Raw genomic sequence first — 144,179 nt, 5'->3', positions numbered from 1 at the left:
TAGTATTTTCACCCTTTTTGTTGTTCTTTGCTTGAATTTTGTTTTCTCTCAATTTTTTTTTCTTTTTGATCTGATTTTTCTTGTGCAGCAAGAGAACTGTATAAATATGTTTATATTGGTTAATATATTTTAACATGTTTAACATATATATATATATTGGATTACCTGCCATCTATGGGATGAGATGGGGGGAAGAAGGGGAAATTTTAGAGCACAAGGTTTTGCAAGGGTCAATATTGAAAAATTATTCATGTGATGAGGTGAAACTGTGTCCCCTTTAATCTGTAAAATGATCACTCTGAAATCGTGTTCCTTTGATTCCTGGTCTCCCAGACTCCAGAGAGTCTAGAAAAAGACAAATTTCCCAGGCTGGGCTTTTCTAAAACAAATCACTCACACACACACACACACACACACACACACACACACACACACACACACACACACACACACACACCATTGATTTTTTTTGGATAGCCAGAGCATTCAGGAAGCCTTCAAAGTGATTTTCACTCAATTGGGAGATCTGGGTCTGATACTGAGTGGCTTGAAACTCCAAGTATCTAGGCCTGGGGACATTGGCTTTCTTTTCAACTGGAAGTTTTAGTCTCAGACTTCTATAAAGGACAATTCACTGAGAAAATGATTCTTTAAAAATTAGAATTGAGGGGGCAGCTAGGTGGCACAGTTGATAGAGCACCAACCCTGAAGTTGAAGGAAGCCCAAAGCTCCTGATCCATCCATAGCCCAAATCCTTGGCCCAAAGCCTTCTTTGTCTGTAACCCCATAAAAGCCCCTGCTCTGAAATGGCTTGTTGGAGTCTCATCCATGGAGAGGATGCTCTGCCTGGAATTGTTCCCAGTTCGGGACTCATAGGCTGAGCATGGGACTCCCCAGCCACAGTGAATGAGTCGGTGCTCCCCCAAATTGGTGCTGTTTTCTCTCTCTTTTTCTTCTATTTTGATTATTATATTAATAATTGTAGTATTGTAGTTATTATCTTTATATGCTGATTTTGTTATTGCAAAAGATCTATTCTTTGGTACTTTTAGATATTATTAAACTTCTTTTACATTTGGCTTCTGAAACACATGCATTATTTGTGATAGCTAATTCCAAACTTTAAAATCTTACAACAGAAGTCAGGACCACCTGAGTTCAAATCTGGCCTCAGGAATGGAACACTTCCAGGCTGTGTGACTTTGGGCAAATCACTTAACCCCAATTGTCTCAAAAAAAAATTAGAATTGAGAAAATGGAAGCAAATGGAAGATTTATGAGAAATGAAGAAACAATAAAACAAAACCAAAAGAATAAAAAAAATAGAAAACAATGTGAAATATCTCATTGGAAAAACAACTGACTTGGAAAATTGGACCAGAAGAAATCATTTTTAAAATATTGGACTACTGTAATGTTCTCTCTAAAATGTAATGTTCTCTGTTGAGGTTTTCTTGGGGTCTCTAGAGGCAGACTTCGTTTTAGTTCAGAGTAATCACCACAAGTGCAGCCAGGTGTTAAAGTCCAAATCCTTTATTGTCTCCTTCAAAGTCCTATCTCCTTCACTTGGGGCTTGGCTAGTTTTCTTAGAGGCCTATCTCTCTCCTTGGTTCGGAGAGCTTGAGCTCCTGCCTCCTTCTTTGCCCTCTGAATCTCTCCAAATCCAAAGGTTTGTGTTTCAGCCTCTAGCCACCACAGAGGTAGATGATGGAATGAATCTGTCTCAGCCTCCGAGAGCTTCAAGTGCACCTGTCCTTTCTAGCCCTGAGAGCTTTTTACTTATATGTTCTATACTGAGTATACCCCAATCATTATATCACTAGGAAACCATTATTTGTTTTAGGATTAAATCAGTGCTAAACTAGATTTAACTATTGTCTCCTCAATTCCATTTAGTAGCTTGTTTCAAGTTCTGGTCCATAACAGACTACCTGAAAACCATGATCAAAAAAAAAAAAAAAAAAAAAAAAAAAAAAAAAGAACATAAACATTATCTTTCAAGAAATTATCAAGGAAAAATCCCTGACACTCTAGAACCAGAGCTTGGTCAGATATCTTTAAAATGCTAATCTGAAAGCATATCCTGAGCCAATGCTAGTAATGTGACTTTTGTCCTGCCCCTGAATTTTGAGGACTCTGGAAGAGAGTGAGGCTGACAATTTTTCACAACTCTGCCTCATTTAAACCCAGTTCAAGGGCAAATCAAGATATTATCCATATCCAGATATCATTTAGCCCTCTTCAAAATAAAAGGATGAACATTGACAATAACAGTGGTAGAGTTGGAAACAATTAACTTTATCAATTAACAAAAGAAACAATGAATTTCACATTTGCAATACTACTTATTCTTGAGCATTCTAATTAATTTTTTTTTAATTCAAGCATGAGTTAAGGAAGCTGGACTTCTCCAATATTACTGTTCTCAAATTGGTTTCTAAGTTCTACATCATAATAATTATCAAACTAACATCAATATTTATTGTTTAATAGAAAGAATCAGGGACATAGAATCTGGAAACCAGTGTTAAATTATTGGCTCAATTGTATCTTAGCCTATGACAATGAACACAACATTTATCTCTCTCAAACACATTTGTATCATAGGATCATAAGATTTAGAATTGAAAGGGAGCTTAGAGATTATCTATTTCAATCCCTTTATTTTACAAATGGGGAAACTAAGACCCAGAAAATGGACATGATTTGCCCAAAAGTACAAAGATAGTAAGCAGAGGACTTTAGATCCCAAGTCCTCTAACTCCAAATCTAGTATTCTACACAATACTGATCCTAATTACTTATGTCACAGTTACTTCCCCTACTACTAAACTATAATTTCTTTAGGCCAAGGTCTCTGTTGTACATATTTTTGTAACTGCAACATGAGGCCCAGAACCTTGTACATCAGGTTTGCCTAAAGATTTTTAAGTCTTATAGATCTTAATCACTCAGAACCCAGTTTTCTCATTTGCAAAATGGTATTGTTTTGAGGAAAATGCTCTATAAATCATTATTATATTTTAAAATGAAGAACAGCAAAATGAAAAATAAGATAAATTTGATTACAATTCTCAAAGAACTTCTTACCTATCCAGGGATTCCTGGATAGAAACCCTGGGTTTAAAATGCCTACAAAAATTTTAAAATAAAGATCATAGACTTAAGATTATTCAATGAAGGTTAGTAATTAATTATTAATATTTATATTGTGCTTTGAGGTTTGCAAAATACTACATACATATGCGTTATATATAATGGTGTAATAGTATGAGAAATAACTCCATTTTCGGAGGAGGGGTGAAGTTAAAAGTCTTTAATTACACAAGTGCAGAGATAAGCATCCTATAGAATAGGCATGCTTCGAATCAATATTTGTCCTTTTTTACCTGAAATTCAAATCTTTCTTTTGATGACCATTGGCTGAGTGCCAAAGGTCACAACCTAACAGGAGTGTGCGATTCCCCCTCCCAACTCCCCATGTGAGAATTAATTTCCACCCCAGATTACCTCATTACTCCTTCTTTGGTAGTCACCTTATTTGGACACAGTTCAGTCCCTTCCCCTCGTTCCCTATTGGCTAAATACTACCTCATCTGAAGGGTATAGATTTACACACACACATCATTTGATCCTTACAACTAACCTGTAAGGGAAGGGTTATTATTACAGTCATTTTACAGAGAGGGAAAGTAGGGCTAAAAAAGATTAACTGACTTCCCTGGAATCCCATACTCAATAAGTGTCTGAGGTAAAATTTGAACTCGGATCTTTCTAAACCAACTACACCAAAGACTAACCACCTAGCTGCTCTATAATAATTTCCCTAACAAAGGAGGAAACTGAAGTGCAAGGAGATGAATTATCTTAGCCAAAGTCACACAGAGAGCAAGTATTCATTCCAGTATTACAACAAGCAAATAACCAAAAAAGCCCAAGTCCTCTGATTCCAGTAAAATGCCCTTTCTACTGCACCATACTCTCCCTCTCAGAAGTTATCTGCACTTTCTTCCTTCAGTGGAGGTATACGTATGGACAAACCAGGATCCATCTGGTCCAAACTTAAGAATAAGAATCCAGAAATCATTGGACCGAATAACCAAAGGCAGGCCAACAGAGGATTTTAGCATTTAGTCCAAGCTCAGATAGTTTTAAGTTCAAAAGGACAAAGCTTATTCTGGGTCTCGGGCCTGGACTTAGCTCCCAAACTGATGCAATCAGAAACTCGGGTCCACGAGTGTTTACTGAAGGGAATGTCCCAGAAGAGGAAGATTTCTAAATCTCCCAAAGTGATGCACCCGCTTTGGGGCCCAGAGACTGGATGCTGCTGACGTCTGCCGCTTCTTGTTGTTGTTGCTGTTGCTGCCTTTTTTTTTTTTTTTTTTTTTTTTTTCAGTTTTTAAAAAAATTCTTTCCTGGCAGCAAGAGCTGGGAAGCTCCACCCTTCCCTTTCCCTCTCCCTTTGAGTAGCAGAGGAAACTAAACTTGGTGGGATAGTAGATACCCATGGTGATGGGTGGGGCTAGTAACTAATGGAGATTGGAAGAAAGAATCTACTAGAAGGGGTTAATTCCAACTGTGGAGAGATAGACCCTAGAGATTTAATCTCATTTTACACCAGGGAAGTGACACTGAAAGCGTGGGATTCCTTTTCATCTAAAATAAGATCTGGATTTAACCTTACAACATGCAGTTTTACTTAGATTTCCCTCTCTCCTCTCATGCCCCAGCTAGATTTTATTTGGCCTTTCTAAGAATCACAGTACACATTGGAAGTTGGTGCCAGAAGGCTTTATTCATAGCAGAATGGAAAAAGAAAGGCTGTGAACTTTCTCAAGAATGACTCATGGAGGAAGGATCAGTTGATTACTCTGAGGCCCAGCAGGCTATAAAACCAGGTAACTAGACAATCTTCCCCACCCCTGCCTCTCAGGGTGCAATGATCACTGGGGAGTGGAGACCATCTGGAGAAATGCCCATTGTCTTCAGTTATTCATGGCTGCAAACACACAACCTTTGCATACTCTGCATCCTTCTCTCGGTGACTTCTTTTGATAGTAATTCATTCCCTTACTCATTTTGATGGGGTAAAAGACTAGGTCCTTAGTAGCCAATGACTGAAGAAGGCTTTTGTTGAATTTAAGTGGAATTTACATGTTCTTGAGTGGGTCTTTGTTGCAGTGAGCTTCTTTGAATTACCTACATTGCAACCCCTGAGGTTGCTCCCTGACTATGAAATGACATAGATTCAAGGGTCCTACCCTTCCCCTTTGTCACCCCTAGTTTTTTAGGAATTTAGCCCACCTTATGGCGTCTTCCCCCTTGTTAATTATGAATTCCACTAGGCAACTAAGTCTGCAATAAAATCTTTGCCTTCCTTTGAGAAACGTACATGAACTGATGCTAAGTGAAATTAGCAGAAGCAGGAGATCATTATACATGGCAACAACAAGATTATACGATGATCAATTCTGATGGACATGGCTATCTTTGGCAATGAGAGAATCCAATTCAGTTCCAATTGATCAGTGATGAACAGAACCAGCTACACCCAGAGAAGGAATGCTGGGAAATGAGTATGGACTGTTTGCATTTTTGTTTTTCTTCCCAGGTTATTTTTACTTTTCTAAATCCTATTTTTCTTGTGCAACAAGAGAACTGTATAAATATGTACACATATATTATATTTAAGATATATTTTAACATGTTTAACATGTATGGGACTACCTGCCATCTAGGGGAGGGGGTGGAGGGAAGGAGGAGAAAAGTTGGAGCAGAAGTGTTTGCAAGGGTCAATGTTGAAAAATTATCCATGCATATGTTCTGTCAATTAAAAGCTATAATAATAAAAAAAAAATATTTACCTAGATTCCTTGCTATTTAGGCATAGTGAACCCAGAACTCCACATATGCCACAGAACCAACTCAGACTGGCTCATGTGGCCCCCTAGCCCAGGGAGCAAACCTCCTATGGGCCATAATACATCTTCTGAAAAAACAGCCCATCCCAGAGATAATCTGAAAGACCACTATTGTGTCTGATCTTTGACTTTTGTCTTTATAACCCCCACTGTCTATGTCTACCCCAGCTCAGCTCTAACTATACTTCCATGTATGTGTATATGTCTGCCTTCTTAGGAGAAATAAACCTACAGACACAAGGTTTCCAATACCAAGTAGCCAAAGTTGGATTTGAACTCCAATCTTCTTGACTCCAACCCATCATTTTATCCATTTCACCACCTAACCTTGAAGTGTGAGCAGCCTATGGAGTTGTATTTTCATAGTAATGAGATTGAGAGTAGTCTAGATTCCTGGTGGTCTAGAGGTTACTGGCTATAAGAGAGTTATCAAGAATCCCCATTAAATCGGCCTCAGGTTCTAGGAGTGAAAGAATTCACACATTCCCAAATATTAGTTGCAAAATGAAAGTTTATTGTTAGATTAAAAATCAGTTTACCAAGCGACTGACTTCTATAGTGGCAGATCTATGGAAAATAGAGTTTTGCACTGAGAATGCAGTTCTCAGTGGACAGAAAGTCCTGGCAGCTGAATAAGCTACCTAGTTCCATCTACAAAGGCTTTAGTTGATGGAAGCTTATTATATTGGGTGTCTTGGTGGGGGTTGGGAAGCCTGAGCAGATCAGAACTAGTGGGGGCTGGGAGAGCCTGAGTTGGCTCAGAATCAGTGATGGACTGGGACAAGCCTGGATCTCCTATTGGAATTCAAAGGGGTGCTTTTTGACCAGGATTTGTGAATCAAAGGCTTTGACAAGGCAACTTATCTGGGAATCTAAAAGAAATCAAAGATCAATAGAAAATGTAGTTTCTTAAAGGGACCCTAACCTGCTTCAATAGAGGGACAGGACTTAGAGAAAGGTCATGGTGCAGGGGAAGGAGAACTGTTCCCTTTAAGATTATCACTCTTAGAGATTGTGTCCCCTTTTCTGACCTCAGAGATCAGGATCTCCCAGGCTCTAAGGAGTCTAGACAGAGCCCAAACCTTTCAGGATAAGAGAAGCAATACTATTCAGGGGAAAATCAACTCCCATAAACATTCTAAATTCTCATTCAATTGAGGAATCAGCTTGGCCTCTCCAGCCCCCAAATCAAGATACCCAATACAACAGCTTCCTAGAACTAAGGTCTTTATAGATGGCCTTAGGTAATTTGCTCAGCTGCCAGGACCCTTTTGCCCACTGAGAAAGCATTCTCAGTGCCAAAACTCCATTCCCCAATAGACCTTTGAGCAAACTGATTTCTATCCAACAATAAACTTTCATTTTACAACTAATAATTCAGGAATGAGTGAATTCTTTCACTCTAAACCTGCGGCCTAATCAAAGGGGATCTTTATCAGCTCTCTTATTGCAACTAACCTCTTGACCACCAGGAAGTGAGAGCATTCAAACCACATCAACATTAGCTGACCAAGTTAGTTGTACAATACTAGGTATTGAGCAAAGTGTTAAAAAAAAAAAAAATCACCCAAGGGGCAGCTCGGTGGCACAGTGGATAGAGCCCTGAAGTCAAGAGGACCTGAGTTCAAATTTGACCTCAGACACTTAATATTTCCTAGCTGTGTGACCCTGGGTGAGTCACATAACCTCAATTGCCTCAGCAAAAAAAAAAAAATCACCACAAAACAAGAAGTGAACTAAAGATAATTGCAAGCACTGAGTACAAATGCTTAATGAGTTAATTAATATTAACATCCTCCCCAAAGGAGGAGTTTGCCATCTTTTTTGAACATGGGTTGTATGATGTGGGAGGAACATGCAATAGGAAGACCAAGAAATCTGTAATTTCATCATCCCCAGTCTATTGTGGACATGAGGGAGAGACCTTGAGCTTCAGTTTAGGAAATTAAAAGTTCATTCCCCAGTCTATAAGTACCTCCAGAGCCCAGGGACTATCCTTGAACGGATTGCCTATTTCTTGCAAGAACTGTAAATAAACCAACTTACTTCACACACTCCTGAGTCCTTTTTTATCTTTGCAACATATTTATGATAGATCAGGACTATCACTTCTTTTGTCCTGAGCTTTATCATTTTAGCCTAGATTCACATGAGCTTTTTTAGTTTCTGTGGCAAATTATTGACTAATTATTCAATTTGGAAGCTACTAAAACATCCAGATATTTTGTCAAATGGCTTTCTACCCATATTCATCAAATATATATCAGTAAAGCATAAAATGGCATTCATATCTGCTCTTAATATAATTAATATTAATCTGTCATTAATTAAACTGTCAATCTACCTAAGTATACTTTTGCCTATTTTATATCTCTATCCTTTTTCTACAAAAATAACACAAGCAATGTTGACAAAGGAATTGTTAAAAATAGGGGAAGCTGTATTAACAGAATTAATCTGATCTTCTAGTTAAATAATTATCCCATTCAGCCTGATTGGCAATCCTCTTCCTCTTCCTATTGAAGACTAGGAAATATTAGTGCTATACTGTTTTAGGCACAAATAATAAAAAAATTTCATTTAATATTAAAATAATGCATAAGCCATCATGAGCTGAGAGGGGAGGAGAAGAGAAGAGAGTTAGAGACAATAGAGATAGAAATACAGAGACAGAGAGTTGCCTCATAAAGTGGCCTAGTTCTCCCATGCCCTTGGATATGACTCTCTACCCCAAAATGAGCTGAGGAAACATTTACATGAATGTTTAACAAGGGAAACATCAAAATATAATTAAAAACAATTTGGGGATATCATTCCAAAACAGCTAAGCAACAAATTCACCTGTCTCATCCTGGACCCTTCCTTTAAGCAGTTTCCCCAAAGCAAACAAAGGGAATTCCTTTCCTCTAAATCAGCAGGAAGGGCAGATCCTAACACCAACTGTTTCTAGGAAATGGACAAAGTATAAATTGCATATTTCTTCAGTAATTGATTATTACTTTAAATCTATTTCCCTGAGAATAATCTTTCATTTTTTGCTACCTATTTTGCTAAAGAGAATGCCATAGCCTGTAAAGAGGCTGAGACTAGAAAATAAATTTACTGAGATATATTTTCAGTTTTACTAAAAAGGAAATTTTTTTTAAAGTTTCTTAGAATTCTTTATCTTATCTAGGATATGCTGTAACACATTTATTATGTATGGGATTGCCTGTCATCTAGGGGAGGGAGTAGGGGGAAGGAGGGGAAAATGTGGAAAAGTGAATACAAGGGATAATGTTGTAAAAAAAAAAAATTACCCATGCACATGTACTGTCAAAAAAAAATAATTATAAAATTAATAAAAAAAGAATTCTTTATCTTATCATCTTTTCTCCAAAATGCCGTTTTTCATTTCTAGTTGACTTTGTCATCTGTTTTCCTAGTCTTGAGTAGAATGGAAGCTTCTTAAGAGAGGGGACTTCTTCATTTTTGTGATTCTATCCCTAGCACTGGCCAGCTCAGTGACATAGCAGAATCAAGGCTTCAAAGTTGGCCTTCGACACTTATTAGTTGGTTGATCACAAAATTTTTTGCCTCAATTCCTCATGTGTAAAATGAACTGGGGAAGGAAATAGCAAAACACTCCAGGATTTTTTGCTAAGAAAACCCAAAATGAATTACCCAGGCATATGTTCTGTCAAAAAAAAAGTTATAATAAAAAAATTATAAAAAAAAAAAAAAAGAAAACCCAAAATGGAATCACAGAGTCAGATACTATTGAATTACAACATCCCTAGTAACTGACCAAAAAAAAAAAAAAAAAAAGAATGTCTTCTCAGCTTCTCAGTGTTGTTGAATTGAAAAACGTGTGTGAAATGGAGATATAAAGTTTTCCTTTTTTTTGTTAATTGAATAAAAATTTGATTTAAAAAAAAAAAAAAAGATTTTCTTTTCCACCCACCTGTAACGGAAAAAGAAAAAGGAAATACACTTATAAGGAATAAGCACAATGATCAAATCAAATTCCCAAGCAATAAATGCAGCCTCAGTCCATCTACTCTCTAGCTTGAGTAATTTGCAGTAACAAAAAAAAAAAAAAAAAAGATTAAAGATTACAGAGTAGATTCTCATCCACCCAGATGTGGTTAAACAAGGTGTGGTAGATAAATGTCACGAAATGATGAATAGGGTGAGGAGAGAAACAGCAGGGCTAATAACTGGTGCAAAGCGAAATGAATAGAACCAGGAAAACAAACCACTGCAAGCACATAAATGGAAAGAACAAACAATTAAAACGGAACTCTCTGCAATAGTGATGGCCAACCTTGGGTGACACAGGGAAGGCGCCCTCTCCCTCCTTGACGGATACGGGTCACGGGGGTGCGGCGCCCTAGTGATGTATAATGGTTCGTTTTTCGGGGTTTTTCCTTTTTTAAAATTTTCATCGGATGGTTTTCTGGGAGGAGGACTGAAAATATTGGGGAATGTGAGTTCACGATATAAATAACATCTTTTTTTTTTTTTAAGTGAAGAAGACGGGGAAACTGCTCTCGCTACCCATCAAAGCTCCCAGCTGATTCCCCTCAGAATCCCCATCACCACAGATGTCCGGCAGCCACTTGTTGGGGACGCTGTGTGGGGGAGGGGCGGGCTGTGGGGTTCTAGCTCAGGTAGCGTTTGGACAAGATTTGAAGCCACCGTGATTCTGATTTTGTTCCCGAGATTGCACTTCCTTTTCCAGAATCCTCCAACACTTTCTTAGCTAACTCCTCTCAGCCCCTCCCCTCAGGCTTCTTCGGCTCTTCCCAGACCTCCAGCTTCCCACAGCTGAGAGAAGGGGGTGTGAGCTCCGCGGGAAATCTACTAGAGAAACCTAGTGGGAGCGCGGGCTGGGAGGCGTGGCCTTCCCGATGCTCGAGCCCTGGTTGGTCGGGCGCAGTGAGGGGGCGTGGCGTGGCGAGGCGGGGTCGTGGCGGGGCCCTGGAGGGGTGGCAAGCTGTGGAAGAGGCGAGCCACTTCACTCCTATCTGCGGCTGCAGCAGCGGTAACTAAGGTCACCAGCCAGCGGGACCATGTCTGACAAGCGGCCTGTAGCGACCGACACGAAAGGCCGGCGGCTCCCGGACACCTTCAATGGTGAGTTGCGGGGGCGAAGTCTCCGGAGCCCGCCCCTTCCGCGGGCCCTTTGCATTTACCAGCCCCGGCACCGCCCCGGTCCCCGCAGTCTCTCTTGTTACCAGTTATTGGGCGGGGAAAAGTAAATACTATCAAACTGTTACAGCCGCGGGAGCCCCGAGCGCCTGGGGTCCGAGCTCGCCTACAAGTTAGGGAGGGAGGGGCTTCCGAGGACGTCTCGTCAGGCGTCTTATTTCAGAGGAGGAAACTGAGGCAGGCGAGCGAATGGAGTGCCTGGGCGATAAACGGGGTCTGCGTCAGAGCCACCATCTTCCGCTGGAAGACCCGCGCCTCCTCCTGTGCAGCCGCCCTCCCTCCTCCTTGATTCCCCCTAGGGAATAGCCGCAGCTGTCACCCTCGGATTAGCCGCGGGCGCTCACCCCCGGTCTCTCTGAGGGCTCACTCGATCCCCACTCCTGCCTTGCTGACTAGTTTAGAACCGAGGCGTTTCTCAGGGCACGGAGCTGTTGTTCAGTCCGAAAGGTGACTGGAGGACGAAAGTGCCGAGGCCGGAGCGGAACGAAGGTTTCAGGGCTCCCGGGTCAAACTCCCCCGTCTCACAGTGCCTGACAGCGCTCTAGGCGGGCGGCTGTCAGGTCTGGCTTTTCATGTTCTGGGCCCCCGCTCCGTGACGGTGAGATTCTTCTTTCCCCCGAGTCCCCAAGTAATCTCTGTGATTCCCCGGAGGGGACGCTGTTCAGTGCAGCTGAGGATGGAATCTCTCTCCCCCTCGGTCCTCCGGCCTTACAAATAAGTTCAAGTTTTTTCTCCCTTCGTAAACCTAGAGGGCCCCAAGCTGTGCATGGAATTCTGACCTAGGCTTCTCAGAACGCGCTGTGGAAGGCTGCCGTCACTCCGCTTCTGGCCAGCTTGTGTCCTCTCCCATTGGAGAGTCCTCTCCCATTCCTAAAACGTTTTCTATCTCAGCCTTCAACTGAACCATTCAGGATATTCAGTGACAGTGACCCAAGAGGGTACCCGTCCCCAAATCCCCCTCCCCTCCATAATCTCATTTTGTTAGGACACATTTCGAGTCAATAAACATTTATTAATTGTCTACTGTATGTCTAGTACTGTGTGAAGCTCTGGGCAGACAAAAGAGGCAGAAGACTGCGCCTGCTCTGAAGGAGTTTATAATCAAGTGGGAGAGACAAACCAATGCAGGACATATAGGAAATAATTAAGAGGGATCAGGGAAGACTTTCTGTAGAAGGTGGGCTTTTAGTTGGGATGCCAGAGGACTCCTCCCCCAAATTTACATTAATGGTAACATTTCACTTTGGAAATGTTTCTTCATTGCAATCCCATGAGATAGGTAAATGTTGCTATGCTTAACAGAAACAAAAGTGGTCTATTTACTGCCAAAATTGTACCAATATGTTGTATGGCGTGAAAAATACAGTCACAGTGTCTCTAAGAATGACAAATGAGTATCTCCTTGAGAGCAGAGTACAGGTGTGCGGCAGCTATGCGCTGGCTGCAACTCATAGTAAATAAGGAACCTGAAAGAACTGGAATAAAAAATAATCAAGGATAGTTGTGATCAGAAGAAAGCATCAGGTTGGTCTCAGGGCAAGAGTGGAAGTGACAGGTGGAGGGCCCAAGGATCCATCAGCTCCAGGATGTGACAGAGTGGACAAAGACTTCCGACAGGTTGGCTGGATGGATCTCCTTGGCTCAGGACTGCCTGAGCAAGAGTGACATGCACAACAAGCAAACGTGAAAGGGTTAGTCTGCATCCATTGAAGGGTACAGTGATCTCACAGTCCACTGGAGGATAGGCCTTGTACCTGAAACACCCTTGTACCCTCTAACGTTTACTTAAACGTTAGAGCCATGTCCTCTTTTTGTTACACGAGGCTGGCATTTTATTAGTGGAAATTAGATTCAGAAGATATGGATTTGAATACTAGCTCTGCTTCCCATGATCTCTGAAGGCTTGGCAGTCATTTGATCTCTTTGGGATTCACTTTTTTCCATATGTAAATAAACTCACTGTACACGGTCCCTCCCAGCTTAAAAATCATACCAAAGGAATTCATTTTTAATGGTGGAAAATTTCTGGCAGAGTAACATAGTAAAGGAGTTAATGTTTGGTTAATAAGTAGGGGGTTTCCAGCACTCATCAAATAAAGACTGCAAATGTGGCTACTACTAATGTAGAATGCTGATGGTTTTTGTGCATTTTTCTCATTACAAAGGTCTATATATACATAATTTCATTTGATCCTTACAACACAGCCTTTGGAACTAAGTATTCCACTTTACAAAAGACAAAATTGAGCCTCAAGAATTAAACAAAAGTTTCAGAGCTGGGAATGAATTCTAGGACTTCTGTCTTATACTGATGGCGTAGTGTTTTCTCCTAAGCACAGCCTGGGGTTTCTGCTACCACACCTATCCTTGTCCCACCACACCAGCCTTATCTGGTCTCCTCAGATGACTTATGGGCTTCCCAAGGGCAGTTGTTTCTTTCAGCTAATAGGGAAAGTGATGAGGGTTTGAGAAAAACTTAAGATCCTCCTCTACAAACCTGATCCTAGCATAATTTTTCCCATTTTAAAATTGAGGAAACAGGTTCAAAGAGATGAATTTACTTACTGGAAGTGACACCATAAGTGTGAAAGGCTATAATTTGAGTATAAGTCTCTTGGGTTCAAGTCTGTTGACTCAATAGGCAGATGACCTAATTGGCTCTACTATTTACAAATTGTACAAGAGGGTGATATTCTCTGAGCCTCAATTGCCTCACCTGAAAAATGACAGTGTTGAACAAGATGTCTTCTAAGAGTCATATCTCACTAGTATCATCAACCTTTACTAAGCTTATCTATTACTGTTACTACATCATTTCTATTACTGTTGCCATAGCATTATCATCAGATCAAGAGCTCCCTGAGGGAGAGTTTCCTACCCCCTTAGTATAGTACTTGGAACATAGTAAGTGCTTAATAAATATTTATTGTCCGACTGTCAGTCTTCTCTTGGCTCTGAGTCAGTATTAAAATGATAATCTGTTGATTTATAGGTGTTATTCTGAGTAAAGACAAACTATAGGGGTGAGCAGGGGTTTAGTGTCTTTTAACTCCATCCCAACCTTTCTTCTGTGAGTTTTTATTTATCCAGAAAGCGTTTATTAAACACCTACTGCATGCATGAGCCTTGTACTCAATACAGAGCACACCAATATCTACCCTTTTTGTTAATTGCCTGTGAGAAATGGGATACTGCAGTGTTTCAAAGAAATAAACATTTCCCAAATATGAAATTGAATTACAAGATGGTTGTGAGTAGTCTGCACTATATTTCAAATAAAGAACTTCAAAGAAGAACTTGATTAGAGGCTGTAATCAGGGAAAATGTATGATTGAAAAGTAAATTAGAATGGTCATGTAAGAGTAAGGGATAATAGATGGACAGAGTGAATGTTGGAGGACTTAGTAAACACTGCTTTTGTGCCAGATCCTGTATTAAGGTCCTGTATCTGTACCACCAAAAGCTTATATTTAAATAAGGAAAAGCAAAGATATGGAAAGGGGAAGATGCAAGGGTGTGTATTGGTGCCAGGAAGTGTCCTGGCAAAGATAAAAGCTTAAAGTTTACCTCTCAAAGCTGAGAGATCTAGGGGCAGAGTCCAGGTTACTCATGGGAAAAAGGGGAAGTGATGATCAGTATAGAAAATAATTGGCGAGGGGCAGCTAGGTGGTAGAGCACCAGCCCTGAAGTCAGGAAGATCTGAGTTCAAAAATCTGGACACTTACCGAGTCCTAGCTGTGTGACCCTGGGCAAATCATTTAATCCCAGATTGCCTCAGGGGAAAAAAAAGAAGATAATGATTGTCATAAACCTGACTTGGCCAGGAAGAGGCCATGTTATTTATTTTAAGTGATAAGTGCATCAGAAGGGATCAAACATAGCATTATGGGAAATCCATTGGGAAAAATCCTCACTGTCCAGGGAAAGGCTTCCTAAAGGAGGTAGTATTTGAGTTTGGGCTTTGAAGTGTGGGTAGGAATTCAAAGGTAAAGGAAATAGGAGCACCTAGATGGTGCAGTGGTTGGGGCATTGGTCCTGCCCCCAGGAAGACCTGCATTCAATCCCAGCCTCAGACACTTACTACTTGTATGATCCTGGGCAAGTCATTGAACCCCAATTACCCCCCCAAAAAAAGAAAGACAGAGAAATAGTGAAGGTATTTTAGGTATTGGGAAAAACATGAGCAAGGACATGAAATAAAAGAGAATAAGACAATATCATTTATAGTTAAACTGGATATATTTAGGAGGCAGAATAGTAGAGTCCAGACTAAAACAGACTATCTGGAGGAGAGTAATATTACAGATGATTATAGAGTTAGAGCCAGAAGAAACCTCAGAAGGAAGAAAATGACCATTAAGCACCTACTGTGTGCCAGGCACTATACTAAGTGCTTTATAAATTTTATCTTATTTGATCCTCGAAGCAGCCTTGGAACATAGGCGTCATTAGTATTACCATTGTATAGGTGAGACACCTGAGGCAGGTGGAGATGAAGTGACTTGCTCAGTGTCATACAACTTTAAGTGTCTGAGATCAAAGTTGAATTCAAGTTTTCCAGACTTCTACATCAAGAACTGTGGAAGCTAGCTGCCTTATCTCAGTAAAGAGCTGAAATGGCATGCTCCCTACACAGGTAGTGTCAAGTGAGAAATGATCCCTAAGCCCATAGTTTTCCTCTGATGTAAAATTGAGGTGATAATGCAGTTGTGAGGTATAACACTAAAGTGATGTATAAATAGTTGCTAATATTAAGACAAAATCGGTGACCCAGAGAGGAGAGAATTGGTATCTTGGAGATCCAAAACCAAGAGGGCACTAGGTCATGTTAGAACTGTATTTCTCTCACAGTGTAGTTGGATCCCCAAGGGTCTTTCAGAAGGTCCAGGAGGTCAAAACTATTTTCATAATACTAGAAAAAAAATTAATTGCTAATGTGGTAAACACCAGTTGGTATAAATCACATAAAAGCTTTTTGATGGATCCTCAAAAAATTTTAAGAAGGTAAAGGGGTGGGACATGCAGGTGGCTTAGGGGAAAAGCACTAGCCTTACAGTCAGGAAAACCTGAGTTCAAATGTGTCCTCAGACACTTATTAGCTGTGTGGCTCTGGGCAAAGTCAGTTAACCCAGATTGCCTTAAAAGAAAAAAAAAAAAAAGAATGTAAAAGGGTCCTGGGATCAAAAAATTTGAGAACTACTGTTTTTTAGAGGGAGGGGAAATGAAAGACTTCAGAAGGAGAAAGAAATTGAAATCTGAAAGATAAAAGATCTGGAGTTTGAGAGGGAAAGAGAACAGTTTTTTATGGGATTGACCCATCTGCCTTCTGGATAGAGAGATTTCAGATCTGGAGGACTAAGAAGGCAAGTATGGTGGACTTGAAAGAGCATTGGATTTATAGTCAGGACCTGGATTTGAACCCTGGCAGGATTGCCATTTCTCCTCTGTAAAATGAAGGCAAAGAGAATCTGTGGTTAATGTGAGTTCAAAGGCCATCATCCAGTACCACAGCTATGTCTTTTAGGATTTTCATGATCTGAGATTTGAGAAAGGAAATAGCAGATTCCAGAGGGAAGAAGCAATGAGAGAACTGGTTTTTACAAGAGATGTGAGATTGGGACCTGAGCTGGACTAGACAGTGATCCAGTTCTCCACATGGAATTAGATTTAGAGGATTGAAAGACACCTTCGTCAGAGGGGGAATAGAGTGAATTTGGAGGCTCACAGAAGGAGAGAACTGGTTTGGGAAAAGTGAGGTCAAAACCTGAGGGGGAAATTATTACGGGCTCCTAGAGAGGAGAGGGCAGGGAACTAGAGAGAAAGAGAATTGATTTTGGAGGAGTAGAAGGGATCCAAGAGGGGAAAAGCAAGTCGGCCTAAGGAAATGAGATATGTGGTCCCAGAGTAGACTAGACCAGGGTCCCTGGATCTTGAAGGAGGAACCAGTGAGAAAAGAGAAATCAAATTTCTGGGACTGAGAGATTTTTGCCCTGAGCTGGTAGTGAGGAGGGTAGGAAGAGGACATGAGATTAAGAGGGCTGAGCAGAGAGAATGCATGACCACCTTTTCAGTGTACAGTTATGGCATTACCATGTGAGCATGAAAAGTCCTTAAGACCCAAACTGTCTCTCTTATCCTTGCTGATAAGATGGGAGGTGCAAGTAACTTATAAGACAGCTATTATTCCTTTGTTAGTGTGGTCAATGGGATGGGAGCCCATATTGAATTTTCTGACATTTTCCCCAGTTTGTGCTCCCTCATTTGCAGGAATAATTATTTTATATTTTCCCCCAATTACACCTAAAAAACCCAATTTAATAGTGTTTTGTTTTTCCCCAGTTACATCAAGAAAAATTTTAGCATTCATTTTTATAAGATTTTGTGTTCCAAATTTTTTTCTTCCTTCCCTTCTCTTTCCCTCCCCTAAAGATGGTAGGCAGTTTGATATAGTTTATACATGTACTTGATCCACATTGGTTACAGTTGTGAAAGAAGAAACAGATCAAAAGATTAAAATAAGAAAAATATGCTTCAATCTGCATTCTGAATCCATCAGTTCTTTATCTGGTTATGGGTAGTATTTTCTTTCTGAAGTCCTTTGTACTTATGTTGCTGGGAAAGCTGGATGAATCACAGTTGATCATCACACAGTGTTGCTAATACTGTGTACAATGTATTCCTGGTTTTGCTCATTTCACTCCATGTCAGTTCATATATCGTTTTTTGAAATCTGCCTGTTCATTTCTTATTGCACAATAGCATTTCATTACATTCACATACCACAACTTTTTCAGCCACTGTCCAATCACTAGACATCATCTCAATTTCCAATATTTGGTCACCATGATAAGGGTTACTATAAATATTTTTGCACATATAGCTCCTTTTCCCTTTTTCCATAGTCTCTTTAAGTTATAGACTTAGTAGTATTGCTGACTCCGTTTTTAACATTCATTTCTTAAATTTTTGAATTCCAAATTCTTGCCCTTCCTTCTTCTTTTTTCCCCCTCATTGAGAAACCAAGCAATTTTACATAGGTTATACAGGTGCAGTTACGCAAAACATTTCCATGTTAGGCTCTGAAAGAAAACATACTAAAAAATACTCAAGAAAAATAGTGTTTTTTTAAAGCACCTGCAGAAATGTAAGAACAAATTGTTATCTAATCCTAGCTTCACAGGACTTAACAATTAGCCCTTAATGATCTGCTTTAATTAATTGCACCTTGAGCTTTCTCTGGTCCTAATAGAATTCTAATCCTTAAGATTAGAATTGGAAGCTTGGTAGAGCAATGCTCTAACCCATCTCCCTAAACCAGAATTTATTCAAAAATGTTGCTCTTCCAGTGTCCCTCTTGGACAAGAAATTAAGGTCATAGCAAGCCTTAAGCATTTGTCTTGTGAGCCCTTTAGTGAATATATTTTTCACCTGTTAATGTATGCATCATGTCTTTCTTTGCTATATGTAAATATGTGTTTAAGAAAAAGTCTTTGTGATAACTTTATTACATAAGTAAAAGGGTTAAAAAGGTGTTTGATTACAAACTGCTCTCTTAGCAAAAGGAGTCAAACATTCCCATTTCCACAGAGTTGTAAAGTTTACGATTTTCTTTCCTCACAGCAGTGTAAATGGGATGTTGCTTTATTAACATGGAAGGGATTCTCCTTTCCATTACAAATATATTTCCATTTCTTAACGTTTAGGAGCACACTGAGACTATGTTATAAGGTCTTCCAATTCTAAGATGCTATGATTCTCTAGGACATACTATCCCTAATTCCAGAAAGCACTCGTGTAAAAGCAGAATAGATGAGCTGCGTGTTTGCACTTGGCACCAATCAGAGTTTACTTTGCACTTTGTCAGTTTAAATTCCTGGAGTGAGAACTTAGACCAGAGCGACCCAGGGATCTGACCTAGTATGGCAATTCTTATAATGTAACTTAAATCATAAGACCAAAGCAGGATTCTCTCTACGTCAGTATTTCTTTAAAAAAAAAAAAAAAAAAAAAAAAAGCTTCAGAAAAATGCCACAAGCCTTCGGCTTAACACAGCACCTTGTAGACTGAGAATTACAGGAAGGTATCATCTCTGGATTTGGGAAAAGAAATGAACCATCTAGTCTATGCCCACCCTTGCTGGGAATCAGTAACTAGGAAGAGAAATCTAGGCAGTACTTTCCAGGAAGTCCTTGTGTCTCCCAGAATATGAAGCAGCTTCAATTCTAAACTGGTCTGTCAACTTCTTGATAGTGTAGAACAAGATACCCTTACCCAGCAGCTCTGACTCAACTTCTGGTCCAGGGCTTAGTTAGGAAATCTGTTGGGGACATGGGGAAATTCATTTTTCCTCTCTGATCACTTCTTTCCTTATCTGAGATAAGTGGGTTGGACCGGATGACTTATGAGGGCCCTCCTTTCTCTAACATTTAAGATTAACAATAAGATTTTAATTCTAAGACCCCCTTCCCTCCCTTCCTCATCTAGTTTCATATAGATTTAGAGACATAGAGATAGAGAGATATCTTGCCACTACACTGAGAAGACTGGAGGAGAAAGTGAGACTGGAGACTTTGTACAGCCGCCCTCACTTAAATCCACCATTAAAGTCATCATAGCTTCAAAACTTTGTAATGAAATAATGTAGATTGATTGCAAGGAAACTTAGTGGTAGGTAGCATTATAATTAAGAAACTGATCAAATTCCCTTGGGAGGATCTTGGAGGAGAATAAGTAAGATCATGGGACTGATTTGTTTATTGCATTGTTGTTAGAGCTGATCAAAGTGTGGGAAACTTTCTAACTAGTCACGAATTAATCCAAGTAAATAAACAATCAACTGGTCTCAAATTATAGCCTATGTTTAAAAAGATACCAAATCTGAACTTGCTTTATGACTTAACATGTTCTGGGAACTGCTTGCTAGACTTCAGAGGGACGTTGACATATTAATAGCAGTAGTTCATATTCACATGATATTTTACAGTTTACAAAATTCTTAAAATATAATGTCAGAGTTGAAAGGGATCTTAGAACACAGACCAAATAAAATGTAGAATATTAGAACATAGAATAGTGGAGAGGAAAAAAAAGGCTTTTGGAAATTATATTTAAGATTATATCCCTTAAGAGAGTGATTTATCTTAGAAATTTGAGAGGCCAGGAAGATGTGGACAAATTGGTGGGAATTGAAAATAAATCTGGTTGTAGTAAAGTAAAAAATGCATTATAATAAGGAATTCCATTGGTCTCACCCTTTGTTCAACTTGTACCTTGTAAAGAAGAAAACGTTTTGAAGAATTTTAGAAAGGTTTGAGTGAAGAATAAAAATGTAAAGATGGTTGCCCTTTATCCTAATTTCTCTGGTCCCAGGGGAGGTACCATAGATTTTATTTCCTGTCTAATTCTGGTCTTACTGGAGACCCTTCCTATAAATATTTTGAAGAGCAAATTAACATTTGAAAATGCAATCTTAAATTGATAACTGGGATGAGAAATGATCATGAATATAGCAATTAAGTAATGCTACAAAAAGCTAATTCCTTCCTGTTTAACTTTTTATAGAATTAGTTTTTTACATCTGGAAGGAAATTTATCTAGTTATCTAATCTGACATTCTCATTTTTCTCATTCTCATTTTCAGAAAAAAAAGTGATTGGTTCCAGTCACTGAGCTAGTCTTTAGCTGAGATAATAGCAGCTTTAAAAACAGCTATTGAAATTAGCAAAATGTTAGTTATGATTTGACAAGTAAACACTAAGATGTGGTGAAAATGATTCTGGCATTTTGTTATTTAATAAAATTTGACAATATTTTTAGTAAATTTTATTGAAGAATATATATTAATGTGTGTGAATGTATACATATGTATGTGCAAATAAACACAGTGTCCCAGAAATCTTAGTGCAGAGTTCTGTCCTAAGTATTGACAAGGATATACAAATAAATCAGACAGGTTGCTTTGCTCAAGAAATTTTTAGTCTGATAGAGCAATGCAACATACATACAGATAACTAAACAGTACTAAACAGAGCATAAGTATATTAGCTAGAAAGTGCTACAGATATTTGTAAGAAGCTTTTTATTGGGGATTTCAGGGATCAGTGAAGGTGAATAGTGGGATCATTCTATTCCATTGAAGATTCATTTATTAAGTATATCCCATATCCCAAAGCCCTGTATTGGAAAGGTAGATTAGAAAGAAGAAAGAGAATCCCTAACCTCAAGGAATTTGCCATTCTGGTTCATATCATCAGAATAATAATAACTTTCTATAGATACTTAAGGTTTATAAAGCACTTTCCTCAATGTACTCTTTTAGAAGCATCATTGTCCCCATTTTATTAATTAGAAAATGGAAGCTAGGTGAGATGAAATATTTTCCCCAGAGCCATATAACTACTAAGTTCTAGCTTGGTAATCCAATCCATATCTTCCTACTGAAAATCCATTGTTCTTTCTACTATCATTTCTAGGAGAATAGAATTTCATTGTTTTCTTGCATTAAAAAAAAAAAAAAAAAAAGGTTGTATCAGTTTACAGAAAAGGATAAAAAAATAAATTTTTGGAAATCTTTTGTTTTTACTGTGAGAGCTCTGGATTTAGGGTGAAGAAAACTCTCAACTTCTTATAAGCTATTTGATCTTGGTTAAGTAAGTTTCTTCCTTTCTGTGAGCTCCAGTTTTCTATTCAGAAAAATTAGGTTTCAGGCTAGTTCATTATTAAGGATTTCCTGTATACTCTAGCATTCTAGATTCTAAAGTCCATTTTAAGTCTTAAACTTCCCTAAGGTGAATTGTAATCAATGAATGAATGGAGTGAGTGAAAAGGCATTTATTAAATGCCTACTTTATGCAAAGCATAAACAGAAAAAAGAGACAATCCTTTCTCTCAAGTTGCTTACATTCCAACAGGGAGAGACTGCACATTGAGATTTCTGCAGCAAATTAGATGGTCCTTAGGGTTTAGGAGCAAAAGCAGACAGTAATGCATCTTCTTTAGTTTCTATTCTTTTGGTAAAACAATATCCTTTTCTGAGGTTGAGCAATTGAACAATCCCAAGGACTTTGTTAATAAGAGTATTATTTTCTATATCTTCAGTAGCGGAGGCTACTGAGGAGTTGAAGGACAGACCCTTTAGAGGGAATTAGTTGCAAGGTTGTTTTTCCCCAAGCATTGCTGTCCCCGCCAATAGTCATATGGGCTGGACTGGAAAACAGGGCAGGTCTGGAGAGGCAGCAGTTCCTCCCTGGGCTCTTGGGCTCACCTCCCCATCAGCAGCTGGTGGTGGTCATGGCAGTGATGGCAGTGGGGCCGCAGCCCGCAGTGATGGCTAACACAGCTGGAGCATAAGCAGAGCTTGTGGGCAGTGGGTGGGCCCTGCTGTTCTCATGGCTCTAGAGCTCGGGGTGCTGAGACTCTCTGTCTTGGTCTGATGGGAAGTATAGGTTAGAGGTGGCAAGAGTATTTTGTTTCTGTAATTTCTGCTAGTTAATGTTGATAACTTTTCTGTTTATTCTCTCTTGTGTATGTATGTTAACTTATTCAATTTGTTCATTGATTGAATTTTTAACCTCTGTATTTGGAAGTTTATTATAGAACTGTCCCAAAAATAAAAAATGGACTTTGTATATACTGTGTCAGGACTTATATTTCTAGTTGATTTATATTTGTTTATTAAGGGGAATAAAATGTTCATAATAAAAAAGGCTTCTCTTGTTTTTCAAGGCCTGGGAAAGAGAGACAGATTATCAGGAAGAAGAAATTGTCATGCCATTTCCTCATTTTTGTTCTTCTTTTAACTGCATTTTGACTGCATGGAATCACATAGCTAGAAAAACTTTCTCTGAACCTCAGTTTTCTCCTTTGTATAATGACTATGATAATTATTATACTAGCATCCCTCCCAGGGCCATTGAAGGAAAAATGTTTTGTGAATTGTGAAATGTTATCTAAATGGGAGCTATCAATTTTTAAAAATAGTATTTTATTGGAAATTGAATGGATGCCCATCAGTTGGGGAATGGCTGAATAAGTTATGGTACGTGAATGTTATGGAATATTATTGTTGTATAAGAAACGAGCAGTAGCATGATTTCAGAAGGCCTGGAGAGACATGAACTGGTACTAAGTGAATGAGTAGAACAAGAAGATCATCATACTCAGCAACAACAAAATTATGGGACAATCAATTCTGACAAATGTGGCTCTTTTCTACAATGAGGTGATTCAGGCCAATTCCAATAGACTTGCATTGGAGAGAGCCATCTGCATCCAGAAAGCTTCTATGGAGACTGAATATGAATCACAAGATAGTATTTTCACCTTTGTTATTTTCTTACTTGTTTTTTTTCCTCTCTTTTTTTTCCTTTGTGATCTGATTTTTTTCTTGTGAAGCATGATAATTGTGGAAATATGTATAGAAAAATTACACATTTAACATATATTGGACTATTTGCTATTTAGTGGAAAGGGTGGGGGGAAGGGAGGTAGAAAAAATTTGCAACACAAGATTTTGCAAGGGTGAATGTTGAAAACTGCCTTTGCATATATTTTGAAAATAAAAGGCTATTATTTTAATTTTAAAAATCCCAATTTTCTAAAAAATCATTTTGCCCATAAATGAAATATGAAGAACTTTTTTTTTTAATCAAAGGTAACCTTTTAGGTTATTGTCAAAACAAATGGGATAAAATTTTTGCAAAGAAAAAAAATAGTATTTTGTTTTTCCAAATACATGTAAAGGTAATTTTCAACATTCACTTTTGTAAGACTTTGTGTTCTAACTTTTTCTTTCTTTTTCCCTTACTTTCCTCTCCCCAAGACAGCAAGCAATCTGATATACATTAAATGTGTGCAATCCTTATATTCTTAGCAGCATTGTGGTCCTAGGAATTAGAAAAATTGTGTTTGACAACTTACTGACTGCATGACTAGCCCAATCATCTCCCTTCTCTGTTTCTTAATTTGTGGAATTTGTTTTTTAAAAAACTGCTTGACTCCCTAAGAAGCGCTTATTATATGTCAGGTATATGCTGAGGATTGTGAAAGGGAGACTTCAAGCTCTATGGTACCCATTTTATGAAGGGAGAAACTAAGATTCAGAAATTAATTCATGGTTCTGTGGAAACACATGGCTGAACCCAAGGTCAAGAAAACCTGAGATCCAATATGGCCTCATGCACTTAGCAGTTGTGTGAACCTGGCAGAGTCACCTAACTTGCCTGCCTCAATTTCTCCTATTATAAAATGAAGACAACAGTAGAACATAGCTCCCAGGGCTATTATGAGGATAAAATGAAATGATATTTGTGAAACATTTTGTAAACCTTAAAGCACTATTTAAATATTAAGTGATGAGGAGGAAGAGGGGGTTTTGGATATGCCTTAGGAGAGTACCACATTTATGAAACTCTAGACCTTTGAAGAATTTAAGTAATTCCATTAATGGGGACAATAGGTCCTCTTAATTGGGGACTATTGTGAATTGTGTCCAAAAGTGTGTTTGCCTTGGCCCTCTGAGGGGAGCCTGAGTCCCCAAGCACATTGTTAGTCTTAATGTTTTCTCCATGGTATGTTGTTCCCAGGTGGCATTTCACTTAATATCAGCTGGCTCGGGTAAGAGACCAGAGGAAATTCATGATGCTGAGCTGTGGTTCTTACCTCTTAACTGGAGGAGAAAAAATCTGAGCCCTTCCTGAGAATTTGGGCCTACAGAGGAGTGGCCCCTGGACAGCTGTTTCCCAAAGGCTCTTGTGTGGAGGAGGCTTTGTCAGCTTTATTTTACTTAGACCTAGAAAGGAGAACTGGAAATAGAGAGGAAGATTTCAGCTGAGTGTAATGGAAAATTTCCACATGGTTAAAGTTATGATTAGAGTTAGCCTAGAAACAGGCTAGGCCAGCCCTGTAGGCAATAAACTCTCTTCCTATAGAGCTTCACTATAAGGCTGGATTCTCTCTCGGGCACTATAGAGGAGAATTTTTAATTAAATATAGGTATCGGTCAGGATGACTTCCGAGAAGTCTTTTGATATTGCATAAGTTTTATGTGGTCCGGATTCTGATATCTGTTTTGTACTTGACCACATCTTAATGGACTAAATTTAACATTATTTTCCTTATGCCTCAGTTTCTCAATTACACAGAGATAAAGGCTTTTCACAAGCTGCTTTCTGAAGAGATGGCACTGATGTAACTTTTTGCTTTTAATACTTCCAGATAAATTTTCATGGCTAAAAGATGAACATTTATTTTATGGCAGTATGATGAAAAGAGCTCTGAACTTCAGATCCAAAGACCTGGCCCTTATTAGTCCTGTAACCAGAGGCAAATCACTTTACATCTGGCAGTTCAAATGGAGGGATTCACATTTATATAAGCATTTTATAGTCCTTATTTCATTTGGTTTTCTCCATTTTGTCTTTAGAGGCTATTATTATTATTCCCATTTTACTGATGAGGAAACAGACTCAGAAGTGAAGTGACATACTAAGGTTATGTAATGAGGAAGTGTCCAAGTCTTAACTCCTAGTCCATTGCTTTATCTACCTCTCAAGGTTGTTATGAAGATAAATTGAAATTATGTATGAACATTGCTTTGGGAAACTTTCACAGAGGCACATCAGTTGTCATGGCTTCTCTATGCCTTGTTGGAAATGGAAAGAATTGTTGACTTTTTATTCTGTGTTCTCACAAGAAAGAATTATTCTTTTAGTTTTTCTTCTAAGTTTTAATTAATATTTTATTTTAATTGATATATTTTATAATTTTTTTCTATCAATATCCTTAGTTTGTGGTATCTTCAACTCATTTTCCCTCTCCTTTCCCTCTTTCTCTCCCCTCCCTATCTCCTCCCTCTCCTCTCCCGCTCCTCTACCTGAATCATTCTAGGGAACTAAAAACCTTGCTTATTGCATTTTAATCTGTATTATTACATCATTATAACAAACATTTAAATACCACCCATCCTTACAACTTTTTATAATTGGTGATGTCAGGATAAACATTCTCTTTTTAAAGATGAGGAAACTGAGGTTTAGAGATGTGAATTGACCCATAATGTAATAAAAAGTAAAACAAACATATTGGGCGTTAGTTTTATGAATCAAAACTGTACCCAGGTCTCCTGATTAACTCCAAATCTAATGCTAATTCTGCACTACTCCAGTGAAAATGTCATTCCTCACCCTTCTACTCAATTGTCAACTTCAGGAAGCTGGGTTAGTACAAATATTGAATCACCCTAAAGTGGACACATATGTTCCAATTCACATTATTTGAAATTATGAGTATATAAGATGTGGTCATTAGTTCCAATCCAATGGAAATACACAGTGTGAATTCAGAGAATTCTTAATTCTGCACTAATAGAGAGATGTGGCTGTATTTGAGCAAAGATGTCATCCCAATGTTTATACCCCCTCCAGTACACAGATCATAACCCATGCTAACTCGTAACCTTCTGTGCCTCTTGCCCATGTCTTCCCATAAGAAGTCCTTCCACAACTTCCCATAAGTTCTTCCACAATTTCCCATAAGTCCACCAACTTTCTAAGCAACTTCATCTCCATTGGTATTGGACACTTGTGAAATCTAATTATACACTTCCTCAGAGATCCCTTTCATTGCTCTTCATATGTAGTTCTTCGCTAGTAACAAAGTACAGCCCAAACATACTTACTATCATCATCAATAAACATTTATTAAATACTATCGATACAGAGGCAACAGACAGCCCCTGCCCTCAAGCCGTTTACAGTCTAATGAGGGAGAGAGAACACGTATACAAATATAGAAAAAGAAAGCTATATATAGGTTGAATAGAAAATAATTAACAGAGAATTGCCTCAGTTCTTTCTATTGCTTTTTGGATGATCTGTAATTCTCATTCTTTGGAAACTTGATTGTTCAAAGTCACATAGGATCACTATATCAGTAAATTAGGATTCTAAGATCACTGTGGGAAGTCCTGAAGACATCTCAACCCATTTTACTACAAACCAGGTTTGTAGCTAACTCAGCTTCAAGGGCACACTGAGTTGGGTTAGGATTGAAAGTACCAAATTATGTCACTTGGTGGGATTCATCCTTGACTTGTTCCAAATCCAATGTTTCTGGAAAATATGGTAACCCAAGAAACACATCTGGGGGCCATTGTACATATCTTAGTAGCTGAAAGGGCAAATGCCTTGCTGGTGATCATACAACCAGTAAGCATCAACTAGCTTTGAACCCAGGACTTCGGAATTCTGGACACAGGATGCTATATGTTGTTCATACCACCTCACTGCCCAGTAGACATGATCTTACAAAGAGAGGGCTTTGTGTCATGGAAGGTAGGGAGAGAGGCAAAGGTGCCTTTCTCTACAGTTCCCAGCACACACTAGGTACTTATAATAAAGGTTTTTTGAACTAAAGAATTTTTGATCATCTGCCCAGGACAGCAGTTGTAATAGAAAAGGCGCTAACCTCAGAGTCATCAGGTCTGGGTTAAAATTTTTACTCCAGAACTTAGCAGAGTGGCCATAGGTAAGTCACTTAACCATTCTGAGACTAATTCCCCTGTGGCTATAACACTTATACTACTTGTCTCACAGGTCTGCTATAAGGAAAGTACTTTAAGGTCTTTAAGCAGTATAGATATTACTTTGAGAAAGAATAAAAGCAAATGTAGAGTAGACTTTGAAATAAAACTCTAAAAATTAAAGGCATTTTACATTTTATTAAAAAATAAAACCTTTACAAATCACTATTGATCAGAGAAATGCAAATTAAGACAACTCTGAGGTATCATTACACACCTGTCAGATTGGCTAAGATGACAGGAACAAATAACGATGAATGTTGGAGGGGCTGTGGGAAAACTGGGACACTGATGCATTGTTGGTGGAGTTGTGAAAGAATCCAACCATTCTGGAGAGCAATCTGGAATTATGCCCAAAAAGTTATCAAAATGTGCATACCCTTTGACCCAGCCATACTACTACTGGGCTTATACCCCAAGGAACTACTAGAGAAGGGAAAGGGTCCTGTATGTGCCAAAATGTTTGTGGCAGCCCTTTTCATAGTGGCTAGAAGCTGGAAGATGAATGGATGTCCATCCATTGGAGAATGGTTGGGTAAACTATGGTATATGAATGTTATGGAATATTATTGTTCTATAAGAAATGACCAACAGGAGAAATACAGAGAGGCTTGGAGAGACTTACATCAACTGATGCTGAGTGAAACGAGCAGAACCAGAAGATCATTATACACTTCAACAATGATACTGTACGAGGATGTATGCTGATGGAAGTGGATTTCTTCAACATAGAGAAGAGCTAATCCAATTCCAATTGATTAATGATGGAAAGAACCAGCTACATCCAGAAAAGGAACAATGGGAAATGAATGTAAACTGTTATTTTTACCTTCTGAATCCAATTCTTCCTGTGCAACAAAAAATTCGGTTCTACACACATATATTGTATCTAAATTATACTGTAATATATTTAACATATATAAGACTGCTTGCCATCTGGGGGAGGGGCTTGGGGGAGGAAGGGAAAAAATCTGAATAGAAGTAAGTGCAAGGGATAATGTTGTAAAAAATTACCCATGCATATGTACTGTCAAAAAATGTTATAATTATAAAATAAAATAAAAATAAATAAATTAAAAAAAAAAAAATAAAACCTTTAACCAAAATTCTAAACCTGGTTTTAGATACTTAGAAAGCGCAATCGCCTGGTGATATCTGCCTCAAGATAAAACTAAGAGTATCTCTAACAGTGTTGCCATAGTACATGAAAAAATGCTGGCTTTGGAAGCAGCTTAAAACCTCATTTCTGCCACTCTGTGTGACTTAATCTTTCTTGACTCTGTTTCCACAGCTGTAAAATAAGGAGTTGGACTCCATTGCACAGAATGTAAACCATGTATTCCATTCAGTGCCAGGTGTGCCAAGCTCATGTTCTTCTCTTGCTCTTTGGGTTACAGGCAGCTTTTATCTTTGGAGACTCCATTAACTTAGAGCCATAAGGCGTCACTGGAAGACTATCAGTACATCTGTGTCCTAGGATTTGTGTGGGAGCAATAGTGGTTCCTACTTTGGGGGGAGGTCTCATTCTAAACAGGGAAGACTAAAGTGAGCGTTCCGTTTCCTGGCAGATGGAGAGGCCCGTTGGACCTTGGGAGCATGTGGCAGATGGTCCCATCACTGTGGGAAGAAGATAGTGCTCCCACAGTGTGAGGGAAGGGGTGGACCTCCAGGCGGTAGTGGACATCCAGCCCCTGGTGGAAACTGCACAGTGGGGATGTAGTGGCCTGGGCCAGGGCTCCAGGGCCTGTCCTTGCTGGTTCGCTGTGCCCGGTAACATGGGCCGACTAGTGGGCTACATACAGCAGAGGAGGAAAAACTTCAGTCTGTGACTCCATGATGCTTATTTATTATTTTGCTGTTGAATTGCATAGCCTGGGGCTTGTTGCCTGACTCCTGGACCTTTCTTTGATAGCTTATCTTTGAGGAGTGTTGCCACAGAGAGCCATACCATCCTTAATTGAATAAACTGCCCCTTCTCTGGGTGTGGCAAAATGCCCCTGACTCTGAATCAGGTGTCAGTAATCTTGTGTGTCTGAAGGACTTTAGGCAAGGGATTGTCCACAAAATCCTCAGGAATTATTGCCCTGTGCTGATCAGCTTACAGGTCCTCCAGACCTCTCTCCCCTTCCTCTCTTTGTCCCCTTCCTCTCCCCCTCTGCCCCTCTCCTTTCTCCCCCCTCTTCTGCCTCCCCCTTTCTCCTTCCCTCTTCTTATCCCTCCCTTCCCTCCCCCCTCTCTCCCCTTCCCTCCTCTCTCTTTTCCCTCTCCCTTCTTCTCCTTCCCACAATATCCTTATCTGTTAATGCTTGCCTTACCAACATACAATTTCATTTCTAGAGTTAGTATAGCTCCCATTTCCATAGCACCAACCTTGCTTTACATTTCTCTATTTTACTATAAAAATAGTGGTTTAAAAAAGTTGAATAACAAAAGCTGGAGACCAAGATTGAATGTAAAACAACTGCCTCCAAACTTACTCTTCCTTTTATTGTGTGATGCTTTCTCTCCTTAAATGTGAATTAGTTTCAACCAACTCTCCTTTATTATCACCTTGGACAAGGTACTCAACCTCTATGCCTCAATTTCCCCATCTATGAAATGGAATTAATAATAGCTTCACTGTTACCTCATGGAGTTATAGTAACGTACAATTGAAAGCACTCTAAACTTGAAATGCTTATTATAAATGTGAATTTTTTTCATAAATAAATAAAATTGGTTTCCAGGAAAAAGTTTTCTTATTCATGTTCAACTAGATTGAATGAATGTTTAATACTGTACTTGAGAGGGTAAACATTGTCTTTTCTATGCCTTGTATTCCTTAGTTACTCATTTACTGTCTTGGAATTTACAACTGTATAATGAGAAAATGGCAAACCATTGTTCACTGGAGCGTTGGAAAAAAAATATTTAGTCTTTAAGAATGTTATTAGTAGTACAGTTATACTGAACTTAGAGATAGCATTGCATTGGCTTTTCCTCAGCAAGGTTTTCTGAGATATTAAGAGCTTCTATCACTATGAAGCTTGAAGCTGTTAATTAAATAATCTAATAAAGATTATGGACCCATCCTCAGATAAATGCTTTTAAATACATAAAAATTACAAAGGAAATCAAGTCAAATCAACAGTTATGTATTAAACATAACAATATTGCAGAGATATCTTTGAAAGATTTAGGAATTCTAATTAATACAATGATCAACTACAATTCCAGAGGACTCAAGATGAAACATTCTACCCACTTCCACAAAGAGGTGATGGACTCAATGAGGATTAAGCCTTTTTTTTTTTTTTTTTTTTTTCGGACATAGCTAATGTGGAATTTTTTTTGCTTGACAATATGTGTTTGTAATCATTATTTTTCCCCCTGCTTTCTCAATGGCAGGGGGAGAGGGATGTCAAGAGGATGTGCTGAAAGAATTCAGATCTGAAAATTAAATAAAATTGGAGTAAACATTTATTAATTGCCAATATGTACTAGGCACTGTACTAAGCATTGTAATACAAAAAAGGCAAAAATATAGTATTTACTCATACCCATTTGCTTTTATTCTTTCTCAAAGTAATATCTATACTGCTTAAAGACCTTAAAGTACTTTCCTTATAGCAGACCTGTGAGACAAGTAGTATAAGTGTTATAGCCACAGGGGAATTAGTCTCAGAATGGTTAAGTGACTTACCTATGGCCACTCTGCTAAGTTCTGGAGTAAAAATTTTAACCCAGACCTGATGACTCCGAGGTTAGCGCCTTTTCTATTACAACTGCTGTCCTGGGCAGATGGTATTATTATAATATAATATAATAATTATAACATATCATGTATATGATGTAATAATATAATATAACAATATTTTAGGCTGATTTCAGAAAATCCTGGAAAAACTTATATGAACTGGTGCTAAATAAAGTGATCAGAACCAAGAGAACATTGTACACAATAATAACAAGATTATATGATCAGCTATGATAGATTTGACTCTTTTTCAACAATGGGATTATCCAAGATAAATCCAAGATAATATCCAAGATAAATCCAATCACAATATACGTGTGATGGAAAGTGCTATCTACATCCAGAGAGAACTATAGACACTGAATATGAATCAAAACATAGTATTTTTACCTTTTATTTTGTTTGTTGTTTGCGTGTTTTTTTCTTTCTGTGTATTTTTTCCCTTTCGATATGATTTTTTGTGTGTGTGCAGCATTTATAGATGAATTGCATATGTTTAACCTATATCAGATGACTTGCTGTCTGAAGGTGGGGAAAGGAGAGGGAGAAAAATTTGGAGTACAAGGTTTTGCAAAGGTAAATGTTAAAAACTGCCTTTGTATGTATTTAAAAATATAAAATAAAATACTATATATGTGTGTGTATGTGTGTATAGATACACACAACACACACACATACACACATATATATTAGTGTCTACTCTAAGGGAGTTCACAGTAGTCTAATGGGTGAGACAGAATTACATGTTTTATTTCTACTCTAAGGGAGTTCACAGTAGTCTAATGGGTGAGACAGAATTACATGTTTTATTGAAATAGTTATAAGTATATAGAAATAATTTCATATTGAAATAGTAATCAAAATGTTTTCTTTAAGTCCACAGATTCTAAATTAAGAATTCCTGATCTAGTCTGACCCCCCCTTATAGAAAAGGAAAACTAAAATCCCAGAGGTCATGTCCTTCTCAGATCACACTAGTGACAGAATCAGGCCTTCCTTTTACAAATTTACAAATTCCTCTTTTCCTTTCAAGACTTCTTCTCAAGTAGATCAATAGGATTTACTTATTTTGGTGAATTATTTTTCTTATGATGTAATATCTGGAAGCAAATTTGAATTTCCTTTTGTACCTGTCAAGGTTTGCAGTCATGTGAGAGTTGAACCTGTGGACTTCTGGTAATCCTGAAGACTTGGGAGGTTAGAAATATATTAAAAAGTTCCATCTAACAAGGGCCGCCAATGAGAAATTTCAAATGAGGTAAGGGATAGAAATTATGGTAGAACGGTTCCATTTCAAAGGAATAGGAAAGCCTAGAAGTGAATCCTCTGCAAAAATCTAACTTCTCTTTTCATACTAAATTAGAAATTGAATTTCATGAATTTGCAAAGGCATAATGTCATAGTTGAAAGAACATTGGATTTGAAGTCAAAAGACCTAGGTTTCAAACTCAGTCATCATCTATATAATGATGGGAGATTGAGGGTAAAGTTTCATATTCAGATTTAACCATTTGCTACCATATGACCATGGGCTCATTTCATCTCTCTGATTCTTCATTTTTTCATCTCTAAAATGAGGTGGGGTTGGACTAAATGGTCACGAGGGTTTTTTTCTAACTCTGACATTCTGTGTTCTGTGCTCAACTGCACTTCATAAACCATCTTCAGAGAACTGCTTAATTTCCTTTTCTTTTCATCACTGAACAAACTTGAGTTTTAAAAGACCATCGTTTCTTAGGCTTCTAGCAAGGAAAACAGTAACCTGAGTATTTGGGCAGTGTTCAGAAGGCTGAGGCACCAGGCTCATGTACCTGCAGGCAATTCTGCAGATGAGGAAAGGCCCCTATTCTCATTCTCTGATTTATACTCTGGCTCTGGCTCTGTATCTGTTTGTGTCTTTCTCCCCCCTCTCCTTCCCTCCCCTTTTTCTCCCCTCTCCCCTCCTTTCTGTCTCCCTTCCCCCTCCCTCTTCCTCCCCTTCTTCCACCTCCCTTTTCATCTCTATCTCTTCCTCATTTTGCATCCTTTCAGAGTTTAGTGCATCGCAAATTTTCTGTAACAGTAAAAGAGTTAACTAGATGGTGTACATCTGTTCTTTGTTGGAGAGCCTCAGGAGGCCAGACTTGGGCCTGGCAGGGAGCCTCCTGCTGTCTTTTGCCATAAAGAATGTTGTTTGGAAATAAGAGGACTTACTCTGTGGGAATCTCACATTTCATTATCAGAGCTTCTCCAGTGCATTCCCAATTTGGACACAGCTGTCTTGGGAGATTGCCACCAACACCAGACCATTGGTAATTAGGGCTTTGGGTTTCTGGTTTGTGATAGCAAAAAAACCTGATATTAGCCTTCTTCAAAAATACCACATTGGAGACTTTTCTTATAATCTCTCAGGGAGTTGATTTCTTCTTGGAAAAGGATCGTGTAGAACTGTCCAAGATCATATAGTACTGGGACTTGGACTCAAGCACCTGGGTTTGAGTTCCAGTTTTGAAACTGTGACTCTGGACAAATACTTTAGCTATCTGGCCCTTGGCTTCTCTACATTCTTAAAATGAGAATACTATTTACATGGTTGTTCTGTAAAAACCACTTTTTAAATGTTAAAGTACTATAGATATGGGAATGGTTAATAATAATAAGTATTAAATATATCTACATTGTATAAGCATGTTATTAATAATCAGTATTATTAATAATAAAACAAGATTGGGTGTTGATGAACAACTCCAAAGACACCATCTGTACTGTAGGTTCAAATACTGCTTCTAATACTTTCTTTATAATCTTGGAGAAAGTCCTGGACCTCAGTTTTCTCAGCTATTAAACAAGAAAGTTGGTCTAGATGGCTTCTCAGGTTCCTCTAGATGGAAGAATCCTTTGTTTGACCTTTGCACAGCCTAGCATGATATCACAGATACAATTTTTATAAGACTTTTTAAAAATAATAAAAAATATTTATGGAGGCAGCCTGGCACCATGGGCAGAGAACTAGTCTCATTTGGGAAGACCTGGGTTTGGATTCTTCGGCTGACACGTTCCAGCCAGGTTCAGAGGCCCAGCATCTCCCTTTTTTTTTTTTTTTCCCCTGAGGCAGTTGGGATTAAGTGACTTGCCCAGGGTCACACAGCTAGGAAGTGTTAAGTGTCTGAGGTCAAATTTGACCTCGGATTCTCCTGCCTTCATGGCTGGTGTTCTATCTACTGTACTACCTAGCTGCCCCTTGGGCCCAGCATCTCTAAGGTGGTACACTGCAGAGAAGGTCTCTGTAGACATTCCTCCTCAGGTACTCTCTACCAGTGAACACAGGTCTGATCCTCATATGCAGTGATGGAGCCATCGAGTTGCTCCAGTCACAAAGTGCTTGATGTGTTGGATGAGATAATTCTCATCACCCTATGAGGTAAATAAGTCAAGGAATATTTTCTTTGAATCATATCCTAAAGAAGGAAGGCCCAGAATGGCATAGCTATTTGTTCCACATCACACAGCTAATCACTTGGTAGGGATTATGAAATCAAAGAGTTAAAGTTGGAATCAATCCTTGAAGTTTATCTAATCAAACACCCTCATTTAACAGATTAGGAAGCTGAGGTCCAGGTGAACCAATTTACCAAAGATCCCACACAGGCTGAGCCCATGTTGGAACCCCATTCCTCTGGATCCAGTATTCATTGAACATATGACTTTATGGATATTTAATGTCCATTGGACCATCCAGCTTCCAGGGGAGTCAGACACCAACATAATAACTCAGGTGCAATGAGTGCCCTTCCTGTTACACTGAACTGGTAGTGACAGTAAGCTAATAGCTCCTCTTTGAGACACTATCATTTAATAAATATTTCTTTAATTAAATTGAATTGAATTTGGATGAAAGCCTGTTACTAATGAAGAACCTGAAATCCAAAGCCCTTTTTGACAATAGCATAATTTGCTGTTTTCTTCATTAGGTTTTAGTTGAGATACAAAAATAAATATTTCCTTATCACTCCACCCCTTCCCTTGGCAAGTATATAGTCTAGTAGGAATACTTTGTTAATTTTCATCCAGATATTCCTCACTACTCCTTGCTAAATTATTACTTTCATCTCCAGCCCAACAGTCTCACTAGGTAGAGTCTAGCCTTGATGCTGTGTGATTCTGGGAAAGACATTAGGAAAACATGGATTCAGTCTTGGTTGTATCACCTCTGTGACTTCAATCAAATCACTTTCCTGATCTTGATCTTGTTTTTCATCTGTAAAACGAAGTGAGATTTTCATTTGTAAAATGAGATTAACACTAAAATCCCATCTAGCCCTGACATCCTGTAGTTCGAGATCAGTTTCATTGCTAAGTCATATGATGCTGTGATGAAAGATGGAATGATTGAGCCCGTGATCATTCCAGAACACAAGATTTGGGGCATTCCCAAGTGAAATACCTGAGTGGCGCCTTCCTCTGTAACTTCTAGGTTGGGATATTTCACAACTACTTGGCTTTGTTGCATCATTAAATTGTTAACTGTGATATAAAAGAAATAATCTGTCCTCCAGCATGATTTTTCTTGTTGGGTCAGAGGTACTTCTATGGGAAATTTAGTTCTTAAAGCTTTTCTGTGTGTCACAGACTAGTTGACTATTCAATCAGTACTTGTGACTTGTAGGCACAGTATTGATTGCATCAAGCCTTCTGATACACGCAGTTCTCTTTTTTCCCTTTGTAATTTCTTGGTACTCTGTATCATTCTTACAGATCAAAAGGGGGAAAAAACAAGCAACAACAACAAAAAAATGAAAGTACTATGTTGTGATCCCCCAGTTCTCTCTCTGAATACAGATGGCTTTCAGTCACAAGTCTATTGGAATTGCCTCAAACCACCTCATTGTTGAAAAAATCCAAGTTCATTTCAGTTTATCATCATATAATCTTGTTATGGTGCATACCTACTTAATATACTTATATACCCAGGGTTACGTAAACATTTTCTTGGGCAAATAGGGGTTGTAAGTGAGAAAAGTTTAAGAAGCTCTACACCCCACCTCATTTTACAAAGGACAGAGAAACGCAGAGAAATGAGGTGAATTAGTGGCAGAGCTGAAACAAAAATCTAAGTTTCTTGATGATTAATTCCGTTTTCTCACTAATATATCAGATTAGCTCTCTAAACTCTTTGTTTCCCTATAGTATTGTCATACTACAATAATGATCCTCAAGATTTTATTTCATCTTGATAACATGAACTATATATTCTTTTCTACAGAAAGCCCCAGTAAGGGCCTTGGTTGCTGTGGATGGATTCTAGTGATTATATCCTTCATCTTCACAGCTATTACCTTCCCATTCTCAGTTTGGATGTGCATAAAGGTAATGGAACCTTTATTTTAGGAAACTTTGAAAAGGGGGTTGTGATTCCTTGTTTTAATGTGTGTGGATTCATTTGTGGATAGGTTTTTTTCTTATCCATAGGAACAAGACTTTAGAGCTGGGAGGGGCCTTTAGATACCATCTAGTAGTTAGTCCAACCTTCTCATTTTTTACCAATGAGTCAACTTCCCAGAAAGGGAAGACTACTTTGCCCAACATTATAGAGGTAGTAAGTGAAAGAGCCAAGAGTCAAATATAGGTCTTATTACTCCCAATTCATTTCTCTTTTCAGTGTATCACTTTGTCTTTTATTCCTTGCTTTCCCTTTTGAAAAATTCAATCTTCTACTACTTCTATGAAGAAGTTGAATACTATAGTCTTAGGAACTTTCTCTTGGACTTATGTAAGGGCTAAAGTAAGAATCTCTGTCAGCTTTTCTGGAGAGGCTTCTCCTTTGTCCTGATAGGTTAAACAGGTTCTGAGATGGTCATTGGCTTTATAGGATACAGTCAGTGATAATGATAGCCTCTTTCCTCTTCCGCTTCCTGCTGTAAGTGTCAGAACACCCACCAAGTATTTACCAACTTTTTAAAAAACTAGTCTTCTGATTTTATTGGTGCAGGGAATTCTGGATAAGGAAACTACTAAATAAATATCAGCAAATGCTCTGCGACTTTGGGGTCTTAGTATGTTGCCTAGGGCACTAAGACATGAAATTATTTGCCCAAGGTCATATGACCCTGTGTATGAGTGGATGTTCTTGAAACCATGTCTTCTCTATTGTGAAAAGATCTCCATTTACTATGTCTATTGCAGACTTTTCTTACTTATTTAATTCCTGCCACTTGGGAAAAAACAGAAGAATCTACAAGGTCTTAATTTTTTCTTCCTATTAGGTAAAAGATATTGAGTACCAAATCATTAAACTTTGAGTTGAGTAGGACCCTGGATACTAGGTACTCTCTAACTAGGTACTCTAACTCCTCTGGAAGCATGTAGTATCTCCAACAGTGGTGATAGGACAAAGATATCCCTGATGGTAGTTTTTTTGTACTTCAAGCCAAAATCTACCACTTCACAACCTTCCCTTTGCCCACTTGCCATTCATAGAGTCATATAGATCCTTCACATTGGCAGGGATCTCCAAGGTCATCTACTTCAAGTCACAAATGAATAAGAACACTCTTTACAAACTTCTTCAGCAAATGATCACCTCCCTCTTTGTGACTTGTACTGATTTGATACTTTTGATAGGACTTCAATTCTGCAGCACCAGGGCTAAGTAGAAACCCCATGTTCTTCCCCATAGAAGCTCTTCAGCTATCTGAAAACAATAAGCCTTGTTCCTCCTTCTCACTTCTTTCCTTAGGCTTCTCCTGGTTAAACACTCCTACTTCCTTCACTTATACTCTTAGATTTTATCTGCATAAAAAGATCAGCCTGCAATGACTAACTCATATGGAGTAGAGGTTGTGATCAGGATGTTCAATCAGAACTTAAATTTTGATTCAGAAAACATTTATTAAACTTCTGCTGCATGCAGACTCCTGCACTAGGCAAGAGATGGGGCACAAAGAAAAGACCTCAAGGTGCTTATTGTAGTCTCTTTAGAACATAATTTGCTGTTTCCTTTTCTAGATCATAAAGGAATATGAGAGAGCCATCATCTTCAGATTGGGTCGAATTCTGCAGGGAGGAGCCAAAGGGCCAGGTGAGTGAGAGTATCAGGAATTGTCCTTATCAGAGAAGAACAGTTTTTATCTACTCCGCTTAATTGCATCATCTGTTACTTCTTCCCACTTTCATACCCATGGAAGAATCTCAAATTCAATTTGATTCAGTAAATAGTTTAATTCCACCCTGGCATTATATCACGTATTAAGTATTTACCACATGAAAGATGGACTCATTGTTACTCAATTATTTCAGGTTCTTCATGACCCCATTTGGAGTTTTCTTGGCAAAGAAACTAAACTGGTTTGCCATTTCTTTCTCTAGCTTTTTTTACAGATGAGGAAACTGAGGCAAACAGATATAAGTGTCACACAGCTAGAAAGTATCTAAAGCAGGATTTGAACTTGGAAAAAATGAACCTTTCTGACTTTAGGCTTAGCTGCCCAGATAGGCTTAGCATGTGCATATAATACCTCATGACAAGGATGAAAATCAACATAGTATCTGTATTTGAGAGGGTTTAAGGGAATGAGATGGAAGAGTCTCTTGATGCTAATAACTAAGTCAGAATGTGGTAAATGTATTAAAGAGATCAGAGAGGAAAAGAAGAGGATTTCTCGACAGGGAAGTGTGGGGAAGAGCCCACCGTAGGACGAGCCAGACTCTCACGGGGCCTGGCAGGAGCAGCAGAAGTTTGTAAGGAGACAGCCGACAGGAGAGAACAGGACAAGATCTGCACATCGGGGAGTCCAGCCTGATTAGCGTGCCGAGGCGTTCAGAACATCGGGCCAGGGATGAAGACTGACCGAGTCACTTGTAACTTAGGACAGTGACAGCAGCTCAGATTGGTTGTAGACAGTTTGGTTTTTGCAGAGCCTGCCAGTGGGCAATGCAGGTGTTGTGGCAGGGCTACAGGTAAGCAGCAAGCCCAGGAAGGTTCGATGATGGCACTTCTTCTCTAAGGCCAGAACTCCTTCTGTTATCCACTACAAAGGCAGCCGGCCCTCTGGCAAGATACATACTATGCCCCCTCAACTATTTTATCTCAACAGTTGGTGGTGTGGTAGATAGAACCAGGAAGCCCTGAGTTCAGATCCAGCCTTAGACACTTGAGCAAGTCAACCCCCATCTGCCTTCTGCTTTCTCACTTGTAAGGGGGAGGGGGAACAATAGTACCTAATGAGATACTAATTGGAAAACATTCAGTACAATGGCAGCACAAAGCAGGTGCTACATAAATGTGACAATTACCCTAATGATAAGGATGACACTATCATAGATGCTGAGTTAGACCAGCATTGCCCCATGATGTGTACAGAGACCTTTTAAATTCTTTCCTTACAACCCCCTGCGAGGTGAGCACTATAAATGTTATCACTTCCTTTATATAGGGGCCCAGAAAGGAAAGTAACTTGCTGGGGTCCGACAGCAAGAATTAGAACTCATTACCTCTGACTCCAAATCCAGTTTGATCCACCTGGTATACAATGCTTCCCAAACTTTTTGGTCCCAATACTCCTTTATATTCTTAAAAACTACTGAGGACTTGAAAGTTTACTGTTTACTGGTAAATCTACTTGTTAAATCTATTGATATTTGAACTGAAAATATTTTATTATTATTATGAAAATAATAAGCTAGAAGAAAGCAAATCTAAATTTTCTTTGCTTGTTTTTTCCCTTTTGTTATCTTCCTACCCTGACCCGTGATACACTCTTAGAATTTCCTTTTCTGGAGTGCATTTCCTACAGTGATCCCTGTGAAGGAGCCCAGTGCAAAGATGATTTTCCTAATATAGTTTTGCTTTAAGCCCTGAGAAAGACTCAACCCGGGGCATGCTTATCAAGCAGTTTTTTGTGCTTCATAAACTATTAAGCTTAAGAGACCTTGGATGTTTTCTCATCCAATCCCCTCATTTTACACAGGAGAAAGAGGAAATGACACAGACACATTAACACAGTTAATGATTGGCTGAACTGGGGCTTCCACTTGGCCTGACTCTTCTAAGCCAGTTCTCTTTCCATCATACCATGAGAAAAGTAGGCTCACTGAGGCCTGTTGAAAGAAAAGAAGGATTTCAGCAGGTAGAGATGTGGAGGATGTCGGCAAGGAGGCAGCCAATCTTCTATAAATTATCTTGTCTGAGACACACAGCTAGTACCTGTGAGACTTAGATCATGATTCCAAGTCGTGTTGCATATTGATGTCTAAACCTACCTGCTAGATGTGGAGAGTGAAACATTGGATACCAGATAAAACTAATAATATAGATAATAATAGCTAGCATTTGTATAGTATTTTGAGATTTGCAAAGTACTTTAAAACATTTCTTACCTTGTTCTATTCTCACAACAATCCTGTAAGAAAACAAAGAAGAAAATAAGTATTTATTGGCTACTCTGTGCCAGGCACTATGCTAAATGCTCACTCTTCACAACTCTGGGAAGCAGGAGCTATTTTCCCTATTTTACAGATGAGAAAACTGAGTCAAACTTTCCCAGAGCCATACAAGTAGTGTCTGAGTCTTTATTTGAACTCAGATTTTCCTGACTTCATGCACTGTGCTCTATCTACTACAATACCTGATTGTCTTGAGGACGTTTTTAAGTGAGGTATGTAGAATTTATTATCATTTTATATATGAGGAATTGAGGCAAAGAAATTATATATCTTGCCCTGGATCACAAAACTAATATGTACACAGAAGAGGCAGCCAGATGTGAAATTTGTTGCTTCCAAAGACCCAACTTTCTCCAACAGCTTTTGAGTGAAATTTACCCAGAAATAGGACATTCTAAGAACTTACAGTTCTTTTGGGGGAATTAAGTGTGGAATACAATATCCGTTTAGGTCATTGTTGAGTAGTTTTGCTTAATTGGTTTTCCTTGTTACATGGTAGAATTTTGGGGAGGAAGATCAGGCAGTCATATTTGGAAAAGACTCATGTGCAAACAAAAGACTTCAGTAAAACTTAATTTTAAAAAGAAAAATGAACAATATTATACTGTATTTAAGAAATCAGAAAGACACAGAGACTAGTCTCCCATGACTAGTCACAGGGTCTTGGTTAAGAAAAATGTATTGGTTGATAGAGAATGGCCTTGTGCAGACTGGCTCCTTGCATGTCAGTCTAGATGTAAAATTGGTTAGATTTGATTCTCTTCTGATTTAATGACAAAATAAAGTCATTAGATATCACTGTCTCATTAATCTTCTGATTCTTTTCCTGCACAGGGCTCTTCTTTATCTTGCCCTGCACTGACAGCTTTATCAAAGTGGACATGAGGACCATTTCATTCGATATTCCTCCTCAAGAGGTAAAGTTGCTCTTCATTCTTAACATTTCTCTTCTATGGATTTCTAGTGGAAAATATAATTTTCTGTATCTTGCTCTTTTGTTCTTAGAGTCTTGACTTTTTTATTTTAGGTTGCACGTTTAAGATGAATTTTGTTATGTCCAAGTTGATGTTCACAGCAACCCTCCCAGTAAACAATTGATATTGTCATCCCATAATCAGAATTTCAGCTTATAAACAGCCACAATGGCTACTTATTTAACCCATAGCTGAAAAGAAATTCTCTCTACAGAGTAGCTGGAAAAGGTTCTTGTAATCTCTATTTAAAGACCTCCTGGGAAAGGAAACCCATTACTTCTGGAAACCACTCATTCTAGTCCATTTTGAACACTGACTATTAGAAAGTTTTCTTGTAAATCAAGGTTAAAATTTTCACATTAGAAGACAAAAAAAGCCCCCCAAAAGATACACAATTTACCTAAGGGCACACAGTGAATTATAGCTTATCCTAGAATGGTGAGCCTAGGAGAACATTATTTATTTATTTATTTATTTGCTGAGGCAATTGGGGTTAAGTGACTTGCCCAGGGTCACACAGCTAGGAAGTGTTAAGTGTCTGAGACCAGATTTGAACTCAGGTCCTTATGACTTCAGGGCTGATGCTCTATCCACTGTGCCACCTAGCTGCCTCTGGAAGAACTTTAGAATGCAGAATCATAGGGTCTAGGGCTAGAAGGGGAGAACCCTAAGGGTATCTAGTTCAATCTCTTTAGAAAAGTTATGGGACTTTACCCATTGTAAGTAGAAAAACTGAGCTAAAAACCTACATCCTGTGGCTCCAAATGCCCTAGCTAGTATTATGTATCATTTTAGAGCTGGTCCAGCCATCATGTACTGATGAAGAGTGACCCAGGAGTTTATCCCAAAGGTGGTGATGGACTCTCGGGGTAGAACAGCAAATGATTGGCAGGGCTGGGTCTGAAGCCCAAATCTCCTGCTTCCCTTCGCTTTCACTATACTCTGGTAGGCTAATGGCAGCAAAGAGAAGAAAGATGGGAAGAAAGCCATAGTTTTGGGAATCAGTAACTACAACACGTTCCTTTACTCTCCACTGAAGTGTGGCCTTGTTCTCTCAGCCTTAGGTGGGGAAAGGCCTATTGGGCAATAGTGAAAGACCCAGGCTATTAGTCTCTTCCCAGTGAAGGGATTGTCCCCAGTGGAGCCCCTTTTGGAAGGACTACCCTTGCTTTCTGCAGACACTGATGCAATGGAGCTGGGTTATTCTAAGATGCTACATTTCAGCTACCTTTCCTGTCCTCAGGAGATTGATCAATGCACTTGGCAAAGGCTTCTGTTCTCTTGTCCCTTGTGGATTTACTGTGAATTAAGGTAAACATTCTGCCTGAGATAAACACTGGGCTGAGGCAATGGAGGCAGAAAGAATGTTAACATGGATAAAAGTCACATTAGCAAAGATTTTCTTTGGCATTATGGGATCACAGCTAGAAAGCTAGAAGAAACCTTGGATAATTTAAGCCCATTTTGTGGATGAAAAAGCCAAGGCCTGGAGAAATTGAAGTGATTTTCTCCAAGATGCTACCAGGTAATAAGGGACAGAAGTGGAATTTGATGATCTGACTGCCTCTACTGCCTCTGTTATATTTCTAGAAACCACTGAATCTGTAAACTACGAGTTATTATTTGGATCATTGCTTTAATCCCCAAGTACTTTATGTGATCATCATTTCATTGGTATATTTGATAAAACCCATTTGGCTAATGTTACTGTTAATATAATGCTTCCACGGATCTATGGAATGTTTTATTTTATTTTGTTTTATTTTATTAAAACTTTTTATTTTCAAAAAATATGCATGCATTATTTTTTAACATTGACAGTTGCATAGCCTTGTGTTCCAAATTTTCCCCTCCTCCCCCCACCCTCTCTCCTAGATAGTAAGCAATCCAATATATGCTATACAATATTCAATATATATAAACATATTTATACAATTATCTTTTTTTTATAATATTATCCCTTGTATTCATTTTTCCAAATTATCCCCCCTCCCTCCACTCCCTCCCCCCCCCCGATGACAGGTAATCCCATACATTTTACATGTGTTACAATAAAACCTAGATACAATACATGTGTGTAAATACCATTTTCTTGTTGCACATTAAGTATTAGCTTCCGAAGGTATAAGTAACCTAGGTAGATAGACAGTAGTGCTAACAATTTACATTCACTTCCCAGTGTTTCTTCTCTGGGTGTAGCTACCTCTGTCCATCATTGATCAACTGTCTATGGAATATTTTAGAAGAGCAGCAGCAAGGTTTGCAATCAGAAGGCCTGGAAAGGGTCCTGGAGCACAGAATGTGAGATCATCAGAGGCGTGTGAGGGCTTTCCCATTGTGCCCACGAGGAAAGTCCTTGAAATATGAAGTGCCCTGAGAAATGGTACCAGAAAGGCCCGTGGGGCCCCCCAGACTCATACAACAGTCAGATAGGACCTTAGAAATCAGCTGATCCAAACTGTTCGTTTTATAGTTGAGGAAATGGGAGTCAAGCCTCAAGTCAGCTAGTCTAGACTTCTCTATCAGAGGTCTTTATTTGTTAGCCTTAATTCTCCCTTTTGCCCATTTCTTAGGTAGAGAAGTCAGGTCTCCTTTTTGAAGTAGAAGGCTACAGGAGGATTCCTCCTTTGGAGTGAAGCCATTTCCACCTGAAGCCCCGACCTTGAGTAATGTGTGCTTTTGCCATTTCCTTTTAGAGTAATCTAGGTGGTGCAGCATCTCCTTATTGCCAAATTGGCTCCTTACAGAAAACTGTCACACAGGATGAAGCAGAGCAGGTCATCACACTTAATGGTAGAGTCCTCCAGATGAAGAAAATAAGAAGAGATAATTCTTTTCCCTTCAGTCCTAGAGATTTTTCTTCAGAAAAGATTAGCTAACTCAGACAGAAGTTGTAACAGACTGCAAATCTTCCTTTTTTTTTTTTTTTTTTTTTTGGTTTAAAAAGGTATGAATTTGCTGGGGTGTGGTTCCTATCTTCCTCGTTGTGATAGGAAACAGGCCAGAAGGCCTTCTGTTCTCCAGGCTTTACTCCACATCCCTCCAGATAGTGCTGATATTTTGAAAATAGGGATAATCTGTAAATTTGGAGAAGTACCTAGAGATATTCAGACCAAAGAAGTCTGGGGATGGGGTTGAATAGGGTGAGGACTGGCAGAACTAAAAGCTATGCTGGAACAGAACAAAGGAGCAAATCCAGGCCTACTATAAGACAAAACTTACTGGCAATTAGACCTTCTCTACTCCAGGTGGAAGAGGACAGAGTAACTAAACAGCCTCCAGAGATAGATTTCCCTCCCTTGAGTTCTTAAACTCCAGCTGCACAAATACTCGGTTGAGTGTAATCACAGAGGAGGATTACTGTTTAGGTATGGTTTGGACTGTATGGTCCCTGTGGTCCCTTTCAACTTTGAGATTCTGTGATTCATGCCTTTGTCTCCTATTAAAATGCAGGTGCTCCTTGTTAATTGAATGATATGATAATCATAGCTCACATTTCTCTACCCATCAGTCAGTTAATAAGCATATATTAAACTTGTATGCCAGGCACTCTGCTAGGTTCTGAGATGTAATTTAAAATAATGTAACAGTCTTTACTCCATGGAACCTGAATTTGAGAGCCTTTTAAGCATTACAGAATTCCTTTTCTCATAGTAACCCAAGAGGGAGTCTTGCATCTAGATAAGAAAACTGAAACTTGGGAAGTCAAATTGCCTTATCTGATGTAATTGGGCTATTAAGTGTCAGAGCAAGGATTTGAACTCATGTCCTCTGATTGTTGGGCTGTCTTCTCACTAGACCTCAGAAAATGTGACAAATTCTGTCCTTTACCTTTAGTACAATCTACGCTATTTACCTTTTACTGTATAGACAGTGAGGAGCCAAAGTTGAAAGTTTATCCAGTTCCTGTCTTCATAGAGTTTATACACTTTTACTTGGCAAGGGCAGGATATGGGGGGTGGGGGGAGGATCAGGGAGCAGGATGGAGAAGAGGTATAAGATGGACATGATATAATACAAGGAGTGCGATAATGATGGGGCATGCGATACAGAAGCACTGAACCCCAAGAGTATTGAGTGCTAGGACTTTCTCTTCATATCGGCCACCAAATGTTGGGGTTTTCAGCTAGTGTTGCAAAGTTTCTCAAAAGAATCCTTAGACCTTGTCCAAATCAAGAAGCAAAGGTTTTATTACACTGTTGACAATGCATTAAATTCCAAAAGAGTTTAGATATTGAGAAGGGGAAAGATAGGGTGCCAGTTCCCTAGTGGAACTTGCCATTAATAAGGGGAAAGATGCCATTAAGGCAGGAAAAGTTCCCAATGAACCAGATATTGGGATGCTTAGTAATCCAGCTAAGCCTGAAAGGACATAAGGAAGAAGTGAGGTACCAGTAGGTTCTTTCATAGAAGAAAAATATTCTGGGAGATTGATGGCATAACGTGGCCTTCTGACTCTAACTGGGGGGATGGGGGGAGGCCGGCGGCGGGTCTTGATAATTTTGTCAATGCAAGGAATTCTACTAGGAATTCAACTAGGGCCCACTTAAGAAGAGGTAATCTGTCTGTGCTCTAAGGCCAAATATAAAATCCTCTCTTTGACTTCCAAACCCTTCATTATTTAGCCCTTTCTTTCTTTTCCAGTATCCTTATATCTCACTCTTCTCCACATGGATCTGCAGGCTTTTCTTTATACAGGACTCCAGGCTTTCTCTCTAATTGATTCTCCTGGTTTCCTTCAAGTCTCAACTAAAGCCCATCTTGAAGACTTTATTAGTCAGTTCTCCTTAATCTTACTTAGCGCCTTCTCTATGCTGCCTGAGGTGAGGAACCATCACCAGTTTGTCCTGTAAACATGTAGTATGTATATATTTGCTTGTAAGTTGTCTCTTCCCATTAGACTATGAGCCCCTTGAGAACAGAGATTGATGTTGCCTTTCTTTGTATATCTAGCACATAGCACACTGCCTGGCACAAAGAAAGCCATATCATCACCCAATAATAAAAGCTAGTTGATTTCTAATGGAGGGAATAATTATTATATTTAATATTTCCATAGCACTTACTATGTGCTAGGCACTATGCCAAGTGAACAACAAAGAATTCATGGAAAAGGTCATGCTTGGGGTTAGGCCTTGAAAGAATAAAGGGATTGTACCGGAAACGCTTTTTTTGGTCTCAAAAATAAAACAAAACAAAACAAACAAAAAAACATTATTTCCTGCAGGATATACTTAAGAACATAAAGTTCTTTCTTTTCTTCATGTAGATTCTCACCAAAGATTCTGTGACTGTCAGTGTGGATGGAGTGGTTTATTATCGTGTCCAGAATGCCACCCTGGCAGTGGCCAACATCACCAACGCTGACTCGGCCACGCGCCTGCTGGCACAGACAACCCTGAGGAATGTCCTCGGCACCAAAAATCTCTCTCAGATCCTCTCCGACCGGGAGGAGATTGCCCATAACATGCAGGTGGTTCGCCAGTCGCATCAGTAATTAGGGCTTCCCAGAGTTGGGAATTAAAACAGGCTTTGGAAAAGAAGGTGGTGGAGTGGAGAGGGTCACTGGGTTAGAAAGCCCCAAAGTCTTTCCCCAGAAATGTCCTCCCAGGTAGCTGCCAAACTGGAGCAGGAGGACTTTTATTAGGTCCTAGAATTTAAAGCTGAAAGGGCCTTTAGGTGTTACCCAGTCCAGTCCCCTGGTTTAACAGGAAATTGAAGCCCAGATAAGCCACAGGGTGATAATGAAAAGGAACCCAAAAACCTAGGTTAATTCCTAGCTGTTGGTACCTGCTACCTGTGTGTAATCTCGGGAAGTGGGAATATTCTCAGGGCACCATTGAATTAAAGGGTTCTTCCACCACTGATCCTTTGATTCAGTGATTTAGAGCTTGCTATCACAAAGTGGTTTTCCTAAAGCACAGCTCTGACCAAGGTCTACCTCATCTTCATCCCTACCTGCCATTATAGCTTCTTGCTACCTCTAGGATCCAATATTAAGCTCCTCTGTTTGGCTTCTAAAGCTCTTCACAACCTGCCTACTTCTTCCCTTTCCAGTCTTTATATACTTAACTTCCTGTCATCTCCATGGTCCCACTACACTGCCCTGGCTATTCCTCCCCATCTCCCAACTCTGCGTTCTCACTGACTGTCCACCATTCATGGAATGTTCTTCCTCTTCACTTCTTTCTCCTGGCTTCCATCCTCTACAAGAAGCTTTTCCCACTCTCTCCTCCCTCTTTGTTGCTAGAGCCTTCCCTATGAGATCACCTCCCGTTGTCACTGTATATAATATCTGACTTTTATGTAGTTGTTTTCATTTTGTCTCTTCCTTGTGGTTTCCTTGAAAACAGGGACTGTTTTTTGTAAGGTTCTGGTTGGTTTTCTGGAAGTCTCTGGACCAGCCTTCGTTTCAGCAGAGTAACCACCATGAGAATAGCCAGGGACACAGTCCAAATTCTTTGTCTCCTTGCCTGGGGCTCGGCTAGCTTTCTGGAGGCCCTCCAGACTGGCCTTGGTCTCGGTGGGGGAAGCAGGAGGACAGGCCAGCCACCACGGTGCCAGGAGATGGAGTGAACGTCTGAGTCCGAGGGCTTGTGCTCCAGCCACCACAAAGGTGGACGATGGAATGAATGTCTGGCTGAGTTTGTCCCAGTTTATATGCAGTACGCCGAGTATAAACCAATCATTATATCACTAGGGAACCATTATTTGTTGTAAGATTAAATCAGTCATACTGAACCAGAGAACTATTAATCACCATGCTAAACTAGATAACCATTGTCTTATCACTTCCACTGAGTTAGCACTTATAAGAATCTTTGTTTCAAGTACAGAGTTCTGGCCCGTAATAGTTTTTGCCTTTTTGTCTCTAGGATTTAGCAATAGTAAGTGCTTAATAATTAAGTGCCTGGCACATAATAAGTCTTTTTATTCATTGCCCATAGTCACATAGCCAGTAAGTGTCAGGGATGGGAGTCCAGCACTTTGGCCATACTTTTTATACTCATTTTTACAGCTAAGGAAACCAAGGTCCATCTAGGGGAGATAACTGGTGGGTAATGGTGGGTTAGAAACCAGCTCTCTTGACTTTCCATTGTTCTGCACACACAACTAACAGACTGCAACTTTGCCAGCCTCTCTCCCTCCCCACCCATGTCATACCTGTGGAACTTAGCATCCACCTCAGGGTCCCCTGCCTCCCCCTTGTTCCGTATGCTGGGACTGGGAATACCTGACTTTCATTCCTTTTGTCTCCAACAGGCCACCCTGGATGACGCCACTGATGACTGGGGGATAAAGGTGGAGCGCGTGGAGATTAAGGATGTGAAGTTACCTGTGCAGCTGCAGAGAGCCATGGCCGCCGAGGCGGAGGCTTCCCGGGAGGCCCGCGCCAAGGTAACCCACAACTGCCCTGACTCCGAGGATAGGAGTGCAGTGTGGCACAGCTAGAGGCCTTCCTGTCGTGTATTCCCCTGAGATTGTCTCCCTCTTCTCTCTCCCTTTCAGGCCTTTGCTTCCTCATCTGTCATTGCTTTTCTGTGACTCCTTATGCCAAAACTTCTTCAGCTGTGGCTCACGGCCCCACATGGCTCGTGAGACTGAATGTGGGGGTCACAAAAAATGTAGCAATAGTAGAAGGTTTCTGAAGGCAAGGGCCAAAAGTTAATTCAAAATCAAACGTGTAATGAACCCGAGGTGTCTCTGGCAGGGCTCGCCACTGAGGCCTTCGTGCTGACACACAGCACACATACTTTTACGTTCGGGACCGATTCAGAAGAGGGTCAAATAAAAATTTCTCTGGCAAAAAGGGGTCATCAGTGGGAAAGTTTTCAGAAGCTTTGCTTTGTGCCAGCTCCCATTTCTGTAGCTTTGTCAGTCTTACAAAGTATTTACCTCATAACCTCATGATAAGGTAGGTCAGATAGGGATTAAGATTCTCACTGTAGCAGCATAAGAATTACTGTTCCCATTTCATACATGAAAAAACTGACCCATGTGGAGAAAATCAAATTTTCAGGCCCCTGATGGCTATATACTATAACCTGCTTTCTTTAAAAAGTAGTATTTATTCCTATATTAATATCAGTGAATGCTGTTTCTTTAGCACTTTCTTTACAGCAATCTTGTGAGTTCAAGTATTATTTTCCCCATTTAACTAATGTGAGTAAGCCAAAGTTGAGGGGAATAAAATTGACTTGCTCAAAATCACCTGGCCTCTAAGTGGCTAAGCTAGTCTCATGATTCCAAATTGAAGCAACTGACTGAGGGTGCATGGTGAACTGCCACTGGACTTGCCATGCACACATCCTAGTTGAACATTAGTAAGAACAAAAACCCCAGCCCATTTGTACTCATTTGACAGCTATTTGCTCGATCATTGTCTTGGGAAATCAGATTGCAGTGGGTTTTTTTTCTATGACACATTGACTCACTAAGTGAAAGGATTCTTAATTGTGGAGCAGTCATAACTTTAATTCTCATAGAATTTAGGGCTGGAAAGGAATTTCAAGATTGCTAGTTCAAGCCTTTTATTTGGTAGATGAGCAAACTGAAGCTTAGAAAGATGCAGTGCATTAACTGGGGTTACTCGGTAGTAGAAACAGACAAAACTTTCCTGATTTTGTTTTTTTCCAAAAATCAAGCTCTTGAGGGTGTAAAAATCCTCAGTGGAATGGAGAGACCGACCTAACCTATAGCATAAGTCTTTCTGTGTATAACTTCCCCGAAAAGGCATCATTCGCTTCAGTCCCCACTGAAGGAGACCTCACTGTAACTCTAAAAGCAGCTTCTTCCAGAGGACTGCCCTTGTGAGCAAAGTCCTTCCTCCTCTAGAGTCAAAATCTACCTCCCTGAATTAGAATTCTTGGCATTGGATCTAGTTCTATCCTTTGAGGCAGTCTGCCCTTTGGCTCTTCAGAGATTTGAAGACAGGACTCGGGTTTATTCCTTCACATAAGCTTTCTCCCATGCCTGGAAAGGCACTCCCTCTTATCAGTCAGTACATTTTTATTAAGAACTTACTATGTGCCAGGCCTTGTGCTAACACATACATACAAAAGAGACAAAAATACAGTTGCTGCTTACAATCTAATGGGGGAAAACATATATACAAGGCAAACTGCAGACAATAAATAGGAAGTAATCAATGGAGAGGTGCTAGAATTAAATGGGTTTGGGGACAGCTTCTTGTAGAAGGTGAGATTTTAGTTAGGACTTAAAGGAAGCCAGAGAGGTCAGTAAACAGAGGCAGAAGAGCATTCTGGGCTTAGGGGACAGCCAGAGAGAGCCCCTGGAAATGAGAGGTGAGGAATCTTATCCGGCAGGAGGCTGGTATCTCGGGATCCAAGAGCACAGATCAGGGAGTAAGGTATCTAAAGATAGAGAGATAGGAGGGGCTAATATAGGAAAGGGTTTGAATGCCATTGATCCTGGAGGTCATAGAGAGACATTGCAGTTTATTAAGTAGAAATGGTGACACGATCAAACCTGCATTTGAGGAAAATCATATCATTCTTACCTGTCATGGCTCCTCCCATAAGCCACTTCCCTGAATTCTTCAAATTAGCTCATTTATTTCTCCTCCAGAGCCCACAAAGTCCAAAGGACTTTCGTTTTTTGTCTTTGTGCCCTCTAGCACATAGCATGGTGCTCTTCGCTTAGTGTTTATTGGATTTATTTATTTTTTGGTGCTGGACCAGTGCTCTGCTGCATCCTGTGGTTGAATTGCTTGGGCCCAGGGAGAGGCTAAGACTCAGCCACAGTCACGTAGCCAATATTTGGCAGAGCAGGTACTGAACTCTGGTCTTCTGGACTTCTCCTTACCATGGCTTATTCTTGAAGCTAATTATCCCGTTTCTTCATATTTCCAGTCCTGTCATTCTAGTCTTTTTTCTAGATGAGCATCGGCTTGTCAGAGCCTCCCTAAATGTATGGCCTGGGCTTATCCCAACGACAGATAACAAGAAGACCTGTTGGTCCTCTCCAAAATGCAGATTGAATTGGTTTCAACCAAAAATATTGTCCCATGAAATAAGTTATCTTTAACAGTGAGTGACCTGGGAGTAGAATGATTCTATTCCATAATGCTTTAGGATGTGTGGACTACTCACTATGATGAGTTGATGCTGGGTAGTGGAATTAATACAAGTCTTTTCAGCTTTAAGGTACTGATGAGAAAATGAATGCTTTACAATCCTTTCCAGATGATGTGATGGAAAGGGCTGTGGTCTTGGAGAAGGAAGGCCTGAGTTTCAATTCCAGCTCTCTCAGACACTAGCTACATGACTTTGATCAGCAGTCACTTCCTGCCCCTGAACTTCAGAGTCTTCATCTGTAAAATAGGTGCTTTTTATTTGTACTTTATTGAGCTTTACAAGGTGATGGTGAGTTATGAATCTGGCAAATCTTAGTGACAGAGAGATAAGAGTTGTTCCTTGTGGTGTAGAAGAATCTGTTAATCATGCTACCTTTCCTGCTAAGGCCCCAGTTTCCCTTTCTATAAAACAAGAACATTGGACCAGATGATTTCTAAAGTTTGGTTGCAGCTCCAACCCTGCAGTCTCCTAGATAATATGGCAGCAAACAAGTCCTGAGCAGGCAGGCCCCCATTGTGTGTGTCACTGCTCAAATAGGGACGTCCTGACTGAGTGATTCACTCCTGTTCCTTGTGCTCCAGGTCATTGCTGCTGAAGGGGAGATGAATGCTTCTCGGGCCTTGAAAGAAGCATCCATGGTCATCACCGAGTCCCCTGCCGCTCTCCAACTGCGCTACCTGCAGACCCTGACAACCATTGCTGCAGAGAAAAACTCAACCATTGTCTTTCCGCTGCCCATAGACATGCTTCAGGGTATTATGGGGGCAAAGCATTAGGCCCGTTTAAGACTGAGCTGTCCAGAAGGAAGGCTGAGCTGGGGACCCAAAGTAGCCTCTAGCCTGCAAAGAGTGAATGAGGTGAAAGAGATTTCCCCACTACCTCCTCCTTCCTCTTCCTTCTGCTTTCTGTCTTGTTATGCTGAGTTTGATGTGCTTAGACTATCTAGTGATCATAAGAACAAACCAATGAGTAGTTAGCTTTGGTAACTTGAAAGAGATCAGACAGGGGGATGATTTTGGTGTCTTACCCTTTTTATGCTTTTTGATAATCCTTTTGTAGCTCAAATACCTCTTTTGGTTGAGTTGGCCCATTGCTCATCTTGGCAGCCCAGAGAAAGGGCAAGTACTGACTGATCTTCCCCCTTCCCCTTACCACATTTACTCAGTCTAGAAAGTGGTCTCAGCACATAATAAAACGCAGAGTATTAGAACCTGAAACGGTAGAGCTGAAAGGGACCTTTAGAGATCCTGAGTGTGTTGGACCAAATGATCTTTAAGGCACCTGCTAGTTCCAGGTCTACAATTTAGTTCAGCCCCTTTATTTTACATGGGAAGAAATTGAGGCCCAGAGAGAAGAAAAGGTATTCGTAAAGCCACATAGTGAAGGAATAGCAGAGCCACTAGGATCCTCAGTCTCTTGACAGCAGGCTGGGGTCCTTTCTGCCTCCTGCTGTGAAAGAGGGCTTGATTCCAAACCCTACATTAGTTGTCTTACTGCTTTCTCTGCAAAGGACTATGTCTGTGGTCCCCTTCCCCAACCTCCCTTGTTCCGTACAAATTCAAACCATCTTTTGAACTCGGTCCCCTTTGTTGAAGGAGGCCTTTTGCTTCTCAGCATGGAGAAGGACTAGAGCGTTTAGCCCCTGCCCTTGGTACTAGAGATGGCTATATTCTGCTGCCCTGCAAGACGTCACTAGCCTCTCGTTGCCATGGCTGCAGACTGGGTAGTCATGGAGATGGTATCATCAGAGCCCCATTTCTGCCATTCAGAAAGATTAAGCTAACCTTTCTAAACCTCTCAAGGCCTTTTACAGATCTGCAATCATCTCTATCCTTTTCAAAAAGAAGTTTATTTTTTGTTGGGCTTTTTTTTAAAAAATTGATTGGAGCTTCTTTGGTGAATGAGCAATGTGTTGGCCTTCTTACAAAGCAGCTGAAACCCCTTCCCAGAAGTGCTTTATTATCTCAGACTTGCCTATCTTCAAGCATCAGGTTTAAAATAGTTTTTGTATTGTGACTTTTTTAAATGAACCTTTCTCTTAACTTCTCTAAGCCAACTTTTGTGGATCTCTTTCTGTACCTTTAGAACTCAATGTGGTTGTCTTTTCAAAAAAAGTTACAGGAAGACACTGTATTTTACAGACATCATGATTCATATTATATATATATATATCCCAGTGAAGTGTCCTTGGTTTATAAATACTTATGGAACAATTCCCCTTACCTATTATAAGAGTATGCTGAGGGTTCTGTGGATGGGAGCAGCCTCAGGGTTAAAGGGAGAGGCTCAAGAAACAACTCCCAGAAATTAGATGTTTAAAATTTGCAAATGAAAACTTCAATTCCATTTCAGGCTGGCTCTTCACCTTTTTCCCCATCATGCATTTCACCCTGAAAAAATTAATAATACTACTATTCTTCCCACTTATAGTAGTCTATTTCACATCTCTCTGAGACTTGGGCCCAACCTGGAAACAGTTTTCTGTGGTTCCAATTCTCGAGTTTAGATGTAGTCATTTATTCCCCTTGTTAATTTGCCATCATTTTTTTCTTTCTTCCAGTTAAAGACTTTTTAAAATTTTTCTTTGTGAGTCTCTGGGCTTTTTTTCTTTTTTTAAATGTAGATTATAAAATTCATAGATATATTTTTTTAATTTAAAGGTTTTATTTTTTTGTTAACCCAATTCTAAAAAAGCTTTCCTACCCTTCCCCATCTCCCCATATCTCACCCCTTAAACTGGTCTGTTGACCAAGGAAGCTATATATGCTATGTGCTCATTTCTTTGTCTCACACTTGTAGAATTTACTATTTTCCCTGGTTGCTTTAAATCTAGATCCCAAGCTGCCTTTCCTTATCTGTTTAGAGATAGCAAGAGCAATAGCTTTGGGTGGAATATCTTGTGAGGGACTGGCCTGTGGAAGCTGAAGATCGAGGATTCTCCCAAGGGAGCCTTAATAAATTGTTGTGTGCCTCTTTTCCTGGTCCTGTTGTCTTTTTGTCTGTATATGATACATATAACATATCCTGCAACCTATTCTATCTCAGAGGTTGAAGCTAGTGGATTTTTTGAGCTTTGGGGTTGAGTTGCAGTACACTAAGGCAATTAGGTATCCTTCCAATTTTAAATCTAAATGGTAGCAGTCTATTTCAGGATTTCTTAAATTTTTTTCACTCATAGCTCCTTTTCACCTGAGAAATTTTTATGTGAACCCAGGTATTTAGGAATATGAAATAGGTTATCAGTAAATGTTTGACATATACCTAACTTCATGACCCCCACATTTAATTATGAGAGCTCCATATGGAGTCACTAACCACAATTTAAGAAGCTGGGATCTACTTCACACTTCCTCTGAGGCTCAGAACTGACCCTTAAACATCACAAAGTTCTGTGACTCCAGTTCTCAAGCTTAGACATAATCATTCATTTCCCCCAGTTGATTTGCCATCATATCTTTTGTTTCAATTAAAACTTCTTAATGGGTTGTACATTTTAAAATACCATTTTTTGAGGTCAGTATGGTTTTCACATTTTCTAAAAAAAAATCTAGTAAATTTTATTTAACAATTTTTAGGGGCAGCTAGGTGGTGCAGTGGATAGAGCATCAGTCTTGAATTCAGTAGGACCCGAGTTCAAATCTGGTCTCAGACACTTAACACTTCCTAGCTGTGTGACCCTGGGCAAGTCACTTAACCCCAGCCTCAATTTATTTTTTTAAAGGTTTTTTTTTTAAATTTTTATTTTATTTTATAATTATAACATTTTTTTGACAGTACATATGCATGGGTAATTTTTTACAACATTATCCCTTGCACTTACTTCTATTCAGATTTTTCCCTTCCTTCCCCAACCCCCTCCCCCAGATGGCAAGCAGTCTTATATATGTTAAATATATTACAGTATATTCTAGATACAATATATGTATGTAGAACCGAATTTTTTGTTGCACAGGAAGAATTGGATTCAGAAGGTAAAAATAACAGTTTACACTCATTTCCCAGTGTTCCTTTTCTGGATGTAGCTGGTTCTGTCCATCATTAATCAATTGGAATTGGATTAGCTCTTCTCTATGTTGAAGATATCCACTTCCATCAGCATACATCCTCGTACAGTATCATTGTTGAAGTGTATAATGATCTTCTGGTTCTGCTCGTTTCACTCAGCATCAGTTGATGTAAGTCTCTCCAAGCCTCTCTGTATTCCTCCTCTTGGTCATTTCTTACAGAACAATAATATTCCATAACATTCATATACCATAGTTTACCCAACCATTCTCCAATTGATGGGCATCCATTCATCTTCCAGCTTCTAGCCACTATGAAAAGGGCTGCCACCAACATTTTCCCAGCCTCAATTAAAAAAAATTTTTTTTAAATAAATTGTATTTTAAAATGCAAAAGTCATATTTAGCTTTCTAGATAGGATTTGGCCCACCAGCCACAGTTTGCCCTCCTATGGTTTTTAGAGTTTTTATTTTGTTGTTACTGATTTCTAAATGCTTACCACCTCATTCCTTCATCTGGTGACCAAGGAATTTACATCTCTACTACTTGAGAACTTTGTCCAAAGGTTTTCTCTTACTAGCCAGAAACTAGGGCCCCAGAGAGATAGACATTTGCTTTCCAGCCAATCAGATAGACAAACCTTAAAAAGAAAAATAATTGAATTACCATCAGCAAAGGCAGAAGTCCTTTGAAGACAGATATCTACAATGCCAAAAGTCAAGATTATCCCAATTCCATTTCTAAGTTCACGTCTTGACTCTCCTTGATAAGGTATCATTTAACCTGGAAACTTTTGCTCTTTAAACCTTTTGAAATCCTTTAGACACTTTTCAATCCCCTTAACTGGGTATAGATAAGATCAGCCTTGTGTTTGAAGTCTTCATTCAAATATGTCACCTACTATGGGCAATAATAATAAAACCCCTATGCCACTTCCCACATGACATCAATCTCCTCCTTCATTTCTGGACCCAGCTTACTGTCTGTCCTGCAGCATCCATCTAAGGCAGATGACCTGATGGAACCAACCTACTAGCTTAGGTAGAAGAAGGCTCTCACCTTTGGTGAGAAGAACTTCCTGATGATGCTATTTAGGAAGTTTGATGGCACAGTGGATAGAGCATCAGACAAGGAATTGGAAGATGAGTTCAAATCCAGCCTCAGATACTAGCTGTGTTGTGTGATCCTTTGCAAGTCATTTTTGATTTCTTATCTGCTTCCATTTCCTCTTAGGTAAATTGGGGATTGCTTTATAAGTGTTTATTATTATGGCTGTAAATCATGGAACACAAGTGGCCCAAAAGAAATTGGAAAGACACGTGGTGGGTATGAGCATGTTATCAACCATGTTTTCTGAAGGAAATATCACAAAGGTCGCCCTCAGGGACTTGAATGTGATAGGAAAAGGAAATGGACAGATCGTGTAGAGAAGCAACAGGAAACCAAACCTGTAGTCCAAATATTTCCTGTTTAATAACAAAATTATCAAGCCAGAGAACAGAATTGATAGAAGGGTAATGTTGGAGAATTTAACAAATTCTGGGAGTTGGGGGGGGGGGTCTCTGTGTCTATCTAGTTCAATCTCTATATGAATAGAATCTCCACTATAATATACCCTGAACAATAGTTGTCTAACCTTGGCTTGAAGACCTCCCAGAAAGAGATATCCACCACCTTTCGAGACCACTCATTCCTCATTGGCAAAGCTGTAATTAATTATTCAGAAGTTCTTCCCACATCAACCAGATTGGCCTTTTTATAATTTCTCCCCATTCTCCTGGTTCTATTCTCTGAGGCTAGACAAAACAAATGCAATCCTTTCCCCACAGAAGTCCTTTAAGTAAGGATTCAGCAATTGTGTATCTCCTGAGTCTTCTGTATCCTCCACTTGCCTAATTCCTTCACCTGATCCTCATGATGTGGACGCAAGGTTCTCCGTTGCCCTCCCTAATATCACCCTGAGAACACACAGGTAAATTGTGGGGAAAAGGAATAAGACAGGAAAAAAAAGCATATATACTCCAAGGGACAGCTATGTCACTCACTTTTCCATTTATATTTTCAGAGCTTAATACTGTGCTTGGCTCATAGTTGTACTAATAAATTATTTTTAACTTTACTCTCTTTGTAATCCCCCAAATACATTTTGTTGGTCTCTGCTTCCTTTCATGTTGTTCTCCCAGATGTTTATAGGATGTCTGAGCTGGATCTCCAAATAGAAAATGTCAGAGCAAAAACTTTAAAGCTTAAAGGAACCTTAGGACATGGACATTAGGCTTAAGACAGCCAAGTGACACAACGGACAGAGCACTAGGTCTTAAGACCCCTGACCTGAGTTCAAACCCAGCCTGAGTCACTAACTATAACTGCAAGGAGTCCCTGTTCCTCAGAAATCCCTCCTTCTGAGAGTGGTTTTGAAGACAAAATGAGACTATTTTTAAAGCAGTTGGTAAACTCTAAAGTACTATATAAAATGCCAGCCAATTGGCCAAAGAGGGAAAATAAGCTAACCAAAGTCAAACAGCTTGATCAGTCTCAAGCCCTGTGGGGAGGAACCAGCCTCTAAGGAGTAGAAAAAAAGCTTCTCATTAAAGGAGAAAAGCTTAGCCCTTCTCCCAAGAGAGGCCAGTCCTGTACTGTTGTCCCGCTTTTGCTTCCTGCTAGAAGCAGAAAACCCTATGCCGTAACTCACTTAGCAGGACTCGCCAGGCTCTTGGAAAGCTGCTGTGCCAAAGATGGCTTCCCTATCAGCCTGGCCCTGGCCCTGCCCTTCTTGCCTGCCGGGGCCTGTGATCCTGGGTTTAGAGTCTCTTTGAGCTGAGAGATCTCGTTTCCAGAGTCCGCTGTTAAAATGGGCAATGCCTTAGAGTAGAGCAAAGTCCTCTAGCTCTCTCTCCTATAAAGATGTGTCCTGAATATTCCAAATCACAAATGATAAAAGAACATGAAACAAAACATCCCTGAGGGTTCCCCTCCTGCCTGTTAAATATTCAGTGACCGAGGATCCCAGTTAGCCCTTGGAGGCTTGATCCAGCAGAAAGAGAGCACACTAACGGGTATTGCTGGAAGAGCCATAGACTACTAGGACCCTTTTATAAATCATGACAACAAGCCAACAGGCATTTATTAAGTGCCAAGCACTCTGCTAAGCTCTGGAAATACAAAGAAAAGTAAAAACAGTCTTTGCTCTTAAGGGAACACACAGTTTAATGGGGAAGACAAGCTGCAAATTACAATGTAAGAACAAAATCGAGAAAGGATGGATTGGACATAATCTCAGGGAAGGCAGTAGCTTTAAAAAGATATTGGAAAAGTGGGATTCTTCTTGTTTGTCCTTTGTTCTTAAAAAGGACCATGACCTCAAAGAAGAAATGCCATGACATGCAACTCAGTTAAATTGGAGGGAAGAGGGAGGGCAAGGTCACCTGCCTCAGTTTCCCCTCCAGAACCATCTGAGTCCAGTGGCCAGATATAGATCAGGGTGACTGGAGATGGCCTTTTTAAGTTTATAGCTGATAATGGAAACCATTGCAGGAAACCATATAGAAGAGATAAGAAGGGAATGTCAGACATGAGGAATGGCCATTGAAAATGCCCAGAGGTTAGTTTCACTTAATTATAGAATACATGTAGGGAAATAAAGTGTATAAAGACAGGAAAGGTAGGCTGCAGTTGGATAATGAGGGACTTTTAAAAAGTGAAACAGAATTTTATGTTTAATACTGGAGGTAATAGTGAGCTACAGGATTTTATTGAATAGAGGAATGACAAGGAATGACACTATCAGGTTTGCACTTTAGGAAGGTCTGTTTGACAGGTGAGTGGAGGCTAGACTAGAGTGGGGAGAGCTTTGTGATATATTGACCAACCAGAAGCCTGCTGCATTAGTCAAGGCTTGCCTGAGGAGAAGGGGGCCTGGACAAAGGTAGCAACAATGCCCAAGGAACGGCTACCAGCACACATATAAAACATTGACAGAATTTGTCAACTGATAGGCTGTGGGAAAACAACTTGAAATTCTGCAGAGAAGTATATACCCTTGAACCAAAAATTTCGCTGCTGGTATGTATATACCCCAAGGAGGCCATTTGAAGAACCAAAGAAAGACTATATAAACCAATATTTATAACAGCATATCTTGTCAACAAAGTACATGCCCATCAACTGGAGAATGGATAAATAAGTGTTGGCATGTGACTAATGGAATATGACTGTTCTATAATAATGACAACATGATAAATACAGAGAAGCACAGAAAGAGCTATATGAACTGATGCAAAGTAGAGTAAGAGTCAAGAAAATGATGGCACAATGACTACAGCAATGTATATACAAAATAATCAAAAATCAAATATACAAAATTACTAAGAACAAGCTTGGCCTGAAAAAAAGAAATACAAGACACCACCCCCAACTGCTGTGCAGAGATTTGTAGGGCTGGGGGAATGGAGGAGTGGGTACACAAGCATATAATATATGCTTTATATATCATATATATAATATGATTATAAAGACCACTTTAAGGTTTGCAAAGCTCTTTACAAATATCTCATTTTATCTTTATAACAACCATAGAAAGTAAATGCTATTATTATCCCCATTTTATAGATATACAGGTAGGCAGTGATTTGCCTAGGGTCATATAAATAATAGGTATTAGAGGCTGGTTTTGAACTCAAGTCTTGCTGATTCAGGTCTAGTACTCTATCTTCTGCATTCTATCCATCACCTACCTATCTCACTATCCATAGGAAAGTTGCATATAACATCATATGCTTTTTATGTGTGGATTGGTTTTTGCTGAATTTTTTTTTCTTTTCCCTCATTTTCTTTACATTATTATAAGGGATGTCTCTGGGAAGGGGAAAGAGGATATATGGGAAAATCTGGATGACATAAAAGCAAATATAGCAATAAAATCCATTTTTAAAAAACTTATATCCACTTCTTTTGGAGGTACATGTTTGTTGTTGTTCAGTCATTTCAGTCATGTGTGACTTTCGGTGAACCCATTTGGGGTTAGGATCAATTTTAGCATTTTACCAAGTACCTGCTATGTACTAAGCAGACTGGTCCCTGCCTTTAAAAAATTTACATTCTAATGAAATTATTTTAGACTGATATATCAGATTGCCTACTTTACAATCCATACAATAAGGATGCAGAAACAGAAGGAATTTTAAAACACAAAGCATTACAGTATACAATATTTGAGCTAGGACTTTAGAGATTATTGGCTCCAGTCCCGTAGTCCCCAACACCCAAAATCCTACAACTCGTGCTCAGGCATTTACTAAGAGTAAACTACATCATCATCATTATTATTATTATTATTATTATTATTATCTCCTACTTCACTAATAGTTTATACATTTCTTGGCAAAAACTAGGCATTGACCCAAACCTATATCAAGTTATGGTGAAAATGGGTTCATGATTTAGACATAGAGTGATATAAGCAAAATATAAGAACAAAGGATATGCTACCTCAGATCTATGGAGATGGAAGGAATTTGTAGCCAAAAGAAGTACATTATGAAATCCAAAATGTATAATTTTGACCATATTAAATTAATAAGGTTTTGTACAAACAAAATCAATGCAGACAAGATTAGAAGGAAAGCGGTAAACTGAGAAAAAAAATACATCTAAGCGTTCTGATAAAGGCCTCATTTCTAAAATATGTAATTGACTCAAATTTATAAGAACACAAGCCATTCTCCAATTGGTAAATAGTCAAATGATATGAATAATTTTCAGAAATTAAAACCATTTCTAGTCATGTAAAAAAAATAAATCACTATTGATCAGAGAAATCCAAATTAAGACAACTATTAGGTACCACTATGCACCTGTCTGATTGGCTAAAATGACAGGAAAAGATAATGATGGATGTTGGAGGGGATGTGGAAAAACCGGGACACTGATGCATTGTTGGTAGTCATTCTGAAGAGCAATTTAGAACTAGGCCCAAAGAGCTATCAAACTGTGATCCAGCCGTGTCATTACTGCATCTTGTATCCCAAAGAGATCAAAAAAGAGAAAAGGACCCACATGTAGAAATGTTTGTGGCAACCCTCTTTGTAATGACTAGAAATTGGAAACTGAGTGGATGCCCATCAATGGGGAATGGCTGAATAAACTGTGGAATATGAATGTTATGGATTATTGTTCTATAAGAAATTATCAGCAGGTTCAGAAAGGCTCAAGAATATGTGATGATCAATTCTGATGAACTTGGCTCTTTCCAATAATGAGGTGATTCAGGCCAATTCCAAGGTCTTGTGATGGAGAAAGTCTATACCCAGAAAGAGGCCTGTGGGAACTGAGTATGGATTACAACATACTATTTTTATTTTGTTTTATTTCTCATGTTTTTCCTTTTTGATCTGATTTTTCTTGTGCAGCATGATAATTGTGGAAATATGTATAGAAGAATTGCACTTGTCTGACCTATTGGATTATTTGTTCTCTAGGGGAGGGGGGAGGAGGGAGGAAGGAAAAATTTGGAACATAAGGTTTTACAAGAATGAATGTTGAAAATTATCTATACATACATTTTGAAAATAAAGAGCTTTATTTAAAAATAGGTTATATGTTTCCAAATCTATAAGGCTTACATAGCACTTTACTCACAAAGTGAAGCAGTTAAGGTAAATAGCACAAATATTATCCCCATTGATGGATGGAAAAAAACTGAGATTTAGGGAAATCAAAAGACTTGTCCAGTTACATAGCTGGTATCAGAGCCAGTGTCTGAACCCAAGTCTAGATCCCATTCCAGTACTCCACAGTATGGCAGGCTCATCCTTCAAATAGGTTAGATTTGCTCTCTTTTTAAGGTCCCTTTAATTCATACTGTAGAATTTGCAAAAAGCTTGCAGTCTCAGAAGGGGCATTTATCCATCTCCTTTTAGCCCCTAAGCCCACTGCAATCAGCTTAAGTCAAGCAGCTCACTAAAGCACCAATGAAGCCATAATTCTCCTAATATGTCACCTTAGTAAATCAAAGAAATATGTTAAGGGCGTAAGATTTTCCATCACATGTTTTCTCTCCTGCCCAGCCACTGGAGAAGATCCAGAGAGTAACAGGAAACCTGGTTGCTCAATCCTGTTTCCTCTCACTGGGCACTCCTCTGAAACTGACCCCCCCCCATCCCTCCCTTCACCATGAACAAGTGAATACACCTTGAGCTCAAGTCAAGAATTAGGGGAGGAAGGAAGTGGGTATTTTCACCTACATTCAGTTTCCTGCACATTTCTGGGACGGCAGCCACATTCATTAATCACCACGTTCTTTTGCAAATTCCTGATGCAAGCAATCCTTTAATTACTGGGGGATGGAGTAAAAAGAAATCGTGCAAGCAGTGCAGAGAGTGCTAGGGATGCAGCCAGGACAATGGGCTTGTAGTTTCAGCTCAGCAACCTGCGGTGTGAATTTGGCCAGGTTGTTCACCTCCTCTGGACCTCAGTTTCTCACTTGTAAAATGAGGGGATTGGATTAGATAGCCTCTGAACTTCTTTCCAGCATTAACCCTTGATTCTAAGGAGGCTGGTGACTAGGAAGAATTTTGTTTCACAGAATCTCAAAAGTTGGAAAGCAGGATATGTGCAGGAGTTGTCCATTTCTGGAAGTGTTAAAACAGAAGCTAGGTGACCACATACAATTGGACTAATTGGAAAATGTGCTAGATTTGGAGCAAAACGATCTGTATTAGTATTCTGCTCTGCCAGTTCCTCGATGGGTGTCTCAGAGATGAATAGTCCATTACTACTCTGTGATTCTCTTGTTTTCTTTCCCAGATCTCTTCTATCCTAATCCTTTAATTCCTCTATACAATCTTTCCTTTTCCCTATCTTTCCTCTTTCTCCTTTCTCTTTCCGGAAACTGAAAATAATGTTGAAGTGAATTTTGAGAAAATCATATTTAATAGCTTTGTATTTCATCTTCTTAAATATTAAAACAGATTAAGCTTGTTTTCATTTTTTTCAAAACCAAATCCTAGATTAAGCTACATTTTATTTTCATGTGATCTCATTTCATTCTATGAGTCAGCGGAACTTGGGTTTCCCAATCCCTGCCTCAGAATAAATGATCCCAATTGTCTTCTGGGATTTTCTCAGGGAGCCAGGGGCAAATTTTCCATTCAGAGAAAATTCTACTCTACATCCAGACCATCCATGGCACAACAGTGCTAGCTCATGTATGACATTTTCCAGGATACAAAATGATTTTTTTCTCCCTATGGCCCCATTTCACAATTGAGACTCAGGAGGAAAAAAAAAAAAAAAAGTAATAACTTGCCTAAGTTCACACTGCTCTTGTCAAAACTAACCTAAACCCAGGTTTTAGAAAGTGAGTTCAGGAAAGAGTAAGCAACGTCTTGAATCACAAATTAAGGAAAGAAGAATAATTTAAAATACTATAAAATTTCAAAAAGGAGATGAGCAACCAACTGTGGGTAGGGAGGAATCATTTTGACATAAATATGACTTTCCAATATGAATCATATTAATAGGGAAAAAGTTACAAATGAGGATCATTTTTTAAAATAGTGAAACAATTTGCATTAGACAATTTTAAGTTTAATTGACATGTCTCTCATTTTCCTAAATATTGTAGACTTCTCTGAGTCTTTATTTCCTTCCCTGTAAAATAATTGGGCTGGATTAGATGATTTCTAAGGTTCTTTCCAACTTAAAGTTATTGTTCCAAATTTCAAGTAGAAAGTAAACTCGGCAAGGATGTCTTGATTTTCTATTTGTGGCCTCTGCCTGTTCAACCCATGACTCCAGATTATTTACAGACTTCTTCCCCAGAGGCCATCTCATCACCTCCCTCTCTATTGTCCCCTTCTTGATTGGGGAGAGCTTATCCTTGGAGGAAGCACCCATGCTAGCCATGCTTATGCTCCAAGTTTAGCTCAGTCCATGACTCCTTGAACTGCTTCTTAATTTTGTCTCCTCGTTTGTCCTTGCCTCCCATCCCCCATAGTTTGTCTCTTCCCCCCACTGAAATGGAAACTCTTTGAAGCAAGGATTGTCTTTCTTTTTCCTTTTATTTGAATTCCCAGTGTTTAGCCTAATGGCCTAACACATATTAAGTCCTTAATAAATGGCTACCAATTGGTTGATTAACATTTTATTTTTTAAGGTTCCTTCCAATTTAATGGTTCTAAGAAATTCATTGATCTAGGTTTGTCTATTCAAACTATTATGAGAAAAAAAAATTCAGTAAGCACTTACTCATACTAAAAGAAGTATTTAGATTGTTACATGTCCCATGTAAGCTTTATTATGTGAAATCTCCACAGCACAAAGATTAGGATATGTTCAATTATTGCACAACTATTAGACTACAGTAAAAAATAAAAACAAAAAACACACACACAAAAAAAAGAAAGAAAGAAACTGCCATGAATCAGTCTCTTTGAAGACTGGGTGGGCAGTTATCAAAGGCACCAGAACAGGTAGGGCTTAGGTTCCTCAGACATCTAGTTCAGCCATAGCCCTGTCCAACGGATCCACATCCCAGTAGCTGTTGTCCCAGCCAAGGAACCAACCCATGAAGGAGGGTGGCTCAAAGCCTTGCTTCACAATTGTGATGGGTGTTCGACGATCCCGGTTTGCAGGATCAGTTTCAATATACCGCTTAGCTGCAAAAAGACACACAGAGAGAAACAAAAAATAGGAGTCATTAGTATCTTCATCCTCCTTTGCTGATGGCTTTTTAGGACAGAAGCTGGCGAATGATGACACAGCTTACGTTCAATAACTTGTGGGCTTGTTGCTAAAGTAGAAGTGGTGGAAATTTTTAGAAGTGACTGATCATTATTAAGAGAGTTTATTATAGAGAAAGAAAAACCAGAGTCTGATGGGCATTCCATATTTGGAATTTCACAAAGGTTAGAGAAATATCAAAATCCTATATCCTGAGATTCTAAAAGGAAAGTTTGCTCTCTCTAATGGGATGATCTTTTTAAAAATATGCATATTTTTAAATTTTATTTTGTCAACTATTTCCTAATTATATGTATTTTTAAAATTAACATTTATTTTTTAAAATTCTGAGTTCCAAATTCTTTCTTTTCCTTCTATCCCTAATCTTTCTTGAGAAGACAAGCAATTTGATGAATGCTCCTAATAAAATTCTGGTGACACAAATAAACAATATGACAGAAAAGGGGGAGATTTCTAAAGAAACATATGGGGATGCAAGGGAAATTCATCAGTCAAATTAGACTTTTTTTTAAAGCCATGCTTAGAAGATGAAAGCAAAAAATAGGTAACTGAAGAATTGTTTACTCATGTCAATTGTGTCTGACTTTTCAATGACTCCATTTAGGGTTTTCTTGGCAAAAATAATGGAGTAATTTGCCATTTCCTTCTCCAGTTCATTTTATAAATGAGAAAACTGAGGCAAATAAGATTAAAGGACTTGCCTAGTGTCTGAGGCTAGATTTGAATTCATATCTTCCTGATTCCAGGCCTGGCACTCTATCTATTGTACCACTTAGCTTCCCTAACTGAAGAATAATATAAACAAATTACATGATATTCTAGCAAAAAATTGTAGAATTTATGGTGATAAGAGATGGGGTTGAGCTTTTAGAAAGGGGAGTAGTGATGCTTGAGATACAGCATAGTTTTAAGAATAAGTCATGACAGATCAACTTGATTTTCTTTTCTGGTACAGTCATTAGACCGGGAGTTCAGGAAAATGTGATAGGCACAGTATTCCTAGATTTGATCAGAACATTTGGCAAAATATCTCATGATTATCTCATAAACAAGATGGAAAGATGTGAGTGAGATGACAATATTAGTTAAATGAATTTTGAACTAAGAATATAATTGGGCCTAAAAATTAGTCAGTAGCATATCAAAGCCAACCTGTGTAAGAAAGAGGTGTAAGAAAATATTCCACAGGACTGTTCATGAGTGAATATGGCAGTCAAATACTACACTGAACTGCATTTACAAAGGCATAGAGTCTAAGGGAAAAATTAGAAGCAGTGACTGAAAGCTGCAAAGAGCCAGCTTTCATCTGAATTGAAGGAAAATCTTCCTATACAATTACAGTGTCCAAAAGTAGGCAGGCTTGGGAGGCAATGGAGTCTTCCTTAACAATGGTGAATAGGTTTAACTCGTTATCAGAGGTATAGTAAAGGAGTTCCATATTTAGTCATGACTTGGACTGGATGATCTTTGAGGGCCCTTCTCACTTGGGTATTCTGATATAACACATCACTACAGGAAGTTAAGACTAGAAGGGGCGTTAAAACATAAACTATTGAAGCTGGAAGGGGCCTTAGAATGGAACCATAAGAATAGCTGACATATGTATCACTTTCAAGTTGACAAAGAAGTTTATATATCTTGTCTTGGTGAGCTAATAAGCTAGAACATAAAATTCTAATGTTCTAACACTGAACATAAAATGTTCAAATTATAAGGGAATCTTAGAAACTATTTAATATTCTAATCCTAAATCTAACATTTTCCTACAGAGGGAACTGAGGCCCAAAAAGGAGAAGGAGGGTTTTTTTTAGGGTTATACTAGTAGAAGATGGTAGCTAGGACTGGAACCCAAGCTTCCTCATTCTCACTCAGTCCAGTGCTTTTCTTATTACTTGGTCTTTTGAATGTTTTAGGTAGAAGAGAGTAAAATTATAAGGAGAGGAGTTAAAGAAACTGTAAGCCTCAGAAAATGAGCCTTACTCATCCAGGAGAACCAACCTCAAACCTCCTCCACCTGCCCTGATCTCCATCTCACTTCCCAACGAACCACATAAAAATAGAAAGTAACAGGACATTACCAGATGTCAAGGCTTCTGTCTTTTCCTCTTCTTGAGAGTCCTTTCCAACCCAGACATATACCTGAACATTCAACATGAAGGAAGATGAGTTACATACGGGGAGGGTATTTTCTAAGGTAAAAGCTGATGAGGGAGGTTAGACACTATCCTGTCAAATATTTTTCTTTGTACTTGGATCTAGGCTGAGGCCTCAATCTGGGAAGAAGAGATAGCTCTCTGTTCTTATTACAACTGGGGTCCCTTAGGCTGTACAATCTGTTGGAGAAACACAAGAAGGAAGGTGGGAATACAGCATGGGGAGCTGCCACTAGGGCGAGGTGGTTTGGATCTTGACCTAGGGTGTAAAAGCTTAAAGGAAGCTCCTAGTACTTGTAGTTCTTCAATAGCTGGAGAGCTGTCTGAACCTCCAGCTCCACTCTGTACAAACCCATCTCCAGAAGAACGGAACATCACAAGAGCCCAGAGACAATTATTATACATGCTTGTCCAAAGGACACAAAGCAAGAACTTCACTGGCGGCCCTTGGGAGGGAAAATGAAGGCTTCTCCTTAGTCTAACCTTAGGGAAAAAAGTACACTTCGTTTGCTATAGCCTCTCCCAGGCAATTAAGCACAGCAGAGATGCTATCCCTCTGGGAAGATGGAGCCTAGGCAGCTAAGCTAGCTTTTCTTATATCTATCTTCCCTCCCTCTTTCCTCCTCCCCTCCAACTTTCAGACCTGATCCCAGGTGTCCAAGAGCATGACATCATCTGTAGCCAGATCTTCTTGCATAAATTCCCCAGGAACCTCTTCAATCTGGAAAGAAGCAGGAAAGGTTAATGAAAGAAAAGAAGAAATCCTTTCCCTTTTCCTGGAACTAGCCATTCAGAATCATCTAAAGCTACCCATATGCTACAGGTGTTATCAAGGCAAAAATCTCTACTTTCTAAAGAAAGATGCTTAATTTCAATGGTATTAAATGATTTAAACAACATCATAATGTCAGTAACATAGTGAAACCCGGACGCAAATCAAGAATTTCCCACTCCTGGTGCAATGATTTTCCCACATGCTAGAGCTGCTGACCCATCCTCCCCCTTCCTTTGCTAGCTAGCTGGTGGGAGGGCACTCTTAGCTTTGAGGAGTAACGTCCCATCTCCCTTTCTCCCCGTCTCTCCTTTCCCCACTGCTGAGAGGTCAGGTCAGGTGGGGATAAGGAGCACGTTCAGCAACTTCCCTGGGATAGCCTTTCCCATGATAGCCTAGTGAAAGCAGCTCTCTCCCCCCACTCAGAGCAAGTGAAAAGGCCTCAGACCACAGAAAGGCCTCCCAGCAGTCAAGGGACAGCGAGGAAATCTTTCATTTTGGATTTTTTGAATGGCACCAAGTCCTTCAGGGTTACCTCTTAGGAATAATGATAAGTAGCACTAACACCGTGTTTTAAGGTTTGCTCTTTATGTATGTGATTCTTCCCAATGACTCTGGGAGGTATGTACCAGAATTATCCCCATCTTACAGATGAGGAAATTGAGGCTGTAAGAGGTTAAGTGACTCATTCTCAGGGTCAGACAGCTAAAGACGTGCTTGAGGTGAGATTTGGATTCAAATCAAGGTCTGTGATATCCAGCTTCGTGGAGGCCAATGTGAATGGGGACACGTGCCCACAGAAAGCGAATTACCTCACCAGTCTCTACCACTGGGAGTAAACCCATTGTGGCTAGGGTTTTTTTCTTTATCACGGACTTGTAATTTTATTAGCACTGCTGCTGAAGAGACTCTTCCTTCAATGCACTCCAACACTTGTCCTGTCACTTACAGCCTTAAAAATGGGCCCAGGGCGCTAGGAGGTTCAATGTCTTGTGTCAGAGGCAGAATCTGAGCCCCGTCCTTCCCTACTCCGAGACCAGCTCTCTCTCTACTAGGCCAAGGCTGCCTTTCCATCTGCCCTCGTTAGAGCAAAACACAGACCTCCTGTCATCAGCGATCTGATTTCTATCTCCATAAGCCTTTATGAATTACAGGAATCATCCTACTCGATGGTTTCACATTCCAAGCAACAGAAATAAGCGATTTTGCTCCTAGTGTACAAGGGGAGGTTTTAATGGTGCTCTCTAGGCCCATATAACTAAGAGAAGATGGGACTCCGCTTTATTCCAAGAATGTCTCAGATGATGAAAATTCAGGGGGCGACCACTGTGTCCTCTGTCCATGCAAAGGAAAACAGCATTTGGCTAAATTCAATCAAATTAACTTCTTAGGCCTCTGGTCCCAACTGGCCCCACCCTCTTGCTCCTGTCTGAGGGTGGGAAGCTAAGAGCTGAGCCGGCTTGAGGCCTTTTTTCTTGAACTCACCACAAAGCGACCAATCTTGTTGGAGCAGGCAAAGAGACGAGGGGGGTGGGCATCCAGCTTCTTGTCCTTCAGCCGTGGAGAAGTGCGGTAGGCCGCCTTCCCACCCAGGGCTTCCCAGAAGCTATCTGCGAGGGGCAGAGAGACAAATAAATGGCTGCTCTCCTCTGGCTTCCTCTCTGTATAGATTTACCAGCCTGGAGTTTCATTAGGGGAGGGAAGAATCCTTTCCACTATCAAACCAACAGTTCCCCCCTCTCCCTCTTCCACCAAACATAACCCCATTAATTCTTGTCTTTCCTATGTAGGCCAGAAAAAACAAAGCCTCAACTCTGCCCTAGAAGTTACTCAGTGGTGAATACCCCTGGATATATTACTGCTAGGTCTAAACCTTAAAGAGATTAGGAAAAAAGGACTGTGCTTACAAGAATATTTATAGCAGCTCCTTTTGTGGTAGCAAAGAATCAGAAACTAAGGGATGGCCCAGAAACTGGGAAAACATTGAAGAGATTATGGTGTAAGCAGTAGAGAGCTGGAATCCAAATTGCTTCCAATTAATGGAAAGACCAAATAGTTAAATTTTTTACACCCCAGAATTTTAAAAGTGCTACAAATCAGGTTTGATTGTGTTGTTGACTATCTAAGATTTAAGAAAGTGATAGATGAAAAATGTTAATGATTCTTATTAAACTTAAACGCATATTGTGATCCAGAGAGATAAAATTCTTATTAAATTTAAAACTATATTGTAGTCCAGAGAGATAATTATAGAAAATGAATATGGATCAAAATAATTAGTATGTTCAACTTTTTTTTTTCTTTCTCGTGTTTTTTTTTCTCTTTGTTCTGATTTTTCTTGTACAACATGACAAAAATGAAATATGTTCAAAAAGATTGCACATATTTAACCTGTCTCAGATTGTTTTCTGTCTTGGGGAAGGGAGAAGTAAGACAGAGAGGAAGAAAAATTTATAACACAAAATTTTACAAAAATGTATATTGCAAACAATCTTTATACCTATTTGGAAAAATGAAATTCTACTTAAATAAATTTTTAAAAAGTATATTGCTGGCCCCCCCCTTTTTTCCAGAGAGCTTATTGTTAACCAATTACCAGCACATTCCTGGATATATAATAGTAATGGAATATTAATAAGTCATAGGAAATGACAAAAAGAACAATTTTAAACAAACTTGGAAAAACTTGTATGAAATGAACAGAATCAGAATTTGCTCAATAATATTACTAAGATCATTAACTTTGGAAAAACTAAGAACTCTAACACAATGAATAACTACAATTCCAGATGAAACTGCTACCCACTTCCTTACAATTAACAGTTGAACTCAAGGTGCAGAAAGTCGGAATTTGTTTCACTTGGCTTTTCATTACAGGGTTTTTCCTTTTCTGTCAGTTTGTTTCATTAGGGTTGAGGGGAAGGGGGGCAAACTTACTTATTAATTTAAAAATATATATTTTCTTAAAAGGAAAAGCCTTCCACCACTAGCTCCTTTGAACAAGACAATCCTCTCACTAAGGACAACACTGATACACTGTCCTTTTTCTCCAGCCCTTACTCAGACTTCAAGGTGCAGCTGGAGTCTCCCACTTCCAAGACGCCTGATCACTGCAGCCCAAGCTGATCTCTCTCCCACCTCCAGATTCCTAACACTTAAGCCTTGTGGCACTCATTGAAGACTCAGCACACAAAAACTCAAATTTCTTTGGTGATCACAATGATCCTCACAGAATTCTGCTGAGTTCAGGTGCGTTGTTCCCTCTTTAAAGATGAAAAAGCTCGAAGCCCTGAGAGGCTGCCATTTGCCTCCAGTCTGGTACCTAGTAAAAGTCAGAGCCAGCATTCGAATCTAGCTCTCTTGTGATACTGCTGGACCATGCTGTATATATGCTGTTTCATGTGAACCATCAGTCAATAAGCACTTATTAAGTCCCAGCATTATACTAAGTCTGCCTCTCAACTAGTCTGTAAGCTGTCTGAGGGCAGGAACCTTGTCATCTCTACTTTTAGTCCTCAAAGCGCCTAAGTCAGGGCTGAGCCCACTACCAAAGTTGAAAGGAGGGAGAATAGATTTTGGAGACAGAAGAAGGGACAAAATGAATCGCAGAGGGCCCTTCCTTCCCCAGCTGGAATAAGGAGTGAGTCAGTGAACTGTAAAGGTCTAGTTAACCCTGCTGGTCAAGTCAGCAGACCCTATGCCCAACAGCATCCCCTCCTTCGGAAGGGGGTCTGCATTGTGCCTGAGGAGGACAGCCCATCAAAGGTGGGAGGGAATCACCCTTCAGGTAATTGTTATCAGCCCTACATCCATGCCGGCCCTTCCCTCATAGTTCCTACCTGGCTCACTGCCCTCCGCCACCTGCACAGACCGAGCCTGCAGGACATTCAGCAGCTCCTGGGCCCCCGACTTCTCTGTGTCACTGGCTCCTTCACCAACCCACAGATAAGCAGACGAAGGAGTTTTCAGAACAAAGGCATCATTGGAGTTCAGCTCACTTGCAGATGGGGTCACCTGGGGAAAAATGGGATCCCCCCCACAAGAAAAATCATTCCATGTACTAATAACCAGATTAAAACCCTGAATACCCTGAGCGCTTCCCCCACAAGCTCCACTCATAATCATAATTTGTCGGACAAAGCAAGTTCTTTAAGATCTGGGGGAATGAACTAGACAACCATCAGAATATTTATAAAAATGGGGCTGGGATAATAACATAAGAGAGACAAGAAAATATCATGGATTGGGAATAAGAAGACCGGAGTTCCATTCCATTTGGCCGCCCGAGTCTCCTCATCTAGGGAATGAGAAAGCTGGACTAGAGCAACTGCAAGGTCCCTTCTAAATCTAAAATCCTAGGACCCTCTCTAGTCTGTATAAAGAATCAGGGGATTCTGAATGAGTATTCACTCAGCACTGATGCTGAGGGGTTTCCTGGTCACTGCCTTCTATTTTGTTTCTTTGGGGTGGACCTTTCTTCTAGAAGGGAAAAGAACAGAACCATAAACTTAAATTGTAGGAGGGGCTGCCTTAAGAATCATCTGGGAGCAGCCTGAAGGTCTGGACCACATGACCTGGAAGATCCCAACTCAAGCTCAGATCAAGTTCAGGCTCATGGACACTGACCCTGACAAAAGCAGTTTTAACAAGTAAAAAGCAGAGGTGTGCGCCCCATTTTGCAGATGAAGAGCTTGAGACCCAGCAAAGGGAAGTGTCTGGTGAAGGTCTAGGGTCTCACAGCGGTCCAGATTTCTGTTGTCCTTTCCACTACCTCTTGCAACCTTGTGGTGGTCTGGCTCTCCAGAGAAGTTCCTCTTGCTAACACGAAAGGGAAGGCTGAGATATTTAAAAGCTCCCTCTGACCCAGCTGGGCCGTAAGGCTTTGGGGAGGGCCAGTTCTGCTTTCCCTTCCTGCGGTGACTGCCAGGGCTGGCCCACAGCAGCTCAGAGTATTATCTCACAGGTTGCGGTCAGGGCCACTGTGGAGTTCTGGAGGGAAGGTCGGGGAGCAGAGACTATAAGCCCTTGACTACCCGCCCTCGGTCTGTCCCTGCGCCTCCTTCCAGCCCCAAACTAGACACTGGGGGGGGTTTACCTCCACGGCCCTGGTGGCTCCGGAGCTGCTGGAGCGGACCTGGAAGAGGCGGGTGCTGGCAGGGACTGTCTGCCCACCCTCGCGGGAGGTGCCGCCTTTGTAGATGATCATGGGCTTACCGCCAAAAAGACTCATTAGGTGGGCAGGCTCCTTGCCCTGCACAACTCGGCTCTAGGAAAAGGCAATGAAGATGGGATGTCAGGGGGGCAGGGAGAAGGGAGCCCGGGCTGGGGCTGGAGAGGTCATTCTTCCCTTACCTTCCCCAGGAATCTGAACCTCTAAGACCTCTCCCACCAAACTCAGGGGGGAAAGGAGGGAGGTTTTGTGTGAAGGTTGTTATGTGACAGGGATATACTTTTATCTATATATGTGCAAACCTACATATTCATATTTACACTGTGTGCAATGTGCAATGCATATGTGCTAGTAACATATATATGCATATTTATACACATGTATGTATTTTGCAGAATATGCATGCAGTGCACGTGTAAAACACTTCATATTTGTGTGTACTTGTGCATATATGTACATCCCGTGGGATCTATGTACAACTCCTTACAAATACTTCCCCACACAATTACTCCCTTAGAATAATGAACACTGTGAGGGACATACCAACTGGTTACACATATGTGTGCAAGCAGAGAAGCACATGAACAAATGTAGACATGTGTACAATGTGATTAGGCAATTATTTTGCCAGTAATCATGCACATATATTTAAAAACAGATATATTATGTGTAAACAGCATCCCTGCATTTGTATGTATTGTGGGTAAAAACCAGGGCAGTTAAGCATCAGCTTAAAAATGATTGCTTACAAGGGGCTTGGATCCTTCAAGAGGGTCAGTGGGTTATGGGGATTCCCTCTCTGCTCACTGCCCTTCACTCATTTTTTCCCCTTTCCCTTTCCACTGATCATGACTCAGATTTTTGGGAAAAAGCGGGGCTCCACCATAGCTAGACAGCTGCAAATGTCTCTCAGGGGCGTCCTTGTGTTTCCTCCAGCTCTACCAACAGGGAACGAACATCACCAGTGGACCTCTCCCCCCGATAGTGCATCAATTTCCTTTGGCCAGAAGGGCCTGACTCTGGAGACCCAGGTATGGCTAAGATTGGCAGTGAAAAACTCTTCAGGGAGGGTGGAAGGGAGGTATGTTACCTGCACTGGAGTACCACCTAATTCCTCATCCAGCTGTACTGTAAGGATGGCAGCTGTGGCGCGCTCTTCCTGGCTAGAATCAGCCCCCTGCCTAAAACAGTAAGAATCATCAGCACAGTATTCTCATTACAGAGGCAGAAAATATAATAGAAAGAACATTGGCCTTGTAATCGGGAGGCCTGGGTTCATACGCTAGTCTTATCATCAAATATGAGCTCAAGACAAAACACTTCCTTTCTCTGGACTTTACTTTCTGTAAAATGGAAATCATAATTAATAAACTCCCCACTCTCAGGTTCGTCTTGAAGAAGACACAGTATAAATGTGAGCTGTCACTTTCCATTTTCACAATGTTTTGCTGAGCTCTGTCTTTATTTATTATCTCTACTCATCTATACATGGTCTCTTGGAGCCAGGTGTATAATCCCCACTTTATAGATGAACAAATAAATTGAAGCTCTAAAAGGGACACCATCTTGCCCAAGATCACACAGAGATTTTAGGGATGAGTTGGACTGAAACCAGTGCTTCTGACTTACATGGGGGCTCATAGTTGCCCCCACACATGCAAATCCTTCTAGAGGTCACGCTCTCCTGGACTCAGAAGGTGACCAAAAAGGGACAGGAAAGGAGATGTACGATTTTTTTTGAAAGACCATGTAGTATTGTGGACAGAGATCTGAACTTAGGCACAAGAAGACCGAGGCTAAAATCCTGCCTTGGACATTTATTTACTGGCTATGTACGCATGGACAAGTCATTTGACTGTCATACTCAGTGGTCTCTGGGATCCCTTTCAACTCTCAGTCTCTGCTCCTCTGAGTCTTCACTGTCCAGTAGAGGTTTGGAATAAGCAGCCACCATAGAGATCTTGCACAAAGGGCAGGTATTTTGCATCATCACATTCAGTTCCTAAGCATCAAGATCTGGGATTCTGAACAGCACAGATTCATAATATTTCAGTGTCCCTAGGCAGCTGATAGGCCGACGCTTTCATATTACAGGAACCCAGAGTGCAATGGATCAAGAGGAAAGATCAGAGTTCAAATCCAGCTTTAACGCTTAATTAAATTGTGACCTTGCCTAAGCCAATGAATTTCTAAATGTTTCAGTTTCTTCATCTATAAAACGTGGATAAAAATAGTATCTACCTCCAAGAGTTATGTGAGAATAAAATAAGATGATGTGGATAAGCGCTTTTCAAAACTTGCAGTGACATATGGATACTAGCTATTGTTTCTATATTGCCACAGGAGACTATAAGGAATCTTTTTTTTTTTTTTTTTTTTTTTTTTTTGGTCTCAACACTCCAAGAAAATATATAGCGCCAGGGCCCTCAGAGTCAGCTGCCTCAGGAGACCTTAAGTGCAAAGATAATAATGAGGTCCGGTCATCCTAAACCTGGGACGAGGCGGCGGATCTAACCGCTTCACTTCAGATAGGAAGGGCAGGTCCCGAGCGGCTGCTCACCAGTTATAGATGATTTGTCCCTGCCGGCCGGCATGCCGGTAGTTGTACAGAATGATGTAGCTGTCGCCCCCGTAGAACTGGCCGTAAGTAGAGGGATTCACCGGGACTTTGTCAGCGCCTTCAATTCTCCAGATCTGCCGAGCAATGAGACAGTCAGAGACGTGCAGCCTGGGACGCGGGTCAGGAGGAAGGGTCTGGTTCTAGTAATGTAGCGGAAGGGGGGCTAGACTTGAATGCCTCCTCCACCACAACTTCCCGGAGAAGGAGCCTTTGGCTGGGTACAGCCCCTCTTTGTGCCTCAGTTTCCTCGTCTGTGAAATGAGGGGGTTTGCTTCGGTAACTGGTCGGGCCAGTTCTGACCTCCTGCGGACCTGTGACCAGGGGCAGGGTGACTCCTCTCTCGGTCCCCATTTCTACAAACGGCTCGCCTTCGGCGGGCTGGACTAGGAGTCTGACGTCCGGCCCACGGCCACACGGAGACCGCCGCCCTACTGACCACAGGCCCAGCCAGATGGAAACGTCGTTGGGAGGTATAACAGAATAAAACGTGGGCAGCCCTGCCTTTCAGAAGTCAGGCTGTGGCCTGCGGGGTCCCTGTCTCCGAGCTGGACCCCCTGGACTAGAATGTCCTTCTCTAAGGGCCATTTACATCCCCACCAATTACACGGGCTGCCTGGCACGGCGCTTGCCCACAGGTGAGGGGACAGACTGCAGTTAGGGTAATTCTCGACTCCCTGTGACACACCGAATGTAAGGAGGCAGTTGCTGCACAAAGCCTTCGTCTGCTGTCCTACATCACCCTCTGGTGGCACTGGGGAGCAAAGACACCTTTCAAACTAAACCTGACAGTGCAGGAACTTTAGTCCAGACTGCTTACCTCGCAAAGAAGGAAACTGAGTCCCAGAAAGGGAACGTGCTTTGAAACGGTGACGTAAAGAGCATCAGGTCTGGGGTGGAAAGACCTGAGCCCGAATCCTGCCCCTTAACTCTGCACTACCTTGAGCAAGCTATTTCCCAGCTTCCCCATCTGAGAAAGGGTTTTAACAACTCCATCGAGACGTTATGAGGACCAAGGGAGATGCACGTGCAAAAGGGTTTGTAAACTACTGAGTTCAACATAAATGCTAGTTATTATCAGCCAAGGTCGCCCAGCAAACTAACGGGTCAGCGGGGAAGAGAATCGGGTCTCCCAACCTTGATTCCTCTCCAGCTGCAGGCTCCCAACAACAAAGGATCCCAACTGCTCTGGGGAAGGACGGCAGCCGTCGGAAACCTGGCTAACCTGAACCAGACTCGCGGTCTCAGAGGTTTTACCGTGGAGGATGACGGGGCTCGGGGTCAGGCCGGCTCACTGGAAGTCGGCAGCCCCGAGTCTGAAACTGCCTGCGCTATTTCCTCGCTGCGTGTCTGGAACAAGCGCCTCACCGCTCTGATACTGTTATCTCAGCTATAATTTGTCATCTTATGGAGCAAAAGACTTTACAAGCTTTCAGTCATCAGTGTAAAGGGCTTTAAAGGCCTTCGTCACAAAGACGTTAGTGCAATTGTTGAGTACCCAAAGGCACATCGGTCAGCGGATGATGCTGGGGCGGAAAGATTCGGGCTGAGCCTAGCCTCGGACCCTTACGGACTGTCAGATGCAGGGCACATCGCTAACTTCTGTCTGCCTCAGTTTCCTCAGCTGTAAATGAGGACAATGTAGCACCTACGACCTAGGACTGTTGTGAGGATAAAATGAGATAACATTTTAAGGGGCTTTGAAAACTTTAAAATGCTATATATATAATATAATATAATATGCATATTATATAATAATATGCATAATATATAATATAATAAATGCAAGCTATTATTGCTGTTTTAAAAGTACCTTATAATTATAGATCTAGATCTATTTCCCAACATGTCTGGAGCCTGCAAGAACAGTATGTTTCAATGGAAAAAAACATATGACTCAGAGCTGGGAAGATTCCCTCCTCTCCACCCCACCCCCAATGCTTCCATCAATGGTTTACCTGCTTCTGCCCAGTGCCATCATCATCCATGCCATGCTGGGCAGCCATGGCGGTGGAGTTGTGCAGGGTGGCAGCATCGAAAGGCACCCTCTCAACATTGGCAATGTGGCTGGAGAGGTAGGCCACTCCCAGGCCCTGGGTCTGGTCCCGGTCCCTCCAGTTCTTGAAAAACTGCTTGAACATCGGGGTCTCCCCGCCATCCGGGAGGACTTGGATCTGGGGAGCAAGGAGACCCAATGTAAGATGATGAAGGGGTCACCGACCCCTTGGCCAAGAGAACTAAACTGAGTCCATCTTTAAGAGTTAATGAACTCTGCAAAGGAAAACATTATACATGGAGATAGAAACAGTGTGGTGGTCAACTATCAGTGACTTAGATCTTCTCAGCAATACAGTGATCCGGGACAATTATAAAGGACCCATGATGGAAAATGCGATCCACATCTAGATAAAGAATTGATGGCTCCAAATGTAGATTGCAGCATATTGTTTTTACTTACTTTATTTTTTATGTGTTTTTTTTCTCTTTGATCTCTTTCTTCTTTCACAACGGTGATGAATATAGAAAAATGTTTTACATGATTGCACACTAATATAATCTATATCAAATGGCTTATCATTTTAGAAAGGAGTGAGGAGAGGGAGGAAGGGAAGAAAAAACTAAGGACATCAAATGCTTATAAAAATGAGTTCTAAAAATTGTCTTTACATATAATTGGAAAAAATAAAATACTATTAAAAATCAATGAACTCCAGAAATACTCTGGGTATGAAATAATACATATATTAAAAAAAGAAAAATAAATTTAAAAAAATTTTTAAAGAAATCATCCATATATTAGGCATAACTGACATGTTTGGTTATGCTTAATTTTTTTCATCTTTCTTCTTTTAAATTTTGTTAAAAGTGATAGCTCACTAGGTTAGGTAAGTGAAGGCAGAGGGGGAAAATAGGCAGAAATGAAGGTGCCATAAAAACAAGATTTTTTTTTTTTTTTTTAAGAATCAATTAATTCAATTTGAAGATGCCCTGGATCAGATATGAAAGTACTTATAGGGGCAGCTAGGTGGCGCAGTGGAGAGAGCACCAGCCTTGAAGTCAGGAGGACCCGAGTTCAAATCTAGTCTCAGGCACTTAACACTTCCTAGCTGTGTGACCCTGGGCAAATCACTTAAGCCCAGACTCAGGGAAAAAAAAAAGTACTTATATATGTATATCCTATTTCCCCCTACAGAACATAAGCTCATAAAGGGAATTGACTGTTTGCTTTTTGCCCCAGCAACAAGCATAGTGCCTGGCATATTATTATATCCTTAATAAATATTTGGTGATAACTAGTTGAATCATTGATCAGTTTGGTACCTAGAGATCCTAGAACCCAATTTTGTAGCTGGATAAGGGACAGGGACTCCAGAAATTTAGAGGAGGCTCAGAGGGGCGGTCAAAACTAGAACAATTCAAAGAAAATATATCGTCAACTGTGTACCATGCACTATTCTAGGTCTTGCAGGAGATAAAAAGTTTAGAGAAGGTACCTTCCCTGCCCTTACTGAGCTTACATCTGGTATACTGTGTATGTATGTTTATGTATAAAATTTATAATGTATACATCACATATGTATGTGTGTATATCAAAACTAGTCTAATTTATATGTATATGTGTACCTATATGTGAAAGGAAGCCTTTAATTCTAATGGGTAATACAAATTACACACTTGTACACAGACACATACACACACAGAATTAGAGCCCTTCTCTGCTGTCTCATTGTCTTGTTGGTGACCTTGAGTTCCCAAAGGCTATATGCCTGCAGAAGGCAGTTCTGGGGGTTTCCCAAGCTCCGAAGCTTCAAGGACAGGTGTGGAAGTAGACTATGGCCTTTTCATTCAAGGATCAGTCTAACTCAAAGTCAAAAGATTCACCATGATTCAGGACAGAGGGTTTGGGGGCAGACCCAGTTTGCTAATACCACAATATAAGTAAGTAGCATCTATTCCCCTGTTGTATTAGTTCACTGAGAGGAAAGATTATGTCTCTCATACCTCATGTCTCTTCCCTTAGGTGCAGATACACACCCAGCAGTTACTTAGGTTTCCTGAAGTGACCCACCATCCTTTTCCATTTCCTAATGCTCCCCCAGGGCAGGCCCTCTCTCCAGGTTTTTCTTTCTTTTCTCCATTTTATTGGTCCAGGCCTTGGGGCACAGGCCAAGGGCCCTGACTGCACTGCTCCACCCAGCCACCAAGCCCTCAGCATCTCACCTGGGTCTGCTTGGGGTAGTTCATCTTGGAGATGAAGTCAGAGGCACTTTTGAGAGCAGCCTTCCTCTCCTCTGCATTAGCCTGTTTGCCTGTGGGAGAGGTGAAGGAACCATTCAAGTTGAGGATATGAAAAGAAGAAACTTCTGTCTAATCTCCCTGAAACCCCACTGGTGAGGTCAGCTCATGGACATAGCTCTGCGGTTCTGAAGTTACCCTGGACCTTCTTGACAACCAGCATCCAGAACCCCAAGAGAAAGGATCTCTTCTTTCCTGAGATAGTGCCTATATGGGTCTCAAACATAATTCAGCTGCTCTAATATCTCCCAGAAGGGACAAGAATCCCAGGGAATCAGTTACTCAGAACTCCAAATAACAGATTCATTCTCCTCATCCTCATCTGTTTATTTATAATTAACTTCCCTAATTTTTCTCTCTCTCTCAACAGAAAGTCACTCTGCATCCCCTCCCTGCCTCGAAAATTGCTGAGCCAGGGGACCTTGTTCTACCACTCAGCCCCAGGGTCTGGACTCCTGGGAAACAGATCCAACTGACTGAGGACACCTAGGCCCACCCTATTGGGTTTACGACCAAAGGACAGAAATAGGTTCCATAGACTCTTTTCCACATATTGAAATCACAGGATAATAGGCTTATTATTATTTTTTAAAATTACAAAATCCTATTAATCCAATCCCTTCACTTTACAGGGGAAATACAGAGGAAATTGAGATTCAAACAGGTTGCCCAACATCACACAATAACCATCAGAGATAATATTTGACGTTAGGTTTTCTGACTCCAAAATGAATGTTCTTTCCACTGTACTACACCAACCCTCCAGAAGTCTCCAGAGAGAGTGGCTTGTAGTCCTAAATGTGCACTCCAAGAAAAGGGTCCATTCATGCTTCCCCCCCTGTGTCTTCTGCAAACAGTAACAAAATTCCTGGACAGATACGAAGCTGTCTAGAACTTAGACTTAGGAGGGCCAGTGCAAGTGAAATCTGAAATGCTCCCATCCTAATCCTCATTTCTAGGATACCTTTCCAGACAAAAATCTTTCCATTTGTGCCATGGTCCAGGATAAAGCAGTCATCAGAGTTCAGGGCTGCCTGAGCAAAGGGGTTCTCGTCGGCCACCAAGGACACAGCCATAGTCCCAGCTCCATTGGAAACCTGTTAGGGAAGGAACAGTCAGCATCTTCCTGCCCAAGCCTTGAGGAGAGCTCTAAGCATTCTCCCTAAGACAGCACAAGTTCTCCACCTTCACATTGGTGACTTCTCACTTCCAGACTCCCGATTCAGAAGCAGGGGCTAAATTCCAAAGTTTCCTATTCTCTCACAAACTGCTTCCACATGGGATCAAAGCATCCAGACAGGAACATTTGTTTTCCAAGCACCTCAATAGTAAGTGGCTTACTTACATACTGACTATTAAAGCCATTTTCTTGATGATTATCTCCTTTTGACTTCACAACATACCAGTGATGGTAATCAAGGCAAGAATTGTTTATCATCCCCAAAGTGAGGTTTGGAGAAAGGGGAAGTAATTTGTCCAATGTTACACAAAGAGCTAGTGGCAAAGCCATGGCAAGAACCCAAATTCCTTGAGGAATTAAATGTTTATTTCTCTGCACTGTACTGTTTAAGCCCAGGGGTGTTCCTGATTGCTGTACACCATATTTGGAGTGGAACATCTGGCACAGGCTGTGGCGGCCAGGACCTTGACTGGGATCCAGTTGGAGAAGACTACAAGCTGAACTAGCAGTGACTCCCTCTCTAACTCCACCAGGCTACACCTGCTTGGACCACTTTTCGTGCTAAGCCCACATCAGCCAGCTCCCTTGTCTCGACTATTTCGCCATATCTCATAATAATAGTAAGATGATGTTTATGCAGTTCTTAAACCTTAGAAAATACTTTCCCCCCATGGCTTCATTTGGCCCTTAAAACAACCCCAGGAAATAGGCAGAACACACATTATTAACCCCATTTCACAGATGAGGAATATGAGACTTCAGATTAAGAAGCGATGGGACCAATCCTTGATTACAAGCTAGGAAGAAGCAGAGCCAGACTTCAAGCCCAATGACTGTGGCTCCAAATTGAGAGTTCTCTCAGCTACCTTAGATTACCTACCTTATAGAGCTTAGCAAGTCTGCGATTGGCTGCATCCTCTTTGGTGGTGTCATCCTGGCCTGCAGGTAAAGAAGGCTTGGGCCCCAGGACCTATTAGAGATGTAGAGAGGGAAACAAAAGTCTGTGAGCACAGGCCAACCATGTGGCACTCTCCCAGCCATCTGCCCCTCCAGGTTCTAAGATGGAATGGCCTGAGTTGGACAGAACCAAGAGAGGTGAGTAACAAGATTACAAAAAAGGATGTAAGGGAAAAGTTCTTAAGAAACAGAGCTACTGTAAGCAGACGGGCTGCCTCTGGCGGCTGGGAGTTCAATATTACCAGCGAATTTCAGAAGGAAGTTGAGGGATCACTTATCAGGGAAAATCCTCTGACATTCTTTCCAACCCTGAAATTCTGTAAGCTTTCCCCCAAAAAATTCCTTTCTCCATGGTTATCCTGGTTATTCCCCTTACTGGTGTGAGCTAACCCCAAGCTAACCACTAGCAGACACATCCCTGGATTCGTTTCTATTTGGACATTAAACAATAAGACAAGGCACATCAAGGGGCCTTTGAGTACATGTTTTACAGAACTCTGACACACTGGTCTTTCCTTTATGATAGAGAAGAAGCTACAGAATCCTAAAACACCAGACACAGCTCCCAGACCTGGTCTCCTTGGGAAAGGAATCATTTTAGGGAGCTTGTCCCACCCTACAAGGCAGGATCTCTAGTTGATGTTCCCACAGACCAGTACACCCAAAAGGTGAGGCTCATAGGCCCAGCAGGTACCAAAACACAGATGGGTTTCTAGTCAGTCTTCTTAAAAACCCACACACCTTTGGGAGAAACTACAGGAAGAAGCCAAACTGCCTAATAGAGATATTCCCTGGAAATTATGGTTTCTCTCCAGTGACACTTTTCACAGGGACATAAGCTAAAAGGCAATATTAAACCAAGGATAGGGTCGCAACACCTGCCCCAACTGTGGCTCAGATAACAAGAAGAGAGGTTCACCTTGAGCATCCCCTCCGGCTCAGATCCCTCCTCTGAAATGTGCACCTTGGCCCGGCCATTCCGTTCGTTATCTCGGATGCCCTTGGACACCTGGGTAGCCTTGAGCCGCTCAAAACGGTTGCTGTTCGTGCCACACCACTGGTAGATGTCCTGCAAGGCACAGACCAAACATAATGATTCACAGTAAGATTTCCCAAACCCAGGTACAGGAGCAGGAGAAGTAAGGAGTGCTGACCTGGTTTTCACTATGTCAACAACATGAAACACAAGCAAAACTCACAGTAATGTGAGAACACATGTAGAAAGGCTCATGCATTCACCTATCCAGGCACATCCTGTATTGTGCAAGTAGAATGGACACATGTTTTGTGTTTGCATAAAGATATAATGGGCACTTTCAGAAAAACCTAGAAGATTTCCATGAACTGATGCAGAGTGAAATGAGCCAAACAAGAACAGTACACACAGTGACAACACTGCTGTACAACAATAAACTGTCAATAACAGCAAAACAAAGATCCAAAACAATTCCAAAGGACTTGTGATGAAAAAATGTTGTCTATTTTTTATTGAAGTTTTTATTTTCAAGACATATGCAAGGATAATTTTTCAACAATGACCCTTGAAAAACCTTGTGTTCTAATTTTTCCCTCCCCCCCACTCCCTCTCCTAGATGGCATGTGATCTAATATATATTAAATATGGTAAAAATATATGTTAAATCCAATATAGGCATACATATTTACATAACTATGTTGCTGCACAAGAAAAATTAGATCAAATATTAAAAAACAAATAGTAAAGGAAATGAAATTGAATGCTGTCTATTTCCAAAGAAAGAACCAATGGTATGTGAATGCAAATCAGAGCATACTTTTTTATACTTTTTTTGTCAACTTTGGTTTTGTTTTGGGTTTGGGTCTGTTTTTTCTTTTGCAACATAGCTAATATGGAAATGTTTTACATGACTGCACATGTAGAATCTATATCAAACTGCTTGCCTTCTCAAAGAAGAGGGCCAGGAGAGGGAGGGAGATAAAAAATTTGGAATTCAAAATTAGAGAAAAAAAATGTTTAAAATTTTTGTTTATACATAATTGATAAAATAAAATAAAAAAGTAAATATAAAACATATAATAGGCAGATATCTGGATCCAAATTTGTGTGCAGGTATAAGAAGGATGTTATACAATCAGTGTGTATTATATGCATATAATGGACATAGGTTGGTATGTGAATGAATGTCCATTTAATAAAGTAATTCTAAGCATGTGTTTTATGTGTTGATCTGCATTTGTGAAGAGGAGTTTCTTATTGGAAATTCCTCATGCCAATGATATCATAGATATAGCTAAAATAGTGGTGATGATGATGATGATGATATACATATTATTGCATGTTTTTCAGTATGCATCCCATATACTTGTGTACCCATGTACCCAGTGACCTGGTTACTTGCAGACTTGTGCATGTGAATATCACTGGCTCTCTGAACATGTTTTTATGCAAGTGGGTGAGGATGTGGTTGTGTCCTACTTATCTGCTGTAAGACCAAGCTTCAGGATGTTAAAGCCATTAGAAAAAGCTAATTGAGAGCATATGGCACTCACGCCATGAAATACAGGTGCCTAAAGAAAGGATCCAACAACTGATGGTGATAGAGAGAGGCAGTGAGGGCCAAGGAGTACACTTACATTCCCCAAGTCAAGGATGAAGCAGTCACCGTTGTTGAAGCTGCCCCATGACACAGGTACCTCTGTGGCCCGAACAACCCGGCGTCCTTTGACCTGGAACAGTCTCTGCACAACCACCTCATTGGGTACCACATGCTTGAAGCCAGAAGCTACACCACCTTTCTATAAAGTAGAAGGGAGAAGGTCAAGTGGAAATGAATAGAAGTCTGCTGACTCCACTAGCTTTTTTACACCACAATTTTCCCTTAAGAATTCTCTTTGTATCCATCATAAAAAGTTAGAAATCCTCCCTATTTGTCTCACTAGTTAAGCAGCCTTGAGTAAATCACTTAAACTCATTAAGCCTCAGTTTCCTCACTTATGAAATGGAAATAACAGTACTATTTACCTCATGGCATATGTTTGTGTGTAAGAAAAATGAAGGAGGAGAAAGGAGGGAGGAAGAGAGGAAGGGGAAAAAAAAGGAAGGGAAGGAGCGAGGAAGGGAGGGAGAAATGGAGAAAGAGAAGAATGAAGGAAGGGAGGAAGAGAAGAAGGAAGAAAAAAAATCATTCTGAGAAGGCATGCTGCAAATCTGATAGCTAATCTCAACTGGTGATCTTACTATTCCTCCCTAAATGAATCCCCATCTCATTTGCCAGAGCTGCTGTCCCCATTCTTCTCTTTTCTCCCTATCCTCCCATAGCATCTCCTTTCCCAGCCTTCTTAGCTAAGGACCTCTTTAAAAACTGAAGAGATTCAGGAAAAGATAAGTTTTTTTCTTCCTCATCTTACATCTCTCCAATATCTTTTTCATTCTTTGATAATGAAATGATCCTTCTGCTTTTCAAGGCCAATTCCACTACATGTACCCTTGATCTCATTCATTTTCATCTTCCTCAGTAGTTTACTCTCACCATCTAATCTTCAGTCTCTTCCACCCTATAAGTTCTTTCCTTGTTGCCCATAAATATTCCTATGTTTTTCCCATCCTTAAAAACCCTCATTTTAGCCTATCATGACTACCAGCTTTATTCTTTATCTTTCCTTCTCTTCTCAGCTAAATTCTTCAAAAATGGAACTCGTTTATATTTGGTACCTCCACTCCTCCCCTCTCTCTTTTCTAAACCCTCTACAATGTGATATGGAACTATATCATTCAATTGAAAATGCTCTTAAAGTTACCAATGATCTTGATTTGCTCAATCTGATGGATTTTTTTTCAGTATTTATCCTTAAAATAAAACAGAACAACAACAAACCTCTGTTCAGCATTTGAGACTACTGTTCTTTCCTCTTGCATACTCTTTAGATTTTCAAGACATTTGGCTCTCTCTTGATTCTCCTTCCACCTAATTTTCTTCCCAGTTTTTAAGGATCTTCATGTACCCACTGACTGTAATAGATGTCCTTTTCTCTGTGCTCTCACTTGGTGACATCATCAGCTCCCATAGAAATAATTATCTTTATGTAGATAATTCCCAGAATTAGTTATCCAACTGTTTCTACAATATCTTTTATCCCCTCATCTCTACTCATCCAACAACCTTAGCCCACACCCTTATAATGTGTTGCCTGAACTACTGCAATAATTTTCCAATCTGACTCTCTACTTCAAATCTCTTCCTATTCCAATTATCCTACACACAGCTTCAGAATTATCTAAAGGTCCTAGGCTCTCTTCAATAAAGCCCGATGACAATTCCTTATGTCAAATACAGATGAAATAAAACTCTTCTGTTTGTCAGGCTCTTTGCAACCTGACTCCTTCTTATCTTTCTATTATTTTAACACATTATTCCCCTCTACATCTTCTATGATCCAGCCATACCGTCCGATTTGCTGTTTCTCACAAACAACACTCCATTTTATAACTCCAGGTCTTTATGCTGTCTGCCCCCATACCTGGAATGCTCTCTCTCCTGCCTTCCACCTCACAGAATCCATGGCTTTAAAAAAAAAAAAAAAAAAAAAAAAAAAAAAAAAAACTCAGTTCAACACCCACTTCCACTAAGAGGCACTGCACCAGCCCTCTCCACCTTGCCAAGTGCTAGTCCCTTCCCCTCTAAAGTTACCTTGTATATAATCTGTATATATCCTGAATATACTTATTTATGCTTACCCTGTCTCCTCCATTAGAATGTAGGATGCCTGAGGAAAAACGCTGATTTTCTTTTTTCTTTCTATCCCTAGTTCTTAGCACAGTGCCTGGCACATAGAAAATAATTAATAAATGTTTGTTGATTGATGTCTGAGCTTCAGTTTCCTCTTCTATAAAGTGAGGATAAATAATAATGAAAAACAGTGGAATTATTAGGACCCCTCAAATTCTAACATTGTATGTACCAAGCAAAGTTGCTTTCCACTCTAGCATTTGATTTTTTTTGTTCTGTCACCTTAAGTTCCCTTCCAGTCCTACATTATGTTCTAAAGTCTCTCTCAGGTTTGTGGTCATTTATTGAACAAAAGGTTAGTAAATTAAAAACTACATGCTAAATGCAGTGCTAAGTATTACAGAGAAAAGAGGGGAAAAGTAACTCATGATCTCAAGGAGTTCATATTCCTTTGAGAGGAATAAGATATGTATATAGATAAATATAATTAAAAAGTAGGCTATAATGGATGCAAATGAAAGATCCAGAACAATTGTTCTAAGAATATGGGGGAAGAGAGAGATCACCTGGAGGAGGGAGAAGATTAGAGAAGACTCTGTGGAAGAGATAATAAGCTGAGCTCTAGAAGAAAGAGATTAATTCCAAAATGCATAGGTGATAAAGGATTGCATCATGGGTATGGCTTCCTCAAATCCAATGCATTGAGGCAGGAAACAACATGTTGATTTCAGGGACCAGCCAGTAAGACCAGCTTAGCTGGAACCAAACATTGGAGAAGAAGAGCAAAGTAAAATTAGTCTGAAAAGGTAGGTTGGAGCCAGCTTGTGAGCCTGGGAAAGACCTAAAGATCCAGCTGAGCAGTTTATATTTTAACCTATAGGCAAGTTGGAGATAATAAAGGTTTTCTGGTCAACTTTAGTTTTTTATGATTCTGTTCCAAATGGCTTAACAGCATCTTTCCCCACCCATCTCTGTAGCCCAGGCAAGGACGCAATTGTCTCCCTTCTGTTTGTTTGCAAGCTCTGTGGAGCCTTTCAGAGAGGCAAGTCTTGCATCAAGTCTTGCATAATACTTAGCTCCCTTGGGATCTATAATTTATGAAGGAATCCAGCCCGATGCCTTTTCCTACTATTGCTAAGAGAACTAAGTGACTTAAGAAGGCTTGCAAATACAGAAAATACAGCTGCATTTTTGACCATTATATTCCTCTAGGTGCAGACAAAAGAGTACAGAAATTAGAATCAGAAAATCAGAAGTCCTAGCTATAGTACTTACTAGCTATGTAACCTGGGGCAAGTTATTTTCTTTCTGAATTACCGTTTCCTCATCTATAAAATAAAAATAATAACACTCACACTATCTTGCCTCACAAGTTTGTAATGTATGTGAAGTATTTGGTAGCTAAAACAGTAATTTAAAATGTAACAATTATTTTTTTCATATAAGAACACATCTTTAAAAAAAAAAAAAAATCCAGATCATTTTCTTTCAAATCCTCAGCATTGATAAGCATTCTCTGGCCTTCTCCTCTGATCATAGAACCAGAAGAAATCTTACTGGTAATCTAATTCAAACTCCTCATATAATAATAATGATAATAAATAATAATAAAAACATCTGGAATTTTTTTCATATCTAGGTTCTTATATATAAAGCCTTAAAGGTTGACTAATCTGAAGATTAAGTTACATGTCCAAGGTAACACAGGGAGTAAATACAAGTTAAAGGATTAGAAACCCAGCATCTTTTTGCTGTGCTACCCTGCCTCAATCTATCATGATGTCAGATAATTTGGTTAATTATTACCCTCCTCATTTTAGGCCCAGAACTGAGTGACTTACCCAAAGGTTTCACAGCTAGCTAGCTAGCTTCTTTCCTATCTCAAGTCTCCTGATTTCTAGTTGGTGCCTTTTTTACCACATTATCTCCAGATTTTCACTTTCCCTTTGGATTCCAGTTATGTCATTATAATAGGGGACTAGAGATTGTCTCTCTTATTATCAATCAAAGACTGGATGACTGCTTGAAATGTATGTTGTTACTATCTAGATAGAAAGTATGTTAATCAGTCTCTATGGTACTTTCAACCTTTGAGATTTCATGAAACATGATTTCAAATGCCTTCATATGTGTAGTGCCTAGTACATATTGTGTTGAATATATTTGTTGAAATTCGCTTTGTCCTTTGGGGCCAAAATGAATAAATCTGCTTCTCTTTCCACATGATACATTTTCAGATCTATAAAGACCATCATCATATTTCTTCTAAGTCTTTTCTTTTCTAAGCCAAATATGCCCATTTTCTTCAAACCATTAATATTTGACAACAAATATTTCTTAATCTTATGTTAATAAAATATCATAACATATGTATTGATAAATATTAGATCTTAATAACATAATATGGAATATCCTCTCTACCATCATACAATATAGTTTCCAGATTCATAGCATATTGAAGTTGAAAAGTATTATCTACATCAGAGGTATCAAACTTGTTACCCATAGTATTGGACAGAATTAGGTTAAAATATATATTGGAAGATGTTTAACAAATAAGTAAAATTAAAATTCAATATAAAAAATGTGAATTTGTGGTATTTGAAGATAATACAGGGTCCACAGGGATCCATATAATACCACTGACCTACTCCAAAGCTTTTATTTTACTGAATCAGACCAGTGATGGGAAGTGATTTACACAGATTAATAAAGCTATGAAGTGGCAGAGCCAAGATCCAAATTCAAGTCTCAGACCTATGAATTCCTATCTGCAAAGTACAATAAGACTTTTAAATGAATTTCTCAATACTCTGCTCCTCCCAGAAAACACACCCAGTTCTTTGTGATCACCCACATAATAATCCCTTGTTTCTTTAGAAGTTTTGAGGCTTTTCCCATCCATCATCTCATCTGATCCTCACAAAAGCCCTTTAAGGTAGGCAAGACAAAACTGATTATCCCCATTTGTCAGATGGGACTGAGTGAGGTGAAGTCATTTATTCACAGTTATATAAGTGCTGGAAACTCCAGTCTCCAGATTCCTAGGCCAATGCTATTCCCACTACACCCTCCATCTCCACAACCCTTACTCCCACCCCTTCCACATAATGAAAAATCCAGGCCCCTGGTCCCATTCAGGAGGGTTATTCAATCCCAGCTGTGGGAATGAGCTAAGCCAAAGGAAGGATCAGTCTGGAGCCTGGGAGACCCAGACCATGGGTCAAGTTCAAGTTCAAGTTTCTTTCAGTCTTTTTAAATAAGAAAAATAAGAACACAACACAGTTGCCTGTTGCTAAGGAGAAGATTCATCCAAAATCAGAGGTTCTCCAGGGGCTCTTGGGTAACAAGAAACTCTTTGTGAGTAAGATCTTGAGAAATAATGTGTAAATGAATTAGAATCAGGGTCAGGTTCCCCTCAGAGACACTAAAAGTGGTTTGCTTACATTTAACAGCTTACCGGCCCTGGGCCAACCATACCTTTGGCCAAGACCATGTTTGTGCTAGGCTAAGTTTCTCTCAAATCTCCCACTCAGAAACAGCCAACCACTGTCTATGACTTGGGAAAGCCCATTTCCAGCTTCTCTTCTCCCTGAAAAATGTGGTAGGGGATAAAGCCACAGGTACCCAATATCCTAAAATGTTAGAGCAAGACTGGAGTACAGAATTTAGATTACTGAATCTTCAAGGAACTTGAGAGATTATCTCATCCAACTTTCTCATTTTTCTAATAAGGAAATGAGCCTGCTAATTATTGACAAGTATTTCTGATAGTTGGGAAAAGGATGTTCCTAAGTGGAACAATACTTACCTTGTACTTGATGCCAGATTTGAAGTAGCCAAGGAAGGTTGAAGACTCATAGCCCTGGACTTCCCTGTGCTGAATTGCTTTTCCATTCAGGTAGTCATCCATCTGTACAGTGAAGATGGCAGCAGCACCGCTCTCATCCTGAGAACATTCATTCCCTGAGAAGGGGAAGAAACACAGTTTTTATTAGCTTTGACATAAACTAGCTGCAATCTTCAATCAATCTCTGCCCCTTTTAAAATCAATTATCAGTCAACAAACATTTATTATCTTCTGTATATTAGTTACTAGTCAAGTTGTAGGAATCAGGAAACAACCATAGAAGTGAAATCTTAGAAATGATCTATTCCAATCCCATCTCTCAATTTCCTTGTCTTTTTGTAAAAGGAGAGAGTTAAACTGAATGATTATTATAATTTCTTCCAGTTTTTCCACTGGGATTCCCATGCCAAAGCCTCTGAGGTGCCCAGAAGCACTATTGACAGTGACAATGAGCTGAAGCATATGGAAAGACAGACATCTCTTACATTTGTGGAGCACTGTGTGCCATGCAAAAATGCCTTCCTAATGACCATGGGTCTAGAGCTAGAGCACTATAAAGGCTTTGTAATCCAATCCCCTTCATTTACAGATGAAGAAACAAGTTCAGGGAGGTTAAGGAACAGACAGTTGGATGACTCAATGCATAGATCTCGGGATCTGGAATCTGGAATAAAAACTCAGCTAAACCAGCTATTTAGCTCAGGCAACTTACTTATCCTCATCTGTAAAATGAGGGAAAAAATATCACCCAGTTCCCAGGGTTGTCATGAGGATAAAACAGTTACTATTTGTAGCTTCTGTTACAAATACCTGTGCTGAGTATAAATATTAGCTACAATGTCACATAAGAGTCAAAGGCATCACTTGAATCCAGATATTCTGGACTACAGAGTCAACTCTTCATTACACTATGCTGTCTTTTGATCACTTCCTTAGAGGCTCTAGTTGAAGCACATTAGAATGTAACTCCTCGGATTAAGGGATTGATTTATTCTTTGTATTTATATATCCAGCAGTAAAAGCTTGTTGATTAATTAACTGATTGACAGTCCTCACTCCTGGGAAATGGCCAAGAATGGATGAATATCCCAATTTTAGAGATGGGGAAATAAAAATTCAGGGAAAAGACTGGTCACGGAAGTAATAAGGATCAACACAGTGATTGGAACTCAAATCTTCTAATTAGAGCCTGAGAGGTCTTCAAGACTAGAGCACAATAAACCTGGGTTGACAGCTGTCAGTTCTCTAGTATCCTACACTCAGGACTCCAAGTGGTTATGCCTGTGTATCAGTTTTGCATTTAACAAGTGTTTATTGGTTGTTATAGAATAATTTCTTTAAAGGTCCCTGTTCTAATTTTACTATCAGATAATTCTCCCCTTGACCTGATAGTTCCCCAGGTCACAGGTTCTGAGCTTCATCACCACCTGTGGCCTTCCTTCTCTATATACTGATTACCACTCTAATTACTATAGTGAATTATTAATGATAATGAGACATTGCCTCTGATAAAGGTGCCAGAATTTCCTGTTGATGGCACTCGCACTAAAGACTAGGAGGAAGATTTATTGTGAGCTTTAGTTTCATTACTTTCCTAGAAGCATTTTAAAAATTGGATATTCTTTGACATCAGAACTGAAAGAAACTCTAGAATGTTTAAACATAAAAGGTTAAGGTGTTTAAAATATAGAATTTTGTTGTTAGAATGTTAGGCTTGGCAAAGAACTGAGAAGTCTTTAATCTGAACTTCCAACCCAAGTAGAAATCCTCTCCCATTACACTTTTGACAACCTCTGGTCATTCAGTTCCTGTACAAGAGGTGCTCAGTTCAGATGTGAGGGTGGGGTGGGGTCTTGGAGATAGGGTTCGGGGAAGGCCAGCTACTTACCCAACCAGAAATGGAGGTCATACTGAAGGCTTCCATCCCTTCTTTTGACAGTGTTCAGGATTAAATAGGCATCACCAGTAAAGAAGTCCCCATACAGGTTCTTGGGTACTGGTACCAAATCAAACTGCTCCACCCTCCAGATCTGCAGGCCAGGCTCCTTCCCTGCCTTCAGGAACTCTGCATGTTCTACCACCATGCTGACAGGCTGGGAAAATAAAAGGAGGAATTGCTGAGGAAAAAGTATCACAAAGGGATAAATTCAGCAAAAGTCCTTGAGTTCCAGGACCAGAAACAGTTTCAAAGATAAAGTAGTCTCCCCACAGTGGAAAACTAAAATCTCAAACAGGACACAAAGAGAAATACTTTTTTTTTTTTTCTTCCCCAGTCTGCACCAGTATCCTGAGAAAATGTGGGATTTCTGCAACACATTTCTAAAGCTAATACTGGGATGAGAATTGGGAGATGGGGACTCTGTCTCTGACTTTGCCACTAACTAGTTTTGTACAAGTGACTTCCTCTCTTTTGGGCCTCAGTTTTCTCCTCAGTAAAATGAGGTTGGGGCAGCACCCTTTTTAGCTCTAACATTCTTTAATCTATGTTCTAATGATATTTTAGTTCAAAGATCCTATTCAGCTCAAACTTTAATTTTTTTGATTCACATCATTCTTTATTTCACTCCCCCCAACATGGAGGGCTCCCAGAATCCTATATTCAAGGTTTTAGGGTTTGTTTGTTTTTTTGGCTTCTCTCTTTCTAAATCCTTTATTTTCCATCCTTGATCCTTCCCTGACTTTCCTAGTTCTCTTTTGATACAAAATAACTCCTGTTTTCTAGAATTCTGAACTCTTAAGGCATCAAAGAGGCACAAAAGTAGAAAACTGAATTAAGTGGCGATTAACACCCAGTGCCTTTAGCTCCGCGACCCATGATCTCTCTTCCTTTCACTCTGGGGCCTCAAATTTACTTTCCTAAATATTTAGGAGATAGAAGGATTGTACTTCTCACCCAACTCCATTCCTTAAATCTGATCAGAGCTTATAATCAAGTGAGAGTTCCCTTCTTTCTTCCTTTTTGGTTGAGCTTTTCAAAAACAAACACATATTCTGAAAATTGACTCCAAATGCTTAGTGATATTTTAAAGAGCATTGGAGGAGAAGTGAAGAGACAGCTCTGCCACTAAGTAGCTGAGGACTTAGAGAAGTCACCTTACATTTCTGGGTGTTTCCTTATTGTAAAAGGAGGGAGTTGGAACGAGTTTAGTTTTTATGTTTTAACATCTCCCGTTTTATGTTTCCTTCTTCCTTTAAAGTTCTGCTGTCTAGGTTCTAACATCTTATATAAGCTTTAACAGTTTCTGTTTCTGAAAGTCCCTTTCAGCTCTAAACTCCGAGTCCCAAGAACAGCTGCCTTTTCTCCATCATTTTCTCTAGGTATCCCGGATTGGTCAGTGCAAATGTTTTAAGCACAGCCTTTCACAAACCCCACAAACTACGACTTAAAAGAGACCACCCAAACTGTGCTGGTTTCCGACACAGCTTAGTCCCCTTCCCCCCACGACCTCCTTCACACACAACCAAAAATAATCCCGAACTTTAAACCCTACTCGGCCACTCCCGGACCGACCCACCCACACCCCAGCAGCAAACAGCCTAATCCTGTTTGCAAACTCGGATGACAAAAGTAGGCCAGTCGGGAGATCGATCGAAATCGATCGCTGGCTCTGCTGGGGCGGGGTCCATCCCATCACGGGAGATGCAGAAGGGAGAGAAAACTTTTCGCATGCACCCATTCACTCTGGCCCCAGGAAGAAAGGAGATTTCGGCAGGTGAGCAGTTGGTTATGCTGAAGAAGGAAGAAGAACCCTTCCAGAAGGCGATGCTGTCGATTAGTAAATATCCCAGTTAAACAGCCAAAGGAAAGGAAAAGAGGGGTCCAGCTTGAAACCGCGACCGGAAATCATACTTACAAAGCAACAGAATAGTTTTTCCATTATAGACCTTAATTATGCCCCTTTTCCTAGCGTTGTATCTGAAAAAACTTGTAATAGAGAGTTAGATGGGGTTGTTTAGGACAGGAAGCTCACGGCCCGGCCTCCCCCCTTCTCCCTCTGTCCCTGCCTCCCTCCCCCCGGGCGGCGCAGATCCATCCCCCCTAGCGGGCTGGGAAGAGCGGGGGACGCCGGCGCCAGGCACTCACCCCCGCGGACAGCGCCACGGTAGCTGTGAGCAGGGAGACCAGCGAAGCCGGGGTGACGGCGGCCTGCCCGCATCCTGCCCGCAACAGAAGGCAGCCCAAAGCCGCCAGCACCAGAAAGCCGCGGGCCATTTCGGTGCCCGGCTTCCGAGGAGAGCGAGGAGCGGATTAGGGGAGAAGACTAGGCGGGCTGTGTCCTCCTGCAGCAGCAGCCGGGCCAGTATATAAGGTGGCCCGGCCCGCCCAGCCAGAGGGGGACCCGCCCCGGCTCCCCACGTGAGTCCAAAGCCAAAGCAGCTGCCACCTGGCTCTGAACCCAGGCCCTCCTCAATCTAACCTCCCTGTGCCTGCCCCAAACTGGGACTACGGGCACGGAGAGAACTGCAGAGCGATGTCGTTGGGAGGTGATGGGGAAGATGGTCATGCGGATCCACTCCAAGGTCCTTCACTGAAAGCGACCAGGACCCATCACCCCATCCCTGGGATCCCAGAATGTAAAGATGAAAGAGACCTTAGTGATCACTGACAGCAAACTGCTTGTTTTACCCAGAAGGAAACAGTCCCAAAGGGGGAAAGTGGTCTGTCCAAACTCCCCCAGTAGGATACGGCAGTTTATATTTGAATTTAGGTATTCTGACTCTAAATTCAATGCTCTTTCCACGTGATACTATCTCCATCTCTTATTTCCCTCAGTCTCAAGCATAAACACAGTCCATGTCTATATAGCCCTTTGCTAGGTTACAATGCACTTCACATCCATTGTATTCTCCAGCATGCCAGGGAAGGCAATAAGGCAGGGGTTGTCTCCTCCATTTTGCAGACTCTGATAATAATTATATTGCCCACATTTCTACAGCACTCTAAAGCTGTTTTTACTTTTCTCACAACACTGGGAGATACAGCACATAAATGTCAGTGCTCATATTTTGCAGACCAAAAAACTGAGGGTCCATTAGGGGACTTGATCTGTTCAAGATCATCTGGTAAATTGTAGAAACTGATCTTTTGACTACCAAGTCCAGGGCTCTTTTAATTAACAACTTCTCACAATAATACTCTGAATTTATAGCTGTTTATAATTTACAAAATGCTTTCATATGCCTTTGCTCCTACAATAACCCTCTGAATATGTGTATAGAGCAAGTTATTTGCAGTCAAAAAGCCAAGATATCATTCCCAGTTCAGCTACCCATTACTATAGCAAACTATCTATATGATCTCAGCCAAGTTATTTAATGCCTCTAGACCTCATTTTCTTCATCTGAAACACAGAGGGAAGGAGAGAAGGATTGATAAATGGACTGTGATAACATTGCCTAGAATAGAGAAAATTCTGAGTAAATGTTTGTTGACTGACATCAAAGCCATTTAATACAACACTCTCAATAAAGTGACAATGATGGTGACAATGTGGTACTGGGAAATAAAAATTACTTGCCCAAGATCACAGTTAGTAAGCAACAGAGTTAGGACATAAACCCAATTGTTCTGAATGACCCAGTGGTCTTTTCACTGTAACACTACTTCTAGACAAGGGTTGTTTTTTTTTAACCTGGAGTCCATGGATCCCTCATGAACTTTGTTTATAGATTTCAGAGGATCTATGAATTTGGATGGGAAAAACTCATCTTTATTTTTACTAAAATCCAACTGAATTTTAGCATTTCCTTTAATTTCAAATGTAACCAACAAATTTTTATTCTGTAAAGGGGTCAGTTTCACTCAGATTCACAGAGGACTCTATGACATACGGGAAAGGTTAAGATCCCCTGCTACTCAAAATGACCTTTAAGATCCTATGTCTGAACATTGTGAAGTGGGCACAATAAGGATTCTTATACCTAACCCAATCTAATTAATTAAGTTTTAAGGCACAGAGTACAAGCATTCTTTTCCTTTTTTGCAGATAATGAGACTGAGGCTTCAAAAACAAAATGACTTGTCCAGAAACACAATCAAAATTCATCAGAGGAGAGGCTCAAACCCATGTCTTTTCATTCCAAAATCAATCAGTTCAGTCTAGGTATTACAATAACTTTCCCTATGGCCTTTCTCCCAAACTACATTCTAAGTCCCTTGAAATCAAGTATGACTTTCTAAATTGTTTCATATTAATACATTATTTAGCATCAGAATTGGGTACCCAGGTAAGGCACTTAGTTTACATAGCATTTTATACACATTATCTCTTTGGCTTTTCCAAGCAATTGTAATTTAGGTATTATAGGTATTTTGATACTTTCTTTAAAGGGTGAATTAAATGAAACTCAGAGAAGTCCAATAACTTACTCATGATTGCAAAGCTATTAAGCACTATTAAAGACAGGATGCAAAATCAGTTCTCTCCTGACTTTTAAGCCCAGTGCTATTTCTATCCTTTCCCATAGCCCCCTGTTTATTTTTTTAATTTAATCTTTTGATATGAATGTTTTCAGATGAAGAAATTAAAACTATTTCTAGTCATAGGAACTAAATCTTTGTTGATAAGAGAAATGTAAATACTCTGAGATATCACTCACTTCTCAGATTGGCTGAGATGACAGGAAAAGGTAATGATGAATGTTGAAGGGGATGTGGGAAAACTGGACACTAATACATTGTTGGTGGAGTTGTAAACTAATTCAACCATTCTGGAGAGCAATGTCGAACTACGCCCAAAGGGAAATCAAATTGTACATATCTTTTGATCTAACAGTGTCTCTACTGGGCCTGTATCCATAGAGATCATAAAAAAGAGAGAATTACCTACATGTACAATGCAATAATATATAGCCCTTTCTATAGTGGCAAGGAACTAGAAACTGAGTGGATGCCCACTAGCTGGAAAATGGCTGAATAAATTATGGTATATGAATATTATGGTATATGTAAGATGATCAGCAGGATGATTTCAGAGAGATCTGGAGAGACTTACATGAACTGATGCTAAGTGAAATGAGCAGAACCAGGAGATCATTGTAGATGGCAACAACAAGATTATATGATGATCAATTCTGACAGACATTGTCTTTTTAACAGTGATGTGATTAAGACCAGTTCCAATGGTCTTGTGATGAAGAGAGCCATTTTGAACCCATAAAGAGGGCAATAGGGAGTGAGTGTGGATCCCAACATAGTATTTTCACCTTTTTTGTGGTTTGCCTGCATTATGTTTTCTTTCTCATTTTATTTTCCTTTTTGACCTGATTTTTCTTGAGCAGCATGACAATTGTAAAAATATGTATAAAAGAATTGCACATGTTTAACATATATTGCATTACTTGTCATCTAGGGCAGGGAATGAGGGGAAGAGAGGAAAAACATTTTGGAACACAAGGTTTTGCAAGGATGGATATTGAAGATTATTCATCATATGTTTTGAAAATAAAAAGGTTTTCATTTTTACAGTTAAAGGTTCTGATAAAGGCCTCATCTCCAAAATATGCAGAGAATTGACTCTAATTTATAAGAAATCAAGCCATTCTCCAATTAATAAATGGTCAAAGGATATGAACAGACAATTTTCAGATGATGAAATTGAAACTATTTCCACTCATATGAAAGAGTGTTCCAAATCACTATTGATCAGAAAAATGCAAATTAAGACAACTCTGATACCACTACACACCTGTCAAATTGGCTAAGATGACAGGAACAAATAATGATGAATGTTGGAGGGGATGTGGGAAAACTGGGACAATGATGCATTGTTGGTGGAGTTGTGAAAGAATCCAACCATTCTGGAAAGCAATCTGGAATTATGCCCAAAAAGTTATCAAACTGTGCATACCCTTTGATCCAGCAGTGCTACTATTGGGCTTATATCCCAAGGAAATACTAAAGAAGGGAAAGGGACATGTATGTGCCAAAATGTTTGTGGCAGCTCTTTTCATAGTGGCTAGAAACTGGAAAATGAATGGATGCAAAACAATTGGAGAATAGTTGGTATATGAATGTTATGGAATATTATTGTTCTGTAAGAAATGACCAACAGGATGAATACAGAGAGGCTTGGAGAGACTTACATCAACTGATGCTGAGTGAAATGAGCAGAACTAGGGGATCATTATACACTTCAACAATGCTACTGTATGAGGATGTATTCTGATGGAAGTGGATATCTTCAACATAGAGAAGAGCTAATCCAATTCCAATTGATCAATGATGGACAGAATCAGCTACACCCAGAAAAGAAACACTGGGAAGTGAGTGTAAACTGTGAGCTTTTTTTGTTTTTCTCCCCAGATCATTTTTATCTTCCGAATCCAATTATTCTTTTGCAACAACAACAACAAATTCGGTTCTGCACATATATATTGTACCTAGGATATACTATAACATATTTAATATGTATGGGAATGCCTGCCATCTAGGGGAGAGAAGGAGGGGAAAAATTCAGAACAGAAGGGAGTACAAGGGATAATGTTGTAAAAAAATTACCTATCCATATGTACTGTCAAAAAAATGTTATAATTATAAATTCCCAATCCCTCAACCTTTGTCCGCCTGCATTTTTGATTTCCTTCACAGGCTATTGGTACACTATTTCAAAGTCCAATTCTTTTTGAACAGCAAAATAACTGTTTGGACATATATACATATATTATATTTACTTTAACATAAAAAAAATAAAATGTGTTTTAAATATTCAATACATCTTATTGATGACTTTTATATTTGTAACACAGTTTTGGGAGAGGAAGGATACAGATTGAAAAAGAAAAATACTTAAACAAAGATTTTCTATACAGCATCCACATCTTGAGGGGCAATTAGGTGGTGTAATAAAGTCCCAGGCCTGCAATCAGGAAAACCTATGTTCTAATCTAGACTTAAACTATTTACTAGCTGTGTGATCCTGGGCAAGTCACTTACCCCTACTGATCTCAGCTCCTAAATCTGTAAAATGAGCTGGAAAAGGAAATGGCAAATTATTCTAGTATTTTGTCAAGAAAACCCCTAATGGGATCCCCAAGATTTGGACACAACTGAAATGACTCAACAATAGCAGCAACCACATCTTACAATATATAAAACAATATATACATGTTCATGTAGCAACCCCTCCCAATATTTTCCATTCTCTCTACTTCCATTCCTGTAATCTAGCATATTGTTTCCCTGGTTCTGTTTATTTTCACTCTGCCATCAGTTTTTATACATCCTCTCAAGTTTCTCTGAACTTTACATATTTGATTTAACAATTAAAGAATCATTGAAGGGAGAAGTTTTAATTGAACAATCAGATTGAAAGTCAGATCAAAAAGGTTGAGAAATTAGTATGAAATGAGAAAATAGATGCATGGGATATAAATTACTTTCATTTCCTGCTATATGTATCTATGGTACATTCTTGTATCAATATTTGTTTTTCAGTCAGTGGACACCCTCTTGGTTTCTAGTTCTTTCTTAGTTCAATGAATGCTGCTTTAAATATCCCATTTCCTTCTTCTTTCTTCAAGTCATCTATCAAAATCCCTCCCTTTTAGCAAAGTTCCTTGCCAAATACTCTACTAAAATTTTTTATTTCGAGCTCAAGTATCCTGATTTCCTCAACTCTATACTCGAAGTCATTTTGACATCGCCTCCCCCTCTCCCAGGCTCACTCTAGCTTATAGCTGTAATTTTTTTCCTCCTTTGCTCTAGTCTAAAAGCTCTAGAAGATGCGGTTCTTCTCCTTTCAAATTTCATTTTCTCAGCTTGTGCCATTGATCCTACCCACCATCACACTGGTCTTATCCAGAAACTTGCCTCTGCAACCATCCCTTCTTTTTCTCTATTTTTAAAAAATCCTAATTCAATTAATTTCTTTTGTTTATGTATTACTATCATTTCTAAATCTTTCCTTCCCCTCTTTTTTCTTCTCAGAAACTCATTCCTTGTTTTTTAAAAAAAGATTTTAAAAAGGAAAAATAAATGTCAATTCTGTAAAAATCGACCAATGCAACAATTGCCAATTATGTGCTAGATTAGTCTCAGCTCTCCAAAGGAGAGTACTAATTTTCAATCTCTTTATCTACAGTATCTTACTTAGCTGCTTTAAATATTCTTAAATTCTTAAAATTTCATTCATAAAAAACCTTTATATGATCTTATCTTTGCCTCGAGCTAATTTCCTTTATCTATTTTCCTTTCAGAGCCAAAGAATAGAAAAAACAAATTTATCCCATACATCTATTTTCTCACTTCACGCTCATTTCTCACCTCTTTTGATCTAGCTTTCAATCTGATCATTCACCTAAAACTGCTCTCTTCAATGATCCCTTAATTGTTCAATCACATGGTGCTTTTTCAGCCAAAATGCTTTCTTGACCTCCAGAAAGTGTTCAACACTATTATTGGCCAACTCGTTCTCCTAAACATCTTCTCTTCCCTGGATTTTTTAAATCACATTTTTCTTGTATCTCCTCATTCCTGTCTAGCATCTCCTTCTCAGTATCCTTTATAGATCATCATTCTTATCCCATCCCTATGTGCAATACTGGACTCTTTTTTCACTAGATAATCTCATCAATGACCTTCGCTTTAACTATTAATTCCATGACATAACAGACTTGCCTACAGTCTGTCTCCTAAATTACTCCTACAGCTTACTGGACATCTCTAAAAGAATGTGCCATAGGCATGTCAAGCTCACTATGTCCAAAATAGAACTCATTGTCTTTCTGTCTCATCTTCAAAAAATAAAATATCTTTTCCAAATTTCACCATTTCATGGAGGGGACCACCATTCTTCCTTGACTTTTCCCTCATCCTTGATATTCAAAAGTTTGTCACTCTTGTGAATTCTACCTCAGCACTTTCTCTCACATTTATCCCCTTATGGCCATCACCAGACTTTTATCTCTTGTCTGAACTATTGCAATAACCACCTAATTAATCTTCTATCTACAGTATCTCTTTTCTCCAATCTCTGCTCCACACAGTTACCCAAGTGATATTCATTTTTTAAATATTTTATTTTTTTCCAATAATATGGAAAAAACAATTTCTAACATTTTAAAAAAAATTTCTGAGTTCCAAATACTCTTCCTCCCTTCATCCCTTGCCCCCTCCTTGAAAAGGCAAGCAATTTGATATAGTTTATACAAGTGCAGTCATGCAAATCATATTTCCTTATTAGCAATGTAGCAAATGAAAAAACAAACAACAACCAAAAAAAACAAAACTATACACCCACACAATTAAAACAATATATATGCTTCAATCTATATTCACACTACATCAGTTCTTTCTCTGGAGGTGGATAACATGTTTCATCATGAGTTTTTTTTAATTGTCTTAGATCATTGTATTGCTGAGAATAGTTGTCATCCACAGTTGAATATTGTACAATGTTGTTATTACTTTGTACAATTTTCTTCTGGTTCTGCTCACTCAAAATTATATTCCTAAAGCACATTCCTACACTAGATGTTTGGGTGGCTCCCAGTTGCCTCTGGGACAAAATGCAAATTTCTGTTTGGCTTCTAAAATGCTTTATAATCAGGCTCTTGCCTATCTTTCCAAGCATGTGGCACATTACTTTCCTTCATATACTTTATATTTCAAACAGAATAGCCAGTTTGCTGTTGTCTACATAAAACATTCCATTGCTGGACTTGACTTGATAAGACTTAGAATCCATTTCTCATCTTGAACTCATAGCATCCCTAACTTTCTCGGCTCAAGAACCACCTTCTACAGTAAAATTATCCTTATTCCCTACTCCAATTTCAACTGTTGTACTTCTATCCAAAATCACTTTGTATATATGTTGAATTGATGCATGTTGTTTCCCTATAAAAGAATGTTTCATATTTGTTTTTTGTATGTAATATCAAGCTCGGTATCTTAATAAATGCTTGTTAAATTTATGCATGTATGAATTCTGATATATATTGGATTTTTGTTTCTGACTGATTTCCCTAGGACAGAAGCTCATTTTCTGGGTCAAAGAGTAATGAACGATAGTTTGCTCTCTTCTCTTGCATAATTCCAGACATATCTAGAATGGTAGGATTCAAGTGTCCTTTAGACTGTGCTATGTTGTCTTCTTTAAACACTGCATAGTAAATATTTGTGGATGAATCCAAACATTGGTTGATTTTGAAGAAATGTCCTTTTTTCTCTCTTTCTTTTAAAATCTTTTGCTTTTTCTTTTTAACAAGGAATGGCTTGTTAGGCGGGAAGACAGGAGGCAAAAGGATAGATTTGGAAATGATGATAACAGGAAAACAAAAAAGATTAGGAATACAATTTTAAAAAGAAAAAGGGAAAGAAGGGATGGGAAGGATCAAGGGCATGAACTCTTTAATTGGTGTTACAAAGTTTGGGAGAAGAGCCATCTTTTTCATAATGGAACAAAGGAGAAGAAAGAATACAGGGTTGGCAGGTGATCTCAAAATGATTTAGAGTGCAAGATTGGAGAGAAAAGAGAAATTAGGATGTAAGGCCCATACAATGATTATTTCCAAAGTATTCTTTATATTCTTAGAACTGACTCAACCCCCTCCTCTTCCCTGGTTACTGAGAATTTCCTCACTAAACTGCTCTTTGGACTGTTTTGCACAGATGATGGGGGACAAGGGGAAAAAAAGATTACATATTTTATTTTTAGACCTTTAGCCTAAGAGTGACTATGTTAGTGACAGTGAATTGGTTTGGGTTTTTCCCCCCATACTGGATCTGTGATTTCATTCGTAGTACCTATTTTTGCAACTCTGGGGTTTCAGAAGATGCCTGGGGCATTGGAAGAGAAAGCAATTTCAAGCCTCCTTTCACTTCAGGCTGAACCTGAGCCTAGGTTTTCCCAATTCTGAAATTCCACCTTTGACACTTCCTTGTTATATATATGATCTCGAAGTCTTATAACTTTTTTTTTGCTTCCTTGTGTAAAATGGAGATATTACATTGTGTAAAATGGTGCCTGTTACATAGGATTGTTAAAGAAATTTAAGGAGCTACGTGCCAGTTAAAACAATGATTGCTTCGGTTAGCTGGACCTAAATTTCAATAATTATTGAATGGAAAGAACCCCCATCCAAGAGAGATGCCAAGAAAGAAAAGGTCAAAATAATTTAAGGAATTATTTTTGCTTTCCCAGGAAGTTGGACTCAGTTCTCTTCTCTGTAAAACTGGACGTGAAAATGATCCCACTGCTCCCATCTCAGAGCTGTTTTGAGGAAGGTATTTTCATTAACCTTAAAGAGTTACAGTTATATTATTCTGCCTTCCCTGGGGAAAAGACTTCAGGAATAACATTATGTACTTATTATTACATTTTTGTAGTGGAAAGAACAGTGAACTTTCTGTCAGAAGCCTGAGAGTTCCAGGCCTGGTTATGCCATTCAGAGATCTTAGAAAAATATAGAAAAGGCTTAATGGAAAACCCAGGTTCAGATTCTGGTTCTGCATAATCCTGAGCAAATCATTGGACCTCTCTAAAACAAAGTTTTCTCATCTAAAAAATGATGGAGCTAAATTGGATGATCTCTAAGATCCCTGGAGTTTAAGGAGCTCTCTGATACCAAAATCTATTTGGTTTTTATGTTTTTAATTTCCAGTCCTTAACACATTACCTAGCATGCAGATGACACTTCAAAAATATCTGTTGAATGAAAATCTGTGATTTAACTCTTTCAGCCTCAGTTCCCTTCTCTATAAATTTGGAGGTGAAAATGATCCCACTGCTTTTATCTCAGAGCTGTTTTAAGGAAAGCATTTTATTAACCTTAAAGAGTTACAGAAATAAGAGCCACTGATTGTTGTTATTGTTGAGTCAAAAAGCTTTATGGAAACACGAGCTGTGAAAATTTGTATTATTGTTTCTGACATTGCCTTGCCAGAATTTTGCTAACAGGAAGCCTCTTCTGAAATGCTCAGCCAAGAGTTTCATATTTTCAATTCTTTACTTCCTCTCCACCTACTTGGGAACAAACTGACCCTGGAGCAAGAGAGAAGGAGGAGAGGGAGGGGGTAATATTAGTCATTTAGGATCACCATGGTCAGTAAACATTTGTACATTGCTTTCCTCATTCCCTTTCTCCATGCTCAGCCATTCATCCAGCCTTCCATCTACCTTCACACACACACACACACACACACACACACACACACACACACACACACACACACACTCAGTGTACACACACTCAGCAAGCTCATCTCAGAGACTCCTTTTTGGTTCTAGAATTCTGGAGGGAGTGGGAAGGAGGGGTTGGTGGGAGTCAACACTGTAAGAATATCAGGGTAAAGGGAGGGAATGATTTCCCCCCCCAACCCGACCACAGTCCCTTACATTTTGAAAACATGCTGGGTGGATATTTTAGCAAAGATCTATTTCCAAGAATTAACTGGAAGTTCTCTTGGACAGCAGACTTCCTCCTGCTGCAGGAAGGGTAGAAATTTTATACATTAATCATAAGTGAGAAGAAAGGGGGAAGGTGGATTACAATACAATAATTTACTATGATATGCTCACTAGTACAGGACAATATAGGTGTTCTCCAGTCCTATGACAGCATTTTGTAAGTGACTGCTTCAAATGATAGGGGTTGTTACTTTGTGAAGGGCAAGAGCAAAATTCTGTGACAGGAACAGGTTCTATAATCTTTGACTCACCTCATTTAACGTACCCAGGAGAGAGTCAAGAACTGATTGATCATTTCAAGTTGCATTGTAAGACTGACTCCCAAACCAGAAAAGGTAGCTCTGAGAAATCTAAATTATTAGAACATTGATTGCACATATTATAATTTTTCTAATTATCATAATAATTTTCCCACAGTGTGTAACTCTGTACTTTCATGGAAATCAAGCTATATTACTCAAGAGTCAGAAAAGCAGGGGAATTCACTGTAATGATCATGATGTTTGGACCCAAGTACAGTTTTCAATTTAGGTATTTACCCCTGTGATTGCATGTTATTTAACTGTCTGTGCCTCAATTATATCATGTATAAAATAAAGAGGTTCAACTTGAATGTCTTGAAAAGGCAGACTTCCAGGGCTAATCTGTGAGCCTCTTAGAGCCTAGATCTCTTGTAGTGATACTTACTAGCTATGTCAGTAAGATTAGAAAATTCTGTAGAAATCATCTTTTGGGGTCCAGAGAGGAAGAATAAGTTGTTTCTACACAATGTCTGTACAGACTCTGGAAACAAGAGCTTATATTGTTACCTAATTGCCTATTTTGAAATATTGGGGGGGGGGGGAAGGAGAGAGAGAATGGAAAGGATAGTTCTTTGCAAAGCTGGCAAAAGACCACAGAAATGTGAGCAGCTATTCTAATTGGCTCATTATTCATAATCACACAGAAACTTCCTGAAGGCATGCTTCTAAATAGGAAATGTTAGTCCAGTTTGTGAAGAAGCTTTGGTTGCTTCAGGATGAATTCATTTTTTGGGAAGCAGTAGAATGGTCTGAAGAAACCCTGAAAGATAGTCTTTTATTTGTGGAAGCCAGGTGAATGATTAACAGCTCTGAGAACACTGGATTCCAAATTAAGAAAGTAATTTCAATGTGTGACAATCTCTAAGAATAATTACTGGTTAAATAATTATAGGCAGGACCAAGATTACAGTGGGATTAAAGTAAAAGGTGACAAAAGCAAGACCCATTGATTGAATTGCAGTGCCTTCACAAAGCCTTTCCTCATCTCTCCAGCTGGAAAGATCCTTCTTTCCCACTTTTCATTTATCTGTCATGCACTTAATTTTGTGTGTGTGATAGTTATCTGTGCACATGCCAAAGAAGAAGCAACATTTATATAGTCCTTAATATATGCCAGGCATTGTGCTAACGGCTTTACCATTATTTCATTTGATTCTCACAGTACCTCTTGGAGTTGAGTGCTATTATTATTTCCATTTTACAGATAAAGAAATTGAGGCAATTTTTTTTTTTTCTTTTTCGTTCTCTTTCTCTATTTAAAACCCAGAATTTCATGGGCATTTCTGGTCTTGCTGAAAGAATTCGCCCTGCCCAGATGATCTTATCTAGGTAAAATTCTTACCCCCCCCCTTACATTGTTTGCTGTTCATTAACTGAGTGGAAGATAGATCCATGTGTATAGATTGTCTCAGGAGAGTGGTCTGGCTTAAAAATGAAAAAAAGTCAGTCTTTGTCCAAGACTAGCCCCTCGTTAGAACAGACCCACCTCTCATTATAATATTCATTCTCTTATTAAGTTAACCAATCAAAGCTTATTTCTGTCTGTTGGGAGCACTCACTTTTCCAAGGGCATATAAGCACTGAATGCCTCTATGAGTGTTTTTAGTTTAAGAGAGAAAGCAAAATGACCATCATTTTATTAATCTAGCCATAATTAATAAATCAGTTATGAATTACCTAGAAATTATGTTTCATTTCTCACACCATTGCAGCCATAGTCTCCCAATTTATAAACTCTTTGAGAGCAGGGGCTGCATCATAATCCTTCCTAAAGAAAGATCTTCCCAATTCTAGTATTTTCTCTCTGTTATTTACTAATTTGTTCTGTATGTAGTTTACTTGTATATATTTGTTTGCATATTGTCTCCCTCATTAGATTATGCATTTTTTTGTAACCCTAACACTTAGTACCTTGTTTGATATATAGTAGATGCTTCATAAAAGTTCATTGATTGATGGGTTGGTTGGTTACATATAATCAGCTAGCTATTCATTACATCAAGGATTTGTTAAGCATCTACCAAGTCAAAGCTCCTTGCTTTATGGTGTTTTTGTTATCGTTGTTTATCTGAATTGAGCAGACTGGGGGGGGGCAGTTTTCTACTACATGTTCCCATGTTCCTGTCCCTTAAAAGATCATGGAATCTCAGAGTTGGAATGGAAGTTGGATAAGCATTTATTTTGTACCTAATACATTCCAAGCATTTTGCTAGGAACTGCAAAGAGCACAGTGAGACAGCCCCTCTTACCTTTAAGGAGTTTACCTGGAGGTAACAAGGGCAGGGCAGAGATAACATTTTGAAGATAAGTAAGCCAAATTTAACCAGTACCTAAACAAGAATCCCTTCTATGTCATTCTCAACAAGTGATCTTTCAACTACTACTGAAAGACTGCCAGGGATAGAAAACTCACCACTTTGTTTGGCAACCTTAATTGTTAGGAAACTTTATTAGGTTTCCATTTCTCAAAGGATCTCTGATCTCCAGAGAGTTAGAACTCATCCAGTGGTGCAAATCACCACCTACTTGTGTCTTTTCAGTCTACCCAACCCTCAATTCTAATCTTAGTGCTATAAACCCTCCAAATCACCCACAACAGTGGGGGCCTTCCTTCTATTGAGCAATAATCTGTCTCTTTGTGACTCCTAGCTATGCCCTGTTTCTTTGCTGCTTTGGGAGTTGGGACCATTGCACTCTGTCCTCAGGGATCAGTCATTTCCCTTTCTACTTCTCCTCATCACTAATCCAGACCCTGGAGAAGAAAGAGTCAGTCTGAGGATAGAAAAGAATGAAAGGTGAAGGGAAGGAATGGGTTTGACACCAGGAGGAGCTGGTAATTTCCTAGCTCCAGGACTATAATCCACAAACATTTCCAAATAAGTGTTCTGGAATCAGCTTGTGGAATGGAGAGATTCTGATTCTCTCCAAGCAGGACCCAGCATGGGCGTCGACCTTAGCTGAGCCAATACCAGAGAAGTATCTGGACTTAAAAGGAAAGTTTGGCTCATCTCCCAAGCAAAGCACAGGCTTTACTGTTAGATTTGAAACAAAATAAAACAAAACAAATACAGGACTTCAATCAGTCTACCCCCTCATCCCCCAACCACACACACACACACACACACACACACACACACACACACACTTCACCCCTGTGGTTCCAGATCACCATCTGAACTAGTCAAATAGCTCACTTTCTGACCTTTCTCCTAACTAGTTCTGGGAAGAGGCATTTGCCCATTTGAAAACTTCTCCCTCATTTTATGGCTCTGTGAGCAGAGGCTAGTTACTAAAAATGGCCAGCAGGGGGAGGAGTAGGCAAAGTGAAGAGAAAAAAAATAACTTTTTAAAGAGAGAAAGTTGTTCAAGACACTGCTTAGAAATGTTGGTTGTTAACAAGACTATTAGATGATCAATTCTGATGGACCTGGCTCTCTTCAATAAGGAATTGATTCAGACCAGTTCCAATTGTTCAGTGATGAAGAGAGACAACCAGGGAGAGTGTAAGGGCCCTTTAAATGGGCGGACACAGTGCATCGGGAGATTGAGGCCCCCCGGAAATAATTTCTGTGGATATTAGGCTGCCCTTGGGCGGGATCCTGGCCATATTGAGATAGTTTTGTAATGGGTGACTCTCTCGCTGATTGGCTGTGTGTGTGACCTCACAGGCCCTATTAAGCCCACTGCAGGCAGCACCGCCCTCTTTAACCTCATGCTGTTCACCCTGGCTCCTAGCCTGGGTGGCCAAGCCAAGATGGGTAGCCAAAAGAGGTAAGGAGTTTGGTAGTGAACACGTGGGTCTTCTGACCAGGTGTTCACCAGGGAACCAACAAGTCAGGGCACAGTCAGGGCATTATGTGAGAGGTATAATAAAGGCTTTTAAGATTACATGTGGTTGTTCTTGAGTGCGCTACCGGTTACTAAGCTATAGATTCAAGAGATTGTGGCCAGAGACCTTAGAAGGCCTCAGAGGAGGCGAGCCGGGTAGAACTCACACTGCAAAGGACAGTGGTCAAAGGTACTCTGGTGGGTCTAGGACAGACTAGTAATTGTAACTGCCAGGAGAGCACGATACAAATGGCGTAATCCTATTAGTAAAGTCATTACTGCACCGACTATCCCCAAGATCTTCTCTTCTAAACAAGAGAAGGGAATTTTGGGATATGTGATTGCTTACAATTTTTAAATTTTGATTTTACATTTTTAAACACTTTTGATTTTACATCTTCAAAGTATTTTGATTTTACATTTTAAAGTTATTTTGGTTTTATATTTTTAATCTATTTCGGTTTTACACTTTTAAATTATTTTGGTTTTACATTTTTAAATTCTTTGCATTTTACCTTAGCAATGCACTTCGGGCATACACAGAAAGTGCAGCTAAGTGACAGACTGACTTTTGTCTGACTTGTTAATCTTTTTGACAACAACTTTGTTTCCACTGTGATGTGGAAAGGCCTGGATGGCATTTGGAAAGGCCCAAGTTGGGCCCCGGGGACATTCCTTCCTAGGTGCAGATCCAGCAGCAGAGTTCATCCCCACCAGAGACATTTGTAACCTGGGGATCCAAGAGAAGGACCAGACAAGAGGGACCAGCCAGATGTCCGCAGCCCTTCAGACGCTGATGGCAGCAATGTCCCTCCTGACCGTAACACCAGAGACACCAGACACAGTTCCAGTGTTGCAGCTGAAATGGACTGTTTTGGGTGATATGCAATATAAAGACTGTAAATGGACAATGGGCCTGCTTGCTTCTCCCGTGGCTACTTGCCATATGGTGGCCTGGGGAGAGGCTTTGCCCTATGCTTTCTATTGAAGGACTATGCTTTTAAATTAGTGGGTGAAAAACCAACACACCCACCTGCCGTTGTTATTGAGACAATGTTACTGGACATGACTTTGCTTATGTGCACCTGTGAAACTAGAATTGTTCTAGAATTGTGAAAAGTGCAATAGAGAATTGTGATAAGCTAGAATTGCTCTAGAATTGTGAAAAGTGCAATTGAGAATTGTGATAAGCTAGAATTGTTCTAGGAGTGTGAAAAGTGCAATTGAGAATTCTGATAAACTAGAATTGTTCTAGGATTGTGACAAGTGCAATTGAGAATTCTGATAAACTAGAATTGTTCTAGGATTGTGAAAAGTGCAACAGAAAATTGTAAGAAACTAGAATTGGTCTAGAACTGTGATAAATGTAACTAGAATTGTGACAACCTACCTCACTAATATTTGTTAACTAGAATTGTGATGTTTTACCTTGTTGACTTCCCACCTCAGTGTTGACATCCTACCTCATTGGCATCCAACCTCAACACTTGGGCCACTGTTGAGCCTGGTTCTCATTGTCATACTTCTGTTTACTGATCTGCTGCTTTGTACCTCCTTGGGCATAACACTCTGTCATCTCATGGATCAAGTGAACTATAGCTGGTGCTAAAAGTTTAGCTTGGTGAGATGTGCGGTTCCCGCAAAACAAGAGAAAGGGAATTGTAAGGGCCCTTTAAATGGGCGGACACAGTGCATCGGGAGATTGAGGCCCCCCGGAAATAATTTCTGTGGATATTAGGACTGCCCTTGGGCGGGATCCTGGCCATATTGAGATAGTTTCGTAATGGGTGACTCTCTCGCTGATTGGCTGTGTGTGTGACCTCACAGGCCCTATGTAAGCCCACTGCAGGCAGCAACCGCCCTCTTTAACCTGGTGCTCTTCACTCTGGCTCCCTAGCCTGGGTGGCCAAGCCAAGATGGGTAGCCAAAAGAGGTAAGGGTTTTGGTAGTGAACACATGGGTCTTCTGACCAGGTGTTCACCAGGGAACCAACAAGTCAGGGCATCAGTTAGGGCATTATGTGAGTAGGTATAATAAAGGCTTTTAAGATTACATGTGGTTGTTCTTGAGTGCGCTACCGGTTACTAAGCTATAGATTCAAGAGATTGTGGCCAGAGACCTTAGAAGGCCTCAGAGGAGGCGAGCCGGGTAGAGTTCACACTGCAAAGGACAGTGGTCAAAGGTACTCTGGTGGGTCCAGGACAGACTAGTAATTGTAACTGCCAGGAGAGCACGATACAGGAGAGGATTGTGGACCACAACATAATATTCTCACTCTGTTATTGTTTGCATTTTTGTTTTCCTTTTCAGTTTTTTTTTTCTTTCTAGATCCAATTTTTCTTGTGCAACAAGATAAATGTATGGATATGTATACATATATTGGATTTAACATATAATTTAACATATTTAACACATTGGAATACCTGCCCTCTAGAGGAGGGTGGTGGGGAGAAAGAGGAGAAAATTTGGAACAGAAGGTTAGTAAGAGTCAGTGTTGAAAAATTCCATGCAAATGTTTTTAAATAAAAAGGTATAATAAAAAATAAAAGAAAAAGAAAAAAATGATGGTTGTTGTCTGCTTCTCACCCATCTTCTCACCTGTATACCCCATGTACACACAGTAAGAACTATACATACATATAAACACATATATATGTATGCATGTACATATGTTAGTAATATGATGAAAAGGGGAGTATGAGGAGCTCTGGGAAGACTGAAGAACCCAAGTGGGAAGAGACTAAAATTTAAAGGAAAGATCATAGAATAACATTTTTGAGCTGGAAGGGACATTAGATCACAGAATGACGTATACAAAACATGGAAAAAATGGAAACTATCTTAAAACACAAATTTTAAAACATGAAAACCTAACTCTGAGGAGATCCTAGAGAACATATAATGTAAGGTTCCATTTTATAATTAAAGAAGCTGAGGGGCAGAGAAGGCAAATAGCTTACCTAAGACTGCAGGATTTGAACCCTGCCTTCTGGTCCAACATTCCTTCCTTCTCTCAGGAAACCTTTTTTGATACTCCAAATTACTACTGCACTTATCCCAAGAATTACTTTATATATGTTTGAATGTTTTTTCACATGATTCTATTTTTTTTTTTTAGTCAGAACCTGACTTTTGTCTTTATATCTTTATCTTTTTTTTGTCTTTATATTGACTAATGTTTGTTGAATAAATAAATGAATTCATCAGAAGTTGCATCTGGCTTACATTCTGTAGACCAGAAGAAACAGAAGTTACAATAATGCTGCTTCTGTTCAAATGTCAAAAAACTTAGTCATAAGAAGAAATAAAAGGTAAGCTTATTGAAAAGGAACAGGAAAAAAAAAAAAAAAAAACCTCATAACAAAGGACTCAGCAGCTTAGACTGGGTTGCAGAAATTGTTTTCCTCATAGGATGAGACTCCACCCCAGTGGAGTTGGTGCAGCTGGACTTGTTGTTGGAGAAGGGCAAGGCTGGCATGCTGGAAAGGGAGCCAGTTTAGGGATTTCTTTTATGTATGGGGCGGTATTGAAACCAGCTGAGGTCTCTTCTGCCTCTGAAATTCTGCGATTTTGGACTTCTGTGGTGGCCTGGGATGCCTTAGCAAAGGGGCCACAAGCATCAGCTAACATGTAGCACGACAAATCATAACCATTCTTTTGTAGGTCAGATTTCCCATAATCTAATGCAGAATACCATGGTGATCTCAAGTCCATGTGACACGCTATGAATACTGGTATAATGTAAGGAGGAGTCTGGATCTGAGCACTCTATACTGGGAGAGAACAAGGGGGTGGCTTGTTTCAGGTGGGTTAAATTACCAGCGCCACCTTGACCATCATCTCCCTTCAAACCCTGATGGAGACAGCCCAAGATCCTAAGCCCACAAGCAATTCTTCCAGCTCAGTGCCCACAGTCTTCATATTGGGAAACAAGTCCAATGGAGATATAACCCACCGATTGATCCTATAGATTCCACAGCCATATCTATTAAAAATCTAGAAAGGAAAGTTCTTGCCACCAAATCCTCGGCCTTGTCAAATCGTTCTACATTAGAAACTGATAAGATTTGATTAGTGGAAATGGCATTAAAAGAGGCATTGCCATCTGCTTTGCTGCTGTATACCCTAAGCACCACAGAAACCTCTCAATGTGACTTACAGCTAAAAACTTTCCATATGTGATGTCCTCTTCATTTGAATAGGAGCTCCGTCAAAGATGGAAATACATTTTAAAAGATTGCACATATTTAACTTATATCAGACTGCTTGCTATCTTGTGGAGAGGGGAGGTAAGGGATGGAGGGAGAAAAACTTAAAACACAAGGTTTTATAAAAATGAATCTTGAAAACTAACTGTAGACATAATTGGAAAAATAAAATATTAAGAATTTGGGGGGGGGGAAGAATGGGAGCTCCTTGAGAGATGATTCTCTCATTTCTCCAAATGCTTAGCATAGCACTTTGCACATATTAAGTGCTTAATAAATGATTCATTCATTCACTCATGTAAGTGGGGGAGGAATGTTTTATAAAGAAATATGGCATACATATAATTGGTTGAATGGTACAGGACTTAAAGAGTATTGCAATGACCCCAAAAAATAAATAAATAAAGGAAATATTTGATGGTAGAATAGGATGAAGCAAGAGCCCAGGTTAACTTAGATCTAACAAATGGGTAGGGAAACTGAGTTGGGGTTAATCATAACTGACGTGTGTGTGTGTGTGTGTGTGTGTGTGTGTGTGTGTGTGTGTGTGTGTAGTGCTAAAAAAAAGCTCTTAAGCAAAAAACTGAACTCTATTTGCTTTAGTTTATCATCCATAAAAATAAGCAGGAGAAGGAAATAGCAAATCTCTACCAAGAAAACTCCCTAAAGGGGTCACGATCAGTTAGACATGACTGAAAAAACTAAACAATTTAAATGAAGTCATTTCATATCTATAGATAAGTGTCTGGTTTTCCCATGTAAATGCTCTGGTTTTATGAAACAGCACTTGTATGGAAGTCAGGAGCATTGGGTTTTCTTTAAGGCTCTTTTACTAGTGACCCGTGAAGCTTTGAACCTCAATTTCCTCATCTCTAAGATTAAGAATAAGGGGCAGATAGGTGGTGCAGTGGATAGAGCACTAGCCTTGAATTCAGGAGGACCCGAGTTCAAATCAGGTCTCAGACACTTAACACTTCCTAGCTGTGTGACCCTGGGCAAGTCACTTAATCCCAGCCTCAGAAAAAAAAAAATAAATAAAATAAAATAAGAATAGAGTAGATGAGATGCCCTCTAGGTCCTTCTACTTCCAACCTTTTTTGTACTACTAATCTTGGGTTCATGCTTTACTAGCTGGAAGCAAATTCCTGAGCACCTAATCACAGTTTTCTGTGCTGTAATAGGAAGATATTAATTGTGCTGCCAAACTCAAAATGCTAGGAGAAAAATATTTTTTGAATCTTAAAACCATTGGAAAGATGTGGACTTGTACTATTCCACTTTAATGCAGAAACTCAACCATTTTTATACCACGGACCCCTTTGGCAGTATATGGGTTCCTTCTCAGTATAATGTTTTTAAATGCATAAAATAAAAAGTATAGGATTATTATTAAAAAAAAAAAAAAAAAGATCAATTCTATTAAAATATGGGGTAGTTAGATGGTTCAGTGGAGAGAGTACCAGACCTAAAATCAGAAAGACTCATCTTCCTGCGTTCTAATTTAGCCTCAGATACTATCTGTGTGATCTTGAGCAAGTCATTTAACTCTGTCTGCCTCAGTTTCCTCATCTGTCAAAGGAGCTGGAAAAGGAAATGGCCAACCACTCCAGTATTTTTGCCAAGAAAACTACAAAAGAGGTCACCAAGAGTTGGACATGACTGAAATGATTAAACAAATCAAAATATGTTTAAAAGCAAGTTCATAGGTTCCATGTTAAGAACTCCTCTCCCAAGGGTTTTTTCAATTCTGATATTTTTTGTTCTAAAATCTGGACCTCTACTGGTCTAGGTTCCATATACTATACTCCATAATATGGAGGCAGCTCTTTCATTCCTTTGTTATGTCTCTGCCTTTCCTACCTAGTGATTTTTATAATTCCTTGCAATTTAGTGTTTATTGGGAAGCAGGATACCCTACAGCTTTAACTATCCAAGTTTCTTGTTAAACTAATTTTCCTTGCTAATGTAGCTATAGAACAAGACTTTTAAACCTTTTTTTTGTGTGTGTTGCAGACTCCTTTGACAGCCTGATGAAATTTATAGACCCCTTTTCACAATAATGGTGTGCTTTAAAATATATACATATAACTTGTAGGAAATGTCAAATTTCAGGCTAGAGGTTAGTAAAAATGAAAATGTAGTAGCTCAAAGATCTCCTGAACACTACCTGTGAACTTCAAAACTTCTGTCATAAATAACAGGATTATAAACAAACTGCCTATGATTCAAATGAGTATCAGCCTCCAAAGTAGTCCTCTTGGAAGACTGCATTCTTCTTCCAACAAAGTTGGCATTGCTTAGAAGTTTAGAGGACCTCAAAGTTCAACCTCTTCATTTTACAGAAGGAGAAACTGAGGCCTAGAAAGTTTGTGACTTATAGTGGTAATAAATAGGAAAACTGGGATTTGTACCTTCTTTGACTCCAAATCCAGAGCTATTTCTACTACTGCATTTTTGAAAATTCTCTCTGGAAATAGGCGTTAGGGGCTGGGCATAACCTGTTACATGGTGACTAGAGTTGAGAAGATCTGAATTTGTGACCAAGCTCTAGCACTAACTAGCTATGTAACCACAGGTGGCAGAAGGAGGTTTTTCCTCTCCACCCAGCAGAATTCCCCTCTTACTCATCCAAGCAACGAGGTCTCCAGTACCCACTTCCTCTGCTATTGCTTAATTTCTTTCTAAGCAGAGAAGAGCAATATGACAAGGAGTAGCTTTCATAGGGGATGTCACAGTCCTGTGACTTCTATTCCTCATTTCTTTCAAAGGATATGCTCACAACCCCCCTATACTCATATACTGAGAAATATTGTGCTGTTAGCTGCCATATCTCTTCACTGTCCTAGTAATGAGTTTATCAACTCAGTTCTATAAATAACCAACTGACTTGAGTTTTTAAATAGATATGACAGGCCTACAACTCCATGGCTTAGGCAGAGCTGGGCAAGGAAGGATCATGGAAAAGACCATGACAGCAAGGGAACGTTGGAGCATGATGGGTTCAGGAAAAGGTTTTCCTCAGGAAGAAGCAATTTTTAAAACTTTAAACAGGAAGCTTATTTTCCATGCCCAGATTCTTCTTTTTTTTTTTTTTTTTTTTTTTTGAATAAGAAAAAAAGGCAGTGGAAAAAACTCTGAATTAGGCATCAGATCTATATTTCAGTCAAAGATCTGCCAACTGACTTGCTGTGAAAACTTAGGGAAATTATTTAACTTAGGGTTTTCCTTATCTGTATTATGAGGAGAATTTAGCCCCTGGTATTCTCTAAGATCTCTTTCAATATGACATTCTATGATCCTATAATTCTGAATGTTGCAAAAGAACTATCCACAAATTAAGATTTGTCTTGAAAATTATTTCCCTGGGCTACACTGTACAGATTTTGCCAGCAGAGTAAAACAAAGCTTGTCTTTGGCCCATCTCAGACAGGAGGTGCTGGGAAAAGATGCTAAACTAGGGCATTGAGCAATGACTGGAGGAAGGTTGATGTGGAAGTGTAATATCCATTTTTAGGAAGAGTAAAAGTCTGTAGAAGAGAGGAATGCTGGGAGATGGATATGTGAGCAAGGACAACAACATTGAAAGCTTGACACCAAAGCATTACTGTAAGGCAACACAAGATGGAAAAACAACTAAAGAAATATGCCCTTCCAATACAATTCAACAAACATTTCTAGTAAATATAAGGCAGAAAGTGTCCCAATAAACATCTATCAGTACAGCATTAATTGTCTTCCACAGGCTCAAGACTAAAAAATTGAAGATAGAGGATAAGAGAGTCTAGGACAAAGACACTGGACCCAGAAGCCTTGAGCTGTGCTCCCAGTTTTTACCACTAACCAAATGTGTGATCTCGACCAAACTGATTCATCCCCATAGGCTTCAGTTTCTTTTATCTTTTACAATGAAGGGACTGCTAAGACTCTCTCAGCTCTAGCATTCTATGTTCTGAGGTCCCTTCCAGTTCTAATATTTTTATATTCTAGCTCTAAAGTTCTGTGCTCTAAGTTCTCTTCCAGTTTTAATATTGTAACATTCTATGTTTTAAAGTCTCTCCCAATTCTAAGATGTTATAATTCTAAAATCCTAATTAATAAGTGCTTATCACACATTTCCACTATACAATCATGACTGCTTCAGTTCCTCATTATAAAACAAGCTACAGAAAGAAATGGCAGATGGAATGACCTAAATAAGGTCTACAAAGAGTCAGAAACAGATGAATGACAACCTTTCATTTCATCACTGTGCTGTGCACTTCTGGGGACTAGAGGAGAAGACATAATATTTGCTTCAACTTGAACTTCACCTGAAAAAGGATGCTGGATATGGGAAGTACTAGATGTTCAATAAATGTTGAATTATAAAGTTTTTAAATGGTATTTACATAACCTTTTAATATGATATATGCCCTGAAGGAAGGGACTAGAGGGAAGGAGAGAATTTGGAACTCAAAATCTTTAAAAATGAATGTTGAAATTAAATATAAACCAAAAGAAAAAATGTTACATGCCTTGAAACAATCGCTCTGGTTGATAGTTTGTCATGGGTTATTATTATAGTTTGTCATGGATTATTATTATAGTTTATGCTTTGAAAGCAAAAAGGGACCTAAGAGATCAATTAGTCCAAGAGTTCCTAGCCCAAGGTCCACAGGGGAACCTTCTCCTCCTCATTTATAGATGTTAGTGAATATACGAACTTGGATAGAAGAAAAAATTCATTTTTATTCCTAACTGAAAAATAGCATTTCTTTCTTTAAATTTATTTGAAGATTACTTATTATTCAAAATTATTTAAAAGCCTTATTCTTTTATGGAATATTATTGCTCTGTAAGAAATGACCAGCAACAGAGAGGCTTGGAGAGACTTACATCAACTGATGCTGAGTGAAAAGAGCAGAAGTAGATCATTATACATTTCAACAACAATACTATATGAGAACATATTCTAATGGAAGTGGATATCTTCAACATAAAGAAGATCTAATTTAGTTCCAATTGATCAATGATGGACAGAATCAGCTACACCCAGAGAAGGAACACTGGGAAATGAGTGTAAACTGTTTACATTTTTTTGTGTTTTTTCGAAGGTTATTTTTACCTTCCAAATCCAATTCTTATTTTGCAACAACAACTACCAAAAAAAAAAAAAAATCAGTTCTGTGCACATATATTGTATCTAGGATATACTATAACATATTTAATATGTATGGGACTGCCTGCCATCTAGGGGAGGGGTGGAGGGAAGGAGGGGAAAATTTGGAACAGAAGTGAGTACAAGGGATAATGGTGTAAAAAATTACCTATGCATATGTACTGTCAAAAAATGTTATAATTATAAAATTAATTAAAAAAAATAAAAGATAAATCGAAAAATCAAAATCAAAATCAAAATAAAAGCCTTATTCTGAGCACCAGCCCTAAAATAGAAGGACCTGAGTTCAAATCTGATCTCAGACACTTAACACTTCCTAGTTGTGTGACCCTGGGCAATTCACTTAACCCCAATTGCCTCAACAAAAACAAACAAACAAACAAACAAAAAAGCCTTATTCTGAGAAGAGGTTCATAGACTTCAACAGACTGCTAAAAGGGTTCAATGACCAAAAAAAACCCTTGATCCAATCCAACCTCTTCACTTAAGGGTAAGGAACCTCAAGCCCAGAGGTAATAAGTAGAGGTCAAATTAGATAATAATTAAAAAGCACTTAACCCAGGGTCTGGCATGTAGTACATGCTACATAAAAGTTAGTAATTATTACATAGTTATCTACTACATGCTAGGTACTGTATCAAGTGCTTTGGCTAATATCTCACAACTCAGTGAGACATCATCACCATTTTACAGTAGAAGAAAATGAGGCAAACAGAAGTTCAAGGCCACACAGCTAGTAAATATCTGAGACTGGTTCTAAACTCAGGTCTTCCTGTCACCAGACCCACTGTTCTAACCATTGTACTACCTATTGCCTCAAGTCACAGATTTCAGATACAAATGCAAGTGTTCTGGCTCCAAATCCAGTAATCTTTGACTATTTAACACAAACAACATGGCACCAGGGCAAATGTTCTTTTCCTGTTTCAGGTTTCTAATTCAGGAGGAAAGGGCCCCAGGAATCCTTAGACTATGGTATGTAATAGTCCCTGTACTTGGTATCTCTACTACCCATAAAGCCTGCACTGGTGTCCCCTCCTACAAAAGGCCTTTTGGACTAGATGTCCTTTAAGGTCCTTTCCAGTGGCAGCCAGGAGGTGCAGTGGATGGAGCACTGGGCCTGGAGCAGGAAGATTCATCTTCATGATTTCAAATCTGGCCTCAGACATGCACTAGCTGTGTGACCCTGGGTGAGTCACTTAAACCCTCTTTTTCTCCATTTTCCAGCTATAAAATAAGCTAGAGAAGAAAAATGGCAAACTACTCGTAGTATCTCTGTTTCCTAAATGGGCTCATGAAGAGTTGGAAAAAACTAAACTACAACAAGGTCATTTCCAGTTATAAAATTGTGATCTTATGATACTGATTCTTTTACTAGTGCCTACTTCAAAATGAATCCACATGTTTATTTTATATTTACCAATTTGTGTGCACATTATTTCCCCTAATGGAATGTAACTTCAATGAGGAAAGAAAACTATGTTGTTTCTGTAATCCTCAACACCTAGCATGGTGTTTGAAACATAATAGGTGCTTAATTAATGCTGAATTGGATTCATATTTAGATGCCACATTTTTGGCTAAATTATGTCCAAAAGAGGGTTATCAGAACTGGAAGCTATGACATATATAGACTGACTGAGGGAAGTAGTTTGGTCAAGAAGAGAAAAAGCCAAGCATAGGAAGGGAGTTGTCATCAAATAGCTGACATGCAATCATGTAGGAGAGAAGCTAAATCTGTGTGGTACCAAAGGACAGAATAAGGAGGGCTAGGCTAAAATTGCAGAGAATTTTTTTTTACTTAAAAAATATTCTAAAAATAAAACTGACAAAAAGTGGAATGACTTGCCTCAAAAGAGAATACATGTGAAGTGCTTTGCAGAACCTTAAAGCACTATCTAAATGAAAGCTTTTATTTTAAAAATAATTAATTGTAATTAGCAACAACAATAATTACCCCATTCTTAGAAGTTTTCAAAGGAAGCCTGAATGGCCACTTATTAGAGATATTTTAGAAAGGTTTTCTGATCAAGTTCAGGTTAGATTTGGGTGCATTGGATACAGACTTGAGGTTGAGAATACTTATCAAATTCAAATATGGTTTCAGACACTTCCTAGTTGTGTCACTTTGGTCAAATCATTTAACCCTTTTTGCTTCAGTTTTCTCATCTATAAAATGAACTGGAGTAGGAAATGGCAAACCCACTCTGGTATCTTAGCCAAGAAAACCCCAAATGGGGTCACAAAGAATCAGACATGACTGGGAGGGGGGGAGGGAGAACTGAACAATTGAAAGGGTTAGATTCAGTGGTATGCTGGTAAATATTTAGCAATTGACTTGCCTCTTCCCTTCCAAAAAATATGCCTGACATACTTTTAAATTGAATCTACATTATTAACATTTTCTCCATTACATTCCTAAGTCTAGACAATCAACAAAAAAAGCAATCAAGTCCTGATTTGTAGAGTTTACTGATTGTTGAAGTCTAAATGCTCACAATGAAATTTTAACAACAGCTCTAGTTACAGCTGTTTCTAGCACACCCCTGGTTGGACTAGATGGCTTTTGAGATTCTATGATTGTATGTCCAGGGCCTGGGCAACCATCTGTTACCCAAAAAGTCCTTTAGTACTTCCTCTGGCTAACTAATTTCCTCCATGCTCCAGTGAGTACCAGCTGTCTAGAGGAGTTAGTATTTTTTCCAGTCCGCTCATCATTTAAAGGGGTGGAGTGTGAGTCCTGTGCCATTCCTGGGAACCATTCCCTTCCAAATTTAATTCAGCAAACATTTATTAGTTGCTTCCCAGAAGGAATCATAGAAATCATCTAGTTATAGAATCCAAGGCTGTTAGACTAGAAGGGACAAAAGATTATCTAGAGCAGGAGTTTCTGTCTTTGTGTGTGTGTGTGTGTGTGTGTGTGTGTGTGTGTGTGTGTGTGTGTGGCAATGGGAGTTAAGTGAGTTGTTCAGGGTCACACAGCTAGGAAGTGTTAAGTGACTGAGGCCAGATTTGAACTCAGGTCCTCCTGACTTCAAGACTCTATCCACTGAGCCATCTAGGTACCTCTAGTAGGTCTAGTAGAGCCTATCGACTGATCTACTCACATTAATGTTTCCAAATGCATAAACTAAAACATATACAATTACAAAAGAAACCAACATCAATGAAACAAAGTTCATATAACAAGTTAGTTGGAGAACCAGACCCAGAAAAAAAAAAAAAAAAAAAGTCCTGTGCATCTCAGCTTGGGGATCTTTCAGTTATACCCACTGCCTTCTGTTGTGTTCTAAGTCCAAGATGAGATACAAAGAAGTTAATGTAGTTTAGTGGTATAGTGAATAGAGTGCTGGCCCTGGAGTGGAAGATTTATTTTCCTTAGTTTAAATCTGGCCTCAGACAAATAAAAAAACAAAATCTACCACCAGGGAATTTACATCCAAGTTGGAGAGTTATCCTTCAAGGAATCTTAATTTCCTCAAAATGTGCATTCCCTTAAATGATACAGACCATTACTCATTCATTCCTTCTCATCCTATGCAACTCTTTTCTATGTCTTCCCCAAAGATTCCCATAAGGGAGTCATACAATATGATAGGTGTTTTCCTTTAGGTCTCTTAATATTTTATTGGAAACAATCTAGCACATCAATCCATCACCAACTGCTATCTTTTGCTCTTGGCTGAGACAGTGATTAGACTTGTTTTTTTCATGATGACTTAGATAATTTCTTTAGGGAATCATGATAGTCTATGTTGATGTCCAATATTTTATTTATTTCTATATTCTACTTCACTTGTTTGTTTTAAATACATCAGTTTGGAGTTATTTTAATTGATCACCATGTTTCTTATTTTTATTCTTAAAATTTGGTGTTGATTTTGTTCTTTGTACTAACAAATCAATAATCTAACTGAATACAAACAACTGACTTGGAAGTTATTCCAATGCAAATAATGAAATATTTGTATCTGTTAATACAATCATTTTCTTATTTTGTAATATTAGTGTTGGTTATATTCAGCATCTCCCAACTCTCTTTTTGGAAAATGTACTCATGATATGCATGTATGAGGCTTCTGTGTAGTCAATATGCCTTAAGCTTCTTTGATTTTTTTGATCTATATCATGCTTTTCCATTTATTTTTCACCATCATCCCCTATGCCTATCTTTTCAAGGAAATGACTACCTTTGCCAATTACTACTTATATGCTGATTTAATTCAGAGGATCTTATCAAAGTCCTCATAGTATTTTTTAATCGTTTTATGCTCTATATGGTAGCCTTTTTGCTCATGTTCATTACATAGTCATCACTGTAAAGTAAGATGACCAAGTATCCCATAAAATTATATTTCTTCTTGCTTTTGGATGCATCATGACACTAACCCCACCATATGCCTTTCCAAGAAGAACCTATAAGCCTTCTATTTAAGTGCAATTTTATTATATCTTTTGGCTTCGTTGCAAGAATGTCAATATTGATATGACTTAGTTTTTGAAGCAATATGTTGACTCATTGGTGAATGGATAAGGATTTCACATTCAGAGTGCTAACAGTTACTAATATTTGCAGATTATCTAGGAGCTGCATGATTCTTGGCAGCATTTGCCACTTTTCTGCCACCCTCCCAATGTCACTGCAGAAGTAGAGAACTATATAGAACTGAGACCCATGTCTGTCTTTATTTCATGGGTTACCTAGCCCAAATAATTCCCCTTGTGGCTAGCATTTTGGTGAAGTCTCTCCTTAACAAACCTGATCTTTGGCCTATAGACCTATGTATATATGTATATATATATATATATATATATATATATATATATATATATATATATATATATATATATATGAATGTCTGTATGTATGTATCTACATTGTTGTTTAGCCATTTTATCATGTCTGAGTTTCTGTGACCCCACATGGAGGTTTTCTTTGCAAAGACACTGAAGTTATTTGCTGTTTCCTTCTCCAGGCCATGGAGAAAAGGTGTCTTGCCCAGATCACACAGCTGTAAGTGTCTGAGGCTGGGTTTGAATCCAGGAAGATGAGTCTCCCTGATTCCAGGTTCAGCACTTTATCTACTGCGCCGCCCAACTGAGATGTTTTCTATCCAGGTGTGGCTAGTGGGCATGCTACAGCTTCCTGGAGCCACAGGTGAGAACTGGGTGAAGGTGGACACCAAAGGTGGATGAGCAGCCCTGAAAAGCATTCGGCAAGCCCTCACACCAGAAACGGTAGTTCTCCCTGATCACCCAATACATCCCATAAACATATATATATGTATATATATATATATACACACACACATACACACCATACATACACCCATATACACAAATAAAAAGATAAATAAAGATATCAAGTTATAAGTAATGGGTCCCCAATGAATAACACAATAAGTTCTGCAGATGAGGTGGTCCGAGAAGAAAGGTTACATCGGACTAGATTGGTCAGAGAAGATTTCAGAGAAAGTTGGACTCCAACCAAAGCTAAAAGATAAGCCAAGTAACTTATGGGTTCAATTCCTAGTTACATAGCACCATCATAAATTCAATAGTACTAAGAATGTTGGCCTTGGAGTAATAAAACCTGGGTTTTATTCTGATATTTACTAGGTGGGTGTTTCTGGGCAAGTCGTTTTCACCTTTATAGGCCTTATTTTCTCCCTCTATAAAAATTAAAAGGTAGAACTAGTTGGCCCCAAAATCCTTTCCAGATCTAAATCCTATGGTCCTAAATCATCCAGTCTTTTTAAACTTCAATTTCCCCATTTGTAAAACAAGGATAATCCTTGTACAGGATTACCTTATAGGACTGTTATGGGGAAAGTACATTAGAAATTTTTTTTTAGGCAATTGGGGTTAAGTGACTTGCCCAGGGTCACACAACCAGGAAGTGTTAAGTGTTTGAGACCAGATTTGGGTCCTCCTGACTTCAGGGCTGGTGCTCTATCCACTGTGTCACTTGGCTGCCCCAGTACATTAGAAATTGAAGTGCTATGGTAAAAGAAGTGAGTTACTTTAAAAAAAAAAATTATTACATCTTTTTATTTACAAAGCTTATGCATGGGTAATTTTTTCAACACTGACCCTTGTAAAACCTTCTGTTCCAAATTTTCCCCTCCTTCCCTCCACTCCTTCCCCTAGATGGCAGGTAGCCCAATATATGTTAAATATGCTAAATTATATGTTAAATCCAATATACATATATGTATATACATATTTATACAGTTATCTTGCTGCACAAGAAAAATCGGATCTAGAAAGGAAAAACAAAACAAAACAAAACAAAATCTGAGAAGGAAAACAAAAATGCAAGTAAACAATATCAGAAAGAGTGAAAATGCTATGTTATGTTCCCACAGTCCTCTCTCTGGGTGTAGATGGCTCTCTTCATTACTAGACAGTTGGAACTGGTTTGAATCAATGAGTTACTTTTTAATTGATATTCCCCAAGTACCTTACACTTATATCCAATAAAAACTCATTTCAATTACATAAACCTTAGTGAGTTGGTAGCCCAATCTAGTCTCCTTATAGGATTGTGATAAACACACAAGCCACGCCTTGTGAGAAGTTCCATGCTCATGTACACTCATACACCAGCAATCCATGATTCAGACTTCACAATGACTCTCCCAAAGCCAAAGCTCTCCAGAAACCTGGGTCTAGTCCAGGTTTTGCCACCTAGACAAAACCTCCAGGATGAATTTAGTAACTTCCCAGTCTTCTATACAACTCGCCCACTTTATTCCCTACCAATCAATGATGTAAAAGTCCTCCTTTTAATAACAGAAGCTGACAGGGCTTTATTTCTACAGGACTATTTGTGCCCACCCCTGATTCTCTACCACCCAATGATATAACAGTCCTGACTTATAATAATAGAACCTGACATTTCTATTGCATTTAGTAGTTTAAAGTGTTCTCTTCAAGGTACCATCTCACACCTATCAGACTGGCTAAAGTGACAGAAGAGGAAAATGACAAATGTTAGAGGAGATGTTCGTGGAACTGTGAACTGTCCCAACTATTTTAGAGATCAATGTGGAAATATGCCCAAAGAGTTAAAAATAGTATATACCCTAAAATCCAGTAATACAATGATTAGGAAAAGAATTTACATTCTCTAAAATATTTATACTAGCTACCTTTGCAAAGAATTAGAAATTGAAGGAGGGATGCTCACTAATTGGAGAATGGCTAAACAAAGTGTGGCATATGTTTGTGATAGAATACTACTATGCTATAAGAAATGATGAGTTGGTTGATTAAAGAAAAACATGTTAACTGTATGGACATGTATACATATATTGTATTTAACATATACTTTAACATATGTAACATGTATTGATCAACCTGCCATCTTGGGGAGAGGTGGGGGAAAAGACGGGAAAAGTTGGAACAAAAAGTTTTGCAATTGTCAATGCTAAAAAATTACCCATGCATATATCTTGTAAATAAAAAGCTATTAAAAAAAAGAAAGAAAGAAAGAAAGAAAAAGAAAAACATGGAAAGACTTGCATGGTTAGGGTTTTTTGTTTGTTTCTTTAAGTTCAAAATAAATAAAAATATTTTTTAATTTAAAAAAATGAAAATAAGTGCTATCCTCATATGGGCCCTTTAGAGTAGGTAGTACAATTAATTGCTTTTATCCCAATTTTACAGAACAGTAAACTGAGGTTCAAAAAAGGAAATGTCTCTTTCCTTCTCTGACTCAGTTTCCTCATCCACAAAATGGGATAATAATATTTGTAATACCTCCTTCATAGGGTCATTTTAAGGAAAGAAAGTTGTAAACTTCAAGTACTACAGAAATGTATGTTATTATCATGTGGTTGCTAATAATTCACTCCAAAACACATCACAAAGTATTTAGCATAGATCAGCATATTATATAGTGTCATAGAAGTTTTGGAGCATGGGTTACCAAAACTAAAGAATTCATTATTTAATGGACAAATTTACAATAATAAACCTATTGATACTTATCTAGGTAGGTTCTCAAACATTCCTATTCTAGAAACCATCCCCAAAGCCTTTCAGATTGATAGGACCCATCAGCACTTGCACTCAACTGGAATGAACTTCAAACATTCACAGCCTATCAAAATATTGGTGAAATGACAATCTAATGCAAATGATAACTTTAGAGTCAGATAAAATCCTAAGTTTGAATTATATGTCTACCACTTATTAATTAACTGTGAAACCTTGGGCAAAAATATTCTTGCCTTTTTGAACATCAGAATCACAAAATATTAGAGAGCTAGATAGAAACTAGAAATATAGAATCTTAGAACATAATAATCAAATAACAAGGAAGTTTTAAAACATCTCTTTTCCAGGCATTATGTTAGGTACTAGGTACACAAAGGAAAAACAATAAATGGTGCCTTCCTTCAAGGAACTTCATCCTATAGGAAGAAGCAATATGTATACAAAGCACATACAAATAGGTAGCTAGGTGGTGCTTGAACATGAGACCTGAGCTCAAGGATATTTAACTTCTATTTGCCTTAGTTTCTTCATCTGTAAAATGGGAATAAAGTCACCTATTTCCTGGAGTTGTTGTGAAGAAAAAATGATATAATATTTGTATAACACTTACCAAACCTTAAAGTGAAATATAAATGCTACAAGCATAGATTATTAGAGCTGGAAAGGATATCAGATGATAGGTTAGAATAAAGAATGTTGAAAAATAAAGATTTCAGAACATAGAACGTTAGAACGGGACAATATCCTTTCATCTGACAGAGAAGGAAACTAGGACTGAGATTGGGTAGTAACCTATCCAGGTTCCACAGCCTTTTAGTGTACTTGTATTACTTACCTCGAAGAGATCTTGTGAGGAGAATGTACATAAAGTGATCTGTAAACTATAAAGTGTTCTCTCATCGTCAGTACTTCATCTGTAGCCCATTGAGGAGTTCCTCAGTCTCTCACTGGTAAATCAATCAATATCTCTCCCCACGCCCCTCCCACCAGCTGCAGATCTTGTGACCAGGAAATTCAGAAGAGTACTAACTATTCTTCTGTATATACAGTTCAAATCATCAACATTCAGAAGAGCAACTACGACTAAAATGTTCTAAACAACCTGGAAAATTCCTTTTGCTCCCAATGTTTTCCAAGGCCATTCCAACAGTGCCTCATGACTAGACATGGAACAGTCTTCCAGAGACAGGAGTACATTTTTCTCCAATATCCACGCCCCAGGCTCTTGTGGTTCAGAGCACAAATGAAGTCCTGTCCCAAGCTTAATTTGGTAAATATCACTGAAATCCAGGAGGGTGAGAAACAGCCAAATTTAAACATGAGTCACCTAAATAAGGTGTAACGCCAGAGGGCTTAGGGAGGGATTCCTTAATTTCCCCTCCAAAAAACAGTGTTTATTATAAAAAATAGTAGTCTATGTTTTAACAAGCACGTCCCTCATTCTCTCATCCAGGGTTTATCAACTGATAAAAAATGTTAGAGCTATCAAAGACCTTAAATATTAGAGCAGGAAGCTACTTAAAGATCATCTCTTTCAAACTTTTAATTTTACAGATCAAGTGACTGAGACTCAATGACATAATGGCTGAATTGTGACTTGAACCCAGTTCTGACTTTCAGTTCTCTTCCCAGATGCCATGCTGCCTCCAGGAAGCTTGTCAAGGCCTAATAGGGGTGAGGGTGCCTGGTGATACTTAAAGTTGAGGTATGTTTCTAGTGGTTTTGTAAAATTACTTTAAAATGTTGCATTTATATTTGCATGAGGATATGGTGGAATGTTTTAATCTGTTTTCTTTTTATTGTTCTGTCTCCAGACTTGCCACTTTCACCTCCACTTTGGAAGGTCAGAGTTATTTTCAAGTAGCAGTATGGAATGATGGAAATAGCACTGACTCTGGAGTAGCATGACTTGGGTTGACATCTCCCTGTATATGATTTTTTGTGACCATTCTCAAACCATTTATCCTCCTGGGACCTCAGTGTAGTCATCTATAAAAGAAGTGAGATAGGTCAGATGCCTTCTGAGGACCTTTCCAACTCTAGATGTATGCTCCTCTGATTATAAATGTGCTCACAGAAAATCAAAATTAAAAGGGACCTCAGAAGTCACCTAATCTACCTCCTCCTCTCTAATATAAATCCCTTCTACAACTGTTCTGACAAAAGCCATCCAGACTCTCTTGGAGACCTTCCAAGTGGAAGAAGCCTTCTACCTCCCCAGGGAGGCCATTAGAGCTTGTGACAGCTCTAATTGTTAAGAAGAGTTTAAATGTGCCTTTCTGCATTGCTCCTCTTGCTGCTGTCAGGGCCCAAGGAGAACAAATTTAGTCTTTCATATCATATTCCTTCAAATAGTCAAAGATGACATCATGAGACACCTTTCTCTTCTTTTCCCAAGGCTAAATATATATTCTATCTGCAGGCAAAAAGTATATTTCATTTTTCATTCATTTTCAGTGGTGTCTAGCTCTTCATGACCCCATTTGGGGTTTTCTGGACAAAAATACTGTAGTACTTTGCCATGTCTTTCTCTAGTTTATTTTACAAATGAGAAAACTGAAGTCAACTTGGTTAAGTGATTTGTTCAGGGTCACACAGTTATAAAGTGTCCGAGGCTGGGTTTGATCTCAGGAAGATAAGATATTTCATCAAGATGAAATTGAGGGGCAGTTAGGTGGCGCAGTAGATAGAGCACCAGCCTTGAATTCAGGAGGACCGGAGTTCAAATCTGATCTCAGACACTTAACACTTCCTAGCTGTGTGACCCTGGGCAAGTCACTTAACTCCAGCCTCAGGGGAAAAAAAAAAAAGATGAAATTGAAACTATTTCCACTCATATGAAAGAGTGTTCCAAATCACTTTTGATCAGAGAAATGCAAGTTAAGACAACTCTGAGATACCACTATACACCTGTCGGATTGGCTAAGATGACAGGAACAAATATATATACAATATTGTATCGAGGATATACTATAACATAGTTAATATGTATGGGAATGCCTGCCATCTAGGGGAGGGGGTGGAGGGAAGGAGGGGAAAATTCAGAACAGAAGGGAGTACAAGGGATAATGTTGTAAAAAAGTACCTATGCATATGTACTGTCAAAAAATGTTATAATTATAAAATTAATTTTAAAAAGTGTAAAAAAAAAAAAAGATATTTCATCAATTAAACCACCTACCCACCCCAAATAGTATAAGAATCTGCACAAATGATAATGAAAAACAAAGGTACAGTATCATGTCAAAAGAACATAGGGTCTGGGCTTAATTAGCCAATGTAGGCTTCATCCTGGGATGGAGTGAAGAGCATCAAATCTGCCTTTATATCCTGGATTTAATATTTTCTAAGTGCTTGATCCTGGGCAAGGATCCTTGACCCTTAGAGTCTATAAAGCTCCATTTTTTCATCTTCAGTATGGAAATACTAATATTTGCATCACTAATTTCAGAGGATTTCGATTAACACACTGCTTTGCAAATCTAAAAGTTTTCTAGAAATGTGATTTCTTTTTGTTTTAACCCTGACATATAGTGTAACCCTGAACAAGTCCAGTTACCATTGGTTCTATGTGCAAATCCTTTGTCCCTTCTCTTTAAGTCTTATTACCTTGGCTCATCCCGTCTCCTGGCTCCTTTGGTATCAGAAGATATAAGCTACTCTCAGCTTGGGAGGTGGGGAAGGACCTAAGCATTTTTCCGCTCTGAGGATTCTGAAAGTGAGTTTACTTCCCAAAAAACTGATCAAATGCTCAACTCTCTAGCCTTCTTGCTGAGTTCTAACATCAAATAGAGGCCTCCTGGTACCACATGATATAGTAACTCCAGAATATACACAAAACATTGTTTTGCATCTTAAGTATAAAATAGTTTTGGTAGAAACATTTATCAAACCCATATGTTGCCTCTTATTTTTTTCTTTTCTAGTCCTTCTCTTCCCCCCCCCCACCCCTTTTCAGATGGTTTCTTACTGACTCATTCACTCCTAATATAGATTTGTATCTTCCCCTTTTGGACAAAAAATCCCAAGAGCACTTTAGATTCCTGACAACTCAAACTAAGGACTAAACAGGTGGCTTTTGGGGATCACTAAGGGAAAAGTGGAAGTAACAAGTCATATGTGTATATGGCAGAAAGAGTCCAGAAATCTGGGGAAATGGGCTAAATGATATTTAACATTCATGTCATAAAAATCTGTAGATTCTAAGATTTCTTCTAGCTCCCAAATCCAAGAAACAATCTGCTGGTAAATGTTCAACAACTCAGGGTGAAGGGGTTGGTGGGGAGCCAGAGACAAACTGTATTTGTGACATATTTTAAAGTTTAATCTGCATTACTCACATTTTCTCCATCACTATCTTAAATTTAGACAATCAACAAAACAAGCAATCAAGCCCTGATTTATGGCATTTACCAATTTCTGAGGTATACCTGATCATACTAAAAATTTTACAATCAGCTCTTTTTAGCACACCCTTGGATTCAAGGATTCCAATTGCATAAATCAAAACATTCTCTTACAGAGAAAGGGATTCTAAAGAGATTTTCATCTTTGCAATGGACTGTTATTAAGGGTGGGCATCTAGGTGACATACTGAATAAAGAGCTGGGCCTGGAGTTAGAAAGGGTTAAGTTCAAATGTGGTCTCAAACACTTACAACTGTGTGACCCTAGTTATCCTGTTTGCCTGTTTCCTCATCTATAAAAATGAATTGAAGAAGGAAATGGCAAACCACTACAGTATTTTTGCTAAGAAAACCTTAAGTGGGGTCACAAAGAGCCAGACATGACTGAAATGACTGAATATTACTGATGAAGGGCTTGAGTTTAGCTCTGCTTGGTCAATAGAGTGTAATTAGTTAATGAGTCCCCAGCTACCAGATCTGAATCTACCTGAAGAGCTCAAAGCCTGACCTGGAAGAGTTCCAAGTTTATGGGCAACACAGGCTTAGCCCCAACTTTTGCTGTTCCCCACCATTCTCTCACCATCAATTCCCAACACAATCCCAGAAGGGAAAGAAAAACAGCTGCTCACAGCACCCCTCCCCTTCCCTCCACCAATAAATAATAATCTATCAACATCATCCTCCCCCATGCCCAGGCCAGCTGCCATTCCAAGAGCTACCCACTAGGAGAAAAAGTAGTTCTATCAAAAAGACTCCCCCACGCCCACACTACCTCCCACCACTGCTGCTTCTAACATGGGCCAAGCTGCTTTCTGTATACCAAATGTGTTCAGGGAAGCAGACTGTCTCAGGGCCAAGAGTACTGGACTTGGAGTACAATCCTGCCTCCACCACTTACTAGCTATAGGAAAGTCACTTCCCCCTCTGACCTCAGCTTCCATATTTGTGAAATGGGGGTAATAGTGTAAAAATCAAATCAGATAATAATTATGAAAAGGGCTTTGTAACTGTAAATTATTATTGTTATTAAAGAAGGCAGTAGAGTAGGCCTGATTCATTTGAATTGTTCTTCTTAGATAAATAATAATAATTATTTGCTTCTAACATCAGGGCTGTTTTATAAAAGAGCAAATCCAGAACAGTATAACCCAACCTGTTGCCCCTCCTTTTCTGACCCCCTTCCTCTCCCACTCCCAATTCTCCAGTTCTGAGGACAGAGGACTAAGCCTTCCTTTTCCAACTATAGCATTAACTTCAAGAGCTGGAATCTTTCCTAGACAATCAGGGGCTGCTTTTAAATGTGGTTCACTGATGAAGGGTGATTTGGTGAAATGAAATACCTCATCTTTAAGTCTAATTTCTGGGTAGCCATTGCCCGAGTTAGAATAATAGAATGTTAGAAGAGATCTGAGAGACCATCAAGGCTAAACCCCTCATTTTACAGAAGAGGAAACTGAGGCTTAGAAAAGGGGAGTGAGTAAAGTTCATACAGTAAATCAGAGTAAAGAAAAATTAATTACATGACATTGGAAGTCTCTTTACTTCTCTGGGTTAATGGCAATAGTGATTATTGCCTTGCCAAAATTTATTTAAAATGTCCTGAGAGGAAAGATGGAGGGACAACTAGATTAGAACCACAGTTCTTTCACTCATTAGATATTCGACTTTGAACAAATCAAATACACTTCTAGACCTTTACTTTCTTCTCGGTAGAAAGAACATTAATACTCCACCTATTTAGCTGGGCTTTTTGTGAAGATCAGATAAGATAATGCATTTGAAAGAGCTGGGTATCTGTAATGAGCTATGTAAATGTAAGCTTATTACTTTACTGGATTCCCTCATCCCATTAAATAATTGCCATTGTGGATCACTGCCTTGGATCACATCCAAGAGAGCTGAGATTGCTCCAGCCAAGTTTTCATTTTCTGCTTTGTAAAATACTCAAAGTATTTTCACTGCAGCCCTGGAGCCCCTAAGCTCTGTACTTTTTCTTACAGAAATCCTATAGGACTTGTTCTCTGAAGCATGAATGAGTTTAATATAATCTCTGTCATACAGCCTTCTCAGCAAAACAGAACTAGATCCTCTGGAAGGTGAGCTGAGCAACTGTCAATCAACCCTAGCCGTTACCTCCAAAATGCGTGTAGTAAGCACTTCAAATAGCTTCCCCACACCAGGACTCCACAAATGCTGGGCATCATAGAACCCACCAAGTTTCATTGAGCATCTAACAATTGGGAAAGCTGAAATAAGGGAAGAACAGATGGCTGCTTACTTTTTTTTTTTTTTTTTTTTTTGACTGAGGCAATTGGGGTTAAGTGACTTGCCCAGGTCACACAACCAGACAGTATTAAGTGTCTGAGACCAGATTTGAACTCAAGTCCTCCTGACTTCAGGGCTGGTGCTCTATCCATTGCATCACCTAGCTGCTCCAGCTGCTTACTTTTTTAAAGAGCTTATAATCTAGTGGGGAAAACAAGAAAAACACAGGTAAAGGCTAGTCAGCTAGAGCGCTGAACTTGGAGTCAAGGAAGATTGTGAATTCAAATCCAGACTCAGGCACTTACTAGCTTTGTGGAATTGGGCAACATCCTCTACCAACTGCTTTCCCCTCCTCTCATAGTGCTTTACAAACTTTTAAGTACTACATAAATGCTAGCTATTACACCATAAGCAAAAAAACTACTTTCTTTAAAAAAACAAACCAGAATTTATACAATAAAACCCTTTAAAAATCAGTGTTGGCAGCTTCTACAATCATTCCTTTTCTCAAAACATGATTAAAGAGAGACAGAGACAGAGAAGACAGACACACAGAGACAGAGAAAAGGAGGCAGGAAGAGATGGCGATGTAATATAGTAAAAAGAACCCTGGTCTTGAGACGTTTTTAATCCCTGCTGTGCTATTAATGTGTATTACAAGGAAGAATCACTCCCCTTCATGAACCTTTGTCCTACATCTACAAGATGGTAGGACAACATGAATGTAATGGAAGATTGCTATATAATAATAAATCACAAATATATAGATTTCAGATAAACATGGAAAGATTTGTCTAAACCAGTGCAAAGTTCAGAGCAATACTATGTAAATGAAAAAAATCACTAAGAGGAAACAGAGTTCTGGGTAACTGAAAACACAAAAATGGTGTTGGAGAACAAATAATGGAGCATAACTTCTTCCTCTTGCTAGGATGGGGGATTACCAAAGCAGAATGTCATATAATGATGTAAGGTCTGGCCACATTATGTCAGGTATTTTTTGCTTAACTGTTTAAGCAAACAGTCCAAGTTAAATTAGTTAACCCATGGAGGTTATTCCACTGATCATGCTCAAAGTTGCCCTTCCTAGTTATGACCAACTATGCTCTAGAGCCTATTTCCAACCGTGGGGTGACTCAGTGTGGAAAGGACAATGCAAATTCTGAGTGATTAGACTTCCTAGGCTGTGTAATAGCACCTCAGTGTGTTGTACCAATTAAAATAACTGACAGCTCCTGCTTTGACCCTCCAGGTGACATCACCATGCAACCCAGATATTTCCAGTGTAGAGTGAGAATGGGCTGGTTCTTTATACCTCCAGCATCCACAACAATCTTGTCCACCTGGCACCTGGGGCATGTAGGCTAAAGCTAATGAGCTTTTGTCTGAATCCCCGACTACCTTTTCCTCTTTTGTGTTCTTTCATGATTTCAGGTGAACAAAAGCATCTATCCAGAAATGATTGTATCCAGGCTTAGAAGCAATCTTGTGAATTCAAGAAGTCAGAAGTCCTGGCTCCCATCAAGTTTGAATTGCACAGTGGCAAGAGGACATTCCTGGCAACTAGTCCAGTAATATGGAGAGGGTAGCAATTGAAAAGACAGGTAGTCCAAGCCTTTCTTGTTGACCAACAGACATATCCCAAAAGTTGTTTGAGAGTGTAGTCTCTCAAACTTCTTTGTATTTTTAATGGAGTTCAGAACCAACTTCCCAGAAGACTATAATAGTAATTATAAACTACATTACTTAATCCAGTTTTAAGTCTTTCTGTTAATAAGCACTCTTTCTTAACTTTTCCTTTGTGTGTAGGAATAAATTACGCATTTATACTTGATTCCCATTTTATACTCAGAATCTTCTACTTCCTCCTTTTGTGAGAAACCCTAGGTGTTAGTAATAACCTAAACTGTATGTAAACTTTCAGGGCACTGAGCTGGTGGATTAATAAACTAAAGTGTAAGTGAAAAGGAGCCTAACCCCTCCCAAGAGAGGCTAGGTTTCCCAGAACTGAATTTGAACTAATTTAGGGAATGGGGATAGGCTTATCACCAGTTCTTCAACATTAGATTTGTTACAAGGAAAGATTTAGTCATTAGGTGATAGGTAGTGGGGAAGTTCGTATTCTGAAACTTGGATGTATAAACAAAAGGTCTCAACAGATTTTTTTTTTAATCAAGTAAATAAAAGTATGGGTTGGCACAATTATCTGTAATATCAGCTGGCCAGTCAATACAAATTTAAAATACTTACATATGTCAGGCCTTTACTAAGTGTTAAGGAATATAAAGAAAGGCAGAAATTACCTGTAACCCCAAAGGAATTTACATTCTAATGGAAGAAATAATATGAAAAATAAAACCAAACAAGAAAAAAACAAAAAATATATATAAAATAAAACTAAATACATACAAGATATATTCAGAGTAAATGGAAGGTAATCTGGAAGTTTTACATTTCTATGATTGCATATTCTAAAGATTTTTTTAGCTATAATATTCTGTGTTCTAAAGTCCCTTCTACTTCTAATATCCTTTATAATAGCATTCTTTCCAACTCTAACATTCTATATTCTAGGTATACTTCTTGATAACATCTATAAGTTTAAGAAAACTGACTGTTTCTTTTTCAGGAACTACTATGAAGATTCCAGGAGTCATTTTTAAACCATATTGGCCACAGGCCCAACTTAGTCATTAAGCTTAGGCAGGGAGGAGTAGGGCTTTGTCAGCTTGGATAACTACCTCTGGGAAGTCTTCCCCTAGAAGAGTGGGCAAAAAAATCAGGAAAACATATGTTATGTTTGCAAACACCACCACCTAAGTCCAGATAATGTCCGGCCATTTCAGTTTAACGAAAGAACCACAGTTCCAATAAATGGTTCCATGTTGATATTATAGTTTGAGCTCAGCAATAAAGACAATTGCTGCATTGGAATAAGAGAATCATGGAATATTAAAACTGCCAGGGACCTGAAAGATCATCTAATCTAATCCCCTTTGACTGATGAGGATATAATTGAGGATCAGAGATTGTAAGGATTTTCCAGAAGCCAAGCAGCAAAGTTGGAGAAAGTCAGGACTAGAACGTACGTGTGTTGATTTCTGAGCCAGGGCTCTTTCCACTCTACTTTATAGTTTTTCTAGCTGCTTAATCATAACAATAGTCACACAGACTGTAATATTTGCCATCCATGTTTCTCAATGTGACATATACTGTTGAAAACAAGGTTGTTTCTGTGCATTCTCCAAGGTGATTTCTGGTGTGAATGACTCAGTTTAATTGTCTACATTAGTTAACAAAACCGTTGTATTTCCATGTCCTTAAAAGATAGATTGTGGAATTATAGAAAGACCTTGGTATATGGAGTCAGAAGACTAGAGTGCCTCTGTTATTTTGTAGCTGTATCATTCTCTAAATCTCCATCTGCAGATGTGTAAAATAGGGCTAACAATACCACTAATACTACCTATCTCAAAGAATTGTTGTGATGACCAAATAAAACACACAAAGCACTTCATAAATCCTAATGCAGTATATAACTTATTTTAACAATTTTATGGACCTAGTAACCTTTTATATGCTGTTGCCCAAAGAATAGCCTAAATAAGTTTATAAAAACTTACTACCTGTTTCAGGGTAATGAATTTTTGGACATGAAAACTCCCACCAAGGTATAGTGGGCTTACAGTATGTGTTGGTGGAATTAATTATCTATCTTAACAAAATTACAGATACTTAACATTTCAAAGTATTATTTAAAAATCATTAAAATCTATCATTGCAATGGTCTTCCACATGCTTTGCAAAGAAATTTAGAAAAGAGTATTGAACTGGAAATATAGACAACTTGATTCAGCCCCCAGTTCTACTATGTGACCTTAGCCAAGTCATTTATTTTTCTAGGTCTAGGTTTAATTGTGTAGTAGAATGTATACAACAGGTCAGATATAGAAAAGAACTTAGACTTTAAATTTTAAAACTGGAAAGGCCTTAGAAATACTTTTAGATCTAGAAAGATCTTTAGAATATTAGAATGTAGAATGTAGAGTTGAAAGGGTTTGAGATCATCTACTTCATATTATAGAAAAAAAAAATCCTTTTACATTCTGTTCTGTATGATTAAAATAACCAAATTCACATTCAAAGAAGAAATATAAGAATGTTCCTCCCTCCCTTTTTTGTTTGTAGAGGGAAACTATGAGTAAGGAATACTACACATAATATTTAATTTGGTTAATTTGCTCCTCAAAGTGGCTCAATAGCTTATCTCCCCTCCTCCCTTGTTTCTTTTTCTTTCTTTGTTATAAGGAGTGTAAACTCTTTGACAAAAAAAATTTATTGCCTTTATTTTGCCCTTGTTTTCCTAGCACTTAGCACAGTATCTATCACATATCAGGCACTTAATAAATGCTTGCTAGTTGATTGAAGGGATGGCTTTCTAGGTGAGAAATGGATAAGAATATAAAATGAAGGTAATATAAAAACAAATGATATTTTTAAAATCTCAATGCTTCTTTCCAATTCCAATATGCCATGTCATTGTGGTCCCTTCCAGCTTTTAACATTCTATGAATGTATAACAAGTCATCTAGTCCAACTCCTAATTTTTACAAATAACAAAACTCAGACTTAGGTGGAAAAGTGACTTTGCACAGAAACAAGAGCACATTTCAATAAATTTTCCTTCTACATAATAGAGATTAGCATCAACTTAATCCAATACTGGATTAAGCAGCATAGGAAAGTGTTTGCCTTCTATGTGAATTCAGACCAAAGTCCATTTCAATCTACTTCCCTTAATGCCTTTCCTTTTAAAGTACTGATATGAAACCCAAAGAGAAGAGAATTATACAGTGGAAGTAGCTTGCGTGTCACTAGCAGACTTTCTAACCAGCGGACAGTCTCTAAACAGTGACCTCAGAAACCACACCAAATGCTAAAAGGATGGGCAGGCTCTGTGTTAAAAGGCATATTATATTTTTACTTAATTTTCACCAGCTGCCTAAATACTGGTTTCCCTCCCCAGATTCCTATCTTCATTTTTTTCCCCCTTAAAATTTAGCATTTGAAGAACTGTCTGCTCTGGATTTCAAACCAAACTTTATTTCTGCAACATCCTTTTCTGAAGAAACAGCCAGTCTGGTAAAACATCACAATGCCTACTAAATTTTCTAAAGCATTTTTTTTTTAAGTTTCTACATGTCATGGGAAAAAAAAAAAAAAAAAAAGAATAAGTTCAGGTTTCTAGAACTGATTGCCATTAAGAAGTTCTCAGAGTCTCAGGTTCTCTATCAAATGGGAGAGCAAGACTAGATGATTTTTAAGGTTCTATTCTGTTTTAAAAGTATAGCTTCTCATAGCCTAGGTTCTGAGTCCTTTCCTACTCTGACATTCAATGCTCTATTATTCCTTCTAGCTCTGATAATTGTGTGCTCTGCAAAGCTAGGGTGGATGACTCATAATCCTATCCCTTCTTTGTCCTCCTCCTCCATAGGAAAAATTGTGCTGCAACCTCTACTGTGGTTGCTGTTTCCAGTGAATACATCCATGTATCCAGACAATAAAATCAAAGACTCAAAAGGAAAAATACACAAACCAAAAGCAAAAAAAAATTGGTTTAGCTTGAAAATGTTCTTTCAGAACTGGTTCTTTTCAGAAGCTTGTTTTCATAAAATGTATCAGCTATCCTCATCTCAGTGAAATAAGCACTATAAATAAGCCTAAACTGGAGTAAGGACATTAAAATTCCATTTCTCTGAAGTTTGTAAGCATTGACAAGTACCAAGGCAGAGTAGTAGAAAAAACAGAACTGGGAGTCAGGAGACCTTGATTTTAGTTTTAGCTCATTCACTAAATCATTTGGATAAACTGATTCACTTGTCTGAGTCTCATTTCCTCTTCTATAAAATGAAAGGATCAGGTTCATTGATGCTTTCCATTTCCAATTTTCTATACTATATTCTAATTTTCCTTCAAGAAATAACATTTAATGTTCTATAATCCTGGCTAGCAATGTATTCTGCATTCTAGGGTCCTTTCCAATTCTGTCATTCTAGATTCTAAAATCCCTCCTACCTCTACCATTCCATGATTTTAAAAAAATAACTCTGATTTTAAAACAAAATGTAGCTTTTTTTTTTAAATTGACATGTGTACATTTGTTCATGAGCAAATATTTTACCAAATTCTTTAATCTTCTGCTATAATAACTTTAGAGCTTAGTTGTTATACAAATTCTAATCCAAACATTTCATCTTCCAAGATTCATCATTGTTTTGTTTGAAGCAAAGAGAGTTAAGTGACTTGCCCAACGTCACACAGCTAGTAAATATCAAGTATCTGAGGCTACATTTGAACTCAGGCCCTCCTGACTCCAGGGCTAGTGCTTTATCCATTGTACTACCTAGTTGCCCCCAACACTGATTTTGCTAAAAAAAAAAAAAAAAAAAAAAAAAAAAAAAAAAAAAAAAAATTAAGATAAATATATGAAATGGAAGAAGGGGTGTGCTCTATTATTCTATTTTCACAAAACTTTCACTAATTTATACAAATTTCATCCAGATGCCAATCCAAACAAGGCTGAACTATTTACAGTTTCCCTGGAATGTATAAATAGCAGTCTGGAAAAAAAAAAGAAAAAGAAAAAGAAATTCATTGCAAAGTAATGGACTGGGCACCAACATTTTCCCAAGAGACTCTCCCAATGTTCTGTCAGAAAAACATCATCTCCATAAAACCTTCTTATTCTGGTCTGTCAAAGCCTCAAAAATATGTTTCAATAGGGCAGTTTAGCCCATAATTGAATGAAAGATCTCCAAGAATAGATTAAAGAGACATCAAACAATTAACTCATGGCATCATTATCCCTACTGCCAGGGAATGATGGTTTAAAATGATAGTTTTTGAACTAAGAAGGAAATTTAGATCAAAGAATGTCCAGAGTTGAAGGGATCTTAAAAATCACTTAATGCAACTCCAAAGTTTTACAGATAAGAAAATTCAGGTTCAGAAAGAAGTGACTTGACTTATTAGTGATAGAGAAAGAATCAGAGCCCAGGTCTCCTGATTCCTAGTCTAGTATTCCTTCCACTGGAATAATCTGCGTTTAGCCTGCTATAATTTTACAACCAGAGGAACAGGTGCTATGCAAATTATTATCAGAACAACCCTAGGCTAGTTTTTCCTAAGTGATCATTTTCCAGGTGGACTCCTTTAATATGAAAGCCCTACCTGAATGATATCCTGGAAAAGCTATTTTTCAGCTTCTAGTGTTTAAGGCAAACCTTGGTCAAATCCTCTTTTTCTAAGGAAATATATTTTAAATAAAAGTTTAGAAGTATTGATCAGATAAACATTTAAAGTTTCTACATGAAAGAAGGTAGGTGGTGATAAAGTTTTAGCATAATTGTGTCTTTATCCCATGCAGAATATCTTTAGTATAATATCATCCATCACATCAATCTTGATCCTGTTTCAGTTGACTGCTGCAAAGTTAAGTGGCTCCGTATGTGAACGGATCTGACCACCTGCTTGAAAGCTCTCTGTGAGGATGGTTTTGGTATCACCTAAGAGGGCTATGTCTTAGGGGGCACCGCTTTGGAATTGTATGAGTGAAGGTGGACACTGGCTTGTGGGTTAGGGATATGGGCCCTAGTTCCTAAACTTTAGTGACTGAAGGTCACAATTTTATTGAACCGTGTAAAACGGGGTGTGGCTTCCCAAGGGACAGTGGGGACAATTATTATGAGGGGGAGTGGACATCTGAAAGAAAGCTATGTCTGATCAAACACCAGTTTAGGACAAGGGCCATATTCGAAGTATAGTAGCTGGGCTGTGTGAGAGCAAAAATACTGGTAGGGGGCTGCCACGTTACACATTCCTGCTTCTACCCCCACATTGTTCCTATGTCTTTAGAATCCCGCTACCTTTAAGGAAGGAAGAATTTGGAGAAGGGGGTGGGAGGAAGGGGAAGCTCCAGAACCAGAATCCTTGCTCTAGAACCAGAAATCCATAACTTGGCTCCGTGACTAAATGAAGATGGAGGCTGGGACCGAGTTTTCTTTTCTACTCTACTCTCTTTAGTCTAAGGGGCACAGTGAAGAGAGGGAGGGAACAGAGTCGAGAGGGAGTTAGAGGGATGGAATCTTGCAGATGTTCATTAGCTGTCTATTTCTCCTTCCCCCTCCGCTAGCTCCCGAAGTTAGCACGGCTCGGCCCCGCAGGACCGAGGAGAATCAAGCAGGCTCTGGTCCCGATTCCCGACTCCCCACTCCCGACTCCAGACTCCCGTGGCTCTGGGACAGCTCACTTACCTTCTGCTCTTGCGGAGACTTGGAGAAGCTACTTGCACTCTATCCGGAGAATCAGCTGGTTCCGGGCCGGACAGTGCGCAGGGCTGAGTAGGGCTGGGTAGGGCCGGGTGGGGCTGGCATGGAGGGCAGGGCTCTACGGTAGGAGCCACCTTCTGGGGCGTGGAGCAAAGGGTACGCTAACTGAAAGGGACTCAGGGCTGGCTGCAGGGTTCGAGGGAGGCTGGGCCTGAGAGTGCTGGGGGCGGAGCGACACCCCTCCCACCTAAAGGACACAAAGGGCTCAGTCCCGACCTAGGACCTTTCAGATTGCTCACTGATGCAAACCTACCATCCTTCTTTCCTAATAGTTTGAGGAAGCGGCTGAGAGAAGTTACCCTGTGAACTCACACACACACTCACATAAAGCCCCGCTAGAGCAAAAAGGGTTTCAAGTAACATCTACTTCTATTTCGTGACAGATGAAAGCAAGTAGGGAATTACTCATCATCAACCAGTTAGTGTCTAAGCTGGAACTCAAACTGGGTGTCTTCACTAGAAGTTCCCCGTTTTTTCCATTCCTTCAGGCTTCGCTTGGCTCTCTGCCTAGCCCTGGCCTATCCTGACTTTGCCCATTATAGACTCTTTCTTAAGAACAGATTGTGTGATATCAACTATGATAAACTTAACTCTCCTCTGCAGTTCAGTGGCCCAAGAAAATGTCAACAGATTTGTGAGGAAAAATGCCATCGGCAGCCAAGAGCAAGACGTATAGAGATTGAAAACGGACGGAAACACTATTTTCATTTTCTTTTTTTGTTTGTTTTTTTTTTTTTCTTACTCGCAGTTTTGCCCCTTCTGATTTTTTTCACAACATGACTAATGTAGAAATGTATTTAAAATTATTAAACCTGTATAATCTATATAAAATTGCTTGCCATCATAAAGAAGGGGGAAATAAGGGAAGAAGGAAAATATGGAACTTAATCTTACAAAAATGAGTGTTGAAAACTATTTTTACATGTAATTGGAAAAAAATAAAATACTTTTTTTTTTTTTTGATGCTGAGGCAATTGGGGTTAAGTGACTTGCACAGGGACACACAGCTAGTAAGTGTTAAGTGTCTGAGGTCAAATTTGAACTCAGATCCTCTCAACTTCAGGCTGGTGCTCTATCCACTGCCACCTAGCTGCCCCATAAAATACTTTTTTTTTTTTTTAAATAAGAGAGCATCAGTGTTGTGGTTTTAATGCCCTACATTAGCATAACCTATGCTAATATCAGACAGAGGGATATTTCCCCAAACCTTTTCAGTATTTTGTAGCATCTCAAACATATGACATCTTGTATCTTCAGCTTACAGTTGACTACATCTTATGAGGGGTATTTTGATTCTGTTTTTTTGAATTGGATAGGACACTGGAATCCTACTTTGAAACTCAGTACCAATTCTCACCACCACTCTTTTTTTCTGTCTTATTCTTTTGTCTCTGGTTTGTTTACACAACATTTGTCTAACTTTCTTGGCTTGGGAAAGACACTGAAGTTCACTTCCTCTAAAAATTAAAGAGATAAGACACTACTACACCCTGTTCCTGACTCCTTTCCATAGAGTTCATAGAAACGTGAGATTTGGAAGATCTTTTAGAATGCATAATATATTAAAACTGGAAAAGATTATAGAACATAGAATTTAAAAGCCAGTTTGACATACTTTTATTAAGTCTCTACTATGTTCAAGATAGTGTGAAGACAAAAATGAAATGCCTTGAAGGAATTCATATTCTTGGTGATTTCATTGATCACGTGGTTTCTCCCGGCAACCTTACAGATTGCAATTCATCACAAAGTAATTTGAGGAGGGAGTACCAGCTCCAGGGAGAATCAGAAAAGGTATCAAGGTAGCATCCAAGCTAAACTTTAAAGGAAAATAAGAATTTCAC

General features: G+C 39.2%; 2 protein-coding genes and 1 long non-coding RNA gene across 6 annotated transcripts; 2 read left to right on the top strand and 1 right to left on the bottom strand.

Annotated features, from left to right (window-relative positions):
* Nucleotides 1-10,843: 10,843 nt before the first annotated feature.
* Nucleotides 10,844-54,893, top strand: STOM (stomatin). The gene is made up of 7 exons (XM_074292952.1): nt 10,844-11,039; nt 36,672-36,775; nt 38,414-38,486; nt 41,684-41,766; nt 47,093-47,296; nt 49,087-49,221; nt 52,502-54,893. Exons 1-7 carry the CDS (start codon nt 10,976-10,978, stop codon nt 52,694-52,696), a joined length of 858 nt encoding a protein of 285 aa, XP_074149053.1. The 5' UTR covers nt 10,844-10,975; the 3' UTR covers nt 52,697-54,893.
* Nucleotides 54,894-65,188: 10,295 nt separating this feature from the next.
* Nucleotides 65,189-142,677, bottom strand: GSN (gelsolin). 4 transcript variants are annotated; one of them, XM_074292950.1, is made up of 18 exons: nt 142,261-142,312; nt 95,222-95,292; nt 93,256-93,460; nt 91,329-91,483; nt 85,425-85,586; nt 83,731-83,880; nt 82,735-82,824; nt 81,639-81,771; nt 80,600-80,688; nt 78,337-78,552; nt 76,322-76,455; nt 74,852-74,942; nt 73,687-73,857; nt 72,431-72,605; nt 70,077-70,201; nt 68,463-68,540; nt 67,745-67,805; nt 65,189-65,581 (listed from the first exon to the last, which is right to left on the bottom strand). In XM_074292950.1, exons 2-18 carry the CDS (start codon nt 95,243-95,245, stop codon nt 65,412-65,414), a joined length of 2,229 nt encoding a protein of 742 aa, XP_074149051.1. In that variant the 5' UTR covers nt 95,246-95,292; nt 142,261-142,312; the 3' UTR covers nt 65,189-65,411. The 4 variants fall into 4 exon arrangements, 3 of the variants coding, with proteins under 3 accessions (XP_074149051.1, XP_074149052.1, XP_074149050.1); XR_012486778.1 differs by lacking the exon at nt 95,222-95,292 and having other exon boundaries at nt 70,077-70,252; nt 72,399-72,605; nt 142,261-142,664; XM_074292951.1 differs by lacking the exon at nt 95,222-95,292 and having other exon boundaries at nt 142,261-142,677.
* On the top strand, nt 128,328-135,787 carry LOC141557390 (uncharacterized). The gene is made up of 3 exons (XR_012486779.1): nt 128,328-128,548; nt 128,911-128,983; nt 135,383-135,787. It is a non-coding gene; the product is annotated as an uncharacterized LOC141557390 (long non-coding RNA).
* Nucleotides 142,678-144,179: the final 1,502 nt, after the last annotated feature.

The sequence above is a fragment of the Sminthopsis crassicaudata genome, chromosome 2 (genome assembly GCF_048593235.1).
Source record: "Sminthopsis crassicaudata isolate SCR6 chromosome 2, ASM4859323v1, whole genome shotgun sequence".
In the NCBI taxonomy this organism is placed as follows: domain Eukaryota; kingdom Metazoa; phylum Chordata; class Mammalia; order Dasyuromorphia; family Dasyuridae; genus Sminthopsis; species Sminthopsis crassicaudata.
This window is presented reverse-complemented; position numbering and strand designations above follow the sequence as displayed.

Coding starts and splice junctions, on each gene's coding strand:
- STOM (XM_074292952.1), top strand. CDS start 10,976: ATGTCTGACAAGCGGCCTGTAGCGACCGACACGAAAGGCCGGCGGCTC. Junction 11,040..36,671: donor GCTCCCGGACACCTTCAATG/GTGAGTTGCGGG, acceptor TCTTTTCTACAG/AAAGCCCCAGTAAGGGCCTT. Junction 47,297..49,086: donor AGATTGCCCATAACATGCAG/GTGGTTCGCCAG, acceptor TGTCTCCAACAG/GCCACCCTGGATGACGCCAC.
- GSN (XM_074292949.1), bottom strand. CDS start 95,580: ATGGCCCGCGGCTTTCTGGTGCTGGCGGCTTTGGGCTGCCTTCTGTTG. Junction 83,881..85,424: donor TCATCCTTGACTTGGGGAAT/GTAAGTGTACTC, acceptor TGTGCCTTGCAG/GACATCTACCAGTGGTGTGG. Junction 67,806..68,462: donor TCTTGGACACCTGGGATCAG/GTCTGAAAGTTG, acceptor TTGAATGTTCAG/GTATATGTCTGGGTTGGAAA.